This window comes from Schistocerca americana, chromosome 5 (genome assembly GCF_021461395.2).
Source record: "Schistocerca americana isolate TAMUIC-IGC-003095 chromosome 5, iqSchAmer2.1, whole genome shotgun sequence".
NCBI lineage: Eukaryota > Metazoa > Arthropoda > Insecta > Orthoptera > Acrididae > Schistocerca > Schistocerca americana.
Window position 1 is genome coordinate 66,685,629 of NC_060123.1, and position 144,179 is coordinate 66,829,807.

Below are 144,179 nucleotides of genomic sequence, written 5' to 3' on the forward strand. Positions count from 1 at the left end.
GCCAAGACCGTAGTATCCTACGCAGTGCCGTAGGGGACCACACCGCCACTTCCCAGCAAATTAGGGACACTGTTGCTCCTGGGGTATCGGCGAGGACCATTCGCAACCGTCTCCATGAAGCTGGGCTACGGTCCCGCACACCGTTAGGCCGTCTTCCGCTCACGCCCCAACATCGTGCAGCCCGCCTCCAGTGGTGTCGCGACAGGCGTGAATGGAGGGACGAATGGAGACGTGCCGTCTTCACCGATGAGAGTCGCTTCTGCCTTGGTGCCAATGATGGTCGTATGCGTGTTTGGCGCCGTGCAGGTGAGCGCCACAATCAGGACTGCATACGACCGAGGCACACAGGGCCAACACCCGGCATCATGGTGTGGTGAGCGATCTCCTACACTGGCCGTACACCACTGGTGATCGTCGAGGGGACACTGAATAGTGCACGGTACATCCAAACCGTCATCGAACCCATCGTTCTACCATTCCTAGACCGGCAAGGGAACTTGCTGTTCCAACAGGACAATGCACGTCCGCATGTATCCCGTGCCACCCAATGTGCTCTAGAAGGTGTAAGTCAACTACCCTGGCCAGCAAGATCTCCGGATCTGTCCCCCATTGAGCATGTTTGGGACTGGATGAAGCGTCGTCTCACGCGGTCTGCACGTCCAGCACGAACGCTGGTCCAACTGAGGCGCCAGGTGGAAATGGCATGGCAAGCCGTTCCACAGGACTACATCCAGCATCTCTACGATCGTCTCCATGGGAGAATAGCAGCCTGCATTGCTGCGAAAGGTGGATATACACTGTACTAGTGCCGACATTGTGCATGCTCTGTTGCCTGTGTCTATGTGCCTGTGGTTCTGTCAGTGTGATCATGTGATGTATCTGACCCCAGGAATGTGTCAATAAAGTTTCCCCTTCCTGGGACAATGAATTCACGGTGTTCTTATTTCAATTTCCAGGAGTGTATATTCCCTGGAGCCGTGCACGGCACAGCAGTCTCTTTGTTACACTTGCAATGAAGTCAAGTGCAGCACTACAGCTCAAGTCTCTGCATGAAGTCTATTAGGCGTACCTCAAACAAACAAATAGAGAACAACAGAATGTGCTCCACAAAAAATCTTAATACATAATAAACATATTTCTAACTCTCAAAATGACTTTTCTAGTCAACTTTACCAAAATACACAACTTTGCATACTTTCTCATTCATATATCAAGCTAGTATGGAAATTTCTATTAATCACATTGTTTCCTTTTTTGAAATTCTTATCAATAAAATTGGAGGAAATCTCATACCCTCTAGCCTCAGCTTTCAATCCTGCCAGTGCACCTTCAAGTCCTTTCCTCTTCTTTCTCCCCCCCCCCCCCCCCCCGCCCCCTCCTCCCATCCACTTGTAACATAACCATATTTATATGGGAAAGTATGCCTCCGGTAGCTCACCCCCACGTCGAATCTGGCTGAAAATTGGTTGTCTAGAATAGGCTATTTTAAATGATGAGTTCTACACCAGTTTTGCAGTACATACACTTTAATTGCACTTACATGCTGAATAACCTACTGCTTATGTCCATATTGAGTCTCATCTATTGTAATTTACGCACAGATAAATGGTTAGTCACATACTACACTCACCTGACGTTCTATGATGATGATCATTGTTCAAGTGCAGTAACCTAACATAGACGTACTGATTCACAACCAAAGTGTGGCAAATAAATCATTAACACACTTGCCGTTTACCATTATCCTTCCAAGTAGACAGTCATATGAAAATGAAAATTATGTGAACAGTAATTGTAAGTTGGAGGTAACAGTTCAGTTTGACCCAGTTGTCACAGTAGATGATCATTATTGAAGTTTGACACAGCCCTTAATAATAATTACACATTTCTGTCCAATTAATCATCAGAAACAATCACTAAATTAAAGAACAAATGCCCAGATGTGAAATTCAGATAAAACTTGGCACACTGTACTAGTTGCAATTTGTGTTAACTTGTCTGTGGTACATTTCCCCATACCTGTGGACATAGATCTCAAACATTCCATAACCTCCCACAAACTCACTAACGTGGCTTACAGCAGCCTCTCTTGTATAAGATCACAATAATTAGAACTAGATTTACTTATTATTGTTCACTGGCTTTTTACAAATTATAAGTAAATATTAACATTCCTGGTTAAATGAACAGTCAAATTTTAGATACAATAATAATTGCTATTGAATTACACTGATTAGTTTGTCAAAGTATGGTATATTTCAGAAAAATATTTTAACTATGAATGCTAATTACTCTGAAACTAAACAAGAGCTTAAGTTGCTAACATATTTTCAATATTAGCTGTATAAATGCTACAGCCCTTTTCATAGATTTTTCATCTCCGTTATTAGGAAGTTAACAATCAGGTATATGTTTACACATGAATAATAATAGGTAAGTTTTATATTACAAGTATTTGTGATTAGCACAGTTTTTACATAAACTAATCATACTTGAGTTTCTTGCTAACCAAAATAATGTAATGGATAATAAAATTGAATTGGCTAATCCCTGATTTAATATTCAAGATTTTTGGTACTGTGCATGTCATAAAAATAACACTACTGAAGATATCTGCATAAAAATTAAAAATTTGGGAGGGAAGAATAACACAACAGTTGAATGGAATCCACCTGCTTTGTTACACCTCCTGATGCACCTAGCATGCTCTACGGACCTGCATGCTCAACACAGGCAGCACTGGCATCTCCCTCCCCCCCATCCCCACCCCACACACACCTAAACCCACACTCACGCCTACACCCACACCCACACCCACATCCACATCCACACCCATACCCACACCCACACTCTGCTATCCCTCCCCATCCCTGCCACATAACTCCTCCTTACCCACACCAGCCGGCAGCTGCTCATTGTCGCACAGTTGCAGTCAGGACTTAGTGTGTGTGAATTAGCACGTGTGAATGCATGAGACATCTACTTCTGATGGACTTTGTCTGAAAGCTTAAATATCTCTATTATTCTCTTTCTTTGTTCCTGTCTGTGACTAAATGCATCCTCTATGTGGGCATAACAATCCACCCTTTCAGTGTTGTTATTCCATTCTGGACTTTCCATTGTTTAAATTGATCAAAAACAAATCATAGTCAACATACAACTTCATTCTAATCCTGGTAGTGGAAGATATTTTCAGTGTATGATTTATCCTTGCAAGTGGAGAAGAGGTAGTGGTAAAATGTTTCCAGCCACCAGGCTCTGTACAGATATCCTCCTCTCTAATAGATTGAGGATATTTGTCACTCAACAGTGATCTGTCTTTCAGAGAGGGATGTTAAGGCCTGCAGTCCCCTTGCTACTCATCAGGATTGCATCCGTGGATTTCACTTTCTCCCATATCCCTATCGCTAATAACACGAACTTGCCACAGCACTTAAGACTTCAGGGTTGTGCGGCCACATAATTCTATCATGACAAATGTGCCACCGTATTCTATATCAGGGGTGAGCAGACATCGCACACAACTCGTGTTGCACATGAACTGTGGTCCTGTGCAAGAGTAGACTGGATATCAGGCCCTGAAGCATGGGGACAGCTCTTGGGCTGCAACAGAGTAGCACAGGATTTAGCTGTCGAAGATGATGAGAAGCAGTCACTAGACAGCATAAATCATATTGCATGCAACAGAAAATGCAGTGTCAATTGAATAAATTGAGAAGTGGGTACTTTACATTTAAAAAGGATTAGAAGTATGTAAATTTTTCTCTGTGCAGAATAATGAAAATTAAAAATATTGAATATGTGGTCACATACTTGCTGTCATTGGAAGTTTGGAAAAGAATGACATTATAACATATTTCACACAGATGAGTACAGCTTATTTTCAGAATCTGAATGATTGTGAAAATTAACTGACCTTAAAAAAAGCATTCAGAAGACACCTGATGAATCTAATGTAAGTTGCTTTCATCATGAGAGGTCTACAACTATCTTTCAGCATGTCTCTCATATAAAGGATGTACGAGGGCCATTCAATAAGCAATGCAGCACATTTTTTTCTGAAAGCAGATTTATTCAGTATTCCAATATTATTCATCACTCTTTTGGCCACAAAACTTTAATTTTTAACATAATCTCCATTCAATGCAGTGCTCTTACGCACTTTACTGGGAGGGCCTGATTGCCTAGATGGTACCACTTCACCGGCCCGTGTCAGAGCCATCGTCTTGCTGCATCAATAACCTCCCCATCATCCTCACACTGCTTCCCGTTGTGTGCATTGTTCGTTGGACCAAACAGATGGAAACTGGAGGGTGTGAGATCCAGTCTGTAGGGTGGATGAGGAAGAACCGTCCAATGATGTTTTATGAGCATTTCTCAGGTGCACAGACTTGTGAGGCCTTTCATTTTCATGGAGGAGTAGGAGAAGTTCATTTGCATTTTTGTGGTGATGAACACAATGAAAATTATTCCATTCCATTGTGGCAGGGTATTACAGCAACCACTTTTGAATTATTCCAAGACTGTTTTTATCCTGTAAGAACACACTGAAGTCATTCCTTCAGTTTCCTGAGGGTAGTACAGTACACTTCAGAGGTGATCATTACACCATGAGGAAGGACATCAAACAGAATAACCCCTTCAGAGTCACAGAAGACTATCAGCATGACTTTACTGGCTGAAAGTGTGGCTTTGAACTTTTTCTTTGTGGAAGAGGTGGTGTGGCGACTCTCTATGGATTGTTGTTTTGTTTTCAGTTTGATATTATAAACCAATTTTTCATCACAAGTGATTATATTTTAACAAAAAATTGTCACTATCGGACCTGTAACATGCAAGCAACCCCCCATAGATGGTCCTTCATAGCTCTTTACGATCTTCTATCAGGTGGTGAGGAACCCAGGATGAACACACTTTTGAGTACCCCAACTGTTGGATAAATGTGTCAGCAGCACCAACAGACATCCAGTTGAGTAACGAGGTATTTGATCGTGATGCGTCAGTCACCTGGAATGAGTGTATCTGCTTGTTCCAACATGGCAGGACTCACTGCTGTGTGCAGCCGACTGGCACCTGGGAGATCAGACAGGTTTGTGCGTCCTGGTTACGGTGATGAAAGATGCCTCGGCCAATGACTCCCTATGCTTTTGTTCACTGCCAGGTCTCCATAGAAACTCTGCAAGTGTCTTTGAATATCTGTGATGCCCTGGTTTTCCATCAAAAGAAACTCAATGACAGCTCTCTGCTTGGAACGCATCACCATTACAGACACCATTTTGAAGGCTACATATAGTGCCGCCATCTATCAGAACTTCATGAAACTACAGGGGCTGAAGTGAGAATATTCCATGATCTTCCACAACAAATTATACATTTACTTCAACCGAAATTGGCAGAGCAAAGAAATGTGTTGCTTTACTTATTGAACACCTCTCATATTATTTTATGCAGCAGTGTTTTCAATTTTTCTGGACAGCAGTAAGCAAAGTCCAGCAGTTTGTACAAGTTGTACGATTGCACATAACATAGCAAGAGTTGGAAAACAATTTGCCAACCTTGAATTCATAAAAGAGTGGATCAGTGATGCTGCAGATCTTTTGTACCCAACTGTACGTTAATCAGCTTCGAGCATCTAGCCTTTCTTGGAGGACTGCGCCTCTCTGCATAAGTACCTTGGCTGGTGATGTTTACCAGCAATTAATAAATAAAGTGCAGGACTTCATTGCATTTTCCTCACACTTGAGTCCACAGACTTTCCAGATACTGCACAATTAGTGATTTATGTCGGATTGTTTAGACATAATATCTCTAAAGAGCATTAACATTGATGCTGACATCCTACAAGCTCTGATGCTGACATCCTACAAGCTCTCAAAGGTGCTACCAGTTTACAGTGGGAATTTTTGGCATCAGTGACAACAGACAGCACCTACAATGAAAGGGAGCAAATGGTATTTGTTGAATTACTAAGAAAAAGGCTGCAGCACACAGAAGAATCATTGTACAACTTCACTGCATTTGCACCAACAGATACTCTGCGCAGAAGCAACAAAATTTTTGACGTATCGACGGTTCCATAAATATTAAGCTGAATTTGGAGAAGAGTAAAGTGACATACCATACCACAGTGAAGTCAGCAGGCTTAACAGCAGCAATGCACCATAAAGATTTTTGGAATTGAGAATGCCAATAATGGGAAGGACAGCGTGTACCTTGTACCGGGACACAGTGCATTTCTATACTCTGTCTTCTGTCTATGAAAAGAATTACAAGGAGTACATATCTCGAATAATACAATAAAATAGGAATTTCTCAAGCAACCTGGACACAAAACTTACCACAGCAAGAGAGTCCTAGTCTTCATTGTGCAGCAGTGAAAATACAAGTAATGTCAGTGGTGGCTCAGCTGGGTTTGAGAGAGATTTTTTCTTTGTCATAAACATTAATAAATCACAGTTAAGACCAAAACAAATGATAAAAATTTATGTAACTGTTTGTGTTTGTCTGCAGATAGAAATTTTGTAATGGGTGTTAACCTCATGGTAAATTCAATTTGTGAGAATTAAATAAAACAGATCTTAATACTCTTTCAGGTGTCCTATTAAATCCTGCTCCCTCATTAAATAAGGGAAGCCAGGAAATAGTAAACAAATGTAATGCATTACAGAGGAAGAAAAGATGGAGATTGTAGGGGAATAGTGTGGAGGGGAGAGGAGAAAAGCAGGCAGCTGGTCGGCTTGCTCACAAGCCTTCACATGAGCAGGATTCCTGCCTGCCCCTGTTCTATAGCTTGGCCAAGTGTATACTACTGACAGCAACACTGTGTGATACTGTGCTTCAGCTGACACCAACTGAAGTTGACCCTACACTCTGTATTCTACTTCCATTGCCAAAAATATAAATTTTCCAGCCACATTATTTGCCTTTATGCAGGGGGGGGGGCGGGGGGGAATGGGGAGGGGGTAGTGGTGGTGGTGGTGGGGGATCAATACAAAGAGAAAGAAAGATGTCCTGGGCATATTTCACCTCAAGATAGTTCCACAGTCCACTTAGCTTTTCAAGTGTGTAAGTCAGTTTGTCACACTATGAGGGTAATCTGAAAATTTTCTGACCAAAAAAAGAAAGACATTTTTTCTTCATTTTTTTTAATTTTATTTTTCAACATAATCTCCTTGTAAGTCAACATACTTCTTCCAGCGATGCTCTCACCTCTTTAATCTGTCCAAATAAAACTGTCTCTCTCTGCAATATAATGTTTAGGATGGTGATGGCCTCTTCATTTAATGGAAATTTCTGTCCTCCGAGCTTAACTTTTATCCGAGCGGGGGAAAAAAAAGGTCACTTGGGGGCTAGATCTGGGGAATAAGGAGGGTGATCAAGCAGTTGAAACCACAACTCCTGGATCTTCACCAAGGCAACCACTGATGGGTGTGATGGCACATATGGCGGCACCCAGAATATGCTCAGCTTTGTCATGCCTAAATTTTCAATCAATATGTGACAAATGCATTATTTAGACGTGCTCATAGTGTCTGCTATCTCTCCCACCTTAATTAAACAGTTCTCTATCACCATTTGGTGAACTTGAGCAATGTTACTGTCAATGTTGCAATTTTTGGACGTCCTTAAGCTGGTGCAGCCACTTTTAAATTCAGCTGCCTGAATTTTCTTGGTAGTAGGTGTACTGACTTTCCAAAAAAACTAATTACAACTCTGTGATGTCATACAAAAACAAGACCCCAAAACAAGGTTGGCACCTTGCAACCAAACCACAAATAAGCACAGTCACTGCTAGACACAATGACGAAAGAGATATTGGCATAGACAGGCTCTCAAGAGTTTCCATACACCATCGCTGGAGGAGGGTTGCTTGTCAGAGTTGAGTGCTGCTTGGCTCCAGTCTGCAAACATCATTGAAGACAACAGCATTGTCTCACTACAGGCAACATTGTGAGAGTTGTATTAGATAGACTATTCTTCTAAGTTTATAGACAACTGTACTTTGAGAGAAGAGACTATTATCTTTTACTGTATCAAGTGATATGTTGAAGTTCAGTCAGTGCAACCAGTCACAACTGTTGCCAAATACCTACTAGGAGCATCTGTCTGCAGCAATTTAAGATGGAATGACCACATATACAGTTGCGAAGACAGGCAGATTTTCAGAAGAACTCCAAGGTTATATAACCCAGAAGTTAAGTGAGAAAGATTGCTTGAACAATTCATGGACTTTGCTCATTGGGTATTGGATCTTTAGCAAGTTTAATTACACAGCTCTTCAATAATCCATCACAGGCCTGTTAAACCAGCATGAGTGTGTCACAGAAATGGCCAACAAACTGCAGTAGCTGACAACGGAAAGAAATAACCCATTTGTTTACTGTAATGAACACACCTTAATAATTAAAGACATTTGAACTCCTGCCGATGAGTACTGGAAGCTGTTCTTCTCAAATATCATCACTGAAATCAGCCAGTTGTCACCGACTCTTGACTATGAACTGCCTCAAGAAGTTACCCTCCATCTATCAATTTAGGACCTTTTTTCTTCATTATCCTGAAATGTGTGTCTCATATTAAAGTTTTGCAAGCTTGTTCCACCAATATATTCTTGGTGTGCCAAAGTGGGCACATTACAGCTCTTGACAGTGCTCTCAGCCACTCTCGCCACATAGCCAGTCCACTGAATTTGCTTGCCTCTCAATATATTTGTTATCTGCTAAGTTCCTATCACAGTATACAATTCTCCATTTGTTCACTGTATCAGATCTTTCACTATCCTTGACTGAGTCAGCATTTGTCCTATGATTCTTAATATTTCAAAGCTTCACTCTATTTGCATTCCTGGCTGTCCATGTCTGCACACCATGGAAAACACTTGGTTGAATGATGTCAATATACACAGTACTCATCACTGTGTTCTAGAGACTGTAGAGAGGACTTAGTAGAGGATGTTTTCATAAGGAACACACCTTTGAAAATGTATCATTTGGATATAAAATAAGTTTGAAGATCACATCTCTTTCAAATCTACTACCTCACAGCACACATACAAACTGAGAAGAGTGTCCTGTCATCAGTCCCTGCTATAATTATGACATCACATACCATTTTCGTCTGACTACAAGAATGCCTGTGCGAAACTGGTATGTTCACAACCAGCTCCACGCAGATGTTGCACATCCACATCTACATCTACGTGATTACTCCACACCTACATCTACGTGATTACTCCACATCTACATCTACGTGATTACTCTGCTATTCACAATTAAGTGTCTGGCAGAAGGTTCAATGAATCACCGTCAAGCTGTCTCTACTGTTCCACTCTCGAATGGCGCGCATGAAAAACAAGCACTTAAATTTTTCAGTGCGAGCCCCGATTTCTCTTATCTTATCGTGATGATTATTTCTCCCTATATAAGTAGGTGCCACCAGAATGTTTTCGCAATCAGAGGAGAAAACTGGTGATTGAAATTTCATGAGAAGATCCCGTCGCAACGAAAAATGCCTTTGTTTTAATGATTGCCACTCCAATTCACGTATCATGCCTGTAGCACTATCTCCCCTATTTCATGATAATACAAAATGAGCCGCCCTTCTTTGAACTTTTTCAATGTCATCTGTCTAATCCACCTGATGTGGATCCCACACTGCACAGCAATACTCCAGAATAGGGCGGACAAGTGTGGCAAATGCAGTCTCTTTGGTAGATCTGTTGCACCTTCTAAGTGTTCTCCCAACGAATCACAGTCTGATTTGCTCTACCCACAACTTTATCTGTGTGATCGTTCCAATTTAGGTTACTTGTATTTGTAATCCCTAAGTATTTAGTTGAATTTACAGCCGTCAGATTTGTGTGACTTTTTGTGTAATCGAAATTTAGCGGATTTCCTTTAGTACTCATGTGAATAACTTCACACTTTTCTTTATTCAGGGTCGATTGCCATTTTTCACACCACACAAATATCTTATCAAAATCACTTTGTAATTCATTTTGGTCATCTGATGACTTTACAAGATGGTAAATGACAGTGTCATCTGCAAATAATCTAAGAGAGCTACTCAGATTGTCTCCTATGTGGTTAATATAGATCAGGAACAACAGAGGGCCTATAACTCTTCCTTTCACTTTTGACTTTGAAGAGGACATCCTCTGCCAAAAAGAAAGTACCTGATGAAGAGTGCTCAAAACATTGCCAATGCCATGGGCTCCTGTAGAGCACATAGGTCAGAGCTCATTATACTGATGTGTGTGTACCGTGAAGCAGGATATTTGAAAGTGATTTTATCTTCAAATTTGTTTTACACCCAAATGATATGCTTTCGACATGGCTTCCTTATCAAAAGTTTATCTACTATCTCCCTCTTCAAATGCTAGGGTCCTGTAATGGGATTTGTGAACCACCTTGGGTATCATTGTCTTAGTCCAGTATGAGAGGGCACTGGATCACAGCATATTTCACAGGCTACAGGAGCACTGTCTCCTATCAATTTTCTCCTCTCACAGTCCACATACTATATATTCAAATTTGTTAACTGATTTATAGGTCAATTCACATGCAGCTAGTGGAACCTAGTCTTGCTCAGACCTTGATATTAGCATGCATTCAAGTCTTACTTTCATTCATTTGTACCACTACTTTTGCCTTGAATTTTAATTTCATCATTGCTTCTTCCATGTACACATTGAATAGTACTACATCCCTGTCTTACAGCGTTTTTAATCCGACCACTTCACTTCATTCTTGGCTGTCCACTTCCCTCTTGACTCATGTACATCTTTTACATTACCCATCTCTTCCTATAGCTTACCCCTATTTTTCTATGAATTTCAAACATCTTGCACCAGTTTACACTGCCAAATGCTTTTTCCAGGTCAAGAAATCCTATGAACGTGTCTTGATTTTTCTTTAGCCTTGGTTCCATTATCAACCGCAACATCAGAATTGCATTGAATTTACCTTTCCTGAAGCCAAACTGATTGTCATCTAACACATCCTTAATTTCCTTTTCCATTCTTCTTTATATTATTCAGACTCATACATTCTACATACTAATGTGAATAGTTGTTTTGTTGCCACTTTCCCCAATGATTTTTAGAAATTCTGATAGTGTGTTATCCATCCCTACTGCCTTATTTGATCTGAAGTCCTCCAAAGTTCTCTTAAATTCTGATTCTAGTACTGTATCCCCCATCTCTTGTAGATCAACTTGTTTCTTCTTCTATCACACCAGACAAATCTTCCCCCTCATAGACGCCTTCAATGTGCTCTTTCCATCTATCCGCTTTCTTGTCCACATTTAACAGTGGAGTTCCTATTGCACTCTTAATATTACCACCCTTGCTTTTAATATCACCAAAGGTTGTTTTGACTTTCCTATAAGCTGAGTCAGTCCTTCTGACAACCATTTCTTTTTCAATCTCTTCACGTTTTTCATGCAGCCATTTCATCTTATCTTCCCTGCATTTCATCTTATCTTCCCTGCACTTCCTATTTATTTCATTTCACAGTGACTTATTTCTGTATTCCTGAATTTCCCTGAACACTTTTGTACTCCCTTCTTCCATCGATTAACTGAAGTATTTCTTCCCCTACCATGGTTTCCTTGCAGTTACCTTCTTTGTACCTATGTTTTTCTTTCCAACTTCTGTGATTGCCCTTTTTAGAGATGTCCATTCCTCTTCAACTGTACTGCCTACTGAGCTATTCCTTATTGCTGTGTGTATAGCCTTACAGAACTTCAAGTGTATCTCATCATTATTTAGTACTTCTGTATCCCACTGCTTTGTGTATTGATTCTTCCTGATTAAACTCTTTAAACTTCAGCTTACTCTTCATCAATATTACATTGTGATCTGAGTCTGTATCTGCTCCTGGGTATGCCTTACAATCCGCTAGCCGATTCGGACTCTCTCTCTGACCATGATGTAATCTAACTGAAATCTTCCCATATCACCCAGCCTTTTCCAAGTATACCTCCTCCTTTTGTGATTCTTGAACAGAGTATTTGCCGTTACTACCTAAAATGTATTACAGAACTCAATTAAGTTTTTCTCCTCTCTCATTCCTTGTCCCAAGCCCATATTCTTCTGTAACCTTTTCTTCTACTCCTTTCCCTGCAACTGTTTTCCAGTCCCTCATGACAATAAAATTTTCATCTCTCTTTACAGACTGTATTACTCTTTCAATATCCTCATTCTTTCCCTCTGTCTTCCTCTTCAGCTTGTGATGTCGGCATGTGTACCTGAACTATCGTCGTTGGTGTTAGTTTGAACAGCCCTGTCACTGAATTGTTCAAAGTAACACACTCTCTGCCTTACCTTCCCATTCACAACAAATCCTATGCTTGTTGTACCATTTCCTGCTGCTGTCAATATTAGCTTATACTCATCTAACCAGAAATGCTATCTTCTTTCCATTTCACTTCACTGAGAACTTCTATATCTAGACTGAGCCTTTGCATTTGCCCTTTTCAGATTTTCTAGCTTCCCTGCCATGATCAGGCTTCTGACATTCCATGCCCCGACTAGTAGAATGTTATCCTTTCATTGGTTGTTCAATCTTTTTCTTACGGTCACCTCACCCTTGGTAGTCCCCTCCCGAAGATCCAAATGGCGGACTACTCCAGAATCCAATGGAGAGATCATCACAACACTGTCAATTACAGGCCACATGACCTGTGTATACACATTGTGTGTTTTTAAGACAGTGGTTTCCATTGCCTTCTGAATTCTCATGCTGTTGATTCTTCTGCTTTAGGAGCAATTTCCCACTCCAAGGACAAGAGACTGCCCTAAACCTCTGTCCATTCCCCGCCCTCTTTGACAAGCCCATTGGCAGAATGAGGGTGACTTCTTATGCCGGAAGTCTTTTGCTGCCAGTGCTGAATATTAATCAAAACTTAAGCAGTGGTGGGTTTCAAACCTGGGACCGAGGACGTTTTGATTACTATTAAAAGGGTGCATACAGATTAGTTTCAAGATAAGTATTATGCCAACTTCAGTCCAGAGATGACAGCAGGGCAGAGTGACATGTAAAAAAGGTTGAAGAGGGGGAGAAGTGATAAGTGAAATAAATATTGAAATTAAGCTCTAGGAGCAAAACAGGAAGATGACAGTATGAAACTATCCTTTTCAAGGTGAAAACAGGAAGATGACAGTATGAAACTCTCCTTTTCAAGGTAGAAACATACAGTTACAAAAGGTAGAACAACTTTTACCTACTTTTCGGCCAGTTTAATGGCAGTACTTGCACTTTTGCATCGTGAAGGTACGTATTGGCCAGCCAGTAAGCCTCGCTGTAATTTTATAGTTTTCTCAAATTGATTTTCCTTTTCAGCGCTACAAGAAGGTAATTTGATCTGACACAGTTCACAACAACAGGACTGAACCAAATATGCATACATAAGCTATTCGATTGTCATTAGTATATAAAGTAAGGGAAAGGTAACAACTCACCTAGAACAGATCAATCGGTAGGTGGAACACAGTAACAATCCATACGAAATTTTAGTTTCATAAATGGTTTTTAAGATGAAAGAAATGAATGCCTAAGATGTTGTCAAAATAATTTATTTACATAACATGTTAGCAACAATTTGTACATATTAAATCAGGCATTTACAAATCAGACTTCTAGCTTATTTTCTTTTTTTGCCATCTTTTGATCAGTCAAAGCTGCCTCTTTTTTATATTGCTTTAGAGGCAGTTAAAGCTTTTAGATATGATATAAAACAGCTTTCTCCAATTTCTTCACATATCTGCAATTAACATTAAAATTAGTCACAGCTTTTGATGAAACTCCTGCAGGGCTTTCTTTTCAAGAGAGCTGGTTGGGTTCCAACTGTTAGTATAAGGATATTCATCTGTTTAGGAAACCAAGCATTCATTAACAAGGTATTCAATATTTCAAAAATAAAAATGTTTTTTTTAAAATTAAGATCTGATGACCTAACTGATACAGAATACACTCGGGCAATTTGATAATAAAAGAAGGCTACCTGCAACAAAAGTAATGATTGCTTGGAATTTTTTTTTTTTTTTTGCCAATAAAAAAATATGTATTTAAAATTTTGCCAGTTGTCTGACTGAAGCAACTTCCACATCTCCATATTTTGAACATGGGACAGATCAAAAATTTCACAGCATTTCCTCTATTTCAGAAGCATTAGGCCAATTTATCAGTTCAAATGGATAAAAAGTAAATAAATGATTATTCAGTCTAAATATTGTAAATGTTAGTTAATGTTACTTTGTCAAAGGCAGAATTAAGTATGTTGTCCACCATTTTGAAATACAGATTTTACCAGTCATGTTATCCTTTCTCTCCACACTTACACAATTGTCATTTTCAACAAAAAGCTTTTCCCCCTTCTTTTTTTCTTTTTTCATTATCTGAGAGTACTATTTTTCTCAGAGATATTTAAGGTAAACCATTAATGCAGACAGGTAAACAAATACTGCATGACAGGAAAAGAGTTGCAGAACAACACACACTAAAATAGTTCTCTCTTTGTAAGTAGCCTGGTCAACGTGCATTTCATAACAGTCATCCATAACACTGACGAAACAGCCGCAGTCACTTTAAGAAATGCACAAAACCTCTTAACACGAAGAAGTGGCAGCAAGTTAGCACTCCAGTCTCACAGATGTTTATGTAAATTTACTGCAAAAGAAACAAGAAAAAATTCCACAAATATTATTAAAAATAAGGACATCTGTAATGTCACACAGAATTAATAGATCCACATCTAGTAACATGTAGAAACACTAATGTTATACAGACCATATGTAATGAAGTCAAACAATTTTATCCAAATTTAATTTGACAATACAACTAAAAATTTAAATCACATAATAATGGCACAAGCACTGAAAACAATAATTCAGTTAACTGAATAATGTGACTCAATCCACCTGCTAACATAAGGGCAGAGGACGAGGGTGGGGGCGAGAGGGAGGGGGGACGAGAGGGAGGGGGTTCTTCATGTCTTAACAACGAGGTAATTACAGGTGGATGAACTAGTAAATAGCAAAAAAAATCATGGTTATTACTCCTTCTGAAGTCAAATGACATACTAAATGAGAGTATATAAGTATTATGGAGTTTTACTTTCAAGATGGGAGTGGACTAAAACTTATATTATTCTGCTATAGCTATTCATCTTCTACCATCATTACAGCAGAGCCTCTGAAGGCATAACTGAATAGTCTGGATCCCCCCCCCCCCCTTTCCCATGCTGTTACTACTATAATAATGATGGACCATATTCAAATAACCACTCATCAACATTTATACAGATGCGATTCAAAATTTCTCCAGCTGCTGTAATTTTATAAGATGCTAATTTTCATTCAGTGTGTCAGCAATCAATGTCTATTTCATGCAGTCAATAATACTGTCATCCAGCTTCACTTGTACTGTAAAGTTTCTTACTAAGTTTGGTGACAGACATCAATAATATCTTTATTTGATCAAATGACTATCACAATCTGTTTAAGAAAGATGTGCAAGATCAACGAATGAAGTCTGAAGGAAACAGGAAAGAAGAACATATTTCAAAGTCTGACAACTGCAGAATTACCAACAAATGAAATAGGTAGTGCAAATGATTGGAGAACATTTAAAACAACATTAGCAAAATGTGTTGACAAGTCTGTGGTAAACCAATGGTAAAATAAACAGAAGGAAACCAGCCAGTGAAATCGCAGGGTAAAGGAAGCTATTAAAGAATGGAACATATTGAAGGAAAACAAACACGTGGAGAAAAACAAACAAACCCACAGGATCAAACCAGTAGATGCTCAAAAACTATCCACATTGGAACAAGCTTATAGGGACAAGAAGCTTAGGGTTAAGAAAGTTGTGAAGCAAGGAAAGGAGATAAGTTGGGGAGTACTCACTCAAAGACTAGAGGAGGACAGTAATGGAAACAATAAAATGCTATACAGACTAGTAAATAGCAAAACATCAGATAGTGAGGGCATAAAAGTAATGCGGAGGATAAAATGGGACCACAGTCCACGATGCAGAAGGGACCAGAGAAAATATGAAAACATACTTCAACACATTACAGAATCTCAAGGAGATAATGGAGGAGGAATAGAAAACAAAAGATTTACCAGAACTTGAAGTGGAACAACCACCTCTTACAGAGAACATCTTTAAGCAGATGAAAGGAGGCAAATCAGCCAGGCCTGATGAACTGACGGCAGACATGATCAAAGTAATAAGGCATAGAAGGAATAAAATGGCTACAGTGAACACAGGGAATCATTTGGGAGGAAAATAGAGTACCAGACAACTGGAAGAAGGGGGTATAACATCACTGTTCATGAAAGGAAGTAGACGAAAGTTTTCTAATTATAAGGGGATCACACTGTCTTAAAGATATTGAAAAACGTTACTAATAAAATATTAAGATCACTGTTAGAAAACCAGTTTGATGAGTAACAACACGGATCTGAGGTCACAGTTCGTAGTGATAGACGGTAAATCATCGAGCAGAACAGAAGTGATATCTGTTGTTTCGGAAGGTAGTGTCATAGGTCCCCTGCTGTTCCAGATTTACACAAATGATCTAGGTGATGATCTGAGCAGCCCCCTTAGATTGTTTGCAGATAATGCTGTAATTTACCATCTAGTAAAATCATCAAACGATCAATTCCAATTACAAAATGATCTGGAGAGAATTTCTGTATGGTGCGAAAAGTGGCAATTGGCACTAAACAAAGAAAAGCGTGAGGTCATCCACATGGGTACTAAAAGAAATCCGATAAATTTTGGGTATACGATAAATCACACAAATCTACGGGCTGTCAATTTAACTAAATACCTAGGAATTACAATTACGAGCAACCTAAATTGGAAAGACCACATAGATAATATTGTGGGCAAGGCGAAACAAAGACTGCGCTTTGTTGGCAGAACACTTAGAAGATGCGACAACACCACTAAAGAGACAGCCTACATTACACTTGTCCGTCCTCTGCTGGAATATTGCTGCGCAGTGTGGGTTCCTTACCAGGTGGGATTGACGGAGGACATAAAAAATGTGCAGAGAAGGGCAGCCAGTTTCATGTTATCGCACAATAGGGGTGAGAGTGTCACTGACATGATACAAGAGTTGGGATGGCAGTCACTAAAACAAAGGCGTTTTCTTTGCGGCGGGATCTATTTATGAAATTTCAATCACCAATTTTCTCTTCCAAATGCGAAAATATTTTGTTGACACCCACCTACGTAGGGAGAAATGATCATCATAATAAATCCGAGAGTGGAATGGTAGAGTAGTAGTACAAAAATGGCTCGATGAACCCTCTGCCAGGCACTTAAGTGTGAATTGCAGAGTAACCATGTAGATGTAGATGTAGAAAAAGAAGAGGAACAACAGACCTCATATTTGCACTATGACAGTCAATGGAAAAGTAGTGGGAAAAGGATAAAGATCTCATAATCATTCCTGGATTTGGAAAAAGCATATGACGCTGAGGTAAGGTTGTGCAGTCATTGTTAATTAAGCATATAAAATTTTTTTTGTGATTTTCTTTAGATTTCTATTCTTTTTCTTTTGTTCATATGGGTAACATTCTACTGCGGTTTTTAAATGTAAAGATGTAATTGTGATTATTTCATTTGCCAATGGATAAATATGTTTCTTGCTTTGTACCTGAGGTAAAGTTTGTAAAGTTCTCTTTTGGAATATTATTAATTGTGAAAAATGCAGTCAATAACATTTATAAAGGTTTATGTAATTTACGATAACGATATAACATCTATAGACAGGGGACAGCGATAGTGATATCGAGAGTTGAAAGGTTGTTGCGTAGTAGAGGGGATGGTGGATGGCGTGTCTGTGAAGGGTGCGCGGGAAGAATGGTACTGTGTTTCATGAAAAGCATACATAATTGTATGGACAGTGATACCGAACTATCAGATTGTTAATTCTCTTTACCACTGCGGTATGTAATGCCGTCGCCAACGAACTTTAAGAGCAAATAAACTGGACTGTGAAAGTGCCGCTAACATTACTTTGTTGTGGCCGACACGAACTGTGCTTTTATGCGAATGAACTTTGCTAGTATTGGTTTTGGGTGGTGGAACTGTTGTATATCACATTCCATCAAGCCGTGAAAGTGAAGACTAATTAACTGTGCAATACAAATGGCTTTCAGTGACGTTGTCGAAATCTGAAATGCGAGAACAGAGTGGACATTGTTTACGGTGTGCTTCACACACAAGAACAATTCTATGAACTGTGTATTTGTGGCTAAGACTATATGAATGTAACGAACCGTGTAGTTATGGACGATAGCGTCATGGACAGTGCATAAAGTGTAAAAACGAGAGCAGTTTCTTGTGAATATTTGAGTTTTCAGTTCATAAACAAAGTGGGATCATGAGCAATTGAGAAGTATAACAAAGAGTGTGGTTTTCCAACTAGAATTTTGGATGACTTCACAGTTCAGGTTTTGATAATTATTTTTCCTTTGGGTTGAGGTCGTCACAAGGTGTAAGAGCTGGGAGTGTTGAGAAAACTGAATGGTTCCAAACTCCCTAATAACAGGCAACTGCTACATGAAATCTGTAAAAGTTGTGGACAAATGGGCAGTGGCAGATCAGGCTGGTTCAGGTCAGACAGAGGAGTGCACTTTCTCCATTACTTTTTACTGCACTTAGAGATGTGATTATAAAGGAAATCAAGAAGGTAGAAAATGGTGCTCTCTATGCTTTAGCCTTTGTTGATGATGTAGCTATTTGGGGACATACGTCTGCGTGTGTGTGTGTGTGTGTGTGTGTGTGTGTGTGTGTGTGTGTGCGTGTGTGCGTGCGTGTGTGCGTGTGTGCGTGTGTGTGCGTGTGTGTGCGCGTGTGTGTGTGCGGGCACGCGCACACGCTCGAGTGTATACCTGTCCCATGGGTTGCGAAAGCTTGAATTTTGTGTGTTTGTTTGTGTTTGTTAGTGTCTCCATCAACATACCAATGCTTTAGTTCGGTAAGTTACATAATCTTTGTTTTTAGATATAAAAATAGGCATTTCATAGAGCAAAAAGGAAACTGCACCTGTCTTCCATGTCAGCAAGACATATGACTGAAGTTTTGTAGCTCATATGATATTTTTGAAGACAATAATACAGATATCTAAGTCAAGTAAATCTACTGTGATAAATGGTCACATCAGATAGTGAAACAGAACCAATAAGAGCTTTTTGTGAAGAGGAGACAATCATGGCTGATACACAACAGAGTAAATGATACTTTGGTAATTATTGTATGCAGTATGGAAAATCTCTTTACAAAGCACTTTATATCTCGTACAGATGGCATATCATTAGGTTCAACAAACTATGCTCTGGAATATCTGATGATATTGTTTTCAAGTACATTCTCTTCACCAGAAGAATGTCGAATATAAAAGAAACTTCAAAAATGTATGAGATAACAGTCAAATACCAATAAAGTTAGAGCATTCATATGTGTTTAACAATATTTCACATTATTTTCCATAACCAACAATTTATCACTGGGACATTTTTTCAACTAGCCTTACTGAAAAAGTTTAGTCCTGTATAGGAAAGTGTGGCTGTTTGAAGGGTTTAACTGTTGGAAACCACTATTTACAAACACAGGAAGAATGATTTTAATGAAAAATAGGCAATAAATGACAAGCTACAGACATTTTCTGTTAACTTATCAAAGGAGTTGACAGTGTGAATCACAGCCTTTAAGCGAATTAGAATATTACCGAGTCATTGAAAATGTTAAAAAAGGATCAGCTATAATTGCTAACAGAAAATAAAAGGATTTCCTATTTATCTACATTGTTGGGATATGTAAATTGATATCATTAGTTTCCTGTTTACTCTTTGCTGTTACCATTACTCTGTGGTTGTCAAGTATTTGTATATGTGTGTAGTCACAGTACTGAACATACTGAATTTGATGTAATAAACCATTCTTTCACAAGGTTTCCATGTGCAATTATATGAAAAATGCTCAACAAGTATTATGGCAACAATTTCTAGGTCTGTCTTTGCATACACCACCACCACGTATGGTTGTGTGTGATAAGAGTCCACAAAATTAAAAATGCCATTTTTGCAGGTAGGTGTTCAACAACTGTTGAGACATCAATACATTCAAAGTAGTGCCGCTGGAGGTGCATTAAATGAGTGGACCACAGGTTCACATTATTAGTTATGAAAGTATAGGTGGTTGAATGGAATGCAGACACTATGTGTATCCAGGGTATTCATTTATTCAGAGATCAGACCTCCTTTTCAGTGTGTATTGAATTGCATGAAAGCATTATCATGAATTTACTAAGCAAATTTATCCAAAACCTACTCCTCCCAACTATCTCTAGTCTCCACAACCACTGAAATAAGAGTGTGCATTGTTGAGAGTGTTAAGAGAGTTGGGAACACAGAATGCTTACTATATCGAACAATGGAAAAATCCAGAATGGAATAACTACAATATTATGAAAAGGATAGTTGCTATTAACCACCACAGTCTCTGGCTGTTGAGGTAGGTGTGTGTGTGTGTGTGTGTGTGTGTGTGTGTGTGTGTGTGTGTGTGTGTGTGTGATTAAGGCATTTTTGGCCTAAAGGTCATTTGCTGATATACTTTTTGTTGTGCCTATCTGTGACTCGGCATCTTCGCTGTGCAGTGAGTAGCAACTATTCTCTTCACAATATTGTCAACGTTTACTACATGATTTTTAAAGGTTGACAACCAGAGTAATAAGAGAATGTGAGTTATTTGAGAGTATGTGTAGTGTCTGTGTCCCACTGGTGTACGAAGATGGCAATAAAGTAACCTACGTTGTTTAAGTCAATGCGTGTATCTTATAACACTCAACACTCCCCCTATGTGGTGAGTAGCAATCTATCCTTTTTCATAATATTGTTTTTATTCCATCCTGGGCTTCCCACTGTTTAATATTTATAATTAAGTGAACACACAGAAATGAAGATTCAACAGGTTATGAGGCCCAGAAATCTAAACATGAAAAAGGTGAAAACGGTTGATGTGAACAATGTAACGAGATCGTGAAATCAACAAAAGCGACAAAGAAATGCTGAAGCAAAGAAAGAAGAAAGAAGAAAAATACTTTAAAATGTCTGAAAAAGAAGAATTTTGCGATATAAAGTTTTCAAGGGCAGCAACACTTTTGCTATGCGGGATGTCAAAATCAGAGTAATGTTCACTATGCAAGAGCTACGTGATCATGTGGGCAGACTTAATTCCCTGAAAATGTGACAAGAAAAAAAGAAGTAGTAGCAGCAGCAATGTGGAAGAGCAAGGTGAAACATTATACAAGTCTACCATAAATGATCCATTCTTTTTCAAAGCTCTGTATTTTCCAAAGTATTAAATGCAAAAATATGATTCATACATTAATAGAACTGTAAACTCACCAAGTTTGCATTTTGCACTCTACAAATGTTCTGAGTTACCCTCTGGTCACACAACACAAATCAAAAGAGCAGTCGAGTTTGTTCTATACTTTATGAAGCAACATTCTGTCAATTGGCATCACAGCAGCATTGATGTGTTCTCTGAGCTGTTCCACAGTTCTTTGAAGTGGGGTTACACAAACATAGTCCTTAATGCAACTCTGAAGGAAAAAGTCACACAAGGCAATTGGGGGTGCCACATGAAAAGAGCCACACCTTCTTCATTACTATGTCCAATCCAGCAATGCGGCAGACTATCTTCCAGACAGCAACAAATGTTGATGCTCCCATTAGGAGGTGCCAAGTTTTCCTGGAAAATGAAATTCTTGGTATCGACTGTCAGTTGTGGAAACAACCACAACTGCAACTGCAACATATGAAGGTAAGAGGTACTTGTCACAGTCTTCTCACAGGAGAAAAATGGCCCATACAGCTTGATCTATGACAATGAACAGAAAACATTAACCTTCAGAGAATCTTGTTCATGTGGCATAATTTCATGAGGATTTTCAGTGCCCCACACTATCACATTGGGGTGAATAACCTTCGCACACAAACTGATGGCTACTTTGTCACAGAATATCCACTTTGAAGTGAAATGTTCATCCTGAAGTACTTGCTGCATCCTACTGAAACATTGAAGGTGGTAGCCATAATCTTCCAGTTTAAATTGTTGCTCAAGGTGCAGATTATTCTTTTCCAAAGTGCCTTCTGAATGTAAGCTGCTCTGTTGTAACAGATATACATCTCACATTTTCCAATACAGAAAAACTGTTCTTGCTTTGTCACCATTTTGTCAGGACACTGCCTTAATGTCAACTGGTGAGGACAACGCAAACTCTGTGATGATACAGTTCTATTCATGCATCAGTCATATTTTTAATGTAACACTGGGTCACTCAATCCAAGCAAAGCCATCCACTAAAAATTAAGGTGGTTGCTTGACAATTTTTATTTTTTTAAAATGTGTCTACTCTATAACTGAGAAGTTCAAAACAGTTTTAAAAAAATTTAAAAAAAATTGTACCTAGCAGCATAACTGAATGGCAGCCATTTTTACTAGCAAGCACACGACGGTTTTTCAGTTTGGAGATATTAGTGTTAATCCGAATATTTCTGCACTGGGTTAAGTTACAATATTGAAATTGACTTGATCGTTTTTAGAAAAGTCTCCTCTACAACATTGTTTACTGCCAAAAATAACCAACCAAATACAAAAATAACCAACCAAATACAAAAATAACCAACCAAATACAAAAATAACCAACCAAATACAAAAATAACCAACCAAATACAAAAATAACCTCTAAAGTTTACAATATCAAACTAAAGAAATCCACTTTTTAGACTCAAAAATAAAGTTTTCTGCAAAATCAGCTAGCACCAAGCATTCAGTTTCATAAAGTTGTACCCTTTTTTGTCCTTCAAAAACTTACTTTGGATTTTAAAAACATAGTGGTGTCTTTTGAGGTGATCTAAGTTATCAACTAAAGATTCAAGGTACTTTTACCATTTAACCACTGTTATCATTTCACCCGTCTGTTGTGATCCACTGCATGAAGGTAACATTGTCAGGAATTTCCTCCTAGGATTCGTTTAACAATTCAAGATTGGTTTCTTCACCATGGCATTTATCATACAAACTCACCATGCAGGCATAATTGTTAGTGTCACAGACCTTTAAATCTAGTAACTCTTTGTAGTTAACATCACTGCATTTTGCAACTGCAGTCATCAGTTTGACATATTGATGATATAAACAAACACATATGAAGTGTGTTCCTGAGGAGCCACCCAAAATACACCACTTAGGGTGAAAGTCGCAAAATGTTGACCTTCCAATTTTTCATTCAGGATGAGCATTTTTGAAAGCCAAATAAAGTTCATTTAAATTTGATGGCACTAGTTGTTTCTGCTTTGTTACTTTAACTCCATAACTCTTTTGCTATCTTTGCTAACTGGGCACATTCTACTCTTTTCATCATCTTCAAAAAATTAAGGATCTTTTCACAATTGAGGGTAGTTGTGGTTGGGTTCTCTCTTCATGTTTTCTTGGTTTGGGACCCATGACTACCGTCCCAAGACCGCTCTTTTAATCCTCTTTTTTTCCCCCGTTTTTAGATTTGGTCTACACTTTATGCCTTATACTGTGTGTGTTTTAACTTCCTCGTTTTATAGTTTGATCCCTCTGATTGGATCCCGTCCACTTTTAGTGGACCCTCTCTCTTTTGTGAGTAACTCTGGAATGGTAGGACTGATGACCTTGCCGTATAGTCCCGTAAACCACCGCAATTATTCAATCAATCTTTTCAGTTGTTTCTTCACCTACACCTACTCCTTTCTTCTTTCCTAAAACTGGAACAATGCCTCTACATTTATTACATCTATACTCTGAAAACCAATGTGAGGTGCATGGCAGAGGGTACGTCCCATTGTACCACTTACTAGAGCTGCTTCCTGTTCCATTCACATTTGGAGTGTGGGAAGAATGATTATTTGAATGCCTCTGTGCATGCAGTAATTAGAATGATCTTATCCTCAAGATCCCTGTCTAAGTGATACATAGGGGGTTGCAGTATATTCCCAGAGTAAACACTTAAAGCCAGTTCTTGAAACTTTGTTAATAGACTTTCTAAGGATAGTTCACGTCTGTCTTCAGGAGTCTTCCAGTTCAATTCCTTCAGTACCTCTGCGACACATTCCCATGGATTTAAACAAACCTGTGACCATTCCTGCTGTCCTCCTCTGTATACGTTGAATATCCCCCGTTAGTCCTACCTGGTACAGGTCCCACACTCTTCAGCAATATTCTAGGACCAGTCCCACAAGTGATTTGTAAGCAATCTCCTTTGCAGACTGCACTTCCCCAGTATTATACCAATAAACCGAAGTCCATCACCTGCTTTACACATTACTGTACCTATGTGATCATACCATTTTATATCCCTATAAAGTGTTACACCCAGGTATTCGTAAGAGTTGGCTGATTACAACAGTGACTCATTGATGTTACAGTCATAGGATACTATGTTTATCGTTTTGCGAAGTGCAAAATTTTACATTTCTGAACATTTAGATCAAGTTTCAAATCACTGCAATGATTTGAAATCTTATCAAGATCTAACTGAATAGTTATGCAGCTTCTTTCACATAATACTTCATTATACATAACTGCATCATCTGCAAAGAGCCTGATTTTACTATTAGTATTGTCTGCAAGGTCATTTATACACAATATGAACTGCAAGAATCCCATGGGGCACACCCAAAGTTACTTCCACATCTGATGATGACTTTCCATTCAAGACAACATACTGCATCTTCCCTACCAAAAATTCCTCAGTCCCGTCACAAATTTCACTTGATACCCCATATGATCATCCTTTTGACATCCGCCCCTGGTAGCCGAGTGGTCAGCGCAACAAAATGTCAATCCTAAGGGCCCGGGTTCAATTCCCGGCTGGGTCGGAGATTTTCTCCGCTCAGGGACTGGATGTTGTGTTGTCCTAATCCTCATCATTTCATCCTCATCGACGCACAAGTCGCTGAAGTGGTGTCAAATCTGAAGACTTGCACCCAGCGAACGGTCTACCCGACGGGAGGCCCTAGTCACACAACATTTACATTTATACTTTTGATAAAACGTGTAAGTGTGGTACCAAGTCAAATGCTTTTTGGAAATCAATAAATATTGCATCTACCTGGTTGTCTTGATCCAAAGCTTTCAGTGTGTCATGTAAGGAAAGTGAGAGTTGGGTTTCACATGATCTGTGTTTTCGAAACCCATGCTGGTTGGCATTGAGGTCATTCTGTTCAAGATACCTCATTATGTTTGAGCTCAGAATATGTTTCAAGGTTCTACAACAAATCAATGTCAAGGATATTTGACTGTAGTTTTGTGGATCACTTCTACTACCCTTCTTGTGCCTTTTTCCATGAACTGGGCTCTACTTTTTGTTTGAGGGGTCTACGATAGATTATAGTTAGAAGAGGGGCTAACTCAGCAGCAAATTCAGCATAGAATCTGACAGGGATTCCATTGGGGCCTGGAGCTTTGTTCAATTTTAACCATTTCAGCTGTTTCTCAACACTACTGACACTAATACTTATTTCGTTCATCTTTTCAGTGTTACGAGGATTAAATTGTGGCAGTTCTCCTGGATTTCCCTTTGCAAAGGAACATTTGAAAATGAAGTTAAGCGTTTCAGCTTTTGCTTTGTTACCCTCAATTTCCGTTCCTGTCCTTCCTGTCTCATTTGCTCATTGCTACCTAACAGCCTTTACATATGACCAGAATTTCTTTGGGTTCTGTGAAAGATCACCTGACTAATTTTCAGGTTAGTCTAACCAAATGATTAGAAACAATGAACTCATGAACCATTTTTTTTTCTCTTGACCATGAGTCAACGAGCAAACTAAAAATTTTAACTTCTTCCTCTTTAGGTATCACTGAAGATTTACTTTTTAAATTCTCAATTAAGCTCAAATATTCAGTGTGAGGTGATTCTGGAGGTAGGTTTCCTTCCTTTTTTTTTTAGAAATACTGTTGGTATCTGCATTATTAAAGCATGATTCTAAGTCTTTTCTAATTTTGTCTGAAATTCACTGTGCCTTGCTCTCAATAGCGGATTTTCTTTTCCACTAACCAGTTTTGTTATTTTTGAAGCAGAAGATACCTCTAAATCAGAACAAGTAAAATCTAATTTGCTAATAGTTTCCTCATTAAGAATATACAGTTTGGGCACAATTTCCAGGAATCACAAAAACTTTCACTCGGAAAGCTGTTTTGCTCGCACTTAACGTAGACAAATTTTCAAGTTTTATTTCCCCTCAAACTTTTAATAACTGGCTATTTATGAACTTTCAATGGATCAGAGCATTTTTTTCCAAAAATGCGATTGTACCTCAGAATATATTTTTTCTCATGATACTCACAAACTGATGATAAAGAAGAACCTACTCATAATTTAAACGAAGTTAGTCTTCATGAAAGTCATTAACATTTTTTAAAGTTTTTTGAAACTGAGCCATAAACTGTCTCATGACACAGTTCATTTACTGTATGTCCAATAGAGCACCATTCATCCATTTTATTGCATTCCAATTAGTCTTTCAAAATTATTTGTTATTGAATTTTAAAATAATTTTAGTTAATTAAAAATCACACTAATGACAAAAGCACATAAAATATTCTACATTCTAAATGAAGTATGTACATCTACTCCAACAGAGGTTCCTGAACGGACTGACTACAACAATGCCAGACCCAGCAAATGTAGTGGGGGTATAACAGTTCGTACATAGGCTTGTCACTGATTACTGGGCTCCTGTGGAAACTTTTAATTCTGTAAATCGAGCTCCTGCACACAACTGCCCAGAGGACTAAATTCATGCTCAAAACGGTTGCCTTTTCAACAGAAGATACATTTAACATGTTTATTATTTTGAGCTCTTAGTAATGTATTTGAGAATAAACCTAGTGTAACTGGGCAATTTTTTTCAAACATAGAACTACAGCAAAGGCTCCTATTGTTTAATATTTTATTATTAACTCAATAATACTAACTAAATATAGGATGACAGTGTTAACTAATTACAATGAAATAGTGAAGCATTTAAATAGGGAACAACCATGAGATCAATTGTAGCATAACGTGAATTATTTTATTGTTTTCAAAAATTTATGTCTTTGTTCACAGTCAAAAATCAATGTTCAAATTTTTACAGTACTTTACTATCATATAGGTGTACAAAATGTGCAAAAATCGGATTTTTATATTCAGTCCTACCAGAGATACCTAACCCAAACTTTAGGGGGAAAAAAAGAATCAAGATTTTCAAATTTTAAAAATTTATAAAAAATTAAGGAAACATTTGACATTGTTCTTATTCTCTACAAGGCTAGTAGTTTATGACACCTAACTAGAGAAAAAAAAAACACTAATAAATCACTTCTTGGTTGTTATTTTTGAGTCTAAAAAGTGGATTTTCTAAGTTCTCAACACCAAACTTTAGGGGTAATTTTGACCGGTTATTTTTGAATTAGGATATTTTGGGTAATAAACAATGTTGTAGAGGAGACTTTTCTGAAAACAAAAACCTTGAAAATGATTTAATCATTTACAGTAGTCCCATAGAATGAGGACACCTGACAAAAGAGTAAGGCCACATGTGTTGCGAAACTTGTGTGTGATAAACTTAAAGCTATACAAAACAGAAACTCTACTCAAAGAACTCTGAAGTTTCTTCCAGAACTTCATAGTTTCAAATACCATGAAACTAGAGACATGGCAAGTAATAGAAAAGCATTGCAGAATCTAGAATTTGAAGTAAATTGTCTACTGTCAGAACATATGTCAGATAGTACACTCACACCCTACACACTATATATTTTCCCAGTCTAATTAAAAAACTTCTTCAGCATGGGACATGTTACCTTGCGATGGGAAGACTGTGAAAAGTCTAAATGCTAGTCTCGTGACAGGAGAGGAACAATTGAAAAATAATAATCAAGAACAAAGTACTGCCTTTGACATTCACTTTAAGAAAAATATAAGAAAGCATCTACTCTATAAGAAATGTGATGGATGTGGACATTTTGCAAGAAGCTTAAGAAGAAAGAATACTTCTCTGAAAGCAAGAAATCTAGTCACAAATAAGAAGAGTGCTACTTCAAAAATAAAAATAATGTACAAGATCCAAAACCAAGACCTCTGAAGCCTTGTCCTCACCGTAAAAGAACAAACCATAATGAAGAAGATTGAATATCGACATTTTTAAGAACATAGACAACACAAAAAATAGCATTATTCAAATCAGAAGACACCAAAGAAGAGCTAGTCATTCGAAAAAGAGACATCGCTGAAGAGAACAAAACAGAAGACATCAATGAAGAAAAGAATAAAAAAAGGCAATGCATTTACTGCATATAAATGCAACAATGAAAAAAATTCAGAAGAAGCTAATGAGAAAGAAGAAACACCAATGTCTGTTCATTCTAAATGGACAAGACATTGGTGTAATGAAGTGGACAAACTTACAAATATGGAAGACTATGATAGCGTAGATAAAGATAAAATACTCATTATAGTATGACCAAAAACCAGATATGGACTGTATGAAGTGAACATTAAATGAGGAATGCAACCACTACCAACACAAGAAGAGAAACCTGAATAGCATGAGAAGCTAGGTCATTCAGGCAAAAGTTTTGAAGATCAAGAGAATGTACGATGGAATTCTTAATAGTTTATTCTAAGCAGAAAAATTGTATGAAGCTTGTTGAGAGCTAAGCTAAAAATGAAGCCATTTTCTACTGTGAGAGAAAGAGTAACATAACTACTTGAAATAATACATACTGATATCTGTGTACAGATTGAGCCCCACATTTAATGACTACAGATGCTAAATGACAGTATTAGATGATTTCACTCATTTTTGTGTAACTTATTTGTTAAGACGTAAGTCAGAAGCTGCAAGAAAATACATGCTAGAAATTGAAAATCAGTGTCAAAAATAAGATGTGATAAAGGTGGTGAATACACCACTTGTGAGTTTAAGAACTGGTATGAAGAAAAAGTAATTGCATTTGACTACAGTAATCCTTAGAGAGACTAAATATAACAATAACGATCACGGCAAGAGCTATGATTTTTGATAGCAAACTGAGGAAACTGCTTTGGTGAGAAGCAGAACTCATAGCAACACATTTAATCCTTAGAGTCCAACTATCAGTCAATGTGCTACACCTGCAGGAAAGTAGTTTGAAAGCACATCAGATCTGTCAAGACTTCAAATTTTTTGATCAAGGGTATTTGACAAAAATTTTGGCTATCTGAAGAAACTAGATGAAAGGATTAATCCATGCATTTTTCTAGGCTACACTCAAAATGGCTACAAACTGTTTGATCCAGATAAAAAATATTATAGTCTCAAGACATGTCAAATTTGAAATCAAAGGACACTGACAATCAAGCAAATGAAAGTCAAGATCAAGAAAATGAAGGTGAAGAAAATAAAGACAAAAGATGATGCAATGAAGAATGAAGAAACTACAATTTTTTGGTTTACAAAAATAGACATAATGTCTATGTCATAATGTGAGATGTGACGTAGCATGTGAAAGTTGCTGGATTTGGACGGGTTACTCCTGTAACTGAAATATCAGATCTGAAGATGGTTCTGAATGAACCAAAACCGGTCATATGAAAAAAAAAAAAAATAAATAAATAAATAAAAAAAAATAAAAAAATTATTAAAAAAAATTGCAATCAAGACGGATTTTAAGTAACATTACAATTTAATGGATTGAACCAATATGAAAAAAACCTTTAAAATACATAGATTATGGAACAGCATTACTTTCACATGAATAGTGTGTAAATGAAGCAGATCAATAAAACTGGGTAGCAATAGAAGATGGAAAGAACCACCAACAGAATGACACATGGAAGTTAATGAATACAAAACAGGCAGTAAGGAATGCGACCTTGACAAGAAAATAGATTTTTAAAGTCAAAGATGATGGTTGATATAAAGCCAGGCTGGTTGTCTGATGGTGTCACCAAGACTAGGATACAGATTTCAAAGAATTATTCAGCCCATTTGTAGATATCTGTTCACTGTCGTTTGCTCTGGCAGCAGAGAAAAGTTTCTACATGAGAGTAATGTAAAAACAGCCTTTCTCTATGGGAAACTGGAGGAAGAGATTTTCGAAACTTGATTACGATATTTTCATGAAGACACCTGAATGATATAAAGAAGCGGGAAATATTTGTATTTTGAAGAAAGCTCTGCATATACTTAAACTCCATGAAGAGAGAATAAAACTGCCAGATTAATTAAAACAGAAGGATTAATTTATTAGAAGACAGGTCAGCAAACATTTAAAGATGTAACAATGTACATGGTTATCCATGTTGTTGAGGGAATCATAACAGGGAAGTATAATTGCACAAAACTTTTGGAAATGTACCTTAAGTCAACCAGGACTTAAAGTGGGAAGACCATATAACGAAACTTTCCTAAAGGCTCAGTTCTGTGCGTTTTGTTCTTAGAGTTATTTCTACAGTTTGCTCCTCATAAGGTACTAGAATGGTGCAGTCAAGTGATCAACAAAGCTAAGCTGCAACAACTGCGATGCGTTTTATGTGGGCATGATAACCAACAAGCTGTGTCTGTCTGCACGAGTGGCCAAGAAACAGGTAGACCACTCAATTGCTGAGTATGCTGCTCAAGCCAACACTCTTCATTTCAATTACTGCTTCACAGCCTTTGCCATCTGGACCCTTCCTACCAACACCAGCTTTTCTGAATTTCGCAGGTGGGAACTCTCCCTGCAATATACTACATGTTCTCATAACCCTCCTGACCTACACCTTTGTTAGTCCCTGTTCTTCAACCACCTAATCCCCCTACCCTCTTCCCACTCCAGCACTCCACAGCCCTCTATTCCACAAATGCACCCATAGCCTATTCACTTTTCTCCTTTTCTGCACCCCCACTCCCCCTGCATCCGACTTCCTGACTGCATCCAGCTGCCTTACTCTCTCCCCATCTCGTCCCTGTGTGCTCCCACTAGCAGCACCTTACAGTACCCCACCCCTACCCTGCTCCCTTCTACCTCTTCTCCTCCCCACCCTAGCCTTCTCCTCACTTCCACCACCCAGACTGCTTCTCTCATCACGCACTGCTGCTTGGAGCATGGCCTCAGTAACCAGAGACAGTGGTCATGCTCTTTGTGTAATAACACTTCAACGACAGCATTTTGTCAGTCACTGTTTTGTAGTAATTCATCAAACAAATTATGAATCTGAGTGTAGCACCTACATATATACAGATAACTAATGGTCGGTATGTTTCAGAACAGTGAAAATGGAATTGTAGTGAGCTTATTACTTAACTGTTTGTTTGTTTTGTTTAGGGCACAAAAACAACTAGGGTCACAAAACACAGACTTGGAGAAAGGTCCATAAAATATGCCACAGAGAAACTGAGATACTGAACTACAAATTAGATGTCTTTCACCATATTGCTACGACAGATAAAAAGTAAAACGTGGTTGACAGCCTGTGCATTGTTCGCTAAGAGGGCCAAAAACTCAGACAGCAAACATAAATGAGAATGTAAGTGGTAAAAAAAAAAAAAAAAAAGTCAAAACCTCTCTCACAGGTTATGGGCGTGTCCCAAAGGGGATGGTGCACATTTAAAGTCACTGAGCAGCAGAAAGGGGTGAGGGAGTTGCCCAATAAGCTGGAGGAAGTCTGCTCTGGTGACACCGAATGACTGAGGGATGTAAACGAAATGAAGGGAAAAGGTCATATGAAGAAGGACAATGCGGACTGCAGCAGATTGTAGCTGGGCATTCAGTGAGATGGTTTGACTTATCAGCCCTGATGAGAAGCATGACCCCATCAAGAGATGGACTGCCTTCCTCGGGAAGGTCAAAACGGACCGAGAAGAAGTGCGAGAGCTGAAAGCAGTCATGAGGATGCAATTTTGTTTCCTGAAGGCAGAGAACAATTGGATGCTGCAATTCTACGAGCAGCTGTAAGTCCTCTTTGGTGGATTGAAGATCGTGAATGTTCCATTGGGGGAGAGTCATAATGAGGAAAGGGGAGGAAGGAGAAAATGAAGGGGTTGTTACCTCGGCAGCTGCTGAGTGACAGCCTTCGAAGACTCACTACTACAGGGCGCAGAGGCTGGAGGATCCTGCTCCACGAGATTTTCCCTCTATCGATCTGTGGTGCCCAGAGCAGAAAAACTGATTGAGATGTGCGCAGGCGACACAGAGGTCAGCCGGGCGAGGGTATTAAGTGGCATCACCCTCTAAGAGGATCTTCGAGTCAGCAAAGAAGACCATTTGCCTTTGTTTGACTTCTTGGAGCCTTTCCGGTTGGCATAAGAAAACTCGGGTGTTTGTCGGCTGGAGGAATGTAGAAAGTCTTCATGGAAGCATTCCTTCTGTCCTTTCCGACTTGCTGTTTGTGTAGCAAGGACTTCACCCTGTGAGGCAGAAGTTTGGTGGCTTACTGCACTGCTGGAGGAGGATACAGGGATGCTACCATGACACTGGGCGATTTCATAACAATAGTGCTGAATTTGAGGTTGCATGTCTGTGTGGCCATTTCATTCATGGAGTGAGATGTATCAAGATCAGTACTGTAAGTGCCAGATGGTAGAATGCAGGGTTTTTGACTAGCCAACAAGTTGCGAGCAACCAGGTACGGCACTTTTACCTTCACCCAGATCATCTTGATACATGGGACAATCTTGGGAGGAGGCAGTATGGTCACCATTGCAGTTGATAGAGCAGGGAGAAGGAGGCAGACAATTGCCATCATTCGCACCCCTACCACACATTACATATTTGGCCAGGTGCCGACAAGACATTCAAGTTTGGTTGAAACGATGACACTGGCAGCAGCGCAACCAGTTCAGAATGTATACTCAGACTGTGATAAATTCACAGCTAGCTTTGACCTTTGATGGAAGTACCACTCTACCAAAAGTGAAAGAAAGAGTGGATGTGCGCAGTAAGGATGCATCTAACTTTTTCACCATCCAGTGGACTGCAATGACAGCCTGATCAGAGAGGAATGCTTGGATTTCTGCCTCAATCAAACCATCGAGCAGCTTACTGTAAATAACATCACAGAAAGAATTCAGCATCTGATGAGCCTCGACACAAACAGGACAGCTGTGGAGGAGCGAAGCTGCAACTAGCTGTGCTTGAGAATCAGAAGTAGTCTCCAAAAGCAAATTGTAGTTTCATAAACGAGAGCAGGATTTCACAGGGCCAGCAATTGCATCAACACCTTCCTGAATAATAAACAGTTTACCATAGCAAAGGTCTGTACGTCTTCAGTACGTGAAAGCATGAGGAACTACGGTGCATTTGGGAGGGTCTTTTAAATTGTTAGCCTCATTCTATTTATGTTTGGTAGTCGCTAACTGTGAAGATGATTGGCTCAATGCGAGAAAATCCCCATGATTGCCAGCATCTCCGATTGTGTGCTGCTTGCAACCAGGGACCCTCAGAAGAAATACTTTTTGGGAAGGGGGAGGGGGGAAGGAGAGGGGGGGGAGGGAACTGTGGGACACTCATCATACCTAACACAAACAAGTTTTACAAATCTCTGAAACAAGTCAAAGTAAGTCACTGGCAACACAGCACTTTCTTCCAACAACTTCACAGAACAATTGCACGAAGTCAAATAATCGGATACATCATACAACACGAACAACTTCAAACATGAACAACTACCAAAAGAACACACCACCAAATACTGCAACATGCCATCCACAAGCTCAACCCAACTCAAGAGCAATGCGCCACAATGATTTCACACAACACATGTCACAGGTCAAAGCAGATGTGTGGAATCTGATGTTTCCCTTTACATATCTAGTCCATATCTTATGAAACCACATTATAATTACCTGAGAAAACCCGTCACAACTCATGTGTATCATTATGGCCTCGTTTGGTTACTAACATCAAATAGAGTTGTGTCCTCTTCATCATCTTCTGCTCCTAGAGGGGTCATTTCCACATCTTCTCTGTTTGTCAGAATCCCATATTTTCTGACTGTAGTTTTCTTTCTTCTCATACTGTTGACAACAACAATGAAATGTAAATAAAGTGGCAGAAATCAAAGACATATCAGATTAAAATAACTACCATCATCAGCAGTTCTCAGAAACTAATATCAGAAAGAGTCGCAATCCATTACTGTCAATTAATTAGAAGAAACCAACTGATCATAAATGCTGTAAAGGATACAAAGCCAGTGATACGATTTACAACTAAGTAAGTAACCTAATAATATATAGCTAGTTATGAACATATTCCATGTAACAGGTTCACACTATCTTTATGGCTCTGCAACACATCAATTGATTTACAAAAGTAATAATTTATTCACTGGATATATGACTGGTAAAATATTATTGTTGTGGTCTTCAGTCCTGAGACTGGTTTGATGCAGCTCTCCATGCTACTCTATCCTATGCAAGCTTCTTCATATCCCAGTACTTACTGCAACCTACATCCTTCCGAATGTGTTTAGTGTATTCATCTCATGGTCTCCCTCTACGATTTTTACCCTCCACACTGCCCTCCAATACTAAATTTGTGATCCCTTGATGCCTCAGAACATGTCCTACCAACCGGTCCCTTCTTCTGGTCAAGTTGTGCCATAAACTCCTCCCCAATTCTATTCAATACCTCCTCATTAGTTATGTGATCTACCCATCTAATCTTCAGCATTCTTCTGAAGCACCACATTTCGAAAGCTTCTATTCTCTTCTTGTCCAAACTATTTATCATCCATGTTTCACTTCCATACATGGCTACACTCCATACAAATACTATCAGAAACGACTTCCTGACACTTAAAACTATACTCAATGTTAACAAATTTCTCTTCTTCAGAAATGCTTTCATTGCCATTGCCAGTCTAGATTTTGTATCCTCTCTACTTCGACCATCATCAGTTATTTTGCTCCCCAAATAGCAAAACTTCTTTACTACTTTAAGTGTCTCATTTCCTCATCTAATTCCCTCAGCATCACCCGACCTAATTCGACCACATTCCATTATCCTCGTTTTGCTTTTGTTAATGTTCATCTTATATACTCCTTTCAAGACACTGTCCATTCCGTTCAACTGCTCCTCCAAGTTCTTTGCCGTCTCTGACAGAATTACAATGTCATCGGCAAACCTTAAAGTTTTAATTTCTTCTCCATGGATTTTAATACCTACTCTGAATTTTTCTTTTGTTTTCTTTACTGCTTGCTCAATATACAGATTGAATAACATTGGGGAGAGGGTACAACCCTGTCTCACTCCCTTCTCAACCACTGCTTCCCTTTCATGCCCCTCGACTCTTATAACTGCCATCTGGTTTCTGTACAAATTGTAAATAGCCTTTCATTCCCTGTATTTTACCCCTGCCGCCTTTAGAATTTTAAAGGGAGTATTCCAGTCACCATTGTCACAAGCTTTCTCTAAGTCTACAAATGCTAGAAATGCAGGTTTGCCTTTCCTTAATCTTTCTTCTAAGATAAGTTGTAATGTCAGTATTGCCTCACGTGTTCCAATATTTCTATGGAATACAAACTGATTTTCCCTGAAGTCGGCTTCTACCAGTTTTTCCATTCGTCTGTAAAGAATTCGCGTTAGTATTTTGCAGCGGTGACTTATTAAACTGATAGTTCGGTAATTTACACATCTGTCAACACCTGCTTTCTTTGGGATTGGAATTATTATATTCTTCTTGAAGTCTGAAGGTATTTTGCCTGTCTCATACATCTTGCTCACCAGATGGTAGAGTTTTGTCAGGACTGGCACTCCCAAGGCCGTCAGTAGTTCTAATGGAATGTTGTCTACTTCCGGGGCCTTGTTTCGACTCAGGTGTTTCAGTGCTCTGTCAAACTCTTCATGCAGTATCGTATCTCTCATTTCATCTACATCCTCTTCCATTTCCATAATATTGTCCTCAAGTACATCGCTCTTGTATAGACCCTCTATATACTCCTTCCACCTTTCCGCTTTCCCTTCTTTGCTTAGAACTGGGTTTCCATCTGAGCTCTTGATATTCATACAAGTGGTTCTCTTTTCTCCAAAGGTCTCTTTAATTTTCCTGTAGGCAGTATCTATCTTACCCCTAGTGAGATAAGCCTCTACATCCTTACATTTGTCCTCTAGCCATCCCTGCTTAGCCATTTTGCACTCCCTGTCGATCTCATTTTTGAGACGTTTGTATTCCTTTTTGCCTGCTTCACTTACTGCATTTTTATATTTTCTCCTTTCATCAATTAAATTCAATATTTCTTTGATTACTCAAGGATTTCTACTAGCCCTCGTCTTTTTACCTACTTGATCCTGTGCTGCCTTCACTACTTGATCTCTCTGAGCTACCCATTCTCCTTCTACTGTATTTCTTTCCCCCATTCCTGTCAATTGTTTCCTTATGCTCTCGCTGAAATGCTGTACAATCTCTGGTTTAGTCAGTTTATTCAGGTCCCATCTCCTCAAATTCCCACCTTTTTGCAGTTTCTTCAGTTTTAATCTATAGTTCATAACCAATAGATTGTGGTCAGAGTCCACATCTGTCCCTGGAAATGTCTTACAATTTAAAACCTGGTTCCTAAATCTCTGTCTTACCATTATATAATCTATCTGATACCTTCTAGTATATCCAGGATTCTTCCATGTATACAATCTTCTTTTATGATGTTAGCTATGATTAAGTTATGCTCTGTGCAAAATTCTATCAGATGGCTTCCTCTTTCATTTCTTATCCCCAATCCACATTCACCTACTATGTTTTCTTCTCTCCCTTTTCCTATTCTCGAATTCCAGTCACCCATGACTATTAAATTTTCGTCTCCCTTCACTATCTGAATAATTTCTTTTATCTCATCATACATTTCATCAATTTTTTCATCACCTGCAGAGCTAGTTGGCATATAAACTTGTACTACTGTAGTAGGCGTGGGCTTCGTGTCTATCTTGGCCACAATAATGCGTTCACTATGCTGTTTGTAGTAGCTTACCCACACTCCTATTTTCCTATTCATTATTAAAGCTACTCCTGCATTACCCCTATTTGATTTTGTATTTATAACCCTGTATTCAACTGACCAAAAGTCTTGTTCCTCCTGCCACCAAACTTCACTAATTCCCTCTGTATCTAACTTTAACATATTCATTTCCCTTTTTAAATTTTCTAACCTACCTGCCCGATTAAGGGATCTGACATTCCACACACTGATCCGTAGAACACCAGTTTTCTTTCTCCTGATAACGATGTCCTCTTGAGTAGTCCCTGCCTGGAGATCCGAATGGGGGAATATTTTACCTCCGGAATATTTTACCCAAGAGGACGCCATCATCATTTAACCATACAGTAAAGCTGCATGCCCTCGGGAAAAATTACGGCTGTAGTTTCCCCTTGCTTTCAGCTGTTCGCAGTACCAGCACAGTAAGGCCGTTTTGGTTAGTGTTACGAGGCCAGATCAGTCAATCATCCAGACTGTTGCCCCTGCAACTACTGAAAAGGCTGCTGCCCCTCTTCAGGACCACACATTTGTCTGGCCTCTCAACAAATACCCCTCCGTTGTGGTTGCACCTACGGTACGGCCATCTGTATCCCTGAGGCACATAAGCCTCCCAGCCTCCCCACCCACGGCAAGGTCTGTGGTTCATGGAGGAGGGGGGGGGGGGGGGGTAAAATATTAGCAAAATGCAATCAGTCTGCAGAGGAGATTGCTTACAAAACAGCCCTGCAACCCACCCTAGCACATTGCTCAAGTGTATGTGGGAGCCACACCATACAGGATCAACAAGGGATATGTAATGTTTACAAAGAAGGGCAGTACAAATGCTCACATATATGACACATAGGAGTCAGTCACAGAGATAGCGAAGAACATGAATGGACACTAAACTAGTTACAAAGTTTTAAGAACCAGCTTTGCATGATGACTTTATGAATTAAACTACAAACCCTATATATAATTTCTGTAGGGACCATGAGGGCAAGATTTGATCAATTACAACTTACACAGACAAGTGTGAGTGAACATTCTTCCTGCACTTCATATATGAAATGAATGGGAAAAAATCCTAATGGGAAGTAGCCTGTGCTTATTCACAGTACAGATGTAGATGTATCACGTACACAAATTGTTGGCCCCATTAAGCAACAAAATCACATCACTCAGAGCCTGCGGCCTTGCTTGGTTACTAATGTAAAATAGAGTTGTGTCCTCTTCATCAGCTTCTAGGGTCGACTGAAGCGTCCGATCCCACCCGTCGGCTTTGACCCATGACGTAAGGCTGTTGTGGTGTGTAATATCATGACTATGCGGAATTTAGTTTGTGCGAGTGGAGTGTTTGTGTGTGTAGTTTTGATGTGATCAGTGGTGCTCTCTGGTGGTGTGTTAGGTGATGTTTTTGGTTTACTTTGCATGTGTGGTGTGTTTGTAGGTGGCGGATTGTTACGGTCGGTGGTTCTATCTGGTGGTGTGTTTATGGGTAGTGTGTTACGTGGCGTATGGGGTTCATTTGCGTGATAGCATTGCGCGTGTGTGGTATCGGGACTGTGCTTTCAGCAGAACATTTTTCAGCGAGTTAACGATTTTAGTTTTGTTATTTCGACGTTATTGTAGCTTTTTTCTGTTCGTCGTGTGCGAGTTTTGGTAAATTGCTTTTTTTATGTCTTTGGTAGGTATGAATATGACTGACAATGTCAACAGTTTTCGGTTGCGGCGATGATGGGGGAAAGTGCGTTGTCTCTAATAAAATTTCTTCAACTATTCGGATTTTTAGATGAAGTCATCAAGTGTTTAGTATGTCATGAAGAAATGATGCTTACTTAAAGTTCCAGCGTCTCGGACCAGGGATGTGGAGATGTCAGAAGGATAACAGGTCAAGGGAAGTGTTCGATTCCAATTTTGTTGGTTTGTTGTGTTTTCTGAGATAGCGACGATTGTGGACGTGGTTGTAGATTTGTGTTTTATGATTTGGTATCGGTAGTTTCTGTTGACTTATATAGGTCAAGGGAAGTGTTCGATTCCAATGTGTGGTAGTGGCTGTGGGTTTTCCGGTATCGGGAGTTGCTGTTCGCTATATAGGTCAAGGGAAGAATTCGATTCCAATTTGTGGGGTCGGGAGCTGCCATTGAGCTATATAGGTGAAGAGAAGTGTCCGATTCCAGAGGATATTGTGTTTAGTGGAATTTGCGGAGTTTTGTGTTGACGGTTTTTTTCGTCATTTTGTGTGGTTTGGTATGGTGGTGTGTGTGTAAATTTGTTTGTGTTTACTTTGTCCCCACCCAAAAACCGCCAATTTCCCACTCTTGTCCCGGTAGTTTCATTAGGTTTTTTGTGGAACGTGTGTATGGTGGTTTTTCAATGTACTTTCGTGTCAGTGGTGTCATGTTTACGTGATTACGTCATAGGCGCCATATTGGAGTCGTAGTGTATGGTCGTTCCCGCCATATTTGTGACGTCATGGGTCAAAGCAGACGGGTGGAATCGGACGCTTCTGCTTCTAGAGGAGTCACTTCTAGTTTATCTCTATTTTATTATATTTATTAAATTTCAACAATTCTATTATTAAGTAATCTGTACAAGGCCAGCATGTACTACAGACACACATACAAATAGCATATATACATCCAGCCTATAAATTGAGTTATAGTTCAGTCTCCCCCCCCCCCCCCCCCCGAACTCCCAAATTACTTTTACTGAAATGAAAAAGGAGAATGGCTCACTTATAAAAATGATAAGGATGGATTTACATTAAGAGATCTGATACATGGAACATATATATCTAATTAATAGCACAATGAGTAACTGTGAATGAATCAGAACAGAAATTGACAAACTAGAGAAAATCTGTGGAGTATTGTATTGACATCAGAACTGTACTTCCAATGAATTTTAAAAACAGTGTTATAAATATGCTGTTATACATACACACTTTTGTAATGATTAACAATTGTGTATACTAGTATGTGGGTCACAATAAGAGAATATACCTCTTGCTCAACAGGTCACAGGGTTATCAATGACAATAGCCTCCACTGTGCCAAATAGTATACTTACACTACTCATAGCTTACATTACTTCGTTACATCTGTATTATGCATGTTTTTTGTAAAATGAATTACCCACAGTTCAAGTGAGTAATACAGCACTAAACTAGTTCTGTGACACACCGCCCCCCTTTTTTTTTTTTTGCAATGTTTTGGCAAAGCGACATCACTAAAAATATACGTAGAAGCTGTCGACTGGTATTACAAGAAAATAATGGACACAGCCTACCACAACTTTCTCTAGATCATCACTGTCATGGTAAGTCAGTGAGATTAATGCCGGGAGAAAACTGTAAAGGTACGATAAAGCAGACTTTGAATTTAGCTTGCAGATTGTAAAATCTGATAGAGTACAGCAACGTTTTTATTTCTTATAACATAAAATATTGCTTACCTTATCGCCCTTATTACAATATATATCACGACAATGGCGCTGAGACCAACAAAAACTGAAAACCCTCGTAAAAGAGCTCCGGAATTCAAGTTACGTTGTGGCCTGCCACCAGTCTGTTCACCAGCAGATTGTTCAGTTACTGTCACGTTGTTGGCATGTGAAACGTTCGTAGACGGAGTGACATCTTTATCTTTCTTGTCTTGTGCTGGTGGTCTGACAGATACAGATGACTTCTGTTTTTCTTCATGCAATTTGACGTCTGTTGCTGGTTCAGACCGGGGAAGTCTGCTGAATGATTCATGTGCATTTCCAATATCTGTCTTTGCACTACATAAAATTAAACTACACAATAGCACGCACGATACTGTTATATGGGCTGTTATACGTATTGAGTTTCCTAGCATGGTTAGGCAACATTTATGATAATTAATAGCTATTGAAATACAAGTTCCTGCCGTTCTACCACGCCAAGAGCATACGTCATTCGTTTGCACCACCAGTCCACACAAATACGTTTCGCAATTTTGACACTTGGTAATCAACACAGGTGCTACAATTCCCTTAATAAGTAAAGTAAACAGAAAAGCCTCCAAACTATTTCTGTCCAATTTTTTTCCTTGTCCTGAAAGTATTTTAGTTCAATGCAAACTCAAAATAGACCTTGGCATATTTGACAGTACATAACGAAACACAATTATTAAATGACTCGCTATCTTTTCGGGAAACAAATCACTCAGAAAAATCACACAGAAATGACTTCGTTGTTTATAAGTCATTGAAAGTTTTATTCACGATTTACGAAACTCCTTGATTATGCACTACATTTTACTTCTCTGGTGGGACAGCCGACATGTTGAGTTTACATAGAAAGAGGACCAGCTGTGTTATTTGCGTCATATCTTTGCTCCTCGATTGTAACAGATAGGGTGTCATTGATGGCAATGGAGGAAGGTAGTTGGAACCATCTGCCAAGTGTCATTTTGTTAGAAGTTTTCACTTATTTGTCTCAAAAAGAGAGAATTAGAGCTTCGTCGACGTGTAAGCAATGGCGAGGTACACTGTTTCATTCCAGCTTCTGGCCTACAGTCCATTTTAGGCTTAAAACTAAAGATGAAGATAGTGTGTTACGAACTCGGTACCAGCTTAAACATTTTGCAACGAAATTGCGTAATGCTACAATCAGCTTTGACGCAATGGATTTGATTTGTGTACAGGAGGCTGCAAGAATAATACAAACACTTCGTAAGAATGAATCTCTTCGACGTCTTTCCTTACAGCCAAGTCATTGCAGGTTTGAAGTTCCTGACAGATTTGCTGGTGATAGGATAACTTTTATCGAAAGGTAAGTGTATGGCATCTGTTTGGTAGAATATTTAGCATTGCGTATAGAATGTCGAGTGCTGCTTTCCTTATCGATAATGGAATTATTCCTGGATTGTTCATGCAAATATATTGACAGCTACAGGTCATCGATGTCGTAACATATGTCACTTAGTTCCATGTTATGTTAGCGAAAAGTCAAGAAATTGTAGCCTTGCACATGGAAAAACTTGTCGAAACAGTATGCAGATGTTAATATACGAAGGGCTTGTTAAGAAATTTAATAACAATTGCGTAACAAGAGTTATTTACTATTCAATTGCTTCTACAGAGTGACTTGTAATATGAGATTTAAACTTAACGGAATATCTTAGATATTTAGCCTATATCCTAAAATACGAAAAATCAAATTGGTAATAATGATTGCAATGTTGCATACATTTTTTCTCTCAATATTTGGGTCTTAGATATTTACATACTATAATACATTAAAGTGATTACTGTTCATTTATACAAGTAATAATAATAATTCTCATTGTTTACACATGTACGCCTCTACACTATAAAATCGTTTTTTTGTGGTATGGGAGACAAATGTGTGAGAGTCAATTTGTCTTTTATTCAAGATGGTCCCAATGGCCCTCTTTGCAAAACAAAATTCTTTTTGTATTATTGCTGCTGGAGTATCCCACAAACAGCAATTCCATGCTCTAAGTATGGTTCAACTAGAGCACAGTACACTATTCATATGTTTGTTAGCATATCGTGAAAACTGTTTCATAATAAATATCACATTGCTTAGTTTGCATCAGACATTATGTATTGTCCCCATTCAAGCTTGTTGTCAACTGAATTATCAAAAATTCTATAGTACTAACGCCAGACTTATTTCATCTATGAATATGTCTATGTGATCTTCCTTTTCTCTATTTGTGAACAATGTGAACATTCTTAGATATATAATAAATTATTCGGTGTGAGCCACCGTACTGTTATTTGTTGACTTCTTTCCAGTGTTCAAAGTCGTTTTCTACATTCAGTGTCATATCAGCAGCATGCAGCATTTTTTCAATCCATCTCATTGACTTCAATATTATTTAGAAATGGGTTGAACAAAAGAGGCCAAGTAAGTTACATATCCTTGAGGCGCACTGTACCATACATATTAACCCTGTTTTCAGATCTAAATCCAGAGTTTTTGTCACATATTGCTTTCTGTTTACTGACATAAGATTTGATTCATTGCACCGCATGCCCACATACGCCATAGCTGAAAAATTTTTCAGTGAGAATAAATTTCCTTTATTTCTGTCAATGGTCACAAAACTTTTGGTCTGTCAGCATTGACCATCTTCAGACCTGTTCTGTAATATGTCCCATAATAAACCCATAGTGGCATCATCACAAAATATATTTCATATTAATAACTGGAACACATAAATATTAATTATTTATTATGAATCAATTTAATAATTAGTGCTGTATGGGCTAGGGGTTCCCGCATGACCATTGTGGATTTTGATAGAATTTTGTGTGCAAATTTGCACATTAGTAAAGTTTCACGACACACGTTCATACTTGCAGAGATTTAGTCACTGACCCCGTAGTGCTGCTTTCAACAGTGTGCTCTTGAGTTTTCAGCAACTTTGGGATATATCTCCAGCAATATTTTCTTGGGGACTAGTGCAGCAGGGGATACAACCCGTCGGCTTTGGACATTGACGTCACAAGTCGCCAATCGCGAAGCGATTCTTCTTAGTGTTGTAGCTCCCTTCAGTGGCTGATAAGTGTTTTTTGGCTTTTTAAAAAAAAAATCTCACGAGATAGAATAAACAGATCCACTTTATTAAGCAATCAGTAAAAAAAACGAAACTCAAACATAACAGCAAAAGTGAAAATGGTAAACTGCTATCTGGCGACTTGTGACGTCATTGTCCAAAGCCGACGGGTTGTATCCCCTGCTGCACTAGACCCTTTTCTTGTAAGAAACAAACTAGGCCACCTTTTAGAATTTTTTGTGCTCTCTTAAGCAAAATAATAAAACAGAATTTTGTGAGCAGTTTGCTTTTTCGCAGCATAATTTTACAGTTTCTCAATTTCATTCTGATGAAGACATCCTTAGAGGTGTCGAAACCTTGGTCAGCATACCATAGTTATTTGCAACTGGTTGGGTATCTCTGGAAGTAATTGTGAGATAAAATTGAAACTTTGCAAATAATAGCTTACCAATACTAGGTCTTCAAATACAGGGTGTACGTAAAGTCTGGGTACACACAACGTTCGATATACAAATCATGAGTGACCCGGCAGACATCAATATGGTAATTGAATTCTTGCCATACCCATCCCAGCATGGCATCGTCGACTGTGGCAGTCCCTTCCCGTACTCTCTTCCGGAACTCTGCTACATCACATGCTAGAGGTGGCACAGATCTTTAATGTGTTCCCACAGAAGTCACACGGAGTGAGATCTAGTGATCGAGGAGGCCATTTCATGAAACAGCTGTCCCCTTGTGTAGCACGGCCAATCCATCAATGCAGCAACTCCGTGTTCAGGTGCCTACGAACTTCACAATGAAAATGGGGTGGAGACCTACCCTGCTGAAAGATGAATGGAAAGTCCGAATGTATTTGAGGCATCAGCCATTGCTGCAACATGTCAAAGTAGGAATATCCAGTGTCAGTGCTCTTGGCGGAGAAGAATGGCGCGTACAGTTTTCAGCGTGATAAGGCACAAAAAACATTCACCTTTGGGGAATCACACTCAAATTTAATGCATTTGTGTGGATGTTTTGTACCCCATATTCGACAATTATACCTGTTCACTTTCCCATTAGTGTGAAAAGTGGCTTCGTCGCTAAGAATTAAGCAGTCAACAATGCCATCCCCATCCTCATTAATTGTTGCAACTGCAAACAAAACTCAAAACACTTGTCTTTGTTGTCGTCATTGAGCTGCTGCACTAGCTCCATTTTGAACGGTTTCATAGACAGCTTTTGTCGCAGGACTTACCACACTGTCATTGGAGCCATTTCGACTTCACGGGAAGCAAGACGCACAAATTTCTTTGGACTCCTTATGAATGTCTCGTATGCGCTCCACATTCACTTCACTCTCACTGGGAAGTCCACTTCTCTTTGCTGGGCACAAGCAACCCGTTGTAACGAATTTGTCATGCCAGTGGTAAATGGCCTTCCTTGTTTGGTGGCTTCTTACCGTACTTGGTTCTGAACATCTGAACTCCAACACACAGAAAGATCGCTCCGCACTTGAACTCGCCATGTGTGCGACTAGCGCTGACTGTTGGCAAATTACGAAACTACTCTGTGGCATTATACATAAAATAACTTTCAAGGTTTCTGTTCTAAATGACATGTGAATGATATCTGTACAATGTTTGGCTCTTGTGCAACAAATAATTGAAATCGTTCCTGGACTTTATGTACACCCTGTATAAAATTCCATCCTACTACTGTTTTCCAGTAGTTTACAGATTGAGGGCATAGTTGATGATTTTTGTAAAAATGCCAAAAATGTGTGTGTTTGCCCAACTTCTATGAAAATGAGTTTCCTGCAAACTCTTTTAAACTATATTCATTAGGAAGATTGTGTTCTAATCCACATAAAAAAATAATTTGGTTTCGCAATGCGGACATATAAGGTTCAAAAAAACACGAAGGTGGAGGAACATTCAAAATACACCTGTGTTCTGTCGGTATTCTGACATCTTTTATTATGTTCTACAGTTGTTTAGTAAAACTCTGGGGAAGGTAATATCAAAAGTCCTGAGGCCTAGGAAGTGAAATAGTCAGAAAAACTAGAAAGAAGTCTTTTCTGCATAATACAAAATATAACTAGTTATAAATTTCTAAATCTAACTATGCATTACCATTGTACTGCACATCATGGTAGTAAAATTGTTGCATAACAGATGAAACACTTATATAAACTGTGCTCATGTTTTAAACCACTGTATAAATTTTGGCGAAGTTCATAGAAATCTGACTTGACCCTTTTTTTTGGAAAGGTTTCTCACTGTACAGGAATTTGAGTATGTCTTTATTGTGCAATGCTATTGATGTACTAGTCTTATTCCAATTTGAAATATAGCACATTTTGTTTGCAAATTTTGCAGATTTTTGGAACATCAGTGTACTGATAGAAAAATTATATACAAGTGTATAGCTGTGGTCCATGGTGGCTTAAACATTGCTGTTTTCTTTTAAAGTGAGAAAACCAGCATTACTTGGCCATAGGGCCCATGGCTGATAGCTGTGCAAAAGCAGCTGTGGGTGGATTTTCTTACCACAGGTTACCAAGTGTGATACGGGTTTCTTTACACAGGATCTCCATCCTGATGACCCATTTCTTTGGCAGAGGCCAAAGCTGGAAGGAATCTTTCTTAGGATACCAAGCTTATGTTTACTTAAAGTTGCTTGAACTTCTTACAGCTTTCATTAATTTACTGTTGAATGTCATGAGCAAAACTTTACTGCTATCCAAGCGAAATCACTGATGGTGCTGGAACAACTGCAATAAAGTGCTGTTCTGGAACGCAGCACCTTTCACTTCTTGGTAGCCAACTGGGTCATGTTGGAGAACAAAGCTTATTAAAGCATCCTCCTGCTCAGCAGAAGTCTCACAGATAATTCCAATCCACCAGTCCTTCACATAAATGCACACAGCATATTGTCCTGACTGAAGGTTCGATGCTGATCTCTTTCACTACTGTCACTAATTTTGGCCAGAGACTCTGCTGGTTTGAAGTGTTATTTTTTCAATAGCCAAAAAATTGTTTTCTCTAGTTTAACTAGAGTATAGTTCCACTAGAGTGTGCCCATATTTAAACCTGTTCTTGTAACACTTCATTTCAGTTTATTCTTTGATGAAAGAAAATTTAATGCCATTAGAAGCTCATATTATTAGAGCAACAAAAAAGATAAAAACTATCCTTTTTATTGGATTCTTCATTCTATTTCATTTTTCATAAAAAGAATTTTGTAGAGTTAAATGCTTTAGAGATGTTTAAAAACTCAAAAAAGACTGCTTACTAGTAGTTGCTTTGACAATCTCATTTCCTAGTCATCGGGAGTTTTGATATTACCAGAGAGTAGTACACAATTGTAGATAATAAAAGCTGTCCAATATAATTTTAATATCAGTTGAATATGGCCATATTTTAGTGCACCTTCATCTTGTTGTCAGTTTTAGGGCCTTATGTGCTCACACTTCAAAAACATACCTAGTTTTTTAGTTGGTTTAGAACGTGGTCTTTCTAATGAAATTGGTTTAAATGAGTTTGCAGACAAACTGACCACTTCACAAAAATGCCATGTGCACTACCACCTGTCCGAGTCAGTTGTGGGTACAATTATCTCCTTTAATCCCTGAAGTGTGCTAATCTGCTCAAGAAAGCAAAATCTGGGACCAGGAGGTTAGGATCACCTCTCATATTTTGAAGATCAGAAAAAATGTGATAGGTTGTATCCAATCTCAATGATATAAACCAAGGCCTATGTTCAGATCATTAGCTGGACCAGGTGTATTTTTACCCCCCCCCCCCCCCCTGACATCATCATCCTGTAATCATGCGAATAAACTTGACCAAGGAGACAATAGGCACTCCCCTCTTGTAATTCCTGTGGCACCATCTTCAGGAACCACTCTGCACCTGGCTGGTGAAGCAGCGTCCTCCTCCAGCATCTATTGGTGACGGGGTTCCTTCCTGGAAATCACCAGATTGTAGGTTCTGCACCAACCAGTGGCTGAAGGAACCGTGGTCTGCCCATTCCTCTTCCATTCCTTCACTCACAGTGGTTAAACTATTACAAGAATCTTGACTGCCAAAAGTTGTGAAAGAGGTGGGTGCAGAGAGGGAGGAGAAATCTCTGGAGGTGACTCCTTCAGTGACCTTCTAGGCTTCATGCCGCAAGATGCATGCCACAGGACTGTCGGACTGAACATATGTTCATTGATATTCTCCACCCCTCTCATGTAGTCAATAATCCTGGGTCGTGACCTGCCTCCTGGCCCCTTCACACCTAATGAGGACACCCTCAACATGATGATCCCATGGAACTGCAATGGATACTACTGGCACTTGCTAAAACTAAACTAATTTCTTTACGAGAAACAAACTTCAGTGATGACCATTCCCCAACTCTCTGAGATTAATGTGCATTGTGCATTCTGTTGGAACCACATTGCCACAGAGGGCATCTGGAGAAATCTGTACATTGATTTGTGCAGATGTTTTCATTGACTGAATTCCCCTCCATTAAACATTGCAAGTAATAGCAGTGGAAATGCGAATGTCAGCAGCGATCACCATTTGTAACTTTTATTTACCTCCTGACAGGGCACTCTCTTGAGATGACCACAGTAATTCAACTACTCTCCCCCTCTTTCCCACTGCTTGTGGACTTAAATGTACACCACCACCATCTGTGGGGAAATGCCACTTCTCCTCGGTGACAGTGCTCCTACCCACTTCAGCACTCCCCATAGCACATTTTGGGCTGTTGGCCTTGCGATCTCTTCCCCCAATCCCATGGATTTGATACTACAGTGGTCACTACATGGCCATCTTTGTGACAGTGGCCACTTTCCAATAGTACTGACACTTCCTTGTTACTGACTGATGGACCAAGTACCGTGTTGGGCTCTACAAAGAGCCAACTGGTATTTGTATACTTCTGCTGCTGTCTCAGGCCGCTCTGTCAGAATGCAGTGACAAGATTGTGGGAGATGCCTGGGACATGATCATGCATGCCACTGGAACAGCTATTCCCCATTCTGTAGGTCCCCCCTCTGCTGCTAGTTGGTGCCATGGTGAGTCAAAGACTTTGCAACAGTTCTTCAGGATAGTGTAAGGCCCCTGCAACATCTCAAGTGACATCCTCTGCAGACCATTGTCTTCACTTTTAAGTGGCTTTATGCTATGGCTTACTATCTAATTAAATGGTATAAGAAGAAATGCTGGGGGTGCTACATCTCTTGCTTGGAAAAGGTATACCACTTCACGTCAAGTGTGGACCAATCTCCATAGTCTTTGACTGCCAAAGATGAAAAACTGTTCCATTTCTTTCTTCATGATGTGTGTGTTCACACTGAACGCCTTCTGTCCCACTTTGTGACAGTGTTGGCATTCTCTTCTAGTCCAGCTACCTTTTTGAATGTGTAAAAGTCAAGCTGTGGGCATCTCTATAGCCACTCCCCCTCCACCCAATTCTCAGTTATGGCAAATCATAAAATAAAGCTTTTAGTGATTGGAAACTGCATCAGGCTCTAGACCAGGGATCCCCAAAGTCTTTTGGACAAGTGACCCCTTTTCCAAAATGAACTGTTACCTCAGACCCCCATGGCCAAATTACCTACTTTTAAGATCAACTCCCTTATTCATAATGGTCCGCTAACTTAAAACAGCTGCTACAGTGTGTTATTTTTCATTCCGACTTAGGTCAAAGAAGAAGACAGAGTGAGAATTAGCAATGCTTTAAGTTAGCAGACTATTATGAATAAGGGGCCTATCTTTAGTTTTTTTCCTATTGATACAAAATACCTAGGTACTAAGGTACCTCGTCGACCCCCAAAATCAGTTTTCGTTTATGTCGACCCCTAGTAACTTTGGGGATCCCTGCTCTAGACTTGTCACACGATACATTCCCAGGCCCTCATTTGATTCATAATATGATCCAACATCTGACTAGTACTTAAAGATCCATCTATTCTGGACCTTCAAATGTATTTGGAAGAAAGTGTTTTTTATGTTGGGTTCTTGAATCATGGGGTGTTTCTTCCCCCTATCAGTGCAGTTTATGAGAAGGATGTTTCACAACCACCCATCTGATTAGGTTGGACCAGGCTTTTCCTAAATGCCAGCACCTCATTGCAGTCTTTCATGGCATAAGTCACGCAACATCACTTGGTGCCATCACATTTTACTTACCCTCTATGATTGGGATTTTCAAGGCTTACTATCAGTATTTATCCCAGTAGTACACCAATCAGCTCCCAAGGGTTGCAAGAGAACTGTGTTTTGCAGTGTTCCAAGCTGAGTAATCTTTCTCATCACTATCAGTGGGCTAGTGAGCTTTGTCGTACCACTCCTGCTGTATGTTGAAGTTTCACATTTACTGCAGCTCCCAGTCTGTAGTGTTGGCAAAATTCCAGCTCCAAGGCACCACCTGCAGGGTTTTTCCTGTCACGCTTTCCCATGACTTCCAGTTCTCCCCTGTGAAAATGCAACTCGTACATTTTTATCATTGTACCACGGTCCATCCTGATCTGAAACTGTACTTGGATGTCCAGAGCTTTGACACCATTACAGAGTCCCTACTTTTGGGACTGTTATTTGATAAAAAGTTGATGTGGCTGACCCATATTCATCAACTTAAGACTGGCTGCATCCGAAAGCTATGTGCTTCTTTGCCCACACCTCTTTGTATGCTGATTGTGCTACCCTCCTCAGTATTTACCATGCCCTGGTCTCATCCTGTTTAAACAATGGTTACCAGGTTTATGCCTCGGCGGCATTTTCAGCTTTCGCGTTTATTGGGCCCTGTCCAATCATCATAGAGTAAGACTGGCCGCTGACACTTTCTGGTCTAGTCCCTTAGACAGTCTCCTTGCCAAAGTAGACATCTTCCCCCTTCAGTTCAGATGGTAGAAACACTCTCACAGTTAGGTCTCACCATCCAACAATTTCCTAATCATCCAACTTACCAAATTATTGTTGCGTACAAGTGAAATGGGCCACAAGGGGCATTGACTTCCTGATACCCGTTCTTAAGTGGTCTTACCATTTGTAATGTCTCTTGAGCTCTGGTGCCCTCACACACTTCATTGTGGTGTATGAAACTTATTCAGCCACTGATCACTTCTTTTGCCGCACTGGTTTCTACCTTTTGTCCACTAGAGGGTCCACAATGACCTGTGTGGTACTGTCCCTCCCTCATTGTTACTCCTCTGGGTGTCCACCCAGATGGGTTCTCAGTTACGCTGACTGGGATGGGTTCACCTCTGCTGTAGTCCTTAGCTTCCCATCACAAGGTAGTATTGATGCAGCTGTTCAGCATACAGCAGCCATTCATGGGGCAGCCAACCAAACTGTGACCTCTTCTTCAGGATCCCCCTGTCTGAAGATGGAACCCTCATAGACCCTAGAGATTGCTGCGGCCATTAGACACCGTATGCAGGCTCTCCAATGCCATAAGTGGCACCCTGCACTGGATCACCTTAGTGCCTTTAAATGACTTCGTGCCTGCATCAGCTACCTCATAAAATGATGAAAGCAAGAATTCTGGGAACAGTACGTGTCCGCCATTGCATTACATATCTCTCCATCACAGGTATGGACAAAGGTCAGATGCCTCTATGGCTTCCAGTACCTGCAGTTGTACCAAGTATTTTTTTTAGATGGTGCCATTTATACTGATCCAGGCACCATCGCCAAACATATTGCTGAGCATTAGGCTCACGCATCTGCATCTGAGAACTACTGCCCCACCTTTCGGCTCATAAAACAGCAGGTGGAGCGGAAGCACTTATCTTTCACTAACCGCCACCTGGGTGCTGTAGCCTATTGCTCTGATATGGCCCCAAGGCCAGTCCATATCCACAACCAAATCCTGATGCCTCTCTCTGTGGATTGTCACCATCACGTCCTTGCCCTCTTCAATCAGATCTGGAATGAGGATGAGTTCACATCTTGGAGGCATGACAGTTCTGGTGCTGAACCTGGGTAAGAACCCTCTAGAGACAGACAGCTTTTGCCCAGTCAGCCTTACCAACATTCTCTGTAAGTTGCTCGACTGCATGGCTAGCAAGTGCCTGCATTGTCTCCTTATTTCTTGGGGCCTTTCGGCTGCATCTCAGGACAGTTTTTGCAAAGACCACTCCACTGCTGATAATTTGCTGCACCTGGAGTCAACCATCCAGATGACATGTACACATCATCAGTATCCCACCACTAACTTTTTTGACCTACAGAAGGCTTATGACGTGACATGGCATCATCAAATCCTTACTATGTTACATGATTGGGATCTCCAGAGTCCACTCCTGATTTTTGCCAATAACTTCCTGTCGCACTTTACATTCTGGTTGAAGTGGGTGCTTCACTCAGTACACCACCCCCTCCTCCCCCCCCCCCCGCCCCTGCCCCCCGTCCCCACTCCGTATCCAAGAGAGCTTGGGCCGCAGGGCTCTGTACTGAGTGTTCCCCTCTTTCTGGTGGCCATCAATTGTCTAGTGGCAGCTGTGCGGTCTTTGGTATCGCCCTCTTTGTGTGTTGATAATCTTAGCTTTTATTTTTGTTGCCAATCATCGCCTACAGGGTGCCATATGAAAGGTGCAGTCATGGGCTCTAACCAATGGCTTTCAGTTTTCAGCCACCAAGACTCAGGTTATGCACTGCTGTCGCCATTGTACTGCCCATCCACACCCAGAGTTTTCCCTAGATGATCAGTTAGTGCATGTAATTGAGACACACCACTTTTTGGGACTGATCTTATATTTTCAGCTAACATGGCTGCCCCACCTTAGCTGACGTAAGTTAAAATGCTGGTGACTCCTCAGTACACTATGGTGCGTCAGGAAGACTTACTGGGGTGAAGATTTATCTATCCTTTTGCGACTCTACAAAGCCCTGATTCTGTCCTGTCTTCATTATGGGGGTCTTGCGTAGGGTTCAGTATCACCCTTAGCATTGCAGATACTGGATGCCATTCACCATTGTGGTGTCTGACTTGTGACAGGAGCCTTCCGAACTAAACCTCTGAACATCCTACTAGTTGAGGCTGGAGTCCCTCCATTACCTATCAGGTGCCAACAACAGCTGCTGAATTACACTATATGCTTTTGTAGCTTTCCTGAACATGCCAGCTACTATGTCAATTTCCCTGGAAAGGCCCCCCCTGCAGCCCCAGGGGTTAGAATAGGCCCGAGGTATTCCTGCCTATCGTAAGAGGCGACTAAAAGGAGTCTCACAAGTTTCGGCCGTTGTGATAGTCTCCTGTAGGGTTTGACCTCAATCTTTCAAAATTTTCCCAAAGAGCAAGCCAATTGAGGAAGGGCACCTTACATGGTGCATCTTGTCCATTGTGCATTGAGATCTTTAGCCCACTTTCGCATTGTGGCATTCCAGTCCTGCTCATCCTCCATCTCTCTAGTGAGGGCACCTTCCTGGGTGTTTCCTCCACCGACTACGCAGTGTAGGTTTCTGCGCCGATGATGACCATGAAATTCTTTGCACTTCATATCCAGCATGATAGCCAGTCCATCACCCTGGGGCATCGGGCCTCCCAGCAATGGCCATCCTGTGAGGTGGCCTGTTCTGCAGCTGGGTGGTGCCCGTGGGGAGGGCCCCTGGTCGCAGTGGGTGGCATCAGGGCAGATGATGCACAATGAAGCGTGCCATGTCATCACTTCTGGTGATCAAACTCCAGCAGTCTCTAAGTGTTCCAAGTCTCAGTACAATGCAAGGAAGTATGATCCTAAATCATTCCCCTCCCTGGCCACACCATGGGAGGAGCGCCAGGCTAAGCATGGCAGCTAACCTTATTCGCCACGTTACCTCTTATGTATGAGAGCTGATGGGGCCTCCTTTGTGTCAATGAAGCCTCAGTTTTTGTAGAGCATTTAGAGTTTGGGAAGGTGAGAGGCTTGTCCAAAATGTGGTCAGGATCAGTATCAATAAAAACGGCATCCTCTGCCCAGTCACATGCATTACTCACTTGTGACAAGCTTGGGGATGTTTCTGTTACCATCACACCTCCTAAGAGCTTAAATGTGGTCCAGGGTATTGTATTCCACAGGGACCTTCTTTCGCAGTGTGACGATGAGCTGCGTGCCAACTTAGAGAGACGAGGAGTTCATTTCATCCAGTGCGTTCATCGGGGTCGAAGGGATAATCAGGTTGCCACCGGTGCCTTCATCTTGGCCTTCAAGGGTGACACATTACTGCCGTGATGTCAAGCCATATACCCCTCCCTCTGTGCGGACCTTTAAGTGCTGGAAGTTCGGGCATATGTCTTCCCGCATCACATGTCGAGATTGTGGATGTCCATCCTATCCCATGTGCCCTGCCTCCCAGCTGTGGAGAGCATCATTCCCCTTGCTCACCAGACTACATGATTTTACAGCGAGAAAGGAAAATCATGGAATATGAGACCCTGGACCAACTGACCTACACTGAGGCCAGGAGAAAATTTGAGTGCCTACATCCTCTTGCTATGACCTCCTCCTTATGCCACCGCTACGAGAACAGTTGTAGCTCCATCAGTTACGTGAGATCCAGTCGGCTCTCAGAGCTGGAAGACTACACCTGCCCCCTTGCTGGTGAGGGGCACTTCCCTCCCTGTTGCTCCCGCACCACCTACGTCGGGAGCACTGTCCCACCAACCATCTGGGACACCAGTCCCCACATACCAGCTGGAGAAGTGTAAGTCTTCTTCGGCTTCTCTCAGTTGAAAGGGGTCACTCGGGTCACTCCTTTCCCAGGTTCCTGCTAGTGGGAAAGATGACACACGCCAGTGGCTGAAGTGCCCAAAAGCACCGGGTTGTAGGGCTTCATGATCATCCTCCATGCCGGAGACTGAATCAGTGAAGCCCTCCCAGCCAGAGAAACCCAAGTATCAGTGAGAGAGATCCAGAAAGAAGACCCCCAAAACCAGACCCCCAAAACCAAAGGAATTGCGGTGGCACCCACACCACTGCTGCCTACAAGCTCTGTGTCTGAGGATGAGGTGAAGATTGTGGCGTCCGCTGAGGACCTAGATCTCGCCAGACCTTCAGACACAATGGATATAGCCTATTCAGGAAATAGGTCAGTGGCAGCAGGTGACCCTGAGCATAGACTGCCTTATTCAGTGTTTCATGCCTTCCCAGTCTCACGATCATGTCATCCTCCAGTGGAATTGCAGCAGTTTTTTCCACCACCTGGCTTAGCTATGGCAACTGTTAAGCTTTACACCTGCTTTCTGCATTGCCCTCCAGGAAACCTGGTTCACAGCAATGTGGACCCTTGCCCTTCAAGGCTAAAGGGGATAATACAAGAACCGTAGTGAATATAATAGTCAGGTGGAGTTGGTGTTTATCCCCTGAACTCGGTATGTTGTGAAACTGTGCCCCTTCAAACTCCTCCTGAAGCTGTGGCTGTAGGGTACAGACAATGCAGGAAATAGCTGTCTGAAATGTATATCTCCCTCCAGATGGTGCAATACCCATGAACGTATTGGCTGCACTGATTGATCAACTCCCTAAACCTTTCCTACTTTGGGAGATTTTAACGCCTATAACCCCCTTATGGGGAAGCACCATGCTTACTGGCCGTGGCAGAGATGTCAAAAATTTACAGTCCCAACTCGACCTCATGGCTCATGGTAGTTACTCGGCCATTGATTTATTAATTTGCAGCTCAGGACTTCTCCCATCTATCCACTGGAGAGCAAATGATTACCTGTGTGATAGTGACCACTTCCCCATCTTCCTGTCACTCTCCCGGCATCATGCCCATGGACGCCCACCAAGATGGGTAGCCTTCATCTCTGCTGTCACCATTGAATCTTCCCCATGTGGTGCCATCGACGTTGTAATTAAGCAGGTCACTGCAACGATAATTTCTGCGGCAGAAAATGTGATACCTCGTTCTCTAGGCTGCTCCCAGTGACACAGTCCTTTGGTAGTCACTGGAAGTCGCTTAGGCAATTAGAGCGCCGGCCAACCCTACAGTGACATAAGTGACACCCTTACCTAGAGCACCTAATAGCCTTTAAGTGGCTCCGTGCCCGCATTCTGCTTATAAAACAATGGAAACAGGAGTGTTAGGAGAGGTACTTGTCAACCATTGGGTGCCATACATCACCTTCCAAAGTGGGCGAAGGTCAGACGTCTTTTTGGGCACCAGAACCGAACAGGTGTCCCAGGCGTTAACATCAATGGCGTGCTCTCTGCTGAAACAAATGTGATTGATGAGCACTGTACTCGAGCCTCTGCGTCGGAGAACTACACCCCAGCCTTTCGCACCCTCAAACGGCAGATGGAAAGGAAAGTCCTCTCATTCACTACACGCCACAGTCCCATTTACAGAATGGGAGATCCTCAGTGCCCTTGCACATTGCCCTGACACAGCTCCTGGGCCAGATCAGATTCACAGTCAGATGATTAAACATCTCTCACCTGACTACAAGCAATATCTCCTAGTCATCTTCATCCAGATCTGGTGCAAGGTGTCTTTCCTTCGCAAATGGCAGGAGAGCATCATCATTCTGGTGCTGAAACCCGATAAAAATCTGCTTGATGTGGATAGCTATCGGTCCATCAACCTCACCAAGGTTCTTTGTAAGCTGCTGGGACATACGGTGTGTTGGCAGTTGGGTTGGGTCCTGGAGGCATGTGGCGTAGTGGCTCCATGTCAGGGCGGCTTCCGCCAGGGTCACTCTAGCACTGACAATTGTGTGCCCCTAGAGTCTGCCATCTGAATAGCGTTTCCCAGATGCCAGCACCTGGTTGCCGTCTTTTTTGACTTAGGTAAAGCATACGACACGACCTGGCGACATCGTATCCTTGCCACACTGTATGAGTGGGGTCTCCGGGGCTGGCTCCCGATTTTTATCCAAAACTCCCTTCCACTCCATACTTTCCATGTCCAAGTTGGTGCCTCCCATAGTTCCCCCCATATTCAGGAGAATGGCGTTCCGCAGGGCTCCGTTTAGAGTGTATCTCTATTTTTAGTGGCCATTAACAGTCCGCAGCAGCTGTAGGGCTGTCGGTCTCCCCTTCTCTGTATACAGATGACTTCTGCATTTCGTATTGCTTCTCAAGTACTGGTTTTGCTGAGCAGTGCCTACAGGGAGCCATTCACAAAGCGCAGTCGTAGGCTCTAGCCCACGGCCTCTAGTTTTCAGCCATGAAGTCATGTGTCGTGCACTTCTGTCAGCGTCGTACCATTCATCCGGGACCTGAACTTTATCTTAATGATGATCCACTCACTTGGCTACCTCACCTTCGTCAATTTAAGCGGAAGTCTGGCAGCACCTCAATGCCCTCTGTTGCCTGAGCAACACCAACTGGGGTGCAGATCGCTGTATGCTGCTGCAGCTCTACAGAGCCCTTGTTCAATCCTGCCTTGACTATGGGAGTATGGTTTACGGTTCAGCGGCACCCTGAGCGTTGTGTTTACTCGACCCAGTGCACCACTATGGCGTTTGCCTAGTGACGGGAGCCATTAGAACGAGTCCGGTGACCAGTGTCCTGGTGGAGGCCGGAATCCCTCCATTGCATATCTGACGTGAACAACTGCTCGCCAGTAGTTCTCCTGAACATCCGAATTACTGTCTCCTTTTCCCACCCGAAGTGTGCGATCCCTTCTTTCCGAAGTGGAGTCCTTCCCTTTACCACCTCTGCTTGAGGTCCATTCACATACACCTCCATGGTGTACACCTCAGTTGAAGCTTTGTCTGGACCTTTTGCATGGCCCGGAGGACTCCGTTACCCCACCGCTTTCTTGATGTGTTCTGGGGCTCTGAAGTTGATGGCTGATGGTAATTTTGGCTTTGCCTGTGTCTCCAGAGGCCATATTGAACAGCATCCCTTACCTGCTGGCTGCAGTGCATTCACTGTAGAGCTTTGTGGCCATATCTCGTGCACTTCAGTACATCCATCTCTGTTCTGGAGAGTTATTTCTTGTGTTCTGACTCCCTGAGCAGCTTACAAGCTATCAGCCAGCCCTACCCTCGCCATCCTTTGGTAGGGAACATCCAGGAGTCCATCCTTGCCCTGGAACATTTCAGTCATTCGGTGGCATTTGTGTGGACCCCAGAACACGTCGGAATCCCAGGCAATGAACTTGCCGACAGGCTGGCCAAACAGGCTACGTGGAAACTGCTCCTGGAGATGGGCATTTCTGAAACTGACCTGCATTCTGTTTTATGCTGCAAGGTTTTTCGGCTTTGGGAGACAGAGTGGCATAACAGTATGCAGAACAAACTGTGTGTCATTTAGGAGAAGTCTTCCCTGTGGGCTTCTCACAGGGAATCAGTTGTCCTTTGTCGGCTCCGCATTGGCCGTACGTGGCTCACACATGGTTACCTCCTCCGTCGCAAGGACCCAACTCAGTGTTGCTGTGGCTCTCAAATGACAGTTGTCCACCTCTTCCTGGACTGCCCACTTTCAGCTGCTCTGTGGTGGACTTTTAACTTTCCCAGCACCTTACCTTCGGTGCTGGGCGACAGTGCCTCAAAAGCAGCTTAGTTTTAAGTTTTATTTGTGAGGGTGGGTTTTATCATTTGATCTGAGTTTTAGCGCATGTCCTTTGTCCCTCAGTGTCCTCCACCCTAGGGCTTCTAGGGCGGAGGTTTTAATGTGTTGCAGAGTTGCTGACTTCTCCTTTTTTATTGTCGTGGTCAGCCAGCCAAGGTAATCTGCTTTCTTGTTTTTAATCTCTTCTCCCTGTTTCTTGCATCTCTCTGTGGTTTCTTGACCTGTTTTGTCCTGTGTAGTGTTTGTTGCCCTTCTGTCATTCTTCTGGTTCTTCTTTTCCCCTGTTATTGTGCCATACGTCTTCTTTGTCTTCTTCTTTCCCTTGGGTAATTGTTCTGCTGGGAACAAGGGACTGATGACATCGCAGTTTGGTCTCTTTCCCCCTTTTAAACCAACCAACCAACCAACCTGGAAAGATGCTCCAAACCCCACTACAGTGACCCAGAACTGGGTTTGCAATTGCTGCACACCTCGAGTGTGTCTGTTGGAAATTGCAACTTCCTCCACTGTCGCCTCTGGTCAGGGAGACATCACATCTGCCCCCACGGCTTGTGCCCCAACCTTCGATTTGTCTCGAAGTGTCCTGTGATCCAAAAGATTCCATTGACTCCATGATTTTTCACTGCCTGTTCTTGGGTCTCCTTGAGATGTATCCGGTTTCAGAAATGGTATTCACCGAAGGCTCAGCAGTTGACGGATGAACAGGCTTTGCATACACATATATATGGTGTAGTGAAATCCACTCTATGCCAAACAGCTGCAGTGTCTTCACTGCTGAATTGACAGCCATTAAACTAGTCCTCAGCCATATTCGTTTCTGCACTGGCAAGAGTATCGTAATCTGTTGTGACTCCCTTAGCAGCCTTCAGGATATAGACCAGTGCTGCTCTCCTCATCCAGTGGTTACGGCTATCCAGGATCATGTCTCTGACTTCCATCAAGCTGGATGGCCATTTATTTTCGTTTGGACCCCCAGTCGTCTTGGGATTTTGGGAAGTAAATGAGCTGACCAGTTGGGCAGGCTGGCCACCAGGATGCCAATTTTGGAAATGGGCACCCCAGAATTGGACCTTTGGTCTTTTATACACCATAGATTGCTGGAAGTCTGGAACTCACAATGATCTGCCCTGATCTCCCCAAACAAACTGATGAAATCAAGGAGACCACAAATGTGTGGCAGTTCTTGCTGTGTGCTTCTCACAGGGAATTCACTGTCCTGTCACCCCTGCATTCGTCTTACTTGGCAGACCCATGGCCACATTCTCAGACATGAGGATCTCCCTCACTGCTGAGGCGGAGCCCGCCTGACAGTGGCCCACTTACTCATAGACTGCCTTAATTTGGCTGCTTTGAGGCGGCATCTTAATCTTCCTGGCACGTTCCCTTTGGTGCTAGCAGACAATGCCCAATCGGCTGATCTGGTGTTACGTTTTGCCCGTGAAGGTGATTTCTATTCATCCCTGTAATGTAGGGCTTTTTGGCCTCATTGACAATGTGGGGGTCTGGTGGGGGCAACCTCGTCTACACCCCAGGGGTTCCTTGTCAGCCTTTGCTCATTGGGCAGCTTGCCTCTACTCTTTCCACTATTTTCTTCTCTTTATTGTTTTTCATTTCTTGGTTTTAACACTTTGTTTTGACTGATCTTTTAATGACTTGTCTGTGCTGTCTTTTTTTTCGCAACAAACAAACCAACCAACCAATCCATTGTGTAGTGCCAGACTTACTTGAATAACACAGAGGGGCCTGCCAAACTCAACACCCATATTTAAGGAAAGGATTACGATCAACATTATCACATGCCTCACTCCATCAACAGTTGAGTTAGAATTTAACCCAGAATATTGGTACATAGTCTTGTGATCAAGAACGTTATGCTTCTGCCAGTTAAGCCACTTGCCAGCCAAATACTAGTGATAAAAGTTTGTTCCACCATCACAGTTTTCCATGCAGATTGAACACCACGAAACAGCTGTGCAGTTTATCCTTGACTGTAGTGCCAGGTTTACATTCATCAATTTGATTAAAAATTTTTAAATTTTTCCATTATTCAGTGACTTCTGATATAGACTGGGTGTTTGCTGGAAAAATGGAAATCTTTGTATTTGTTAAATATTGACAGGACATACCTAGTGTAGCTGTATAGTTTTCATTCATTGTTTGTTTGTTTGTGTGTGTGTGTGTGTGTGTGTGTGTGTGTGTGTGTGTGTGTGTGTGGTTTTTTTTTTTGAAGACCCACATCACGTGTCTGAGAAGATTGCCATTTGTGACAGGGATACTGATGAAGATGCTGTCGGACAGTGTATTACCTTCCAAAACTGTAGGAAAAGTTAAATTGGATAGCAGGTCACAGTACTTCAATTTCATAGTGGAAATGTTATTTAGGTGTTTCGAATTTGGATTTGTGAATTTTACGTGAATTGAAGCTTTCTTAGTGACTCACCAATGGGCAGATCCGATTGTACGATGTTATGGAAAGCAGTTACAGAACTTGTTGTCCTCGGTGTTTATTCCAACATAAAACAAATCAGTGTGTTGAAATATACTAGCAGAGGATTGTTGGACGTGAAAGAAAGCTTAACAAGAATGACAGGATACAACTTGCAGAGTATATGAGTAAACATCAAACACAGTGCTGAGGACAAAGATGTGGATCACAAATAGAAAAATTCAAAAGCATCATACAACATGCATTAGAGAAGTATGTTCCAAAAATGTCTTAAGGAATGGGAAATAACCATGTTGGAAAACTTCTATGTAAACAAAGAGAGCTTATTCATAGATTCAAGAAATGTCAAACTATAGCTGACAAACAAAAAGTAAACAAAGGAAAAATTAGCACAAGGAGAGCAATGAGAGAAATGTTCACAAAGTGTTGTCAACCAATGTAACTAAAAAGCCCTACGAGGTTTTGGTCTTATATAAAATCGGTCTTCCGAAATTCCCCATGTTCGCAAGTTTTCAAGGAAGAACAGAATATCCAGGAATACAAATCTATTGACCTCGTGCTATATGCTGAGTCACAGAAGAAATATGAACACCTAGATCCGGTGGATACGCCATTCAGTTAAAAGACATTGGTGGAAAAGCTGGTGGAGGGGGGGGGGGGGGGGTCATGTAGGCAGCATTGGCTATGGAAGGGGGGGGGTTCCCAGCAAATCTGTAAATAATTGATGAAACATGTATAACTGCTGCTATTGCTCAAACTGTTGCTGCTGTTGTAGCAGTTGAACTAATTCCAGTTCGATTTCATACTTGTGAGAGACATGCGCAGAACGAACTGCCCCGTTTCGCAAAACTGCTGTATCTACAGTCTTTAGGTGTGCAAGTCTCCCAATGTGGCATCAAATACAATAAGTAGTTGCCCTTGGCGGCCAAACTTTCCCAAATGGGGGACTTCCGGCCCACAATGCTGTTTACTCATTTCCGTTTTTCCATTGAAAGCCTCTACATAAAAAAAAATTATGTTGGTTGATACCTGCAAGGCAAATACTTACCAGATTGGAGAAACATTAACCCAACTGTTATCTGCCCAAGTACAGGGTCCTATCACTGATAACTGAATGCACACCTGCACCAAGCTGGTCTGAATAAAGAACATTTGTGTTTAGTGGAGAAGATGCAAGTGGACAAAGCTCTGCTTTCAACAGCCAAATGTATTCGTATTTCTTGGCCGGGACACTGGCTGCAGGTAACGGTGGCCACTTACTTCATCCAGAAACCGCTAGCACTGAATACAAACACTGTGATGGCGGATTGCACGGGCCCGCGCCACACACATGAAAGGCAAAGGTCCCGAGTTCTGAGTCTCAGTGCGACATACAGTTTTGATCTGCCTGGAAGTTTCATTTTAGTGCACACTCCACAGTGAAGAGAAAATTTCATTCTACAACACCTTTCCTCTTCTGCATTGCTTGCCAAGAAATGCAATTCACTGGTGACCATTCTCAAACACTCTGTGGGTATCATGCATTCTGTTGGAACTGTGCTGGTCCTCAGGGGGCATGTGGATGTGTCTGAATTTTGTACGTACAGTTTTCGTTTGTGAATGGATTTCCCTTTGTACCTTATTGGGCACAATAGCAGTGCAGGTGCACATATCAACAATTACCATTTACAACATGTACCTACCTCCAGACCACTTGGCTTGAATTTACTGAGTTAATCTAACAAATCCCACCTCCCCTTTTTCTCCTGCTTGGGCACTTAAGCACATACCACCCTCTATGGTAGAGTACCACTTTTTCTGATAGGGACCTTCTAATTGGCCAGCTTATCACACATCCTCAATGATGGTTCTCCTACCCACTTCAGTGCTGCCCATGGCACCTTTTCACCTGTTGATCTAACGATCTCTTCTCATAACTGTGTAGCTTTGCTACATTGGTCACTACGTGATGACTAGACCGCGGATTTTAGGTAAAAACCTATTTTGTTCCTGAGTTCCTATTTGCATAAAAATTTGTACTTATGCGTTTCATAACTATTTACACATAATAGCGTTAATTCTATAGGACCTAAAAAGCCTATTTCGACGTTAGTGCCTATTTTTACCTATTTCGGCTTTAATGTCCTAAAAAGTGCCTATTTCATCATATAAGACAGTCGCTCCAAGTTTTTCCACACTATACGACAGATGGAAAAAAATATTTTCTGCCCAGCGTGCAGCAAGGTGGCTAGTTGATAAGCGCTCGTGCTTCGTATTTGCCTAACACTTCGGTCTTTTTTATTTTTTTATACCGCTATCCCTGTTAATACCAAATACTCTTTATAGGTGTTTTATTATTCATACGTAAAAAATAGATCAGGGATCTTTAGATTAAAACCTATTATTTTTCCTAAGCTTCAATTTGCATATAAGTTGGTACTTACGCATTTCATGACTGACTAAACTGAATACCGTTAGTTCTATAGGACCTAAAATTGCCCATTTCGACATTGACGCCTAATTTTGCCTATTTTGGCATCCACACCCTAAAAAGTACCTATTTCGTTAATCTGACATAGTTCTTGTGTTTTCAAAGATTAGAAAAAGGAAGTAAACTTAGGGCTTTACGTCTCGTCGAAGGCGAAGGTCGTTAGAGACTGTTTGAAATTCCTTTGCTTGTCTTACTACCAATAACACTTGGCACGGTTGAATGGTCATCCATCCAAGTACGCGCCGAGCGCGACAGTGCTTAACTTCGGTGAGCGAATGGGAACCGGTCAAAGATTTGAGTTACACATTAGAATCGAACGTTGGAGTACTAAATGTTATATTTGAAAATATTTCGTTCGTAAGATTCTGCCCAGCTGTATATTTTCGCAAAGAAATGGTTTCATAGGCCTTAAGCTGAGCACAGATTAAAAAATCGCAATGTTAATCGTAGACGCCCTCTATAACTTAAACGTACTGCCCTTCGCGCATTTTCTCGCTGCTGTCTACAGGCAGTCCTATCAAACTACTCTGTTTCGTGAAAGGTATTATACGTGATTTTTGTGGTTCGAAAAATAATTTGTCAGTAGTGAGATGTTTTCATCTGAAGCACCGGCAGATTCCATTCGCTTGTTCAGAAGGGGCAGTCATCTGTCAGGTGCCATATGTCCAGCAACGAGTACGGTACTTCCCCTACCGCTCGTATGCACCGCAGTAAAAGGAAGGAAAAAACAGGTCATTGTTCACTTTTCCCAGCGAAAACAAATCAGTAAATTGTGTAGCGACCGACGTGTTAAGTGTTACTGAGGTTCTAAGCGCAAAATAAATTCTAGTTTCTGTGTAAGAATACTACGCGATGCCGAAAATAGCTAGTTCAAAGTCTACTCATATAAGGCAGTGGCTGCAAGATTTTCCGCATTATACAACAGAAGGGAAAATTATTTTCTGCCAAGCATGCAACAAGGAGGTTAGTTGATGTTTATCTTAGACTTCTTATTTTCCTGTCACTTAGGATTCTTTTTTATCGCTATCCTTTAGTAATACGAAAAACTCTTTATATGCGATTCTAAATCTGGTGAATCCTCCGAAAAAAACAAGTTCTGCAGTGATTTGTGTCATGCACTTGTGGTAGCAAACATCCCCTTTCGGAAACTAGAAAACCCTATTTTCAGAGGTTTTCTTGAGAAGTACAGCCATCAGTCTATTGCTGCAGAGTCAAATTTACGTAAGAATTATGTGGATTCAGCTTACAATGCTGCATTGCACAGAATCCGAGAAGATGTTAGAGAATCGCTCGCGAAATATGGACAGTGGCGTTACAGAATCGATAAGTGATTATCTATGAAGGACTATTATCGATAGTTACATTTTATCTTTGACTAGTTTTCTCTCTACTACTATGTGCAAGCTAGACCACGCCCACTTTCCTCAGTATTTAGGCCGCTCTTCGACGCCCGACTCATCAGTCGGCAGGACTGAACAGGACCACCCATACCTCTGAGGATGTCCAACGTAGTATTGGACGAAACGTTAGAAATAGAAGTATTCCATTGACCGAGGCCATATAACCCAGAAGAATTATCAACAACAGTACCATCCGGTCGTGAAAGCCTTCGTTGTATGAATGGAGTTACTCAAAGATTCTTCTTTAAAAGGGGACTTACCTTACATTGGGGCCCACTATACATTTATGGCAAGAATAATTTCACAATTAGAAGGCTCAGGGAGACCTATCTACGGCAACATTTCTTTGCTTGAAGAAGTCAAAATGAAAATCAATGAAGCGCCAAGTGAAGTAGGGGAAAAAGTATGGGGCAAAAATGCAAACGGTTTTGCAGAACAACACTGGCCTGAAGGAGTTGTGTGCAGCTGCCGACATACTTAGTGGAAAATCCAGCATTCCTGACTGCAGCATTCCTGTCCAACATGTGCCGAAGATGAAGTACGCCCTGTTACATCTGTTGATGTAGAATGTTCTTTTTCAGCGCATAAATTGATTCTGACTGACAAGCGCCACAGTTCTTCACTAGTAAATGTAGAAAAGATTTTGGTTATTTATTGTGAAGCCAACTATGGTCAGAATATGTGAAACTACGAATGTATTAATTAAACCATTGCCACATCTTTTTTACGGAGATCTTTATCTTGCAGGAACTCAAAAATATTTGGAGTTACGTTCAACATTAATGTTGTAGATTGCTGTGCTCTGTAGCTGTGTAAATATTCATTCTCCTTGTTTTAATGACTAATAAGATGTTCATACTGTCAACACTGTCTATTTTAATTTATTTTTATTTTCTCTGCATCATTTTTATTAGATCCTATTTTAGGTTTTATATAGCCTAAATGAACTACTGAGGGAGCCTATTTTAGGTGCCTAAAACACACTTTTTTACGACCTAAAAATCCGTGGTCTAGTGATGACCTTTGTAATGGTGACCACTTTCCGGTAATCATGTCATTTCCTTGCCACCACCAGACTGACTGACTCCCACATTGATCACTTCAAAGCCAACTGGCTTTTGTATACCTGTTTTGTTACATTCGCCATCTGTCAGACTGTGTTCGTGAGGTTGTGTAAGCTATCTCGGACATGATCATTCATGCCGCTGGAACTGCTACTCCACTTTCTACAAGTCCCCCCCCCCCCCCCCCCCCCCTCGCTCTCTCTCTCTCTCTCTCTCTCTCTCTCTCTCTCTCTCTCTCTCTCTCTCTCCCCCCCCCCCCTCCCACCCCTCTCTCCCCCCCCCCTCCCCCTCTCCCTCTCCCCCCCCTGTCTCCCCTATCCCTGTGGGTCCGGGGTATTCCTGCCTGTCGTACAAGGCAACTAGAAGGAGTATCACATGTTTCGGCCTTTATGTGATGGGTGAAAATTGGGGAAGGGCGCCTTACAAGGTGCATCGTGTCCATCGGGCATTGAGATCTGTAGCCCACTTTCTCGTCATCCTGCCCATTCTCCATCTCTTGGGCGAGGACACCTTCCTGGGTGCGTTTTCCGCCATGCGCTATGCAGTGTCGATTTCTGCGTAAACAGTGACCACGGACTTCTTTGCACCTGATATCCAGCACGGTAGCCAGTCCGTTGTGGTGGAGCCGCCATGCACCCTGTTGGTTGTAGCCCCCTGACCACACAGGGATCACTCTGCTGATGCCTGCGCCATTAACTCCCCATGTATGTCCAGGGGTAGATGACTATCCCCCTGGGGCATTGGGACTCCCGGCAACGGCCATCCTGCCAGGTGGCTTTTGCTGTGACTGGGTGGCGCCCGTGGGGAGGGCCCCTGGTTGGAGTGGGTGGCATCAGGGTGCATAACATGCGATGAAGCGTAATCCATCTCTTGCTGGTGGTGAAAGACCAGCAGTCTCTAAGCAATCACGAGCTCAATTAAACACACAGAAGTAAGACACCAAATCATTCCCCTCCCTTGCCACACCATGGGAGGAACGTCAGGCTAAGGATGGCAGCGGATCTTATTTGCCCTGGTACCTTGTATCTTCGAGAGCTGATGGGGAATCTTGCATGACGATGAAGCCTCAGTTTTTTGCTGAGCATTTATTAGAGGACAAGTTTGGGGAAGTGGAGGGCTTGTTCAAAATGAGATCTGGGTCAGTCTTGATCAAAACAGCATCCTCTGCCCAGTCACGAACATTACTCGTTTGTGACAAGCTGGGGGATGTTGCTGTAACCATCATGCCCCATAAGAGTGTAAATATGGTCCAGGGTATCATATTTCACAGAAACCTTCTTTTGAAGTCCGACGATGAGCTGCGCGTTAATTTAGAGTGGCGAGGTGTACATTTTGTCTGGCGTGTTGTGGCAGAACCGGTTTATAGTATTTTGTGACTTTAATTACTTATAAATGATATTGCAGGTAGATCAATATATATATATATATATATATATATATATATATATATATATATATATATATATATATATATATATGTGTGTGTGTGTGTGTGTGTGTGTGTGTGTGTGTGTGTGTGTGTGTGTGTGCGTGTGCGCGCCGCGCGCGCGAGTGTATACCCATCCTTTTTTCCCCCTAAGGTAAGTCTTTCCGCTCCCGGGATTGGAATGACTCCTTACCCTCTCCCTTAAAACTCGCATCCTTTTGTCTTTCCCTCTCCTTCCCTCTTTCCTGATGAGGCAACAGTTTGTTGCGAAAGCTTGAATTTTGTGTGTATGTTTGTGTGTCTGTCGACCTGCCAGCACTTTCATTTGGTAAGTCACATCATCTTTGTTTTTAGATATATTTTTCCTACGTTGAATGTTTCCCTCTATATATATATATATATATATATATATATATATATATATATATATAGTTATAATAGAGGGAAACATTCCACGTAGGAAATATATATCTAAAAACAAAGATGATGTGACTTACCAAATGAAAGTGCTGGCAGGTCGACAGACACACAAACAAACACAAACATACACACAAAATTCAAGTGTATACCTGTCCTTTTTTCCCCCTAAGGTAAGTCTTTCCACTCCCCGGATTGGAATGACTCCTTACCCTCTCCCTTAAAACCCACATCCTTTCGTCTTTCCCTCTCCTTCCCTCTTTCCTGATGAGGCAACAGTTTGTTGCGAAAGCTTGAATTTTGTGTGTATGTTTGTGTTTGTTTGTGTGTCTGTCGACCTGCCAGCACTTTCATTTGGTAAGTCACATCATCTTTGTTTTTATATATATATATATATATATATATATATATATATATATATCAATTCGTTTGATCTCAAAAATGATTATCTTGGCTACTACTTTTTTACTCTGCTAAAGAAATCTCCTCTTGACGTTATGTTGAAATGTTGTCTGTAAAGTGTGAGTGGCACTAAATTGCACATCATTTATCAGATTTTACACAACTGTTCCTTAATATGGAAGCACTTTTCTCTAGCACAAGGGAACATTTAGTCTCAAAGTACTACCCGTGCACAACACTGATGTATGTCTCCTATTAAAATACTTCATGTAAATCGTCCGAAATAATGAGGCTTCGTACATTGACAAATAAGAAATTGATATTACGTAATGTGCTGTGAACACTGTTTTTAAAGATTCATTCTGAGTTGAATTCTGTCTTTTAAAGTAGAATTGGCACCATCAGTGCACATTTATTTCCATTCATTTATATCTAACAATATTTATGTTTGTTAAAATTCTCGATTCAAAACTGCCGCGGAGAAATTTTTGCTAAGATGGCGGCAGACAGACGATACTCAATTTGAGTGTTGTTATCCTCGATTCCTTTTATATCAAGTTAATATATTTAGATAAAAGTCCTTAAGCCTTTTGCTTTCTATTCTTTAACATTTAAAATTATTCTCAATGAAAAATGTCATATTTTTTATTCCAGCTATTAGTAAACTCCGCTGTAAGTTACTATCGCTTATGGTTGCGCTCCTAATTGCGGAGCTGAAAATTAACACTTAAAAACATTAATTAGATTGGATTACAATTGAAATAAATAGAAATCCACATCTAGACAATACCGACTGTATTTTTTCAAATAATAATTAACAATATAGTTACAGGCTTTCTCTTTAAAGACCTCACACGTCTCATGTCCGAACAGTTCATCGGTTATCACAGAAAGAACAACTGAACCACAATTACCACAGATAACAAAAAAGATTATAATTGTTGTTGTCTATGAATGTAGTTCTCTAATAATAGTTTTAATTCACACAGAAATTAAATTATTACAGAAATAATGAAATCATTATCATCATTTTTACACGATACAGTCTTTTTTTATACGTAATATTGATCATATTTGTTGAAGTTTGTACACTTAGTTCATTTTGACATCTTGTGGCTAGAACATAGTGTCGTGGATATTACAGTGTCCACCACAGTGCGAAGCATAATAAGGTTGCTACCGGTGCCTTCGTCTTGGCCTTTGGGGGTGGTACATTGCCCGAGAAGGTCAAGGTGATGGTCTAGCGGTATGATGTAAAGCCCTCTATCCCTTCCCCGATGCGGTGCTTTAAATGCTGGAAGTTTGGCCATATGTCTCCCCGCTGTACTTCCAGCGTCACATGCCGAGATTGCAGACGCCCATCACATCCCAATACTCCGTGTGCTTTGCCTCCCATCTGTGTCAACTTTGTAAATATTGTCATTTTTGTCATTTAAGATGAATTCAGGTTGTTTTGTTTGGTGTTTGTATATTTGGAGTGTTTCAAGGATGTCTTAATTTTCTGCCTTTTGGTGAGATGTGTAGGATTCTGACACTTGTGTTGTTAACATGGCGTTTTGTTTCATGCAGGTGGGTGGCTATTACTGATGTGTGGTATTTTTTTGTTTTTTAGTGCTGCCCTGTGTTCTTGAAGGAATCTGCCTGTCTGGCCTATGTAGAAGCAGTCACAGTCCAAACATTCAGTTTTGTACCCACATGTGTGAGTGATAAAGTGGGTTTTGTGTGCTGCTGAGGTGGGGTAACTTCTGTCCAGTTTTGTTGTCTGTGGTAAAGGATATGCTTATGCCTTTTCATTTGAAGCCATTGGCAATCTGATATGAAATGTTACCTAGAAAGGGGATTGTATGGAAGATGTTATTTTCTTCTTTTGTGTGTTATGATTGCTTTGCCATTATTGAGCGTTTGAGGGTGTCTACTAAGGAGCTGTTATAACCATTTGCAATAGATGTTTGTTTCATTATTTCAATTTCTTGTACACATAAGTCTTCAGAGAATGGTAGTCTGATAGCTCTGTTGAACATGGAGTGGAATGCTGCCATTTTGTGGGCTATGGGGTGACAAGATGAGTTTTGGATTGTAGTGTGTGATGTGTTAGGCTTAAGTTGGGAAGAACTGTCCGACAGGCTTTTCCTAAAGGCCGACACCTTGTCACAGCTTTTTTTTTTATCTGCATAAGGCGTATGACACTGCTTGGCATTGTCGTAGTTTACTCTCCCTCAACAACTGGGGCTTTTCAGGGCTCCATACCGATTGTTATTAGTCTGTTTTCATCCCACTGGTTGTTCTGTATTAAAGTTGGCACAGCTCCCCATGGGTCCAAGAAATCAGCAGCCAACATGTGTCTGTATTGAGTGTTTTTCTTTTCCTCATTGCTATGAATGGGTTAGTAATTTCTGTTCTGCTGCTGGTCACTCCTGTGTTGTATGTCGATATTTTTTGTGTTTGTTACAGCTGCCACTTGTTAGCCACTGCTGGACACCAGCTCTGAGGTACCATCTGATGGGCCTCTGCATGGGCTCTTTCATGTAGCTTCCGAACCTCTCCTTCGAAAATGTCAGTTATGCATTTCTGCCGTCACACCATGGTTCATTCAGACTTGGAACCCCACTTCTGTACCATCACCTCAGTATTGTACCACAGTCCCATTTCTTGGGTCTCCTTTTTTATAAAAAGCTGGCCTCGCTGCCCGATACTCATCACCTGAAAACTAACAGCAGGTGGAAACTTAACACTCTCTGCTTCCGTGCCCACACATCTTGGGGGTGCGGATCGGGCTCCTCTTATCTGTATTTACTGGGCCCTGGTTTCTTCTCGACTGGACTGCGGTTGCCGGGTTTATGGCTTGGTGGCTCCTTCAGGTTTAAAACTGTTAGACCCCGTCCACCATCGTGGCATGTGTCTAGCCACCGGTGCCTTTTGGACTAGTGCCGTAGACAGTCCCCTTGCCGAAGAGGGTATCTTCCTCCTTCAGATTCGATGGTACCAGCTCTTGGTCTCTGACAATTCCCTGCTCATCCTCTGTAAAACATTCTTTTTACATACAAGGGGTGTCATCCTCCTGGTACCTGCTCTTCAATGGGAATACCAGTTGGAATGCACCTCACTTCCCTCTGCCAAATCTCCATCTCCCCTCCCGGGATTGTGTTCCTTGTCTTTTTTTTTTCATGACTTTCCCCTTGGATGGTGCCCAGGCCACAGATTAGGAATGACCTCTTCCAAGCTCCTAAAGTCTCGATTGCTCCCATGCCTTTCCGGCACCAATTACACCCAGTTCTTAAAGAGTTTCATGGTGCTACCACCTTTCACACTGGAGGCTCTAAAAATGGCTTGGAGGGGACGTGCTTTTATGTCTGCTGCCAGCACTGAACGCTATTCACTGCTGGGAACATGTAGTGCGTTTACAGCAGAGCTGACAGCTATCAACAGAGTCCTCCAGCTTATTAAAACACAAGCAAGTGAAGCCCATTTAATATGTACTGACTTGGTTAGCATCTCCAGGCTATTGACCAGTGCTATTCTTGTTACCCTTTTGTCTCCGCTCACTTGTCTTTCTACGGGTCCCAAGTCATGTGGATAGCCCAGGGAATGAACTGGCTGACCGTTTGGCTAGAGGAGCACTTACTCCCCATTTGCTTTGCTGACCCCAGGTGCAGATTTTCAGAAGCACATGAGGTATCTGCTATATCTGCTAGATTGGAAATGTAACGACATCTGCTGTGCTACTGCCTCACCTAACAAACTTCGCACAGTCAAGGAAACCGCTGCAGCATGATGCTTTTCCTTCTGCTTTTCCCAAAAGGAATCTGCAGTCCCATGTTGTCTCTGTATTGGTCATATCAGGTTACACCACAGTTTTCTCTTGTGTAATGAGCCACCTCCACATTGTGGTTGTGGAGCCTTAAAGACACTAGCTTTTGTCTTGGTGGAATGTCCTGTCATTTTGGCTCTCTGTACTAAGTAGGGACTTCTGGACTCATTGCATCTAATATTGGCGGACAGCTCATAGTGGTGGATCTTTGGTCTCAGTTTCTTCCATGAAACGGAGATGCTGAGTCGTAATAGGCACAGCAAAACGTTTCGCACAATTATAGCTTTCAGCCATTAAGGCCTCTGTCACCAGTAGACACACACACACACACACACACACACACACACACTCACAAACGCAACTTACACACGTCTGCAGTCTCGGAGAACTGAAACCACACTGTGAGCAGCAGCACCAGAGCAAGATGGGAGTGGTGACTGGGTGTGGGGGGGGGGTAAGGATTAGACTGGAACAGGGGGGGGGGGATAGTATGGTGGCCGGCCGGTGTGGCCGAGCGGTTCTAGGCGCTTCAGTCTGGAACCGTGCGACCGTTACGGTCACAGGTTCGAATCCTGCCTCAGGTATGGATGTGTATGATGTCCTTAGGTTAGTTAGGTTGAGGTAGTTCTAAGTTCTAGGGGACTGACGACCTGGTATATTAAGTCCCATAGTGCTCAGAGGCATTTGAACCATTTGATAGTATGGTGGGAATGGTGGACAGTGAAGTGTTGCAGCTTAGATGGAGGGCAGGAGAGAAGGTGTGGAGGGGGGTGGGGGTAAGTAGCAGAAAGGAGAGAAATAAAAAGAAATTAAAAGACTGGGTGTGGTGGTGAAATGACGGCTGTGTAGTGCTGGAATGGGAACAGGGAGGGGGGCTGGATGGGTGAGGAGAGTGACTAATGAAAATTGAGGCCAGGAGGGTTGCGGAAACGTAGGATGTATTGCAGGGAAAGTTCCTACATGCGCAATTCAGAAAAGCTGGTGTTGGTGGGAAGGATCCATATGGCACAGGCTGTGAAGCAGTCATTGAGATGAGGGATATCATATTTGGCAGTGTGTTCAGCAACAGGGTGGTCCACTTGTTTTTTGGCCTCAGTTAGTCGGTGGCCATTCATGCGGACAGACAGCTTGCTGGTTATCATGCCTACATAGAATGCAGCACAGTGGTTGCAGCTTAGCCTGTAAATCGCATGATGATGTGCAAGTTGTGTTTGTGTGTGTGTGTGTGTGTGTGTGTGTGTGTGTGTACTGCTGACAAAGGCCTTAATGGCCGAAAGCTATAATTGTGTGAATCTTTTTGTTGTGCCTATTGCAACTCGGCAACTCCACAATATAGTGAGTAGCAACTTTCCTTCTCTGGTATTGTTACATTCCATCCTGGATTTTCTGCTGTTTGATTTCTTCCATGAAAGTGATTTTCATTCTCAGTTACAAGGTTTTGTTCTACCCCCAGAGCAGGGTCAGAATGATTTGGAATGGGGTGTCTCCTACTGGAACCTAGGTCTGGAGGGTCCCTGATCCTACCACCATGACCAGACTACAGTTTTGTCCCTCTTTTACTGTGTTTTAATTGCTTTCAGATTTGGCTCGGCTCCTTTCTCCTATTCTGGATGTCACATTTTGTTGAATGGTAGGCTGTGTTGATTGTAATGGACCAGGGGTGGGACACCTGTGGGGTGGGACACCCAGAGACAACCAGTTGCTTACTTTCCTATTTCCTTCACCTTGCTTTGAGTATTGATGGAACAGATGATCACCATTACGTTTTTAGCCTTCTCACTTTTACTGTTATGGCTCTCCCAACTAGATAAGAAAGCATTCTTGGTGGACGTCTCTACTTATGGATGCATCGCCCTTGAGTCAAGAGATTGATGACATCATTGTTTGATGTCCAACCCTCCCTCTGCCCCCGGTCACTCCTCTCCCGCCCCAACCAGCCAACAGAAATAGTTTCACCAAGGAAGATCATAATACGGTACCTTCTTTCAATCAATGTGCAAGCTTCTCGAAATGGCGGATATTGAGATAACTGATCAAAAAATGGAAACATAACTACAACTGCTTTGTAGTGGTCTTGTATCATGACTAGGTGTGATACCTGTAAGAGTCTTCAGAGATTATGTGAATGAACTAGCTGCCATTCTAGCAGCAGTTTAACATAGGTTGCTGGAGATGGAAAAACTGCAGGTCATTCCTATTTTAAAGAAGGGTTGTAGGACAGATAAGCATATCATTTGCTTAAGTCTGTTGTTGTAGGATTTTGGAACATGTTTTATGCTCGAGAATTGACATTTTTGGAGAATGACAAAATCGCCTATATAAAAATCGACATAGATTCCACAGCAGAGAGCCTGCAAAACTCAGCTTGCTCTATTCCTCCATGAGATCCATAGCATTGTAGTCAACGGCACTCAGGTTGATGCCCTGTTTCGTTACTTCAGGAAGGCATTTGACACTGTCCTGCTCTGCCATTTAGTGAAAATGAGAGCTTATTGTGTATCAGACTAGATCTGTGCCTGGGTTCAGGACACCCTTGCAGACAGAACTCAGCATGTCACTCTTAATCGAGCAGAATCAACAGATGTAAAGGTAATTGTGGGAGTACCCAAAGGAAGTGTGGTATGACCATTACTGTTTATGGTGTGTGTAAATGATCTAGTAACATGTGTTGGGAGCTCTTCAGGCTGTTCATGGACGACACAGTTGTCTATAAGAAGGTAGCAATGCCAAAAGACAGTAACAATTTGCAGAAGGGCCTACAGAGGCTTGGTGAATGGTGCAGGGACTGGCAGTTTACACTGGTTGTAAATAAATATAACATACTGTGAATACATGAGAAAATAAATCTGTTACCATATCCCTACTTTATTGATAACTCACTGCAAACAGTAACTACCATAAAATATCTGAGTATCTACCTGGAGTGACCTTAAGTGGAATGACTACATAAAACAGTAGTAGGAAAATCAGGTGCCAGACTATAACTCATAGGAAGAATCTTAAGAAAATGTAATTCGTCCACTAAAGAAGTGGCTTGTGGGATGCTTGTTTGACTGATTCTTGAGTATTTTTCATCAGTCTGGGACCCCTTTCAGGAAGGGCTGATGGAAGAGAGAGAAAATCCAACAGCCATTCGCGAATGGAACAGGGAAGGGGGGATTGGGGATCGGTTAATGGTAACAGACGTGCTCTCCACCACACACTGTCAGGTGGCTTGTGTATTGATGTAGGTGTAAGTCAATATATGTATGCCATTATTCTTAACAGGTTCAGTAACACAAGTAACACACTGTTGATCCACAAAAGTAAAAGAATTTCCTCTCTGTATATTTGGACTGATTCTTCATTTGTGAGGTCTCTACTAAATATGATTTGTGGCTAAAAGAATGCACATAATTGGTTTTGCAGTAAGAACAGGTATACTTATAAACATTTATTTTTCAACAATTCATCATTTTACAGTTATGAGTTTTGCCAAATTGTAGTCTCATTGAGATGTTTTGTCATAATTGGTCCTGACGTACATGTATACTCCACAAACAATAGTACAGTGCATGGTTGATTGTGTTTTGTCCCAGTATCCTGTCTTTCGAGCATGTATAGTAGGAGAAAGTAACTGTTTGTATGCTCTTGAATCTGTCTTGGCTTATCATCATGATGCCAACCTAAGATACAAAATGAAGGCTCAGTAACTGTTGCACAGTTTGCTATAAATGTTTTCTAAATGTGCCCAGAACTATTTTGCAATATCATCACCATTCTTCCAGCAATTTCAATTAACTTAACAAATCCTGATCTAGGCATCAAACATAAACTGTTATTGTGAAACTGAACTGTCCTGGCTTGCTGTCTGTTAACTACTTTCAGCAGTTACTTAATGTTACTTAACTCTGAAATAGTAGGTTTGTGTGTGTGTGTGTGTGTGTGTGTGTGTGTGTGTGTGTGTGTCATGTTGTCACTAAATGCATATACCTTCTGTTTCAGACACTTTATGAAGCCATTACAACAGCTGATGCAGAACTGCCGCAGTATTGAGTTTCTAGATTTGGGTTGCTTGGAGGAGATATGCCAACACGCATCAAAGCTTACGTATATCTTGGGTCAGAATCATGCCCGTTCTCTTCATCATTTGAGGCTCGCCTCAATCAAGGATGATCCTGAATGCTACCTTCTGGATGAACTGCCTCCAGCACTCTTTCGGCCCTTCCAAATGTTACAGGTAGCAGTGTGTTTCATTATACTTAGCTAATAACAATAGTAATTAATTTAAGTCTGGAAACCAAGTGAAGTGGCATTTTTGTAAGTCCATGTACTCCTATTAGGCAAGACTAAGACATTAATGGGTGCACCTTTACACTGATTTAGGTTTTACTGAATCACGTTAATGACATGCTGGCCAAGTTTCATAAACAAGCCACAGTGGAAAGGTTCCTTATTCAGTTGGGCTAACATTCCATTTCTGACAATGAAAATATAAGAAACAAGTTTCCATCCTTCCCAAACTTCGTTTCCTTTTTAATAAAGTGGATAAATTTATTTAATTTTTGTTATCTTTGGTGTGGAATGGAAAATGATTTACAGCAGAATTTAACGAATGTTGTCCAAGCCTGTACTTAGTGAAATAAAGTTATTATACCCATTATGGTGGTCTTGATGAGCAGTAATTCAAAAGCTGTGTCACACTAGCAACAAATCATCAGTCATAGACTGAGAAGGTAACTCTGATGGAAGGTGATATAAAACCTTTTGAAGGCTTCAGTCTTCTTCTAATGCATCAGATACCCTTGATTCAAACAACGTGAAGTCCAGGATGATGTGAACTGCAAACTTAGCTGCAACCACTGTGTTGTGTTCTACGTGGGCATGACTATGAATAAATTGTCTGTCCACAGGAACGGCCACTACCAGATGTGGTCAAGGGACAGCTGGACCACTCAGTTGCTGAACATGACATTCAGTATAGTGTGCTTCACTTTCACTGCTTCACAGCTTGTGCCTTCTAGGGTCTTCCCACCAACCCCAACTTTTCTGACTTGCACAGATGGGAACTTTCCCTACAACATATCCCTCATTCCCATAACCCCCGTGGTCTCTACCAATGCTGATCTCTGCCTGCCATTCACCAGCCTATCCCCTTCCATCTTCACACATACAACTTGTGTTCCTCCTATGCACCTACAAGTCATTTGCTCTACTCTTTCTCTCTCCCCCCTCCCTGTTCCTTCCCAGTTCCCCCCCCCCTTTTCAGTACAGTGCCCCGATGCTGTACCTAGCAATCCTATCCTGTCCTCACTATGTCCCAGGACCCTCCCATGGCCAGCACTACCACTTTCACCCACCCTACCTTATTACACCTTCCCACGACATGCTATCTCCTTAAGCCCACAACCCATCCCAGCAGATTGCTGCACATGTCAGATGCTGTTGCATATGGGCCATAGTGCCCGGAGGCAATAGCTACATATGAGAGTTGTTCTTGTCTGGTGGTGGTACTATTGCTCCTGCTGTTGTTTTTGTTTGAATTTGTGAGAATTCCACTCCTGAGGAATATCTTGTCCAAAAGTTTGTATACTTCTAATTTTTTCATTGTGCCTATCTATGACTCAACATCCCCTCTATTTGGCGAGCAGCAATCCATCCTTTCCATTTGTAATCTTGATTGGAAGAGGTGGTAGGCTGTTTGATTTATGCATATGTATATACTTCACTATTAAAGGATTTTTTATTAAGGAGCTAAGTTTAGGCTTTAATTAAAAGTGAACCAATAGGCCTATCAGAAAAAGGAAATATAAAAATATTTTTCTTGTTTTGTTCTGTGTTAGGCTGTATGGAGCAGTTTGGTTTCAAAGCTGAATATATATATTAGATTGTGGTAAGGGTTGTCTGGTTTTGCGTGTCTTCACTAGGAACTGTTCACTTTAAAACTATATAGCTTTAAATATATTTATGCGATGTTAATGAAATTATTAATAGGTTATGGGCACATGTATTGGTTGTGGAAATGTCAAGTTAGAGAATTTTTGTCACCCCAAAATAAAGTTCTGATAATTTTGTGAAAGTCCAGGATAAAAGTATCCTGGCAGTGGAAACTGTTGGTTTGTTTTGAAGATCTTGTTCATTGTTTTAAGAAGCTGCAACCACTGTGACTGTACAGACTGATATAGATTTTATGAAGAGTAACATTAAACAGCTGTCGTTTGCTTGTTGGATTGTGCCATTAGCAACATGCAAGATTGTGAATTTGAGTGCAGCATTGCTGTGTACTGTAGCCTACCCCAGGTGGCTGGAAACAATACCTATGACCTTTCTTTGTCTGTATGCTATTGCTAATATCTGATTGTCTACATTGCAGTAATTATGTCGCATCAAGATGCCTCCGAGATCATCATCAGCAGGTGAACTTACAATTATTTTCAAGCTATTTCTTTCGTTCAAAGTAAGGGGGAAAATTAGAGCGACAGTATGTGTCCTGTGTACCAGAAAGTGGCACATAGTCTTGAAGTATTGTTATCATCAGTTAAGAGAATAGGAGCTACTTCAAAGGCGAATGATGGAAAAACCTCACCCACGTCATGAAAGAAACAGTGTTTTTCTCCAGGACATCCAAAACTGAAGTTGATGATTTCACTTTGTGCACAACACAAAGAACTACCAAAGATTTTTGCATGAATAGGGTACTCCTCACAATGAAAATCTTCCACCTTAAAGTGAACTGTCTGGAAATGTCCTTCATAATGAACCAGTCATACTCTGCATGAATGACACTTTTCCGATTCTACGAAACTTTTCAATTTTTCAGATGAAGAATACTGGTAGATACAATTAGTTTAAAAATGTGAAAATAATATAAATAGCTCTTGTAAAAATAGTACAGTATGATGTTTCTAAATGGGGAGCAAACCATTTTTAAACCTGGTGTTGAAAGTTCAAAGCCCTCTTGAGAAAAGGTGTTGGAAGATGAATTTTTTTTGTATGACAAAAAGCATTAAGTGTGAAAGTTAAAACAATGCTGTGTTCTTTCCGAGCCACAACTCTTATACCTGATAGTGGCAGCATAGCACCTGATTCTGTGAAATAGTCCTTCAAAACAAACCTACGCTTTCTGTTACATGTTTCTCCTGGGCTAAGAAAAAGTTACTTTAGAAAAATCAGAACTTGTTTTTGTGTTATTGAAAAATACTGTAACATGAGATTTCCACTACCAATATGCCTGTAAACCATTAAACTTTCATTAACACTGGAGAAACATATTTCAGACATCCCCCAGGGAGCTCGCCACTCTTTGACGGGTTCATGCTTGGCTGCCACGGGGCTCCAGCCTTTGTAGCATTTTTTCCCTTCTGCACTCCATGTCTATCCTCTTGATAGCATTTTCCCCTCCCTTGGGGAACATGTCTGGGGTGTTATTGGGAATGTTCTGCAATGTCTGTCGCCGACATAAGAACAGCCTCACCTTTGTTTTTGGCTCCCTTTTCCTTGCTTTGTTTCCCTTCTCCTCTCGTTCCTTTGCTTTGGCGTTTGAGGTTCCTCTTTTTCTTCCTCCTCCCTGCGCGTTCCTGACGGCCGGCCCATGCGTCAGACGCGTAACAGGTGACTGGGTAATACATTATTCCCAACCCCGGGTTGACAGGTAGGGTTTGCATGTACCCTCTGGTACAGGCCAGGCCCATGGAGGGGTGATTGCCTGAGCTGCAACCTTCCCAAATTGCAGACTGGTCCCTCTGTCTGGTGTTTGGGAGGTGTGGACAATCACCTAAGGTGGGTGCGCCCCCTTGTGAAGGAGGCTCCCAGTTGGAAGGAGCACGCCACCGGAGACACTGGCAATCATGGGGATTTTCTCGCAACGAGTCAATCATCTTCTCAATCCAATTCTATGAAATGTAAATGTAATAAGGCTAATGATTCAAAGACCCTTCCTGCTGCACCATGGTTCCTTGTAGTCTCACGAACTGAAGGAGGTCAGTCCTTTGCCACGGTAAATCCGTTTATTATTCAGAAAGGTGTTGATGCAATTGCCGGCCCTGTGAAATCCTCCTCTCATTTACGGAATGGCACTTTGCTTTTGGAGACTTCTTCTGATACTAAAGCACAACAACTGCTTACTGCCTCGCTTCTCCATGGCCAACCTGTTCATGTCAAGGCTCGTGGAACTTTGAATTCTTCCCATGGTGTTATTTACACCAGACTGCTCCACTGTCTGAGGCCGAAATCCAATCTTACCTCTCTGATCAGGGTGTCATGGCCATCCATCGTGTAATGAAAAAGGTAGATTCCTCCTTAGTGCCCACCCACACTCTTTTTCTTGCCTTTGAGAGAGTGGTGCTTCCATCCAAGATCAAAGCAAGCTATAAAATTATCACAGTCCAGCTGTACATTCCAAACTCGATGTGCTGCTACCAGTGTCATCGTTTTAACCACCACACACTAGAACGTCATGTTGACACCCAGCCAAATGTGTAACCTATGGTAGGGATGCACACGAGGGTGATTGTCCGCCTCTTTCTCCCCACTGTATCAACTGCAATTGCAGCCATGCTGCCTCCTCTCGGGATTGTCCTGTGTATCATGATGAGCGGGCTGTCTTAGAGATGCGGGTAAAGAAAAAAATGCCTTACTAAGTAGCTCGCAAGTTTCTGGCTAGTCGGAAACCCTGTGTTCTCCCGTCTGGCACCTATAGTTCTGTTCTTGCTACTCCTCCCTCCAAGGAGGACATGGCCACGCAGACATGCTACCTCTAATTCAGCTCTGAGGTTGTGAAATTGCCCAGTGTCAAAGTAGCATCACCATCCCCCTGTCCAGCTGTGCAACAAGCCATCAAACTCTCGCCTCAAGGGGTGAAGCCACCAGCTACACAACCGGTAGGCCAGAAAGGACAGAAGGAGTATTTCCTGGAAGACTTCCTCCATCCCTCCATCCCTCCAGCCAAACAACACCCAAGTGCTTCGACCCTTTCCGGTTAGAGAAGAAGTCCACCAAAGGCAAACAGTCTTCTCCCTTGCCAACTAGAAGATCCTCTTCGGCCTCCATGTCACCAGTGTGCACTACCAACCATTTCTCAGCATTGGACTCCACAGATCAACCGCACAGGCAAGCCAATGTGTCTGTGGAGCCCATGGAGCAGGATCCTCATGCTTCTGTGCCCTATAGTAGGGACTCTTCACCAGCTGACACTCTCCTCCAATGGAACATTTGCGGCATTTAGTCCCACAAAGAGGATTTATGGCTGCTTTTAGCATCGCAGCATCCCCTTGTACTCTGCCTTCAGAAAACAAAATTGCGCCCTCACAACTGCTTTGAGCTTTCACATTTCTTACCGATTTGTTTTGACCTTCCCCCTGAGGTCAGAATTCCATCTCATGGGGGCATCATGCTGCTCATACGGGATGACATTCATAGTCAACCCATCTCACTGACTATCCATCTTCAAGTTGTTACAGTTCACCATTTCCTTCCCCACCTGACTTTTTCCCTCTATACCATTTATGTCCCTCCGTCATTGGTGACTTTAATGCGCATCATCCCCTTTGGAGTTCTTCCAGGACATGCCAGAGGTGCTGTCTTGGCCGACCGCCTTAACCAACTTAACATCTTCTGTCTTAACACTGGAGCACCCACTTTCTTTTCCAACTCGTCACACACCTATTCGCATTTGGACCTATCCTTCTGCACTGCCCAGCTTGCCCATCGTCTTGAGTGGTCTGTTCTTTCAGACATCTACTCGATCGACCATTTCTCGTGTGCTATCCATTTGCTGACTCCTACCCCATCCGCGTGTACGTCCAAATGGCAGCTTACTAAGGCTGACTGGGAGCTTTACTCCTCCCTGGCGATCTTTGAAGAACAAGATTTACCCAGTTGTAAAGATCAGGTGGAATATCTCACAAATGTTATCCTTACTGCTGCAGAACCTTCCGTTCCGTGCTGTTTCTCTTTACCACGTCATGTCCCAGTCTCTTGGTGGACTGAGGCATGCCGCGACACAATTCATGCACAGAGACATGCTCTCCGCATTTTTAACTGGCATCCTACAATGGTAAACTGCATTCATTATAAACAGATGCATGCAAAGTGTCGTCGCATTCTTCGATATAGCAAAAGAGCTAGCTGGATTTCATTCACTAGTTCTTTTAACAGTTCCACCCCTCCCTCTATCATGTCTGATGACTCTCTGGGACCAAGATCCATTCCCCAATTTTCGGCCTGACAGTAGCAGACAATGTCATCGTGAACACTATTGCAGTTTTCAACACCTGGGGCCGCCATTTTGTGGAAGTTTCGAGCTCTTCCCACTACCACCCTGCCTTCCTCAATTGGAAATGAGTGGAGGAGCTCGGGCGATATCTTTCTCTTCTCTGAATCATGAGTGCTACAGTGCCGCCTTTACTATGAGGGAGCTAGATCATACTCTCAGTTCATCCCAATCCTCCGCCACAGAGCCAGACACCATCCACATTCAGATGTTGCAGCACCTTTCTCTTGCAGCAGGCACTTACTGCTTAACACATACAACTGCATCTGGGCAGAGGGCACATTTCCCGGATGCTGGTGTGAAGGCACTGTCATACCCATACCTAAGCCCAGTAAGGACAAAAACCTTCCTTCTAGCTACCGCCCATCTCTCTAACAACAGCGTTTGCAAGGTGATGGAATGTATGATTCGTGCCCGGCTGGTGTGGTGGCTCAAGTCTCACAATTTACTGACAACTGCACAGTGTGGATTTAGAGTGTGGCATTCTGCAGTTGACCATTTCGTTACTTTGGTTGCCTATGTCATGAATGGTTTTCTGCGGAAATCCCAGACTGTAGCCATGTTTTTAGATTTGGAGAAGGCCTACGACACCTACTGGAAAACTGGTATCCTCCGTACTCTTTACACGTGGGCCTTCCGTGGCCGCCTGCCCTGTTTCCTTCAGGCATTTTTAAAAGACAGAGTTTTCAAGGTGTATGTGGGTTCTGCCTTGTCAGACATTTTTATCCAGGAAAACAGTGTGCCTCAGGGTTCCGTCCTGAGCATCATCCTCTTCGCTATCACCATTAACCTAATAATGGCCTGTCTCCCGCCGCGCATCTCTGGCTCCATTTTTGTGAATGATTTTGCTATCTATTGCTTGTACTGGTCCCTTGTCTGTTCGAGACTCGACTATGGGTGCTTTGTTTATGCATCTGCACGTCCATCCGCCTTACACAGTCTCAACACCATCCACCATTGTGGCATCCGTTTTACAATAGCCCGGTTGAGAGTCTGTATGCTGAAGCTGCTGAACTACCACTGTCCCACCGTGACTTTCTCCTCAGTAGGTATGCATGCCGTTTGTCTGCTACGCATGGCCAACCCATCCAATGCCTCCTCCTTTGAGGATTCCTTTGATTGGCAGTATGGATGCGTCCCTCTTCTGTTACCTCCTGGAGTCCACTTTCGGCACTTGCTACAGTGGCTTAACTTCACACTACCTGCAGCTTTCCAAGGGGTGTGAACGCTTCACCACCTTGTCTTCATGAAGCGGCCCATGTTAACCTTGGCCTTCATTTGCTTCCTAAGGACACTACTCCAGCCTCTGTCGCATTCAGTTTCACGACCTTCGCTTGGAACTTTGCGATAGTACCTTTATATACACCGATGGCTCTTGGACTGACCCTGGGTTTGGGTGTGCCTTCATCATTGGCACCCGTGTCTTTCGATATTGACTTCCAGCACACTGCTCAGTATTTACAGCCGAGCTCTTCTCCCTGTATCAGGCCACGGATTATATCCGGTGACACAGACTTCTCAGTTGTGTCCTCGGCTCAGACCCACTCAGCGCCCTTCAAAGTCTATGTGAGCTGTACACCGCTCATCTGTTAGTGCAGCGGTTCCCGGAAAACTGTCACTTGCTCACTCATGGTGGAGCCATTGTGATGTTTCTGTGGGTTCCTGGACATGTTGGTCTGCCAGGGAACGAGGCTGCTGACACTGCTGCCAAGGCTGCAGTCCTCATACCTCAGCCCGTGAGTTCCTATATTCCCTCCGATGATTCCTGTGTTGCTTCTGTCAGAAGGTGGTGTCCCTTTGGCATCACCAATGGTCCTCTCTTCATGGGAATAAGCTCCGACTTAGTAACCCTCTCCCAGCAGCTTGGGTGACCGCCTCTCTGCCCTCCTGCTGGGAGGAGATTATTTAAACTCAGCTGTGTATTGGGCACTGCCTTTTTAGCCATCGTTATTTGCTAAGTGGTGCTACCCCACCACTTTGTACACATTGCACCCAAGTTTTAAGTGTCCACCTCTTTCTGATGGAACGCCCTTTTTTTAACCACTTATGTTCCAGCTTGGGTTTGCCACCTGATTTACCAGCCATTTTAGCACAACACAAGCTGTTGACTGCGTTTTACTTTTTATCTGCCAAAGCAATGTGGCGAAGGCAATTTAATTATCAGTTTTGGACCTCCATTTCTGTATGGTATCTAAAGACACTTTCCCACATGCCTGTTTTTAGCTGTCTACTATTATGTCAATTGGGATTGACGTATAGTAGTTTAACTCCTCTCTGTTTCGTGTTCTATAATTTTGACTTGGGCTCGTATGACCCCAATTGTTTTTTGCACCCTAAAGCAAAACAAAACCAAACCAATATTTCAGACACAAAGGAATTACTGACATTGGCTGAGAGCGGGCATTGATTGAGCTCAATGGAGAAAGTTGAAAATTTGTGCCGGACCAGGATTCAGACCCAGATCTCCTGCTTACTTGGCAGATGCTCTGACCACTAAGCTGTTTGGACACAGTGGTCATTGTAACTGCACAGACTACCTTAGCAAGTCCCCCCCCCCCCCCCCCTCCCCCAATCAGACCCAACCTATCCACACACTGCTGTTGTAGTGCCCATTACCCCTTATCCTCATTACTTGTGGCATTTCACAGATTCCCTGGTATGCATCTGCACTGAAGAGATCATTGGCCATCTCAGCTTAATTATACAGTGTGAGTCAACAAGGACGTTACAACTTTGGAATGATATAGAAATTTTAACTTACAGAATTAGTACATGGGTCATTTTAAAGCAAACAGCCTCACGTTTTACATAAAAGTGTCAATTGTCATTTTGGTTCGATGTGACTACCATCTGTAATACAGCAAACATCTCATCAGTAATCCATTTCTTCCCACACTCATTACTGCAAATCTGGGATAAATTGTGCAATGGCAGTGTAGATTTGATTTTTCAGGTCGGCTAAATTGTTTGTTAGGGTAGGAGTATACACATAAAACTGCAGAGTAAGAAATTCGGTGATGTCAAGTCTGGGGAGCGAGGTGACTATTCACGGCCAATCCACCGACCTGGGAAGCAATAAGTTGTGGAAACCTTGAACTTCAGTGAGGAAATGAGGTGGTGCACCATTCTGCTGGTAGTAAACCATCCCATCTTGGTCATATTCATTTATCTGTGGAATTAAAAGTTTTCAAGCATACCCACACACACAATATTAATGACAGTTTTCTCCACGAAGAAGAAAGGGCCGTACACTTTGTTTACACTGTATGGTTTCAAGTGTACGCAGTACTCGCCAAACAGTCTTTTGTGGAATGCCAATCTTGAGAGACATACATCACTTTGATTTCTGTGAACTGTGGGCAAAGCTCTCCCTAACCTGTTCCACACAATTGATGACTCACAGCCGACTTGGTGATTTATCAAGTTGCCGTGAACAACCAGCCTCAACAAATCTTAGGCATACTTGAAGATTCTTCAGCATATTTGTTGCAAAATTTACACTGAACAGCTTTTGCAGAGTTGGTTTTATAAAACCAAAACACACAATGAGTGTGCTCTGTATCAGTGAAATTAGCCATTTTATCTGTGCACTACACTGGTGCTCCCAGTGGTGGCACGGGGTACTGATGCACTACGTGAATCAAACTTGAGGTTGTTTGTTACAAAGTGACACATCTACAGATTCTGTAAGTTATCTCAATAAATTACTGTATCTTTCCAAAGTTGTGTGTATAAACATGTGAAAGAACAGACTATTTCGATCCAGCAGCTATTATGAATTAAGACACAAAGGAATTACAAACATTGGCATTGATTGAAATCAATGGGGAAAGTTGAAAATCTGTTCTGGATCAAGATGCAAACCTGAGTCTTCTGCTTATTAGGCAGATGCTCTGACCACTAAGCCACCCAGACACTGTGATCATAGCAGCTGCACAGACTACGCTAGCATCATTGACCATCTCGTCTAGTAAGCGGAGACCCAGGTTCAGATCACCACATATAAATATATTTCAAGCTATGTAGTTTTACAGAGAGCAGTTCCTAGCAGACACACCCAAAACTGGACAATCTTTACTAAAATCTAAAATTAAAAATATATATATTTGACATGCAAACCAAATTGCTCCATATAGGTTAATGCAGGATAAAGCAGGAAAAATATTGGTATGATCTATTTTGCGATAAGCCTATTGGTTCACTTCTAATTGAAGCTTAAACTTGAGTCTCTATAATAAAAAAATCTGATAGTTGATACATCATTAGAACCAAAAAAATTGGTAAATTCTTGTGATCTAATGGTAATGTCATTTTATAAGCACAGTACTGGTTCAGTCTTTGAAACTGAAGCTCTGCATCAATGAACGTGGCTGAAGTTCGCCGATGACATTGTAATTCTGTCAGAGACAGCAAGGACTTGGAAGAGCAGTTGAATGGAATGGACAGTGTCTTGAAAGGAGGGTATAAGATGAACATCAACAAAAGCAAAACGAGGACAATGGAATGTAGTCGAATTAAATCGGGTGATGCTGCGGGAATTTAATTAGGAAATGAGATGCTTAAAATAGTAAAGGAGTTTTGCTATTTGGGGAGCAAAATAACTGATGATGGTCGAAGTAGAGAGGATATAAAATGTAGACTGGCAATGGCAAGGAAAGCGCTTCTGAAGAAGAAAAGTTTGTTAACATCGAGTATAGATTTAAATGTCAGGAAGTCGTTTCTGAAAGTATTTGTATGGAGTGTAGCCATGTATGGAAGTGAAACGTGAACGATAAATAGTTTAGACAAGAAGAGAATAGAAACTTTCGAAATGTGGTGCTGCAGAAGAATGCTGAAGATTAGATGGGTAGATCACATAACTAATGAGGAGGTATTGAATAGAATTGGGGAGAAGAGGAGTTTGTGGCACAACTTGACTAGAAGAAGGGATCGGTTGGTAGGACATGTTCTGAGACATCAAGGGATCACCAATTTAGTATTGGAGGACAGCGTGGAGGGTAAAAATCGTAGAGGGAGACAAAGAGATGAATACGCTAAGCAGATTCAGAAGGATGTAGGCTGCAGTAGGTACTGGGAGATGAAGAAGCTTGCACAGGATAGAGTAGCATGGAGAGGTGCGTCAAACCAGTCGCAGGGCTGAAGACGACGACGACAACAACAACAACAACAACAACAACATGGCAGACAGACTTTACTTTTTCCAACATGATGGTTGGTCCTTTCTCGTCATCACTTACACTGTTGTGTGATTCAAGTTCCAGAGTTTCTGGTCTGCTATTTGTGTCATATAGCCCTTTTAGATATTCTTCCCATCTCTGGAGGGCATTGTCACGATCTTTGTATACTAACTCTTCGTCTTTACTCAAAATTTCCATAGTAGCACTTCCTGCTCTGTTTTGTTCCCATATCATAGTCTTTACTCTGTGGTATAGTAAGTCGTATCTTCCCTTCCTGTCCAGTTCTTCAATTTCATCACATTCCTCTTTTGGCCATTTTTTTCTAGCCTGCTCTGTTTCTCTTCGCAGTTCATTATTTAACCTTCGGTATATCTTTCTTGCATCTTCAGTGCTCTTGTTTTTCAATTTCCTTCTCTCCTCCATCTTGGAAATCATTTCTTGTGTGACCCATGGTTTTTTTTCCCCTATATTTTGCTGTCCTGCTTTAATGATTCCTTCTTTTAGCATATGCCAGTACTCATTGGCATTATCAGGTGGTTCCTTGTAATGTGTTTAGAAACTCCCGAGACAGCATTGCTGTAATTTGTTTTTTGTTGGATCTTATCTCCTCTAGATCCCACTTCTTCACCATGGTTGCCTTCTTCAGTTTTTCATTCTTATTTCTATTTCTGCCATAAGTAAGTTGTGGTCACTATTAATATCTGCACCTGGTAATGTATGCACCTTCTTGATTCCATTCCTGTATCTTTCTTCTACCAGTATAAAATTGATTTGGTTCTGTATTTATCCCCTGCTGATTTCCAAGTGTAGAACCTCCTCTTGTGGTTCTTGAACCATGTGTTTGCCACTATCAGCTGCCTTTCCCTGCAGAATTTAATTAGCCATTCACCTCTATCATTTCTCTTTCCAAGACCATGACTGCCTACTATGTTCCCCACTTTCCCTTTACCCACAATGGTATTCCAGTCTCCCATTACTATTTTGCAGCATTTTTTTTATTTTCGTCCATTATTCTCTCTATTACATTGTACATTTCCTCTACAATTTGGTCATCATGTTCTGAAGTTGGCATATACACCTGGACAATCAGTAAATCTGTTTGTGCTCCTTTCAGCCTTACACCAATAACCCGGTCATTTGCGTAGTCCACTTATTCCACACATTTAGCCTATTCCTTTGTCATAATCATTCCTACTCCATTCATTCCTTTTACTTCTCCTCCTGAGTAGTACAACACACATTCATCTGACTGCAACTCTCCGTGTCCATTCCATTTACCTCAGCAACTCCTATGAGGTCCATGTGATTCTTTTCCATCTCCCTTTCAAGGTTTCTAGTTTTCCTGATTGTAGCAGAGTTCTAACATTCCAGGTACCTATTCACGTTTTGATTTTTTGCCTCCTTTCAAGAAAGATTTAAGTGCTCATTTTCTTGCGCACCATTTGAGAATGGAACGGTAGAGAAATGGCGTGAAAGTGGTTGTATAAACCCTCTGCCAGGCACTTAATTGTGAATTGCATGTTTATGTAGAGGGATTGAACGTTTCTGTGACTGTGACTGAGTGCAGCTGATTCTGCTATGTGTTAAAAAGAAGCCCTTTATTGTTACTGTTTCGACTTACTACTTACACTTCGAATTGCTATCAAAAAATCAACTACGACAGCTCGCGGTAGATAAATCGGCATTTCAATTGAAGAAATGTGGAATGATTGGTATTCACTAAAGATAACAGCAGAATACAGTTCCATATAACAGTTGATAATGATGAACCTGTGAGGCTATGATTGTAAAAGGAATGGGAGAGTTGGCAATCTTTCTCCACCAAGTCTTGTAGGAAAAGAAGTCAGTCTCATGCAATGAATCTCACCAGCAATTCATCAGTTGTACTGAGATCTAAGGAAATCTCTACTAACATTAGAACTCTGTCATGGTATATATGCAAATGAAGATGATTAAAGAGCAAGACAGTCAATTTTCTTATGGAAAAAAAAAATCCAGTGATTTTGTGTATCATTAATTTAAATTTTGTTGTCAGACTTATCACATGACATGCAAGCAACTAGCAGCTTCTTAATAAATGTTCGGGCATTAGAAATGTCCCTAAAAGTGACTGGTATTAATCATTCCTTTTACTGTTTTATATTTTTTCTATTAACTTATGTGTTTAAAAAAGAGTGAAAAATATAAAATTGTGTGTAATCCATCAAACAAGCAAAGATAAATTTAATAGTTTACAGTTCATCAATATTAAGAGAATAAAGTCTTGGTTTATATTGTACATCTCTCATCTGTGTCAACTGTATGCCAAATAAAATCCAAAATGAATAACTGAAGAAAGAGAAACTGAACAGCACTGAGAGATAATGTGAAGTATTAATTTTACATGTGGATGGATTTTACAAGGTGTACAACTTTGCTTCCATCCCCCCCCCCCCCCCCTCCAAAATTTGAGGCTTTAATGAAACAAATTAGTTACACATGTATCATTCAAAGTATTTTCCATCGCTGGCCACTACTTTCTCCCATCTTGTGGGCAGTGTGCGAATCCCGCGTCGAAAAAATTGTTCATCTTTTGAATCGATCCATGAATCAATCCAATTTCTGACTTCTTCACGAGATCGCAAGTGCTAGTTAGCCAGGCCATGCGCCATTGATCTAAACAGGTGATAGAGGGAGCAGTGTCTGGAGAATACGGTGGGTGGGGCAGGATTTCCCATTTTAACGTTTCCAAGTACGTTTTGACCTCTTTTGCAACGTGGGGTCGAGTGTTGTCATGGAGCAAAATCACTTTATTGGCCTCTCACTGTATTGCAGCCATTTGTCCTTTAATGCTCTGCTCAAACACGTTAATTGCATCCGATAACAAGCACCTGTGATTGTTTCACTTGGTTTTAACACCTCATTGCACACGACGCCGAGCTGGTCCCACCAAATGCAGAGCATGATCTTGGAGCCCATGAATATTCGGTTTGGCCATTGACGTGGAAGCCTGGCTGGGATATCTCCATGATTTTTTGTGTTTAGGGTTATCCTAGTGAGCCCATTTTTCATCCCCAGTCACGATGCAATGCAGCAATCCCTTCCGTTTTTGCCTCTGAAGCAACTGTTCACAAACACCGTTCAACATCTCGTGGTTTCAGCTCACATGGGACCCAAGTTCCTTCTTTCTGAATCATGCCCATAGCCTTAAGACGTTTTGAAATGGTTTGCTGTGTCACTCCCACTAATCGTGCCAGTTCTTCTTGAGTTTGACACGAGTCTTCTCTCGGCCATGTGTCCAATTCTGCATCTTCGAAAACATTCTCTCTTCCACCACTATGCTGGTCTACGATGTTAAAATCACCATTCTTGGACCATTGAAACCATTCATGACACGTTCTTTCACTAGTAGTATTCTTACCATATGTACTTGAGAATATTCAATGAGACTCAGCTGCTGTTTTCTTCATATTGAAACAAAACAGTAACACCTCCTGCGAATGATGAGAATTAGGCTCGTAAACTGACATTTTCAATCAAGAACAACTTTATGATGCAGACACAAATCGACTAATGTTTGAATGAGGTTATGTTGACTGAGGTCAAAGCTAACTGCCTGACGTCTGCGATCTGTTTCTTTCGACCGCTACTTATCATTGTCGCCATCTATCGGCAAATGGTGGAAGCAAAGTGTGTAAAAAGTTATGTAAAAAAATTCAGTATACTATTTTCCTTCAAAGTTTTAAATTCAGTTTTCTCAGAATGCCATTTTAGGGCTTGCTCATTGTGATGTGGATCTGACACAATTGGTACCTGATGGTGATACAGGTGGCTGTGTAGGCAATTTAAGCTAAAACCTCATGTCACAACCTCATAAATTTACTGTTTATTAGAGGATGTAGTGTTCAGTAACCAGCTGCAACTAATGCAGAACTGGTGTAAAAGATACACGGGAGTTACCGATACCAAACATCTATTCTGATAACATGGATAAGGTGCGATCAATGTAACACCTAGCAGAGAGATATTTGTAGCCTCTGAACACTGCTTGTCTTGAGTTTTTAAATGAATGTTCACTGACTGTAGCAAACTTTCTTCCAGGTGTCACATTTGTTACCTTCTCCAATTCAAACGAGATTATCACCTTTGCACATAAACCTTCTTGAGGACAGTAGGCGTAGCCGTGTTCAAAACAGTTGTTCTCTAATTTCATTGTATAATTATGTGAGAAATACGTTATTTTTGAAAATTTGTGGACACTTACAAAACTAACTTTTACTAAGTTACCAGTACAAATAACTCACTTCGAAGCAAATCAGCATCTGTGATTCCCTGTTACTGCCAAAGAATAGATCACACGAGATTTCATTGTGTGTGTGCATTTTTGAGAATTTTCAGAAGTTACTATTATTCTGTGGCTAATCTAATTCATAGTAAATCATTGTTTGTGATTTATTTTCTGTATCAGATATTCTAACTAACATTGTTACATGTGCTTTTCCCTTGAAGTTGGAGTATATATTATCTACAGTTATCATAAATTATCTTTATTTTTAAGTCTGTTAATAACTATAACTAACCTCAAAAAATTTAAAAAATTAGTAATTTTTACCACAGGTTTTTCATTTGCCTTAATGGACATCTCATTTGGTGTATTTGTTTATGTTCTTTTAGGGAACTAGTAATTCTTTAGAGCTGCAGATATAAAAGACAATCAGCAGGCATAGTTTAAAGTTTCTTGTTCACTGTCCTGTAATACATTGCACCAGCCAAAATGCAGTTCCACTCTGAGTGCTGTTCTCGAACACGGGATGAGTTGGTTGATGTTCATAAGCAGTTGGAAATCACCCCAAGTGCTGTCAAATGATTGGCAGCTGCTGTGAATCAGTAGGTTGGAAGAGCTCTCAAGAATTGTGTACCTGTGGTACCAAAGGTACCTCCTGTGGATCCTGCCTCTTCTACAGAAAGTAAGAGATCAGTCATTACTTGTCAACTTGATTGTGAGTTGCATTTCAGTGGTAATCTAGGTGCCTTGTACATTGTGGACAGGAACCAGGGAGGACTCGGGGTTTATACTGATCCCTCTGACCAACAAGTTTGAAGGGCTGTCTTTCACTGAAACTGAGCCAGTGGAATTCTCTTCACCTGTTTCGGTGAAACCCGTTTTGTCCGGTGTTAAGACCAGGCAAACGCAAAAGGATAGGGGGCTATTAGTTGTTGCCATGTCAAACATACGGTGATTGATGGTACCCCTTAGGGAGATGGCACCAAGGTACAGAAAAGGACACGAGGTACACTCAGTGTGTATGCCTGGGGGGGTCTCATTCAACATGTTGAAGATGCTATTCTGGCACCCATTGAGGGAACAGGGTGCAAGCAACTACAGTGTGTGGCGCATCTTGGAACAAATGATATGTCATCTGGGCTCAGAGGTTTGATTCCAGCCACTGACAGAGGATGTTGAGGAGACCAGCCTTGCACGTGGAGTTTCAATGAAGCTCACGGTTTTGCGGCACTGACCCGAGAATGGCCCTTTGGTTTTGAGTCGAGTTGGAGAGCTGAACCAGAGACTTAGAAAGTTGTATGATAAGCTAGGCTGTGACTTCCTGGACTTGTATCATAAGGTTGAGAATGGTTGGGTGCCCCTGAATGGGCCATGTAAGCACTACACATCAGAGGATATTGCCCAGGTAGTGCACACAAGGATATTTTTTTTATTTTTTGTTTTAGAGTAGGCTACTCTCCATCAAAAGCAGATAATTATAGCTTAGAATTAAAATATCGAGGTTTCATGACGGAGTGCCAGAAGTTGAAGCATTCCTGAAAAGCAGTGAAGCTCACATAATACTTCGTACAAAAAGTTGGTTGAAACCTGTAACTGATAGCAGTGATATTTTGGGGAAAATTTAAGTGTGTATCTAAAGGATAGACTAATGGGAAATGGGGGTGGTGTACTGGTTGCAGGATACAAACTCAAATCGACGGAGGTAGAAATTGAAGCTGCATGTGAGATTGATTGGGCAAGACTCAGTATCAGGTATGACATAAAATAATTTGATCCTTCTGTTGCTCACCAGACTTGTATCGTGATGTAGTCATTGGTGGAGACTTTAATCATCCAACAATCAATTGTCAAAATTACAGATTTTTTTTAGTAGTGGGTGTCATAAGACATCCTGTGAAACATTACTAAATGCCTTCTCTGAAAACTATCTAGAACAGATAGTTGGGAACCCCTCTAATGATATAAATATATTGGATCCTCATCAAGGATGTTCATGTCAAAACTGCTGTTGGTGATCATGACACGGTTGTGGCAACAATGATTATCGAAGTACAAAGGGCAATTAAAACAACACATATATATTCAGCAAAGTAGATACAAAATCAAATCAGTAGTTTCACATCTCTAAGAGAAACTTGAAACATTCAGCACAGGACGGGATCTTGTAGAGGAACTATGGTTCAGATTCAAAAGAAAAGTTGACCACGCACTGGATTGCTATAAACCCAGTAGAACAATTCATAATGAGAGGGACCTTTCATGGTATACAGTCACTGTAAAGAAACTTCTAAAAAGACAGATACTACTGTATACTAGGTGAAAACAAAGCGTAGGACTATAGATAGATGTATGCTGAATGAAACACATTCAGCAGCCAAGAAGGCACTGCATGAAGCCTTAAGTGACTGTTGTAGCAGAATATTGTCAAATGATTTTCCTACAAAAGCCAAAGAAATTCTGGTCGTATGTACAGGCTGTTAGTGGCACCGAAGTTAGTGTCCAGTCCTTAGCGAATTAGGGAGGAACTGAAGTTGACAGTAGCAAAGCAAAAACTGGAATGCTTAACTCTGTCTTCAAATATTCCATTACAAAGGAAACCCCAAGAGTACTGCTGCAGTTTAATCCTCATACCACTGAAAAGATGAATGAAATAAGTATTACAGTGTCAGTGGTGTTTAGAAACAGCTGAAATAGTTAAAATTGAACAAGATTCCAAGGCCTGATGGAATCCCTATCAGATCTATATTGAATTTGCAGCTGAGTTAGTTCCTCTTCCAACAGTAATCTGTTGTAGATTGCTCGAACAAAAAACCGTGTCAGGTTATTGCAAAAAAGCACAGATAATGCCCGTCCATGATAAGGGCAGTAGAAGTGATCCACAAAACTGCCATCCATGTCTTCCATGTCTTTGACATTGATTTGTTGTTGAATCTTAAAACATATTCTGAGCTCAACCATAAAGAGGACTGTGTGAGGTGACACAGTATTTATCACACTGGACTCGCATTTGGGAGGACGACTGCTCAAACCCCCGTCCGGCCATCCTGATTTCTCTAAATCGCTTCAGGCAAATGCAGGATGGTTCCTTTGAAAGGGCATGGCCAACTTCCTTCCCCATCCTTCCCTAATTCGATGGGACTGATGACCTCGCTGTTTGGTCCCCTCCCCTAAATCAACCAACAAACCATAATGAGGTACCATGAACAGGATGCTGTCCTCCACGCCAACTAGTGTGGATTCTGAAAGTGTCTATCATGTAAAGCCCAGCTCGCACTTTCGTCACGTGACATACTGAAAGCTATGGACCAAGGCAGTCAGGTAAATACAATATTTCTTGATTTCTGTAAAGCATTTCGCTCAATTCCACACCTGTGCTTATTGTCAAAATCTCTATCATATGGGATATCAAGTGAAACTTGTGACTGGATTGAGGAATCTCTGGTAGGGAGGACATGGCATGTTATCTTGGATGGAGAGTCATCGTCAGATGTAGAAGCAACTTTGTGTGTGCTGCACTGAAGTGTTTTGGGACCGCTGCTGTTCATATTGCATATTAATGACTTTGCGGACAGTGTTCTTTCTGCGGATGTCGCAGTTATTGATAATGAAGTACTGTCTGAGAGGAACTGCGTAGATATTCAGTGTGATCTTGACAAGATTTGAAAGTGGTGCAAAGATTGTCAACTTGACTTAAATGTTCAGAGATGTAAAATTGTGTTCTTCACAGAACTAGAAAAAATAAATAGTATCTTATGACTGCAATATCGATGAGTCACTGCCGGAATCGGCCAGCTCGTAAAAATACCTGGGTGTTACACTTTGTACAGAAATGAAAAGGAATGATCACAAAGGCTCTGTTGTGGGTAAAGCAGGTGGTCAACTTCAGTTTATTTGTAAAATACTGGGGAAGTGCAATCAGTGTATAAAGGAGATTGTTTACAAATCACTTGTGCGACCCATTCTAGAATCTTGTTAAAGTGTGTTGGCCTGTACCAAAAGGTTCTGATGGGGGCATATTGAACATACACAGAGTAGGACAGCAGGGGTGGTCACCTATGGGAGAGAATTAGTGATGCTGAAGGAACTGAACTGACACTCTTGAAGAGAGATGTAAATTACCCTAAGAAAGTCTACTAACAAAGTTTCAAGAACCGGCTTTAAATGATGACTAGAAATACACTACAGCCCCCTATGTATCACTCACTTACAGATTGTGAGGACAAGATTAGAATAATTACAGCATGCACAGAAGCATTCAATCATTCTTCCTGTGCTCCATACATGAATGGAATGGGGAGAAATCCTAATAACTGGTGCAATGGGATGTACCAATATAAAAATCTGTGCAATGATTGCAACAGAGTTGGTGTACGATATGGCTGCTTTCACATGCCACCTGTGAAAGCAGCCATGACATATATTAGCTCTGCTGCAGTCACTGCAGAGCTATTTATATTGGTTCAACTACCAACCAGCTGTCCACCAGGATGAACGGCCATCGCCAAGCTGTGGCCAAGAGCAAAGTAGACAACCCTGTGGTATAACATGTTGCTGAACATTTCAGTGGCCTAGCCATCTGGATCCTCCCCTCTACCAACAGCTTTCCTTAATTTTGCAGGTGAAAGTTATCCTTACAGCTCATTCTCTGCTCCGAAAATCATCCCGGTGTCAACGTATGCTAACTTACAGTCTCCACACCCTCAACCCAACAGTTCCCACACCATCTGACCTCTCGCTTCATTCCCATTCTCATCTCCCAGTCTCTTTCTGTGCCGCCCTTTACTAATCCACCCACCTATCTTTCCCCACTCATTTCCTTTTTCTCCCCTCCCCCCTCCTGTCCCCACCTCCTTGCCCCACAGCCTCCCAATGCTGTGTCAATTGAAGTCTAGTCTCTGCACACACTGCCAGACAGCGCTGCTCTTCCCTCCCCCTCCCCCAACCATACACTTCTCTTCTCTGCCTCTTCCAGATTGCTGCTTCCCTTCCTCGTGACAATTGCATTCTGGCCTGAGCTGCCAGAGATAGTGGTTGTGTGTGTGTGTGTGTGTGTGTGTGTGTGTGTGTGTGTGTGTGTGTGGGGGGGGGGGGGGGGGGGGGGGGGGGAGGATGTGCTTGCTTGTGTGGATGAATGTGTTTGTTTCTCTTCCTGATGGAGGCTGTGGCCAAAAGCTAATGTGTAAGTGTCTTTTAATTGTGCCTGTTTGCAGTTTCTTCAACGTATCATATTTATGGTAAGCAGCAGTCTATCTTCCTTACATTGTTTATAAAAATTATATGTATTTGTGTGCTTGCAAATCAAGCAGTTTGTTATGGAAACTCATACTAAAATATTATCCCTCAGGTGCTAAGTGTTGACTATGACTATTTGAGTGATGAAATGTTGCCAGTCATCAGCAACCTTGGTCTTAGGCAGTTTATAATCCATGTTCATGGAGTTGAAGAGGACCATCCTGGTATACCTGATTCAGCATGGGCTGAATTTGCAAATCACAAGTGAGTATATACCACATCCAAATTTAAATTGTGTCATTTCCCTCTGATAATATAGTAATTTGTTTTTTTTTTAATTTTTTTTATTTTTTTGTGTTTTTCAGCCCTTCATGTGAAGTACATCTCATCCTCATTCATGCCTATGATGCTGTGGAAATTTTGGATTCGACCATTTTCAGGCCGAACATGCCACTTTCATTCTTAAAAGTGTTTTTTTGTGAGAATGTAAGTACAGTTACCTTGCATATAGAGCAGATGGGGCACAGAAGTCCTGTTTTTGGAATAATAAAATTAGTTGTATTAGTTATATTCTTCAGGCATTGTTACAGATACTGGTGGGAATTCTGGCATTCTCTCTCTCTCTCTCTCTCTCTCTCTCTCTCTCTCTCTCTCTCTGTATTATGTAGTCACCAAGCGGCAGCAGAACACACACATAAAAGGGGTATATGTGCGTATTCTGCCACCACTTGGTGAGTAGGTTTTTTAATCTATCCAGTTACATTGTATTGTCAAAAATTGTTTTAGCCTGTATTATATAAGATACATTAAGGTTTCCAAAAATTTATTGACTGCGACAACTTGCACATATTTTTTGATGTCGACCACCATCTACGGGGAAAAAATGTAAATTACAATTTGAAGGAGGGAAAAAAATAGTTTTCACTGTGATCAGTTAATACAACTGGATAGCTATAATTTAACTCTCTCCCAACCAGGCCATTAGTCAGTTAATAAAATACAAGAATCACTTTGGATTTTTTCCAGGATATGACCCGACCATCTTGACCATCTTGATGTTGCCACTGACAGCTCCATAGAGCTCATCAGGGTGCACTCCAGATGCTTATCTTTTTCTCTGGGTGCTAAGGCAGTTGTGTGTATCATACATATGTGTAAATAAAACTGAATCATTTTCCAAATTTGTTGCCATTCTCACCAACATAGTGCTGCCTTAACATGACTATATTACAGTTTTGCAAGCAATGTACTTAATTTTAAAAAAGTCATATTTAAATGTTAGTTCAGTGTCATTCCCTTGCAGTCTGTATTGTAGTAGTAGCTGTAGACAAATATTTTAGGTTGTCTTGCATTCCTGCTTTGTCATTAAAAATTTAAGGGAATATCTCTACTTATTCGTGCTGTTGCTCGAGTGCTTAATTGATAAAAATTCAAGAAGTGTTGGTTTTGACTGTCAAGCTATACTTAATTGGACTAACAAAATCTGTGCTTTCCACCTTTTTTGTGAAATGAATAAACTGCTTGTGATGATATTCATTGAAACTAAAAATCCCAAATTGTAGACTGGAATGGTAAACACTGCAAGAATGTAAGAAGACAGAGAAAAACCATGACATTCACTTCCCTAATAATTTCATTTAAAGGAATGCAAATTATGATAGTTTCACATCATTTATAGCATCTGACAAAAAAATGTTGCAAAAGTGTAATAAGTTTGGAATTAAATGAAAATTTATGAAAAGATGTAGGTGTCATGTTTCAGTTAAGAGGGATTGCTGAATGTGCACATCACTATCTCGTTCATTTCTGAACTTTTAACAAAGAATACAGTATGGACATGATGGACAAAACTAGAAATAAAATTCCCTGTATTTCACTTCAAGAAAATTGACCATGGCTAGTAGGTCCTTCTGTTTTTCAGCACTTAATTTGTTGCCCAGTGGAAGATGAGGTATATTTTGTAGGTTGGGAAGATAGTGCAATTTGAATACCAAAATTACATCATCTTTTGTTTGATTTAATTATGCTACACAACACACAGTGAAATTCTAGTGATTGCAGCTTACATCACATTGTGGTAGTTCTTTCTGGATGACAGCCATCCTTTTGTTACATACTGATTTTCTTGATTTCTTAGCTCAGTGTTCTTCTTTGTGCTCCTTGCCTTATGTTATGTTACGTTACATTACCTTACCTTCACCTTTAAAACTTTAACTTTATAAAGTGCTGGAACAAATGCTTCACATCAAAAATAACTCAAATGAAGTAAAATGTACTATTGCTTGTAGGTAAGCAAACGAGAAACAGTTAAAATATTTTTACAACCATGGTAAGACATGCTTGGCTCAGTCAGTGTTCCTCATGCCACGAAGAAAGGAACTTGCACACTGCTAAATCTGGTGTCAGTAATTGGAGTACAAGGAGGCTTCTCTAATACTTCCAACCTACCTCAGGTTACTAGCCATTGTACATTTAGCAGTTTACAGGAGAGGAAAAAAAAGAAAACTCAAATTATTCACTCTATCAGCGTTTCTCGTTTCCAGTCATTAATTGTATTGAAGCACATGTGTGTGTACACTAAATTTGCGGTATTGTAACTTGAGCAATCAAAACCTAACATCTATCTCAGAAAGATTTTTGTTGCTCTTTCTAGAACATTTATGTTCTTCATTTCATTTAACTAATTGATAATTAAATTACACAAGAATGCCAGTTTTGGGAACATTCCATTCCATAATCCATCTGTAGTAGTTAAGATAGTTTTCCTGTACTCCTTCATGTTTATAATAGAAATAAATTGTTGCACTGAGTGATAATTTTCCTGCTGCTTTACAGATGAATTACACAGCACTGCAACGGATTTCACTCTGGTACTATAACACTCTGCAATCGCTGTGGTGGATTGACTCAATCGGTGCAACTTCCAACAGCTTCTGCCTTGTAGAGCCATCTGTGGAACCTATTGCTCAGCCTGATCCCCTGGTAATGATGGCTTGGCGGTGTACCAAACTGAAGGAGCTGGTCTTCCTCGGTTAGAATTCATTCACTTCATTTTAGTTTTCTTTATTTCCCACCAAACAGTATTTCATAACTACTTTGAAATAATTTCCAGGCTACAAGTATTATGAGGATGACTTGATTGCCATAGCAAGGCTGAGAGGTAGTGGATTGCAGAAATTTGAAATCCACGCACAAGACATTTTGCGCGTGTCTGATGTTCCTGATGCCCTGGAATTTGTAAGTATTCAGCAAAAATGAAATTAGCCTGGTTTTATGACACATAGAAAAAATTTAAAACCGTTAATAAACATTTACATTTATCAGGATTAACATAATGTAATTCCCCAGACTTACGTGATAGGTGAGACCAAATGATAACTGTGTAAGTCAATTTCACATAAGTCAGCATCCAATTTTGCATTTCAATAAATACAAGTTGTATTCAATTGGGACCAAAGACTAGAGAAAAGAATATAATTTAGAAGATAAATATTTAATAAAACATTAAACACAACAAATTATATTCCAGTGCAGCATTGTCCATTGAAACAATTTAAACCCAAGATACTGTGATGTAGAAGGCTTCGTAAAATGTAATAATTTCATCTGAAGAGTCAAATTTTTTTTATCATGCAAAATTTCCTCATAGCATGCAGCAAAGATTTTTCCCTGTTTTGTACCAGAAATGTGCACTGCTTTGGAATCTTTAAAAGTTGTAGCCCATTTTCAATTTAACTGAGACCTTCTGTTAAGTTTGCAACCATTATTTGATCTTGTTGGTGGTCTGTGTGAAACCAGCAGTTCTTGAATGTTATCAGCATCCATCTCTAAATTTGTGTGGCAGGATCAACCTTTTCTTCAGTCAGATTATCAATTTGATCAGAATCTGGCGCTTATACCCTGGGTTTCATTGGTGGAAAAAACAAGAAAGGTAAGAGGTGTTTTTTTTCCCCCATGCACCATGTAAAGGTCTTTTGTGAAATTTCATTCCAAAGTGTCCAATAATTCTCATTGTCGTCTAAAAAATTGAATTGCTTCCAAAAGTCTTTAACAAAGAGCTCATTGTTTTTCTCGTAGCTTCATGTAGATGCATAAATGATCACCTCTTGTAGAAATTTTTAAATGTTTTAATGACTCCACAGTCACTCGGTTGAAGCAGTCTGGTTGTATTTGATGGCAAAAATGCAACTTACAACTTGGGTCGAAATTAGAGTAACAATAGGATGACCTAGTGTGATGTCAGTTAGTAACATCACTTTAAATCAGATTTGTTTTAATTAACAATAATGTTAGACTTAAGGTATGATGTCATGACCAAACCAGTCCTCAAAAAATTAAGCTATCATCCAAGCTTTAGCATTTGACCTGCAAACCACAAGCAGTCCAGCTTTATATGTGCTTTTTAAAGTTCTCGGCTTTTCTGAGCAATCACTAAGAGATTTTAATTAATTCAATAGCTGCATTTGCACCAACCATCACTGTCAGTCGCAGCTCTAAAACCTGGAAAGATTTTTTTTCTCTTCATGCACGATAAAATTCTTTCAATTATCTTCTTTCAGCACAGACCAGTTTCATCTACATTGAATATGGTTTGGCTGGTATAGTGCTGGACAGAGTGATGGTCTCCTTATCAGCACTTGCTGCTTCTCCAATATCTGCAGTGCTGTGCCCGTTACGATGACTTTTGAATCGGCTAAACCAACCATTATGAGCTGTAAACTTTTTATCTCCCCAGCTTCATTCAGTCTCTCAAAAACCAGCTTAGCGTGAGAGGACACTGTGCTGATCAACAGGACCATTTCTTCTGAGTGACAATACCATAACATTTACGAATGATAACTTGAATTCAAAGATGGAGCATTTTTCACAGCTTAGAGTTTCCCCGCCCCCTTTATAATTGTTCTGACTGTTAAATCCAGTAGATCAAACTACTTTGCCAATTCACAAATTTTAATTTTTGCCTTGAAGTCTTTAATAATATCAGTTTTCCATTTCAAAGCACACAGATATAGTCATTCACACACCTCTCACACACACATGACCAGCACGTCTGGCAGCTCGGTCTGAGATGGTGGTCATGTGTACGTGAGGTGCAATTGATCAGTCAAGTAAGCTCCATGCATAAAATGGTTCCACACAAAACATGTCAGAACCTTTCGCGAGCTGAATATGTGGATTTGCTTAAATCTGGCTAGTCTAAGTCAGGGAATTACTGTACAAACTGCATAATAAATTTGTCAGAAGTCGGCTTTGCTGTGAACGTAATCTCTTGCTCATTAGGTATATCTTGGATATGCAGATTAGATGGATGCTGAAAGCAGTCACCCCAGATCATATATAATCATGAATTACCCCCACCCCACCCACCCATGAAGCTAACTGGCTACTTGAAAAATTCACTGCCAGCATATTGGAAAACATTGCTTGAAAAGTTCCTGAAACTCATCAGGGGCCTCACCTATTGTTTACGGTTGGTTGATCTGGGCATTTAAATTGGATAATTTATCTTAATAGTTGCTGAATTATGGATTGATCTGGTAGAATAATGTTTATGGCAACAGTGTGTAAAATCACTCAGGACACACAAAAGTCAAGGTTATAAAACAATTTGCATAATCGAAATAGAATAATGGTAAGAAAATGAAGGTTCTTAGGTTGCCACCAGAATAATGCTGGACTGTTACGGTCGTGATGGTCCCCAGACATATAAAGGACATTAATTAAGTTTTCAGTCGTAATTGAAAAACTATATAATTACCCAAGGAAAGGTGTATGAACCTGAACACAGTACGCAACAGATCAGTGAATAAAGGAAGAATCAGAAGGAAAATCACCACACGGGCAAGGTTCCAATGAACATTAGTGCTGATGGAAAAGAGCCCTTTTGAAGCAAGAATTAGATTGCAGAACACCTTGCATACTAGTTCATGAAGTGCGTAGATAAAATTAGGAAGACTAAAAATAGAAAATGAAGATTGAACTCCTCTTCCATCAACATATCACATTTTTTGAAATCAGGATTGTTCATTGGACATGCGGTCTTACCTAGACTGCCATCATGGAAGTCACGTGCAAGTCAGTTTGCCAAACTGCGGTAGCTGCTAACTGCTGCTGAGCTGATGCAATGTGACTGCGAATCATGGATCTTGTCATCATCCTGATTACTGGTCATGAATTTAAGACTTGGCAGGAGACCGAAGTCGAGAAAAACACATGAGAGTGTGGAGTCTATAGAGTATCATCACCTAGTAGTCATTCGAATCAGAATACAAATGCTTCTCTCAATTTTTGAAAGCCTTTCTTCAGACCCTGGATAGGCACCCAGTGCCATCTTTTGTAGTCAGTCCCAGAAAGGGTCTAAGGGCTTTTACCAATCATGGATCTGGAAATCTGTTCTCTAGCGCCAACCACAAAGTTGCAGATGTATCCACCAATGAGGTAAGTGTGCATTTGAGACAGAAAACGAGTGTCGGCCGGCTCACATGTCTAGACTTTGGTGCTGGAAATTCTGGGAAGTTTGTCGTGCTTTGCACAGTGTTCCCATGGAAAGGGCAAAGTTTGTAAATTTACAGACACACAAGTGGGTATATATTTTGCTTGAGGAAAATTGTCTGGAGACCACACTCAGCAAGATAAGGGGTAGTGTACTTCTCACCCCCTTGCACCAGTGATTTCCCATTCTGCTATAGAGGTCACCAGTCTTTTGTTCTGCTGTTAATTGTTCACAGGAACTGAGCCAAGAGGAGAATCCCTGAAAGGCTCACCCGATGCTCCATACAGTGTGCTAGTGTGTAACCTGCGTTCTGAGTGACTGGCAACTTGTCCAGAGCATGTGAAAGTTCCTCTTGTTTCCACCCCAGCAAAAAGGAATTCCCATGGTAGAGACCACACACATTTAAGGGTTCAGGGTACTTATCAATGGCCGAAAAATCTAAATTTTGTAATGACTTTGTTAAATTCTGTAGTCTTTCCTGATTACATTGATGTATACATTATAGGGTTTCAAATGAAAAATTACCTGTATACACCAAATTTTAAAGTTACAGTCATGTATGCCACCACATCCCCTTTATTTCTGTCACAGAAACCAGTATTATTTCGAAAAGAACTGAGAACTTTCTGTTTCCAACGATTATACGTATGATACATTGTATATGTTGGTAACAGTGCAGGTTTTTAGCATCTGTAAATGATTATCTTTGCTAGTATTTACTTTTGTTTCGCTGAAGCAGTTTGTTCACGTGTTACTGAATGTTTGTTGCCCAAGTGCTACATATATTTGTGGAAGTACATATCCTTTAGTGTGCAATAAATATGAACTATGACATGCGTCAACAAATTCATTAAAAGGAAATTCCGTGGTAATCAGTTCACAAACAAAGCAAGCCACACTGTTGCAAGTAACGTATGTATCAGTTCTTCAGGGAATAAACTCCCACATGGCACACCTCCTGGTGATTCAAATTTTTGTGTTAACAATGACGCTGTTTGTAGTGGATTTGTTGTCGTTGATGTGGACATCTTATCTTCTTTGATAAAGGAAGTGGCGAAATGAAAACAATATGATGGTGTAGGCTGTCTGGAAATAACTGAATAACAAAGTAGCAGGAAGGGTTTAGCGTCAAAATTAGTTGTTCTGTGTAGATCCTGCAATAAATCTACATCGAAAATGACTTAGAGCATTGTGCATAACTCATATTATGTGAATTTGAAGTTAGTGGATGCAATGCATGCAATAGGAAAAGGAAAAAAGGCTGCTCAAACGTTTTGTGGTTTGATGGACCTTTCTCCTCCTCCCTAATTAAAAATACTTTTAGGTGCCTTGATGGTTGTGTCTAAAGCATCTATGAAACGTGCAGTAGAAGAAACTGTAAATATTCATGGAACCAGGGACATTTCTATTGCATTTGATGGGACATGGCAACATCGAGGACATTGTTCACTGAATGGTGTTGTAAGTGATACTTCTCTGGAGAATGGAAAAGTTGTTGATGTTGGGTGCTTACCTAATTACTGCCACACCTGCCATTGTAACACTGGAGATATTGAACATCAGTGTTCTAAGAATTATGATGGTTACAGTGGAGGTATGGAGTGTGATGGAGCTCTAAAAGTATTTCAGAGGTCGTGCCCATTTATAACGTTAGATATATGAGGTACCTAGGTGATGGGGACTCTAAAGCTTTCAATAAAATTAATGAGTTCAATGTTTATGGTGATACCTTGGCGACAAAACTGGAGTGTTGTGGACATGTGCAAAAGAGGATGGGTGCTAGATTGAGGAAGCTACGAAGAGAAATGAAAGGAAAGTTGCTATCTGATGGAAAATCTCTGTCTGGCCGAGGCAAATTGACAGAAACTGAAATAGACCTCCTTCAGAGTTATTATGGACTGGCCATTAGATTATCTGCACCTCTGAATGATGTCACAGCCATGAGAAAAGCTGTATGGGCCACCTACTTTCATAAGTTGTCCACAGATGACAACCCTGTTCATGGACTTTGCCCTAAAGGAGCAGATTCTTGGTGTGGTTACCAAAAAGCAAAAGAAAGTGGTCAGATATACCATCATAAGTATTCTTTTCCTGAGCCTGTTATGAATGAAATAAAACCAATTTTTAGAGACCTGGGTGACCCTGTTTTGCTTAGTAAATGTCTTCGTGGGGGCACTCAGAATACTAATGAAAGTTTCAGCCATTGCATATAGGAAAGATTGCCCAGGAATGTTTTTGTAGGACTAAATACGTTAAAAGTTGGTGTACTGGATGCAGTGATATGTTTCAATGATGGAGTGATAGGAAGGTAGGAAATCCTGAGAAATTTAGGCATAAAATGTGGCTCTAATATGAAAGATCAACTGCTTGTGTGTGACAGACAATGGGTGCATGAAACTGAAAGATTCGCTCTTCAAGTTACCAAAGAAGCAAGAACTGCCAAAAGGAATGCCAAGAGGAAGCTTGAAGATGAAGAAATGCTGCAGGATGAAGACTATGCTTCAGGAATGTTCTGAGGCACAGTTTAATTGGACTCATATCTTCATTTGCAATTTCCCACAAGTTGCGTTTTTCAGAATTTGGGTACAAATATTTCCTAAAGTTTATAAAGCATTGCTCTAATTTTTTTCTGTATCTTACAGTAGTCCATACATATGTAGTAGACTGAAGCTTTATTGCAGAATCAACTAAATTATAGAAAAAAAAACATTTTTACTAGGAAAAATATTATAAAAATTAAAATGTAAGATATGATATTTTTTATCCTTGTAATATGCTTAATAGGTGGAATTAAATAGGTCTAGTACCTCAGTCATCATGTCATGCATATCTGGTAATAATGTGGTCTCCTTCAAATGTATAACATTGGATTAAATGGTACCTCAATTTGTGGAAGCATTTTGGGGAAAAGTGCATCATTTTTTTTGTAATTTTTTGATAACTTTAAGCAGGTTCAAAAATATTCAAAATACTTCTAATTTGTTTAGAAAGTGTGCTGCATTAACTGATATCAACAAAAAAGCTGTAAAAGATACACATTATAAACACTGCCTGAAAGAAATAGGTGTTCATTTTTACATAATATTGAGCCAGAAAAGTACCCTGTATCCTTAAAAAGGAAAAAACATTTTGCAAGAAGGAAATGTTAGGTTTGGTACAGAGGTGGATAACTTATGTTACTGCAAGCTACCCCCTAACTACTCGTGTAATCAGTGCGCAATACAGGGAAAAAGTTGACAAGTAAAAACTGAATTGCAAGGTAAATGGAGCAAAAGAATTCTTCTATACAATTTTATATACAAATAGGATAAAAAGTGAGCAGAAAGGCCTGAAACAGGCCACCGCCTCACACATTTGATGAAGTTCTGGAGAAGTTATAAATGACAGTAAAGTATAAAAATTAATGATAATATTTATTCTTCAGTGTTGATGATTGCTTTCATACAGAAAAATCGCCCAGAATTGTATATCAGATCATGTGATAGTACAGTGAATGTACCAGAACTCTTGTAAATGATCAGTCTGTATCCATATGTACAAAAAATTTGTGACTATGTAAATATAGAATGACTCATTGCACTCGGTTATGATTTATCATACAAATGATCCATGGAACTTTAAACTAACTTCTTTTCTCCCTTTTAGCTAATTTGGAGCACTGATATATAATTTTATTCATATTTATCATACTTGCGAACACTGAAATATCACCATGAAATATCTTTGCAGAAACTTGTTTATAAACTTAGGGTCTTGTTGCTTTAGTACTTTGGAAATTTAAGAAGAAAACGATTTGTTGCTCTTTACGTATGATCTGTAATGTTGACATTGTAACTCATTGTTATTATGGGGGGAGGGGGGGAGGCTACAATTAGATATTTAAGGCATTCTGAAATTTTTGAGAAGTTGCCCATTTTGTTGCCATATTTTGAAGATCACATTAGATTAGATTAATACCAGTTCCATGGATCATGAATACGATATTTCGTAATGATGTGGAACGAGTCAGATTTTCCAATACATGACATAATTAAGTTAATTTAACAACATAATTAAGTTAATATAACAACTTTTTATTTATTTTTTAAATAATTTTTCTTTGGTTTTTCTTTTTTTCTTAATTTATATCTAAAAATTCCTCTATGGAGTAGGAGTTGTCATTCAGAAATTCTTTTAATTTCTTCTTAAATACTTGTTGGTTATCTGTCAAACTTTTGATACTATTTGGTAAGTGATCAAAGACTTTAATGGCAGTGTAATTCACCCCTTTCTGTGCCAAAGATTTAACCTTGAATAGTGAAGATCATCCTTTCTCCTAGTATTGTAGTTATGCATACTGCTATTACTTTTGGATTGGGTTTGGTTGTTAATAACAAATTTCATAAGAGAGTATATATACTGAGAAGCTACGGTGAATATCCCTAGATCCTTAAATGTCTGCAGGATGATCTTGGGTGGACTCCAGCTATTATTCTGATTACACGCTTTTGTGCAATAAATACTTTATTCCTCAGTGATGAATTACCCCAAAATACAATGCCATATGCAAGCAATGAGTGAAAATAGGCGTAGTAAGCTAATTTACTAAGATGTTTATCACCAAAATTTACAATGACCCTTATTGCATAAGTAGCTGAACTCAAATATTTCAGCAGATCATCAATGTGTTTCTTCCAATTTAATCTCTCATCAATGGACACAACTAAAAATTTTGAATATTCTACCTTAGCTAGATGCTTCTGATTAAGGTCTATATTTATTAATGGCGTCATACCATTTACTATACGGAATTGTATGTACTGTGTCTTATCAAAATTCAGTGAGAGTCCGTTTACAAGGAACCACTAAGTAATTTTCTGAAAGACATTATTGACAATTTCATCAGTTAATTCATGTTTGTCAGGTGTGCTTACTATACTTGTATCATCAGCAAAGAGAACTAACTTTGCCTCTTCATGAATATAGAATGGCAAGTCATTAATATATATTAAGAACAACAAAGGACCCAAGACCGACCCTTGTGGAACCCCATTCTTGATAGTTCCCCAGTTTGAGGAATGTGCTGATCTTTGCATATTACGAGAACTGCTTATTTCAACTTTCTGTACTCTTCCAGTTAGGTACGAATTAAACCATTTGTGCACTGTTCTACTCATGCCACAATATTTGAGCTTGTGTAGCAGAATTTCATGATCAATGTGATATTGGCTTACAAACTAATTCGGCATTGAGGGTTGCCACAATGTCCAGTTACTGGAATAAGTGGAAGGGGCTCTGTAGCCATTATTTGCACAGTGCTTTCTGTATATGTCATTTAGTTAAGCTGTGAGTGCCCCTGCACCTAGATTTTCAAGATGTGCTTGATTACGAATTGATTAAAAAAAAAGTTATTTGGTATTCTTCTGCTTTTCTAGGTATGTTGTACTTTTTGTGCACTGTGTTTGCGTGGAACAGAAATATTCCTTTGGATGCTCCTGCTTACCAAAACCTACTTCCATACAGACATTTAATGATCTTGGAAGAATTGTTAAAGGGAGGCCACAGAACTACCAGCATGTTCCACGTGCTCTCAAGACTGTAACAGAGTCCTTGTTGCAGCTATAATATACAGTAGATCCCTCAAACAAAAAAAAAAAGAAAGTACAGGTTATGCCCATCTACAAGAATGGCTGCAAAAAGTGACCCACAAAACTACCATCCAACATCCTTGTCATTCATTTGTTGTAGAATCTTGGAACATATTCAGAGTACAAATGTAATGTGGTATCTCAAACAGAGTGACTTTCATACTAACCAGAATGGATTCCAGAAATGTCAATCTTATGAAACCTGTAATCAGTGCCTGCAACAGCGTCCCTGCCGCCACACGACCGCGGGTCACACATTGTGCAATCCGCAGCCAGGAACTTGTGGCCCACACACAGTGATGTGCAGCCAGTCAGTGCAGGTGTGGAACCAGACCGTGTCCACAGTGGTCCCTGTCTGTAGTTGCCTCCGCAGTATCATAGCAACACTGGCCTGTTTACCCTTATGAAATAGCTACATACTGACACCGCTCCAGTGACATTGTGCCAAAGTTGCTGTTGACTGCTGAATTCGTATACCATCAGGGCTCTTATACATGCATGTGGCATCGCACTCTGCAATCTCGGCCTGGACTACACTACTACTGCTGCCTCCACACCTCGCCATTTGGATCAACCTTGTCTGGACTTCTGCTCTGCTCAGTACGTGACCTTCTTGGGATTGCTACTGTGCAGCAACCTGACCTCTGGACTTGTCCACAGACTTTGTTACTTTCCATCACAGCTGCTGCTCTCAGCCTAGCCACCAGAGTTGTGTATAATTCTTTTTCTGTCGGCGCTTATGGAAAAATAAACTTTATTGCTTTCTCATGCCTTCTGTTATTTGCAGCACCTCCGTTCACAGATAACACAAAGCCCAACTCTCACTTTTTTTCAGATCACATCCTGACTTGGCTTGAACCAGGGCAGTCAGGTATCACCTAACATGCTGACTTGCCATGCACTGAGGCAGTCGAGTAGTTGCAGTGTTTCTTGACTACTGAAACACATTCACAAACACGCTTATTATTGAAAATATGATTGTATGGGATATAAAGTCAGATTTGTTACTAGTGTCATGGCTATCAAATTTTATTAGTGGAAGGCATGGCATGGATGTAAGGATGGGGTGAAACTTTATTAAGAGTAATATGAAGACATCGTGCGAGATGGGGTGTCAGGCAAGTGTCTAGACTTGAACCAGTTCTCTGTATGAAGTTAAGACTTGCGGAAAGCCAGCTGAGGAAACTACAAAACTGTAATGGCCAATGTGGACAACGAGCTTGGGCGCCACAGTGACGAGCAGATGCTGGCACGCAGCCATATTGCTAGAGAAGGTTCTGGAGAAATCTCAGTCCTAGGAAGACCGTCAGAAGGGCAAGCGGAAAACAACTCTACAGGAGAAACTCGCATAAGAATCCTAGTGCAGTGGACTGAAGGCTGTGAAGTGTGACATTTGGAAGTAGTCAGTGCCACGAGACAGGAGACTTCACCTGGAAGCGGTTGCTGTGAGTACTTGTCAGGAACAATGCCACTGCCAAGCCTCGAAGCTGCTATAGAATGAAACTTCGATAATGATGATGATGATGATGATGATGATGATGATGATGATGCAGTAAGACACCGTGAAGACTGTACACATTCTAGACAAATGAGTTTCCAATCAGTGTCCAGCAACAGCCATTACCTTGAGTTCGCAATGAGTAATATCTGATGTTTCAGACTACTGGAAAGAACAGTTGGTGTCTCAGACTTGTATCCAATTGTGATAAAAGTATTTGATTGTCTATTGTCAGAATGAGTTGCAGGCATAGGGCTTGTCTCTGAAAGTGAAAGGTACTGGGAGTTGCTCGAAAGGCCTAACATACACTGTAGTAGTGTGTATTCATTGAACTGCAGTCATATATAGCTACTGTAGGCCATGTCTGTGGATAGGGTTAAATAACTCTCAAAATATTTTTTTCCTAAAATGAATCCTTCAGTGTTTTCTCCCCTATTCACTTCCTACAAATCACAACTTCTTCTCCGTTCCAGAATAACCTGTGCTGAGCACCCTAAGACTCTCTCCATCTCACTCCATTAAAGGTGACATAGTAGACGTCACCAATCATCATCAGCATCCCAACAGTAATATGCAGGCTATACCATCAACCTTGGTGGTGATAGAACCTGTGCTGTGATGCGGCAGTGGATTGAGGATTTCTTTGTGGGGAGAGTGCGGCTTGTTAGCTTGGATGGAAAGTTATTGACAGGCATAGAAGTAACTTCGTGTGTGTCCCAGGGAAGTATTGGAAGCCTTGCAGTTCATGTTTTGTATTAACGACGTTGCAGGCAATACTTACAGTAACCTCAGATTTTTCACGGATGATGCCATTATCTGTTATGAAATTTTGATGGAAAAGAGGCGCTTCAGCTCAGTATCTGATTCTACATCTTGAAAAAGTTTATGTTGAAGGTGTATCGTGCCGGGCCCCATCATGCCTAAATGACATGTTATTGCAATGTTAAGGGTGTATTTGGCAGTAATAAAAGATACAGCCTGAGAGCTGAAGTACTCGGCTCTCTTAAACCATCATCTTAGCGTGCATGCCTCTTTGGTTTGGTGCCATGCAGTGAGTCCAAATCAGTGTTGAGGGTTATCAACGAATATTAGAAACTGCCCTTGAATGAGTGTTGTGTAAGTTTAAGATAACATTGTGCTCAGTTATGGCCTTGGCCATAAACAAAACATTGTAATAAGGAAACATGGTTCCATATTTTAATTTGACACATTGTAGGACATATGTTCAGGCGAATATTTTGTCCTGTTTTGATCGTAGGAATTGTCCACAAATGTTTTACAGGCACTAAAAAATTTCCTGTGGCTAAAAATAACTGGTTAATACTAATGTGTAAACCAATATGTAGATACATATCTAGCAGAATATTACACGCTTAACATTCATCTATGTTCATAGCCTTACTGTGCAAACCACCGTGGAGTGCATGACAGAGGCTACTTTTCATTGTACCAGTTATTAGGGTTTCTTACCTCTCCATTCATGTATGGGGTGCAGAAACAATAATTGCTTAAATGCCTCTGTGCTCACTATAATTAATGTAATTGTGTTTTCTCACTTCATTGCGGAGTGATATTTAGAGGGCTGTAGTGTGATGCTGTATTTTTCACTGAGTACTGATGCTTGAAACATCATAAGAAGACTTTATCGGGTGATTAGCACGTGTCCTTAAAAGTGTCTACTGTTTCAGGTTTTTCAGTGCCACTCTCCAGTGTGTCAAACAAATCTTTCGCCATTTGTGCAAACCCTTCTTTGTATACGTTAATTACCACATGTTAGTCCTATTTGGTACAGGTCCTACACGCTTCAGCAATATTTCAACATGGGATGCATGAGTGTTTGTAAGCAGTCTCTTTCATAGACCGATAGCATTTTCCCAGAACCCTACCAGTGAACCCAAGTCATTGATATTGTCATATGATACAATTTTTCTACTCGCCAAGCTGTGTGACAGGAGAACATGATGTAAAAAAAAAAAAAAAAAAAAAAAAAAAAAAAAAAAAAGGTTTTATGTATGCAAGCTTTCAGAGCCAGAGGCTGTTCCTTGTGGCAGAAGGGTTGGAAGGGAAGGAAGAGGTAGAGTTCGGAAAAGTCACTAAGAACCCTGGGTCAGGGGGAACTTACCAAACAGGATGAGAAGAAAAGACTCATCCAGTGCGGTAAATCTCTGCTGACCTGGTGTTCTGGATGACTTTTCCAAAATGTACCCCCTTTTCCTAAACCTCTCCAACCGTTCCTCTTCAACCTTCTGCTGGAAGGAGCCGCCACGAGCTCAGAAAGTTTGCATGAGTATAATCTTCTTTTACGTGTGTGTTCTGCTGTTGTTTAGCGTGTAGATTTTTTATCTATCAAACTACATTATATTGTTAAAAAGTGATAATTTTTATTAGAATATTCATGAAGATGGACTAAAAGTGCACATTCTCATTAGTAACATGAAACAATTTTCGCCTAAGATACTGGGTAGATGAATATAATTGACTGGGCCCACTTAAAGAACAATGTTGCATTAGTTAACAAACCACAATTTTGTATCTAGCTTGACAATCAATGCATTAATATCTGGGGAAAATGTTTAACGTGCAGCATTTCTTTGATTTGTACGTGAAACAGTCCATTACAGTGACTGTATGGGTATGGAGAAGACTTGTTCTGATAGATAGCAGAGTTCATGATACCTTTTGCTGTGGCTTATGCTGGTGCACTGGCAGTAATTTCCTTTTGATGAGTGATAATGGGAGTTAATTACAATGTGTTGTATCAAGAACATGAGAATGAACATCCTACTTCCATTTGTTTAATTGACAGAAGTTGTTGCATGCTCAAGAGTAGAGCATTGCTCTTTGATGGACTAGCCACAATGAGATTGCTTGTGGCATACTAATTTCTGGTTGCCAAATTTTATTAAATGTCTTTAATACGGTATTTGATTTATAACCCATCCCAATTATTATAAGATTATGGTCACAGTTACCACCATATTTTGCTGATGCATTTTTGTAAATTTTTTTTATTATCGTCTAATGTTTTAAGGTGTTTGAAGCAAAGGAGTCATTGATGTGAGTAAATTTCTAATGGGAACACTACTTAATCAGTGTAATGTGCTTTTCCACTTCAAATAACAGAAAAGTGTGAATATTATTTCTACAGTTGCAGATTTGACAGCAGAAACTTTCCATTTGCAGTGTCTCAAGATTTTCTGTGATCCAAAGTTTAATGTACTTTTCTTTCCTAATAATTTTTCAGCAATAGCAGGCAACTGTAGTAGTATCATTGCACGAGAAGAAAGAGACCTATGGCTCTCATCTTCGTCTACATGATTTTTCAATGATGATAAAATCATCATCCATAAATAAATCTCATTATTTTAAGTCAACCATTTCACTTGTGGAATGAGTACTGTTAGTCAGTTATTGGTGCAAATTTCTGCACAGAGATCTACGGTAAAATTAACTTACGGTATCTGTATTATACACTATCTGCAAACAGTTAATGTTATTTCAAAAATCTCGTTCATTTCCACTCTTTTGTAAGGAATTGTATCTCACCTAACAGTTCTGTAAAATCAAGATAACTTGCAATCTTTATAACAACAAACCACATGTTTATGAAACACGCTGAGTAGTGGCCTGTTGGAGCTAATACTGTCTATCTCTGTGTTCAGGAAATCAGCAGAGAATTGAAGAGAACCTGGGCCCCACTGGACGATGTTACATTACCTGAGGTTATACTCAACCCTATCCTGGGGGATTCTGATGAGTACATCCTGCAGGTACTGAGAGATACTGAAACAGCGTAATGAAACTATTCTTGTAGGAAATCTCAGCTCAGCTAATATTCTGTGAGTAGAATATGCATACTGTAGCAAGAGCACCTCATGCATCTAGGCATTTACTCTGCAGCATTACTTAGTGGTCAACACAAACTGCTCACTGCAAGAATCTGTAATCCGCTGTCAAATATGAGCTGCTGCAGATACAATGTGGTATATCTTTTAAGTAAATTTAAAACATTTACTCTGTGGTCACTTGGAGCAAAATATTTTATTGTCAAGAAGAACAATACAGTTCAGTTTTATTGGTGATTATATCCACAGGAGTCATTTGAACTGGTTGTGGATAGGGCATAAAGCTTACACGCATGCCTGTCTGTCTGATGATTTCCTGAAAGCAACTTTTATTTGTTGTGGAGGCTTCCTGGTACAATCTGTGATAAATTTAAAATGGTCTACATACTTTCCCATTTAATCGACAAATAAAAATTGTTAAAACTTACAGGTCTCGGTATATGTATGGGACACAGAATTTTATGTTGAATACAGTGTTATGGTTATTTATGTATTCCTACACGACCAATTTTGTCACCTGTGTCAGAAAAGTGTACAGAGTCAACTGAGATGAGCTACAATCAATGTATAGCATCTGAAACATTTTATTTGTTTGTCTCAACTGTTTTAAGTTAAATGACTGTGGTAATGTTTGCCAGGGTTCCAGGTGTAATTATTAAAGCAGTTAACTTGTATGTGCATAACTTGAGCACATAGCCTTCTCTCTCCTGTTTTGTTTTGCATGCTATAAATATAAGCATGTCATTGTACTTTTTATATCTTCATCAGACCTGTTTTGCAGAAGATATGTGCATTCCTTGGGGAAGATATTTAAAGGCTTAGGAAGTGAGCAGTTATTTATTTACAACCACTAGTCTAAATGAAGAAAGATGTAGTGAAATGTACTTTTTTATGGTGCTGTGCCTGAGATTTTGAAAGATAACCACTAAGCCATTAATGTTAAATTGTTGGGTTCAGGAGCCAGTTAAAAGGAGGGTGTATAATATATCATTCCAATAATCACCGAAGACTTATGTAAGCAGTTCTGTGCAAGTTTGAGAACATTTTGTACACTATATTAGTGAAGGTGTGTGGATTAATATTGTAAAACAAATGCACAAAGACTGTTTCATTTTGCCAGCTATTAATATTGAGTCTGTGCAATGTGACAAAGGTAGTCACAAAATTATACTGTTGGGATCAATGTAGATGTTTTTGACACTTGGGAAGTCTGCATTAATAATATTTTGAGAAATGTCTTAGATTAAATATAGTTAACATGATTGCCTATGTCATTCAAGGCATTGGGTGTATAACATCTGTGATATCTTAGGAATTAGAGTTCAACAGCAAACTAATGGGGTTGCAAGATGTCCCCTTCCTAATAACATTAAGTCACGTCCAGAGCTGTAAGGTGCATACTATGAATAAACGTATCTGTAGTGTGTTTGATCGTTATCGTTTCCTATTTTGATGTCCTTTACAGTTATATATTTTTAATTGATGCAGTTTGTTTATGAGATACTGTTTGTAAACAACAGTTGTGAAGTTCCACATGCCTCGGATGCAGCTTTTAAAGTAGTTGTATGTGTGTTGAGTATAAAAGTGCTTTTAATATTGTGTAGTAATAAGTGTATTGAAATACAGAGATGTGGAAACATTAAAGTTTGGAGATTATAAGAAATAGGTTTTAAATAGAAATTGTATGATGCAAGTGCTCTCTTCCTGCTGGCTGCCCATTATAGAATCTCAGGAGACACCTGATTGTTACATCTAGTCAGGAAATGCTGGAGGCACACTACATAATGCAGAAAATATGACTCATTTACATACATACATACATACATACACAATTAGATTCAATAAATATTGTTGCAAACTGTACTAAAAAAATGTAGACTGCTGAGGTTATACACAAGTAATGTGTTCTTTCCAAGAAAGACTGATTTATTATATTAAGAACCATGGTTTGATAAGAATTAGAAAACAGCAACTAGAAATTGCCTACACCTGTACCCATTCCTATAAAATGTTACTGATTTACTTTGAGAAAAAGTACTGAAAATGAATTTACTAGTGTTGTTCATATAAGTTAATAGCTTAATTTAGTTCATATTATCACCCTCCATTACATTTCATTTATAGGGCTAAGAATCAATACTGGTTTGTAGAACATCAGAGCTCAGCTATTGTCTGCCTATTGCTGAAGATAAGATATTCATTTATAAAAGTATAAATTTAATGTTGCAGTGTTTCCACTTGTTCCAAAGTATTGAAGTGAATTTGATTTTTGCTGATCTCCTACACTCCCCCCCAAATGCACATACCTTCAAACACTTGAAAAATTACCTATTTGAAAAGTGCCATAAAACAATAAAATATTTGTAATACTACCTACACTGCAACTCTAAATTCCACAATGGCACAACAGACTGAAACTGTGGTTCACATGACATTAAATGCTCAGGGGCAGCTGGCAGTTGAGTTCAATGACATTCTTATGTATCAGTCTCAACCTTGTAGCCATTTAATGTTTCCATATTCTAAAAAAGAGTCATTTAGAAGAGAATTTATTTTTATTTACCATACTGCCATATTTTACATAATGCACTGAAAAGTAAATTTTAAGCAGAAAATATATTAAAGATCAAAGATCCTAAAGTACAAGCACACTGCAGAATTTTTATGTCGTATGGAGATGTATTTAAACAACCGTGGTGAGCATAAATGGTTGTGCAACATGGAGAATAAAAAGCTAATAGAATTCAGCTGAACTGAAGGGTGCACATCAGGTACATTGTAGTTATTAGACAGCGGGACTTAAAACTAGAATAAAAGAGAACACCGTTTCGTTACTGGAATTGTTCTGAATCACTACATTTTTATAACTACAAGGTTCAGTGTGTGTACATCTATTGGTTTTTTATTAATCCTTTCTAAGAAGATGCCTTAATGATATTTGTATGTGATTTAAATTTACATCAGTACATACTGTGAGCGTTCCATTTATGAATGTGAGCAGTGAGGCATCACTTTCGATCTTTAAAGACTTTGTCATCAGTATTAGGAAGCTCACTAGTAAAGAAATATACAGCAGTATTATGCCTTGATAGCATGTATCCCTCAAACATTTGTGGATATAAGAATATAGAGGGCCTTATTTTTGTTACTAACTTTTGTAAATCATCATTCCAAGAAGTCTTTTTTTCCTTTTTTAATTAGACTATAGAAGATTTGACTTGTTTGCTCTTTGGAATGGTGAGTTGAGAAGTACCTGACATCTTTACAAATGCACATGTGAAATCTGTGTAATTATGATTTTAAATGTAGCTGTGGTGTATATAAATGTGATTGCTGTTTACATCGGTATCAGTAGTTGATGATGGGATGCACAGAAAAATACAAAATTGTTTTCATTAAAAGGATGTTGCGAAGTTTTATCTTTTGTACTGTATTTCGCTAGTCAGTGTCAGGCCTGTACGAGGTAAAAGACCTATTGTTACCTTTTATACATATAGAAACTGTATGAAAGATGTATTCACTCATCCATATAAACATACAACTTAACAGGAAATGGTTGGCTAGAAATTTTCTCTTTGGACAGCTTAAAATTTATAGTTGATTGTACTGGGAAAAATAATTGATTAATAAAAACATGTATCATGTCTTCCCGTAGCCAACGAAACAAGATATTCGCCATTAATAAGCTATCCACTAAGGACCAGACAGTACCTACAAAAAATAGTTTTTTGTTAATAACAGTTATAATGAATAAAAAGAGTGTGTGTGTGTGTGTGTGTGTGTGTGTGTGTGTGTGTGTGTGTGTGTGTGTGGGCGCGCTCGGGTGTGCACATGTGCTTTTACATGTAGATTACTGCAGTAATAGAGCACTGATTTTTCATAGTTGTCCTTGTGAATTTTTAAGATTGATTTCAGAACTGGAGAGGTGTAGAAAATAATAACTGTGATTAACTACTAGAACATTTTTAAAAAATATGAGATGCTAAATAATTGCCATCAAAATGGACAATGTAAATTTGAAATACCATAATAAAAGTATGATGGCAGTGTGATAACTAACAGGTTTGTGTGTTGACTTTTGTAAAAATTACTAGAACATTTTATGCAGAGGGGGCAAGGAATATATCCTGTTATGGGGTCCTTTATTTACTTGTACATATCAGATCAGTAGAGATTGTCCTGCCAATAAAACTATTTGATCCCATTATGGCACCTTGTATTTTGTGAGGTAGGAGAAATGCCTTCTTGTCTCACAGTTCTTCTATTAATAGCATTTTTTGCATCCAGGCCATTTTCATTTGGTTTTCTCCACACTAATGTGTGTAGGTTTCTGTATTTGTTACTCAGACAGTACATATATATTCTATAAATAACACATTTGTACTTCACGCTGTTTCTCCTTGCAGCACTTGTTTCTTAAAAGAAAAGAGTAAAAACTGAAGCTGAAGCTTAGATAGTTGTATTCTTCTTCTTCTTATTCTTCTTCTTCTTCTCTCTCTCTCTCTCTCTCTCTCTCTCTCTCTCTCTCTCTCTCTCTCTCTGTGTGTGTGTGTGTGTGTGTGTGTGTGTGTGTGTGTGTGTGTGTGTGTGTGTGTGTGTGTTTTGGGAGCAGTAGCAGTGCAGTTTTCTTGTAGAGACATTCTTGTATTTGAGTGATTGATTGGATTTTTGTGGATGGCTCGTGTAATAAGACATTCTGACAATGGTGCTTTTCATGTGTGTTGCCATTCTATGTATCTGGAAGATTTTAATATCCTTTGATTAGTGTAACATTTTTAGGTGATGAGAACCTAGATTAGATTAAATGTGCAGTGAAATATCATCATAAAGAATTGTGACACTTAAGTATCAAAGTTGTGAACTGATCCTGTGAAATGTTTTGGATTTAAAAAGGCAACATTTGTTTATAGTAGAAAAATTTTGGTTATATTGGAGATATGAACTCAGACGAACTTTCAGCAAATTTTGTACATTAAAACATGCAAAGAGCCAGAATGACGGACTGACTGACCGACCGACTGTTGATTGAAAGAAACTGAACAGTAATCAGATTGTATAGGTTGTGTAACTGCATGATCTTAATTCAGTCCAGAGGTTTATGATTTAGCACAGTCCTTGAACTGTGGGGTACAGTTCATATTAACATTTCAACTCTTCTATCCATATGAGGTTGTTGCTGTTGTATGTAAAATGCATGTCTGTTGTATTTTAGATCTGTGAATTTCTCTTGTCCTATATATTTGTCAACCTTGTGTATAGTTGGTGTAGCAGTACTGTTGTATAGTACACAGTCAGGTGTTTCCAGCTTAAAATGTTGTAAAAGTTTTAGACTGGAACAACTGAAACACAATTTTTAATGTGTAGCTTCTGAAATAAAGCTGGATAACAATAGCTCCACTTAATTACAGCAATAGTTCTGCTTAGATATGCCACTCTGTTGAAAGATTAAAAATTGACTGATGAAGTATCAAGAAAAATAAAGTTGCATAAGAATGACAAGAAGATAATCAATGCTATAGTGGGTAGTGTGCTCAATGAAGTTGCTATACTTCCTGAACCAGCCAGCATACAAAATAGCCAAGTGCCGCCTCCATAAGACTTCAAAGAATTATAAGTGACAATTACAGATCAAAAATCTCATGTTCTTTGTATTCTTAATGGTCCAGTCTACCTTCATTGAAGTTTGTTCCTTCACATGTCCTTGCTCTTTATCAGTTCTCAATTTCAGCATAATTTGTTTAAAGTGTGTTAACCACACACACATCAATTGCTGCTGAATACATGAGACATTAAAACTCAAATGTTGTGCTTGTAAAATGTCTTTGATTACCTAATAGTGTAAAAGTGTTTAGTTAAATAATTTTCACTTAAAATTTACAAAAATAAATTCTCTCTCTCCCTCCCCCTCTCCCCCTCCCTCTCTCTCTCCCTCCCCCTCTCCCCCTCCCTCTCTCTCTCTCCCTCTCTCTCTCCCTCCCTCCCCCTCCCCCCTGTCTCTCCCTCCCTCTCTCTTTTTCTTTCTTTTTTTCTCCCCCCCCCCTCTCTTTAAAAAGCAACAATGCTATTTTAAAAGTAAGTTAGACAAAATGAAGATACGATGTGATATTCAGTTTACAGAAACTGAGGGGCTCGGGGCAGATAAGTGTGTATACAGCTGCACGAATTTATTAAACATTCCAACAGTTTGCATGTTTGCTCTAATGCGAAGTGATGGCGAGTTGTTTTGCCAACTGCTATTGAAGTGCCTAGTTATGGGCCCTGTTGTTATTCTTGGCAAAAGAGTAAATGATTTGCATTAAGATTAGTATAACGAACATATTTGGTATTACTATTATCAGAAATACTGAGCATTTGATTTCAATGTTGTCTCAGGGAGCCAAGTGTTTGATGCTGGCAATTATTGCCCATACTCTTTTGGTGATAATATGCTTACTCTGGATAGTTCATTGTGAGTACTTACCTCTGTTATGGCCTGACTTAGAATATTATTGTAACTCCAGCAGTACTGATAATTTTGGCAAATGTAGTTTTCAACATTCCTACTCCACTTTTGTTGTCTCATATTTCATTAGTTCTTTACTCTCATAAAATGCAGTTCCATTAACAAAATATTTTTTCTATATAAGTAATTGATAGGTTACCTAATGGTTGTATATGGATTGTTATTATATTAGATATCATTATGTTCATTGCCGTTACAAGAACTCATTTTGAAGTAAACATCTCTCAAAAAATATTATTTGAGACAGTTTGTGTTATGTAGACATTTAATGAGGGCACATCTAAAGTTGCGAGCAGTGAGTATAACAGTGTTCATGTTGATAAGGGGCTATATAGGTATGTCTTTAACAATTTAATGTTAAAGCACATAAAATGAGAGATGAAGTTCCACAGGGTAATAAATATACATAGACACATGTGTAAAGTGTTTTAAGAATCTGTATTTGTTGAACTATTCTATTGCACTGTGCTTTCTAGTTCAAATATATTTTTAAGAGGACCCTTCACTGATTACACAAAATAGGAATGTCACTTTTAGCCTATAATACATTTCTTGCTTTGCAAAGTTCCAAGGTTAAATATATTATGTTCTTTCATGGTTACTAATACATCATTCCATTGGCATTTTACTTTGTGTTGCTGCAGCACATGCTGCACACAGGCAGTGTATTCTGTGCCACAAACGTTAAGTTGTGTGCCTAATTAATTAGCAAACAGGGTGATTTGATAAGGGTTGGGGAGGTGAGTTGCTATGCTCTCTTTCTTAGAACTGTTCAGCTATTTACTGTTTACTTTTTCTTATATTTTTAGATTTGCAAATAAAGCCTATATAGCTGTGTTCTTCTTTCTTAGAGCTCACCCTCCCCCCCCTTTTTTTTCACTCTTTGTGAACAATTATTATTATTATTATTATTATTATTATTATTTTTTTTTTTTTTTTTTAAGACAGGTTCCCTATACCACATGAATGCTCGGCCTTAGGTTGAGTTCACTGACATTCCAGTATCTTCCCATCATGTTGCAGGGATTTCAGCATATTGCCAGAGGAATCAGGAGAGTATAACTGACAAGGGGCACATACTGTTGATGTACAGGTGTTTCTCATAGCATTATTGTTGTGGGCAATTTGAAATTCATGTGACACCACTTCTATGGAAGGTTATGTCAAGTGAGTAGTTTGTACACAACTTTGTGGCATTTATTTGTGGAAATGCAAGTTAATCATACATCAAAAAGTTGCCTTCCTGTAAAAGATATATCATTTGTATTGTGCATGTTCAGGGATACTATCTACATTGTGCAAATGGTGAATGTTCACTGTGTTTTGCAGTCCATAGTTCAGCCATATTAACAGGTTGCGGGTGTGCCATATGAGAAGAATGTTCTTGTTACTTCCTCAGATTGTCAGAGGATGCTGTTTCCATTTCTTTGTTGGTGGGAACTCTGGAATGTCCGTGAAGGGATTCAGAGTTGACAATGGTAGAAGAAATTTGAAGTTCTTCTTGAAATTATTTTCCTTGCCTGCTTCTTTTCCCACTAAATCATTGTGAGAAACAGACCTGTGTCTGTTCTGCCTCTGACCCTTTCACTTAAGCTGAAGGACACCCTGAAATATTGCTAGATTATAACTGAGGTGTTTCATTGGTGAAACTCTCGTCAGAGAGAGAGAGAGTAACTGTTAATCTGCATTAAAATATTAGTCATTACCATAAAAAATATTCCAGAATGGAACTAAATTGTTGACATTGCTTGCTGGATGCAAATGTGATTCAGTACAACATTTAGCCTCACCATTGCACTTCACTTGCTGTCCCATTCTTGCTTCATAGATACAATTGCAATGTCTATTGCAAAAAAAAAAGAAAAAGGGCACTCTGGGAAATAGATATTAAACTTCATCACAAAAGTGGGAGAAATCATATCATAAAAAATCCGATTGTATTAGTCACTAGAGATTTCCTGTGGCATACTGTAAAAGCAAACATATGTAGTTTCCTTAGATTTCCTGAATTTCATCTTAAGTATTTGTATTCTGGTATCCCTCAAGAGAGCCCTAGTATATGTGCCTGTGGGTGTTCTTCTGTGGAGACTTAATTCATATTTTTACTCTTCTGTCCATTGATAAAATGATAGGACACCAAATAATTAATGGAGAAGAATTGTGTGTTATTAAGGAAGTAAGTTTAATTGGTAATATCTAAAACTGTCATGCATTGGTTTTGTAGCATTTGCAAATTGCCTCATAAGATATAGAACTCTACAAAGAATTTATTTTATTACAAAGTATATTTTACGCTTTAAATTGAAAGGTGTCACAGAAATATTCCCTAGAAAAATTGTGTAGAAATGGCGTGGACACCACTCCCTCTCCTTCCCCTTCTCTCTCTCTCTATCTGTGTGCACATTTTACTTCATTATGTTGAGTTTTTCAGTCATTAAATTAAATGTTAGAAATAAATTGAGGATTAATCCAGCTGAATGCAATTTCAGAGATATAAGTATATGTGAATGGATAAAACACAAAGGAAGACAGAGTTTAAATGGAAGACTGGATAGTGGTTGCAATTTATTTACTGCATTATAAAATTACGCAGAGTACCAGTGAGGTGATAAATGAAATAATAAATTATTATAGAAAGAAGTTAAAATTCTGATTGGTGTGGAAAGGAGGTGTAGAGTGTAAGGTGAACTGATGGGGTGGGGGTAGGGAGGGGGAGGGGGGCATAACAATGTAAATTTGACAAATCCTGATTTGAAAACAGCATCACACATGGATGGTTTCAAATAGTGTGGTTCTTAAGGTGTGTTTTGAATTGGGAAAGGAAGTAAGTGCATTTTTGTGCAATAGAATAACCACTGTATATTGGTTCATCAAAAACCTTCAGTCTTGGTTTCTTCCATTATAAACGAACTAGGCCAATCCCATTTTCAGTTAACAACATTTGAAATTATACAAATATGCAATAGTATGACTAAATTTGTTTTTCATTACTCTGTACCTTTTTATCATATATCCTTGTGTAAACCTTATTGTTTGTGACAGAAACTATTACAGTTTAATAGTGTAAAATTTACTATATTGATCCTTGTGCAAATTATTTCCCTTAAACGATTTTACAAATTCTTATGTAAAACTAAAAATATTTTTTGCACTGTTCACTTCTAAATGATCATTACCTTGTTACGGAAAGATTTATTTAATTTTCTAAATGTATAGCTTTGAGCCTTACCGCATTTTTCCCAATAAAAATTAAGCATTGTAGGTGCTCAAGAATCTCTCTCTGAAGCTCATATTGTAAACAGTCTTTTAGCACTGGTTAGATTTCCAGTGGTGCATGTAGACTTCTTTGTGGAAATTGTTTATAATTGTAAAAATGTTGTACATTATTTATCACAAAGATAGAATTGAGAGCAAAGAGTGAGGCATTAAACAGTGTGAAAATTTAAACATTTAGTTCGTTGGCTTAAGTTTGCATATTAATGTGAATCTTCACAGTGGGAGTGTAAGACCCTAATAAAGTCTGAAACAGAATTAACACTGTGATGTTTTTAAATTGAGGTTTTAACATTTGCAATGTTTCCTTCATTCCTTTTCTTTCAAAACCAACATGTATGTTGGAATATTGCATCTATAAACTGGGTAGTTGTTTTTTGTGAATGAATCTAGTATTACTCTTTGAGTTACTGATTTTGGAACAGTGATTTTTATAAGGCGGAAAATTATATTCATTTGTGTGAACAGTTTGTTGTAATAGACTGATACTTTTGTGTGGATGTTTCATGTAATCAGATTGGAAATGTTTAACAGAAATTTATCGTTCATAGAATAAGAATACATTGAACATTTTTGTAGACTTCAACAATTTTTGTGAATTTTGGGAACTCACTTTTATAACCACAGCCTTTCATTTGAGTGCAAAATATTGGGTTAATGGAAAATTGTGTTTTTGGCATAGTAGGCTAAAAGCAAAATAATTTACTCATTACCATATTCACAGGAGATTTTTTTCACATTAATAAGCATTGTAATATGGTAGCCATAGCTATTTTCCTCAGAGCTTAAAGCAAAATGTATCCACTTTAGAGGAGGAAAGAAAGATATTTTTCAGCACAAGGCTACCTAACATGTTTTTACTAATAGATCATGTTTTATAATTCCTAATGTGTGCTTAGTTTTATTTCTTTAAATAGAAAATGAAGAACTAGTAAAAAGCAACACCAAAGGATTAGGAAGAGATAGATGTAAGTAAATAGATTTCATTATTGTACTGTTTTGTTAACATTATTGACTCTGATGCTTTGTGCATTGTTACACTACAAAATTTGAGACATTGTTGGATACATTATTATCTATGCATTTATTTTTCGTACAGTAGTATTATAAAATACATTTTTTCTGGCATTCATAGTCACTGCTACATTGTAATACTTTTTGCAGAATGCATACTCTTGAAATGAGTTTATATTAATAAAAATTGTATCTACAGTTTGGTTAAATAAATTCTGTCGATTTTCACTTTGATTAAATTGTGATATAATTCTTAATGTGTTAGATGGTACTCACAGAAATACTGGAGAGAACAACATAGGCAACCTCGTACTCACAGAAATACTGGAGAGAACAACATATGCAACCTCATTGAAGCACACCAGTTTCACACAAGTCCTGTTGGTTCCAAACTATACATAACTGTGCATTCCGTAGTATGTATTTATATTAAAATGTGACACAGAATGGGTGCTAGAGTCACAAATAAAATAAAGGGCCAATACTGAAGCATATGCAAAAGTCATTTCGGATGCAGTTGTCATATGAATACATCGGTCAAGTTGCCACCGAAGAATTGAATTCAAGAGGAATGTGTTCCAAATCCCTGTCAGCTCTCCATATTTGTTTTTTTCTGGTTTCTCTAAATCGGTGAAACTGAATGCGGTTATGGTTCCTTTTAAAAGCCACAACCACTTTCGCACCCCATCCTTGCTCTATCGAAGCGTATGTGCAACCACTGATGAGCTGTTCGCCAATAGGGCACTGACACAAACCTTCCTTCCTATTGCAAAATTCATAAAAAAGGAGTAAATTATTTTGTTAAGAATTTTTTTTCTTTGTTATTTTTAATAGAGATAAGGAAAGTGGACTGTAGATGTCAAGTAAAAATGAATGTCAAGAATGATTCGGCTGCAGACTAGCCTCTCAAGCCATACATAGCTTGTATGTATAAGGGCCTTAGTTGTCATGTGGACTCATTTTCTCAGAGAAAATGAGATTTGTTACAGAATATGCCTGTGGCGCATAGGCAGTTTTGTCACAATCTGTTTAATTTCAAATACTAACAAAGAGATAGAGGGGCTGGCCAGTACTTACCTCAGCTCAGTACAGCCGATAGATACACATAAAACAGAACTGAAAATTTACATTCCTAGCTTTCGGAACTGTGTTCCTTCATCAGGGAGGAGAGAGGGGAAAAAAGGGAAGAAGGGAAAGTGGATTCAGTTACTCACAACCCAGGTTATGAAGCAACAGGGAAAGGTAAACAGGGAGGATAGCAAGGATGGAGGCATGGTTGTCAGAGGGAAGCCAAAGATATCTTTGGCTTCCCTCTGACAACCATGCCTCCATCCTTGCTATCCTCCCTGTTTACCTTTCCCTGTTGCTTCATAACCTGGGTTGTAACTGAATCCACTTTCCCTTCTTCCCTTTTTTCCCCTCTCTCCTCCCTGATGAAGGAACAAAGTTCCGAAAGCTAGGAATGTAAATTTCCAGTTCTGTTTTATGTGTATCTATCGGCTGTACTGAGCTGAGGTAAGTACTGGCCAGCCCCTCTATCTCTTTGTTAGTATTTGTTTCACATCTTATATGAGATTTTCCACTAATCATTTAGATCATCTGTTTAATTTCATGCATTTAGCTGATTTTTGTGGATTCTTTACACTACTAGTGGTAAATGAATTGTAAGTATTAGGAAAACTATTAAACAGACATGGTTGTTTGTTACCCAATGGACAATCCCCACTTCATGAAACATGCTAGTTCGTTCTTTTCAACTTGTCTCCTGATGAAGTCGTGTAATTTGTTATTGTCTGTATTTAAATGTCAGCTGTTGTTCAATGTTTTTGTAATAAAACACTATTTTTAATAATTTTATGAAAAGGGTGGAATATTTAATAGTATGGATTACCAACAAGCAGTGCCAGAACACACACATAAGACATGGTTGTAACTGGCAACCTTTTGGAGCCAATGGCTCCTTCAGGTAGAAGGGTTGAAGGGGAAGGAAGAGTGGTGAAGGAAAAGGATTGGAGAGGGGTAGGTTTCGGGAAAGTCACCCAGAACCATTGGTCTGGGGAGACTTATCGTACTGGATGAGAAGGAAAGACTGGTTGTTTGGGACTGCATCAAACGAGATTTGCAAACCTGAGGGCTTAAAGGCGGAAGACAGGGTAATATGCGCAGACAGAGATTACTGCTTAATCATGCCGGACCTGAGTTAATAAGAGTGAAAAGCTAAGTGCATTGTACATAAAAGAGGTGGGGGGGGGGGGGGGGGGGGGGGGCAGAGAAAATAGATGGGAAAGACAATGAAAAATGTAGAAAACTAAAATGGAGGGAAGCAAAGAGTAGTTACAGTGAAGAAATGTAGGCGCAGTGGTTAGCGCACTGGACTCGCATTCGGGAGGATGACTGTTCAATCCCATCCTGATTTAGGTTTTCCGTGATTTCCCTAAAACGCTCCAGGCAAATGCCGGGATGGTTTCTTTGAAAGGGCACGGCCGACTTCCTTCCCTGTCCTTCCCTCATCTGATGAGACTGATGATGTCGCTGTCTGGTCTCTTCCCCCAAACAATCCAATCCAATCCAAGAAATGTGGAGACGGAAGAAATTAATGTAAATTAAAGCCAGGTGGGTGGCGAGAACCGTGCTGTAGTGCTAGTTCCCACCTGCGTAGTTCTCAGAACTGTCTGGGGGACAAATCACGAATGTTACATTGTAGAGCATGCTCTGCAACAGGATATTGCGAGTTGCCAGTATACACCCCCTGCCTATGCCCATTCATTCTAATTGATAATTTGGTGGTAGACATGCTGATGTAGAAGGCCGAACAGTGTTTACATAACAGCTGGTATATGATGTGTTGTTTCACAGGCAGCTCTCCCTTTGATAGTATATGTTTCACCAGTTACAGGGCTGGAATAGGTGGTAGCAGGAAGGTGCGTAGGGCATGTCTTCCAGTGGGGATAGTCACAGGGGTGGGGTAGGAGCCATAGGGTAGGAGGATCAGTGCAGAAGGAGCGTAGGGTCTGACATGAATATTGCGGAGATTGGGAGGGTGAGTGAAAGCTATTCTAGGTGTGGTGGCCAAAATTTCAGACAGAATGGATCTCATTTCAGGGCACGATTTTAGGAAGTCATGGCCCTCTAGCTGATTAACACATTCCAGGCCCAGGTAATACTGATCACCAATGCATAGATTGCTACTCACCACAAGGTTGGCACATTGAGTTGCATCCAGACACAACGAAAAGACTGTTACACATTGAGCTTACGGCCAAAGCCTTCTTCACAGAAAGGAAAGTTTATAAGTACACGTGGCATGCGGTTCTCCCCCCCCCCCCCCCCTTACACACACACGCACACACACACACACACACACACACACACACACACACACCAAGCACGCCTGAAGCCTACATGACTGGTATCTTTTCCCATTCTGACCAGAATCTGAGCCAGAACTCTGGCTGTACTGGCCAGATGTAACTGTCGTCTCCCCCCCCCCCCCCCCTCTCTCTCTCTCTCTCTCTCTCTCTCTCTCTCTCTCTCTCTCTCTCTCTCTCTCTCTCTCTCTGTGTGTGTGTGTGTGTGTGTGTGTGTGTGTGTGTGTGTGTGTGTGTGTGTGTGTGTGTGTGTGTCTCACATGCTTCTATGTGCCAAGCACCAATGCTCTATAGATAATTGGTTGCCTTTCTTCGTTTTTATGTATTTTTATCCAAGAATTTTGGTATGTGTAATCCTACTAGAAAAAGAGCAGGAGGTCAAAGCTAGTGTTATATGTTTTCTGTTACATGTTTCTGTGCACCAATCCTCAGCAGGTATATGGTTGCCTTTTCCATATTTTGGTAATATACGTTTCTTACACAGAAGACATTCAGCCACACTTACTAGACATTTCTCAAAATGTTTGCAGCATAGTCTGATTCGACTGATAAAGTTTACCAACTGTAATCAGAAATGTAGTTTAGATTTTGTAAAAAGTTTACCAACTGTAATCAGAAATGTAGTTTAGATTTTGTAATGCTTTACTCCCTGATAAACTTTTAGAATATAATATTCGTAAAAGTCTTTAATTTCTTTCCTAAATACAGAGATAACTTACCTTCATAATTAGTTAATATTATTTCAGTAAACTTTCAGTAGGAAGAACATTTTCATATTTATTATGTTATTAAGGTCATTGTCATTATTCTTGAACTTGGAGGCGAACTTTAAATATGAAATGTGTTAGGCAAGAAAATGAGCATTATATTTTGCAGACACAGCAGTAGTAATTTGTTTATTGTAGTGAAAAAACAGCAAGCTGAGTGATTTTTAATAATAGTAATAATAATAATAATAATTTATCGTATAGCATGCATTAAGACTTTTTAATGACATGAATAGCTATACATACACACAGTCAACACTTAAATACATCTCCAGCATAATGTAATACTAATAATAATAGCTGTAGGCAAATATCAAGGTTTTTTTATATTGTTTATCACTCCACTCATCACTGACAGGAAATATTTTAAAGGGTCCTTGTAGGCATGTGTGTGATATGTTGATACAACATGAGTAGCTGTCTGCTGTTTAGCACCACAGTCACACAAAGTAGTGATGAAGATTTACCCTATTTCTGGAGCGTGTCTGAGCACCTTCCATATTTCATTTGGATGCAATTCAGATCAGTCCAAATTGCCTGTGTCTGGTAAAATCCAGGGGGCTTTTCTTGGATGCAGGGTAGTTTCAATCATTATGGTGGACAGTTTTTTTCCAACCGTGTTTCAATTCATCGATGGCATTGAATTTTAGACAGGAATTCTGGCATTATAAGAGTGGGATGACTTGATCTTAAACCTTTTTTTCTCCTCAGAGAATACATCATTCAATATCGGTGCATTATCTACAGCCTTCTGATATCCATTATTACTATATGCACTTTACCATCCGGGACTACTAGGCTAGAGAGATCTCAGTAATCTGCAGTTGACTATACCAACTAGAGTGACAATACGAGAAGTGCGTCTGCTGACGGTCCCTATCTAGGTGCCACAGAGCTTATGAAGAACGTTATTTCTGCTTTTGAGTTAGCAGAGGTTCACATCATGTGCTCCTTAAAAGAAATTGTCATGTCTAAGGTGAATCCCAAGGTATTTTGCAAGCATGTTACAATGTTTTTCTCCTTCAAAATAGACACCAAGGGCCAGTCTGTTGGACAGATGAAAACACAACTTCTGTTTTATTTGATTTAGGTTGTAACCTCCATTTATGGAAGGATTGGCGTAAGATGTCTAAGTCGGAAGTTAAGATTTCTTCAGTTGTTTCGAAGAATTTGTGTTTGGTAGCCATTGCCAAATCATCCACATAGCAAAACTTTCTGGACTGTTGGAGGAATATCAGACACACACAAATTGAGAGAGAAGTGAGGCTGGATCCCTGTGGTAAGCCATTATTCAATACTTTTGGACAGCCAGTGTCTTTTCCTATAGTTACAGTAAACATCCTTCCAGCTAAAATGTTGTCCATCTGCGTGGAGTAGGTTGTAACATCCGGCCTCCAAACCAGATAGTATACTGCACCTGAGGCAGTGTGATAATCTCAAAGATCTCCAGGCTGAAATTATTAAGAGAACTTGGGTGGCATTGGTATGATATAGCCCAAGATGTCAAAATACTTAAGCTACCATCTTGCTGTTGCCACAGCACATATTTGTAACACTTCAGCCGTAGCAAAATCTCATGTGTATGTCTGATCAGTTATTACTTACAAGAAATCATAGCTTAAGGACGTTGTAAGGAGTTCCAGAATTTTTGCATCATACTGTTTCACAGTAAGTTTTCATTATTTTCTGTCTGCATTACATTGTCATTAGTCTTTTTATGCCTCTCAAACTGGCCAACTCTTGATATTTTGGAAGTGCATGTATCACTGCTGTTAGTGGGAATTAACAATAATGTTAACTTCACTTGTCTGAAAAAATAGAAATTTACTTTTTAAAATGTCGTATAGCTTTCCAAAAACACTAGGCAATTTTTACTGTTTGTATTTATTTTCCTGTCCACGCAGTCTTCAACCACCTAAAATACAAAAACTTGGCAATGATTTTATGATTACACCATTAATTCTTGTTTTCTGTTCAGTATGTAGTTTGTACACTGTCTTATTGTAATTGACTTCCAAGCCTACGTGAAAACTTAATGTATTAATTCCTTCCATTCATAGTTGAAGTTTATTTGCAATAAAGGCAAACGGTACAGTTTCATCAGCAAAATGTGCATGAGGTATGTTCCGTTGACATGTCTTCCTTTTTCATTTCCTCCAGGATCACTGAGAATAGTTTGTGATAGGAAATAAATTAACTGACTGACGAGAAAAGGATTGTGCTATATACACTTCTGAAGAGAGAAGATGCTGTTGACAGAAAAGGCTGGAAAAACCACCATTTATGTCTATACAGAACTGTGCACGGTTTATCAGAGAGACTCAGACATCAGTTGTCCTTTGGGGGGTGGCAGCAATAGCATTTTCAAAATTTTGATGTAGCTCTTCAGTGTAAGACAGTTGTGAGTACATATGATAGCCTCATCATAGAAGGCAGCCGCCAGTGCTTTCCGCCAATCCTCCACGCTGGCCTACACCTCGTTGTCTGTGTCAAAATGTTGTCTTCAAAGACAGCGGTTCATGTGACCAGAGATGAAACTCAGGGGGAGACAATTGCGGACTGTATTGTGGGTAATCTAACATTTCCATTTGAAAACGATGCAGGAGCATCTTCATTGCCCCTGCAGAATGCGGCTGAGAATTGTCGTGAAGACGAAACAGCACGACAGTTATGTAATGTTAGCTGCATAGCTTCAGGCGAAATTTCTCACCAGGCCCTCATACTTGGCGGTAGACACTATTTTCTAGACATCTTTACGCACTCACTGCGAGCTCAGAAATGAGAAGAGCGACGTGATGCTAACTGGGGTTATACTAGAGACACTACCCAACACATCTGTGCAAAGCTTTATCGGATTTTCATAGTCGTTTCCATTTCGCGACCGATCGGAGCTTACTTTCTGAACGCCCCTTGTATATATAAACACAGATGATGTGACTTACCGAACGAAAGTGCTGGCAGGTTGATAGACACACAAACATACACACGAAATTCAAGCTTTCGCAACAAACTGTTGCCTCATCAGGAAAGAGGGAAGGAGAGGGAAAGACGAAAGGATGTGGGTTTTAAGGGAGAGGGTAAGGAGTCATTCCAATCCCGGGAGTGGAAAGACTTACCTTAGGGGAAAAAAAGGACAGGTATACACTCGCGCACACACACATATATCCATCAGCACATACACAGACACAAGCAGACATTTGTAAAGGCAAAGAGTTTGCGTAGAGATGTCAGTCGAGGCGGAAGTACAGAGGCAAAGATGTTGTTGAAAGACAGGTGAGGTATGAGCGGCGGCAAATTGAAATTAGCGGAGATTGAGGCCTGGCGGATAACGAGAAGAGAGGGTATACTGAAGGGCAAGTTCCCATCTCCGGAGTTCTGACAGGTTGGTGTTAGTGGGAAGTATCCAGATAACCCGGACGGTTGTGCCAAGATGTGCTGGCCGTGCACCAAGGCATGTTTAGCCACAGGGTGATCCTCATTACCAACAAACACTGTCTGCCTGAGTCCATTCATGTGAATGGACAGTTTGTTGCTGGTCATTCCCACATAGAAAGCTTCACAGTGTAAGCAGGTCAGTTGGTAAATCACGTGGCTGCTTTCACACGTGGCTCTGCCTTTGATCGTGTACACCTTCCGGGTTACAGGACTGGAATAGGTGGTGGTGGGAGGGTGCATGGGACAGGTTCTACATCTGGGGCAGTTACTAGGGTAGGTGGTTTGGGGATTTCATAGAGATGAACTAAGAGGTTACGAAGGTTAGGTGAACGGCGGAAAGACACTCTTGGTGGAGTGGGGAGGATTTCATGAAGGATGGATCTCATTTCAGGGCAGGATTTGAGGAAGTCGTATCCCTGCTGGAGAGCCACATTCAGAGTCTGATACAGTCCCAGAAAGTATCCTGTCACAAGTGGGGCACTTTTGGGGTTCTTCTGTGCGAGGTTCTGGGTTTGAGGAGATGAGGAAGTGGCTCTGGTTATTTGCTTCTGTACCAGGTCGGGAGGGTAGTTGTGGCATGCGAACGCTGTTTTCAGGTTGTTGGTGTAATGGTTCAGGGATTCCGGACTGGAGCAGATTCGTTTGCCACGAAGACCTAGGCTGTAGGGAAGGGACCGTTTGATGTGGAATGGGTGGCAGCTGTCATAATGGAGGTACTGTTGCTTGTTGGTGGGTTTGATGTGGACGGACGTGTGAAGCTGGCCATTGGACAGGTGGAGGTCAACGTCAAGGAAACTGGCATGGGATTTGGAGTAGGACCAGGTGAATCTGATGGAACCAAAGGAGTTGAGGTTGGAGAGGAAATTCTGGAGTTCTTCTGTCCTACACCCGTACTCCCTGCTGGAAATATCACTTTGCCACGAAGAAAAATGATCCTAATCCTACTCCTAATGGTCCAACTACCCAAGACACTATCCAAATTGAACCCTGCCTGGAACAGTTCCATCCTCTGTCACAGCGGGACCCACCTCCTGTTCCTCAAAATCACCCTCTCCAAACTTTCCAGGAATTTCTGGCTTCCAGCCTTGCCTCTCAATCCTTCTTAAAAATCCTTAATCCTACTCCCATCATCACCACTGCTGAAGCCCAGGCTATCCGTGATCTGAAGGCTGACCGATCCATCGTCATTCTTCCGGCGGACAAGGGTTCCACAACCGTGGTACTTGATCGTCGGGAGTATGTGGCTGAGGGACTGCGTCAGCTTTCAGACAACACTACATACAAAATTTGCCAAGGTAATCCCATTCCTGATGTCCAGGCGGAGCTTCAAGGAATCCTCAGAACCTTAGGCCCCCTACAAAACCTTTCACCTGACTCCATCAACCTCTTGACTCCACCGACACCCTGCACCCCTACCTTCTACCTTCTTCCTAAAATTCACAAACCCAATCATCCCGGCCGTCCCATTGTAGCTGGCTACCAAGCCCCCACAGAACGTATCTCTGCCTACGTAGATCAACACCTTCAACCCATCACATGCAGTCTCCCATCCTTCATCAAAGACACCAACCACTTCCTTGAACGCCTGGAATCCCTACCCAGTCTGTTACCCCCGGAAACCATCCTTGTAACCATTGATGCCACTTCCTTATACACAAATATTCCGCACGTCCAGGGCCTCGCTGCGATGGAGCACTTCCTTTTCACGCCGATCACCTGCCACCCTACCAAAAACCTCTTTCCTCATTACCTTAGCCAGCTTCATCCTGACCCACAACTCCTTCACTTTCGTAGGCCAGACATACCAACAATTAAAGGGAACAGCCATGGGCACCAGGATGGCCCCCTCGTATGCCAACCTATTCATGGGTCACTTAGAGGAAGCCTTCTTGGTTACCCAGGCCTGCCAATCCAAAGTTTGGTACAGATTTATTGATGACATCTTCATGATCTGGACTCACAGTGAAGAAGAACTCCAGAATTTCCTCTCCAACCTCAACTCCTTTGGTTCCATCAGATTCACCTGGTCCTATTCCAAATCCCATGCCACTTTCCTTGACGTTGACCTCCACCTGTCCAATGGCCAGCTTCACACGTCCGTCCACATCAAACCCACCAACAAGCAACAGTACCTCCATTATGACAGCTGCCACCCATTCCACATCAAACGGTCCCTTCCCTACAGCCTAGGTCTTCGTGGCAAACGAATCTGCTCCAGTGCGGAATCCCTGAACCATTACACCAACAACCTGAAAACAGCGTTCACATCCCACAACTACCCTCCCGACCTGGTACAGAAGCAAATAACCAGAGCCACTTCCTCATCTCCTCAAACCCAGAACCTCGCACAGAAGAACCCCAAAAGTGCCCCACCTGTGACAGGATACTTTCTGGGACTGTATCAGACTCTGAATGTGGCTCTCCAGCAGGGATACGACTTCCTCAAATCCTGCCCTGAAATGAGATCCATCCTTCATGAAATCCTCCCCACTCCACCAAGAGTGTCTTTCCGCCGTCCACCTAACCTTCGTAACCTCTTAGTTCATCCCTATGAAATCCCCAAACCACCTTCTCTACCCTCTGGCTTCTACCCTTGTAACCGCCCCCGATGTAAAACCTGTCCAATGCACCCTCCCACCACCACCTACTCCAGTCCTGTAACCCGGAAGGTGTACACGGTCAAAGGCAGAGCCACGTGTGAAAGCACCCACGTGATTTACCAACTGACCTGCCTACACTGTGAAGCTTTCTATGTGGGAATGACCAGCAATAAGCTGTCCATTCGCATGAATGGACACAGGCAGACAGTGTTTGTTGGTAATGAGGATCACCCTGTGGCTAAACATGCCTTGGTGCACGGCCAGCACATCTTGGCACAACCGTCCGGGTTATCTGGATACTTCCCACTAACACCAACCTGTCAGAACCTCGGAGATGGGAACTTGCCCTTCAGTATATCCTCTCTTCTCATTATCCGCCAGGCCTCAATCTCCGCTAATTTCAATTTGCCGCCGCTCATACCTTACCTGTCTTTCAACAACATCTTTGCCTCTGTACTTCCACCTCGACTGACATCTCTACCCAAACTCTTCGCCTTTACAAATGTCTGCTTGTGTCTGTGTATGTGCGGATGGATATGTGTGTGTGTGTGCGCGAGTGTATACCTGTCCTTTTTTCCCCCTAAGGTAAGTCTTTCCACTCCCCGGATTGGAATGACTCCTTACCCTCTCCCTTAAAACCCACATCCTTTCGTCTTTCCCTCTCCTTCCATCTTTCCTGATGAGTCAACAGTTTGTTACGAAAGCTTGAATTTCGTGTGTATGTTTGTGTTTGTGTGTCTATCGACCTGCCGGCACTTTCGTTCGGTAAGTCACATCATCTGTGTTTTTAGATATATTTTTCCCACGTGGAATGTTTCCCTCTAGGGAAACATTCCACGTGGGAAAAATATATCTAAAAACAAAGATGATGAGACTTACCAAACAAAAGCGCTGGAAGCTTTCGCAACGAACGGTTGCTTCATCAGGAAAGAGGGAAGGAGAGGGAAAGACGAAAGGATGTGGGTTTTAAGGGAGAGGGTAAGTAGTCATTCCAATCCCGGGAGCGGAAAGACTTACCTTAGGGGGAAAAAAGGACAGGTATACACGTGTGTGTGTGCGCGCGCGCGCGCGCTCACACACACACACACACACACACACACACACACACACACACACACACATCCATCCGCACATACACAGACACAAGCAGACCTGGAATTTTGAGGTTTTGGAGGGAGTGGAGCTGGAAGTGGGAGATTGAGTAGGTGGGAGAGACTGGGTTTGTGTGCAGTGAGAGGAGGTTGAGGTTTGCTGGAAAGGTTGTGAAGGGTGAGTGAGTTGCCTTTCCGGAGGTGGGAAACCAGAAGATTGGATAGTTTTTTAAGATGGAGAGTGGCATGCTGTTCTAATTTGCGGTTGGCCTGTAGGAGGATGCTCTGAACAGCTGGTGTGGATGTGGGAGAGGAAAGATTGAGGACTTTTATTAAGGATTGGAGTTGACGGGTGTGTTCATTGGCTGAGTTGATGTGTAGGTGAAGGATTAGGTGGGTGAGGGCAATGGATTGTTCAGTTTGGAACTGGTATAGGGACTGATGGAATGAAGGGTTGCAGCCAGAGATGGGAACTTTAAGTGTGAGGCCTTTGGGGGTAATGCCAAATGTCAGACAAGCCTGAGAAAATAAAATATGGGAGTGTAATCTGGCTAGGGCGAAGGCATGTTTGCGGAGGGAATGTAAATAAAACTTAATGGGGTCGTTGTGGGGGTGTTGTGAGGGTGACATGGTATTAGAAAGTGGAAAGTGTAACATGAGGCTGAAATGAAAATGAAAATAAAAATATATGGGGAGAGATAAAGGTGAACTAGAAAGAGACTGGAGATCTGGTGCGAAAAATGGCGAAAAAGTGTTGGTTAGAGCTGGGCTATGTTGATCCTGTGGTGATTGGGTTGGTAGACAACGATGTGCATAAAGGTTAGGTGGTTGTGTTGCCACCAAAACACGTTAAAGGGTGGAGAAATTCGTGAAAATTTCTAAAAAACTACGTGTAAATGTATTTAAAGGAGTGGTTTTGTGGTGGCAGATTATGAAAATGAGGCTAACAATTGTCTGATGAAGAAATAATGACGTTAAAACCTGTGGGAAGCGGCTGAAAATGATCAGTGATGTGAGAAAAATGGAAATGGAAATAAAGCAAAAGTTATTAGAACTAGCCAAAATGGTTGTTTAATAGGTGAAAGGAACTGTTTGTGAACTAGAAACGGTGGATTTTATTGCAGCGGTAGTGTTGAAAGCGGGAAAAAAATTTTTTTGTTATGGTTTGAAAGTGGGTTACGTATTATTACGTATTATTGAGTATATATCGGTGGGATAAAATTGTCTAGTAGATTACGGTAAAAAGGAGAAGGTGAATACAAAGTGAAACTACTGGCAAAAACAGAAAGAGAAAATAAGACGACAGAAAAGATTTCGAAATGCAACAGTGACAATAACAAACGTAATTGTTGTGTTCAAATTAATGATATGAATATAATAGAGGGAAACATTCCACGTGGGAAAAATATATCTAAAAACAAAGATGATGAGACTTACCAAACAAAAGTGCTGGGAGGTCGATAGACACACAAACATACACACAAAATTCAAGCTTTCGCAACAAATGGATGCTTCATCAGGAAAGATGGAAGGAGAGGGAAAGACGAAAGGATGTGGGTTTTAAGGGAGAGGGTAAGTAGTCATTCCAATCCCGGGAGCGGAAAGACTTACCTTAGGGGGAAAAAAGGACAGGTATACACGCACGCGCACACACACACACACACACACACACACACACACACACATCCATCCGCACATACACAGACACAAGCAGACATGTCATTCCGCTCCCGGGATTGGAATGACTCCTTACCCTCTCCCTTAAAACCCACATCCTTTCGTCTTTCTCTCTCCTTCCCTCTTTCCTGATGAATCAACCGTATGTTGCAAAAGCTTGAATTTTGTGTGTATGTTTGTGTTTGTTTGTGTGTCTATCGACCTGCCAGTGCTTTTGTTTGGTAAGTCTCATCATCTTTGTTTTTAGATATATTTTTCCCACGTGGAATGTTTCCCTATCGTATTGTGACAACAGTGGCCCTTTTCCATAAGGACTGGAAATAAAAGCCCAGAAAAATAAAGTATAGATACTGTTTTTCACAGCCATTCATTTGGTACACAAGACTGGCCAAGAAAAAAAGTTTCACTCCTCATTTGTATAAAGTATTAAACAATGTCTTCTGGCAGCAGACGCAGCTGACAGTTTCGGGACATGCAGATATATTTATTATACCATTACACAGATATTGAATAGAAATATACATGTAAACCAACTGTATGTAAGAGTTTATGCAAGAATTAGAATCTTAACTTAATGGTTCAATGACTTCATAGCATTTCCCATCACATGTTCTGTAGTCTTGCTAAATTTTTTCTTCATCTTCTTCTTCTTCTTCTTCTTCTTCTTCTTCTTCTTCCTTAATTGTCGCTTTGGCCTTGGAGACCCTATCTGTTCTCTAAATTCCTCCTGGCTTTCATGGTCTATTCTCCATTTCTCAGGCTCATCACCTGCCTACCCCTGTTATCTTCCTTCCACCGGGCACATGGTGATCCTCACCCACTTCCGTCCTCCCTGGATCGTGATGATGCTACCTGTGGTAGTATTTCCTCTTCTATCCTCATAACATGTTCAGCCCACATCAATTTTCTTTTCTTCATCCTTCAAACAATATCAGCTTGGGAGAATAGGCCTGCCAGTTCCTTGTTTTTAATGTCCACCATTCCTTTGACGTGAGTGTCCCTCTTGGGGCCAACTATGTTCCTTAATACATTTCCCTTGAAGACTAGCAGTTTTTGTTTCTATAGAGCTACTCGGAGAATCATGCTGTGGTATAGTCTGAAACTGCTCTACTGCACAGCATGTCTCGTGAGCCAAGACAAGATATTTTTGTCACTGTGATCCTGTCTTAATCTCAGTGTCCATCCTCTTCTGCTCATTAAAAATGCTTCCCAAATATTTAAGTATGTCTACTCTTTTAAAAGTGAATTTATCAACTATCAGTGGGATTTGATCATTGGGTGCTTTGCTCATGATTGTGTCAATTTGTACCCTGCTTTCCTTGGACTATTTCTGTAAGAACTTGTCATGAGCTACAGGTACTCTTTGCTAGCCCTATTAGATCATCATCCATCCGCATACACAAGCTGATTTGTTGTGATATTACCCGGTTTTATTCCAGCTTGGTTTAATTTTTGGTGTTCTCTGTTTATCTTTTCTAAAATTAAATCAAAAAGTGTTGGAGATAACACTCTCCTTATCTAAGGCCAGTATGAAAACTTCTGTGGAAACAGGAACTCTTTCAATACATTGGTGGTTGCACCCCTATAAGGGCTGTCATAAGCTGTTTTGGAACCTACAAAATCTGTGTGAATAGCAACATTATGTTCCCAACCTTTCTCATTTTACCTATCCGAGTGTAAAAAGCTGGCCTGTAGTTCATCAGATCCTCCTCAAACCACATTGATAGTCACCTGCAATTCCTTCTGCAATTGGGATCATTCTCTTCAGTAGGCATTGAAGTAGATTTTGGTAGCTTACATTAAGGAGTCCAATCCCTCTAAATTACAACATCCCAGGGGGTCATTCTTCATTAGTATAGGGCAGATTATGGCCATCTTCCTGGCGTTAGGCGATCTCTCGTACTCCCAAACATTCTTTAACAGTTTTGTAGTTATTTTAACCAGTACTGGTCCACCATCTTTTATTAGCTTTCCTGCAATTTGATCTTCACCAAAAGCCTTACGGTTTTGGTTATTGTTGTATTTCTTCTTCAGTGGGGATCTTTACTTTGCTGTCTACAGTGTCTGGTATTTCACGTGGAAGAGACTCAATGGAGCGTCACCACGATTTAGTAATTCTGCAAAGTACTCTGCCCACTGCTGTTCTACTTAAATGTCATTCATGGGGATTTTCCTCCTCCTGTGTCCTTAACAGATGTTTCTTTTTTCTTATATTGGTGTTACTTTTACATTCTATAACAATGAAAATAATCAATTTTTGATACAATAAGTTAATTAGATAGATAAAAAAATTACTCACCAAGCAGCGGCAGAACACACACACAAAATTATAATTACGCAAGCTTTCAGAGCCAGTTACTCCTTCATGCAGAAGGATTGAAGGGGAAGGAAGAAGGGTGAAGGAAAAGGACTGAGAGGCCTACGAAAAAGATTAGATTTCATTGTGAAGGGAAACAATTAAAAATGAAGTTCTCCTGGATCTTCAACACCCATCACCCACTGTACGATGACAGGAAGTGAACGCCACCTCAGTTCTGATGGAGCTCTGGATATTGGTCAGTCCCCAGGAAGACCTCCAGCATGATCAAGTGGTGAGACTTGGATGCAGCCCAAATGCGCATCGTGCTGCAGCAGGATCCCTGAAATTAAGACCACAATCACTACCTTCGTTCTGGAAGTAACTTCGTATGAACATAGCAGTGGGCTTAACAATGTAAGCTTCCAATGAACAGTTTAATTTTTTATTGCCCCTTTTTAGCTCTAATGGATGTGGCCCATTTCGGAAGTTAAACTACTTAGCCCCACGATAAGTACGAATATCACAGAACTAGGAAGGGTGGTAGGCAGCTTCCTTACTGGGGTGATGTTTTAACTATCAAACACACAAATGGCAGGCAAAACAGAGCCAAGCTTTAGCTTGAAAGTTCTTACAACTTTAACTTAATATTGGCCAAACGCATGATTACTAAATTGAGCTAACAGGGCCCAGCTTTTACAACACAGCTTTTAAAACTTATTATGCTTAAAAACAACTTTATACTGGCCAAGTGCACGATTACTACTTTCAAACAATAAGCTACTGTCACCCAGATGTGCTGTGTGCTCACAGGACCACAACCACAATGTAATGTTGAAGAAAGACAGTGGGAATGATCAGCCGAGGCCTACCACATATCTTGGCTATGAATTACTCTCTCCAGTATCCTGACTGAATCCAACTAATAATCAAAACAACGAACAGCAATGTACAACTAAAGCACCACAGACATTTCAACACTTCTGCAGAGCTTAATGCCAACAAACCCCCTTGCTATTGGCAACCACGACCCTGGCCAACACAACCTCGCCTCATTGTTGCTGTTCCCCTATACAGTGCTGCAGCTGTAGACACCAGCAGTCAAGAACTGATCACCCAGCCTAGCTTGCACTACTCCATGCTGTCACCTTTGACACTGTAGCATCACCGCACAATGCAAATTGCTGGCGGAGAAAACCAATGGGCACAACATCCTCCCCCCCCCCCCCCCCCCCCCCCACCAAATCTTCACGGTACCCCAGAGAGAGAGCCGTACCCAGTGGATGGTGCCTACGAACCAAATGGCTAGATCTGTGAGGACCACTCTGAGCATCTTGCAATCTAACTGTGAATGGTGTAAAAAAATTCATGTATGATGAAGGAAACCTTAAAACACGTTAGCAAATAGATTTTTTCATGGACCTTGCTCATGGCTGCAAAATTCTTCCAAAAAACTGTCCCCTATGCAGTATTTGCAAAGTTATCTGTTCTGATTATAACACTCTCTCAACTGATCATGCCTATAAATCTTGCCACCTGCTTCATATTACAGGACATAGGAAATTTAGTAATCACCCTAACTCTTTAACTATCTTTAGTGAGACCCTCTGCAAATACCACATGCCCAAGGGACTGTATTGAGGGACAAGCAAACCTCACCTTGTAAGGATTGACTGTAAGGCGAGCCTTACGTAACATCTCGAAAACTATCTCAAGGTGTTGGAAATGATCTTCCGTAGATGCACTATAAATTACATCATCTAGGTAATGGTAAAGGAATTCAGATTTAATCCCCTCAAAGACTTGATCCAAGAATTGTGACAATACTGCAGCACCAAAGGCCGAATGAAACCCGATTAAATTCATATAAGTTCCAGTCTGTGCTAAATACGATTAACGCCTTAGAAGATTATTCAAGAGGTATTTGGTAGCATGCCTGATTTACGGTAAATGTAGAGTGCTGAAAAAATTAGCTCCCTTAAACAATGCAAAGCAGAGTGGAGATCGGGTAACAGTACCAAACTCGAAATTATCTTCTTATTAAGTTCACTGGAGTCAACAAAAGTCTGAATTCCTCCTTGTGGCTTCTTAACTGTGAATATAGGGGAAGAATAAGGTGAAGAGGATGGTTGGATGACCCCCTCTGCACCATCATCTCTACTGTGAGCTTTAGCTGTTTCATACAAGGATGGGACAATCTAAAAGACTGTCTCCAAATGGGTATGTCATCACTTACCTCAGTTTTATACTTCATCAAATGAGTAACCCCTTTTCTTAGTTAGGACATCAGGAAATTTTTCACACAAAATTCTGATCTTAGTCTTATCTTCATCAGACAAATGCTGAATCTGTTCTATCATTTCACACAACTGTACCCCTGGCTGCAACCATCATTTCCTCCCCCCTACCTCCCCTTGGTGTTTCATGCCCTGAAGTTGAGAAAACATAAATTTCTTTGCTTTGGCATGCCTAAACTGAAAATACTGATCTGCCAAGTTAGGCATGAGATTGACCTTGGCAATAAAGCCAGGTCCTAGTACCAGATTTGTCGTAAGATTATCCATGACCCTAACCTGCACTTTCCAGGTGAAGTTATCAATCAGCAGCTTTACCTCAGTGATGCCTATAATTCCAACCCATGATTTGTTAGCCTCAGAATACCTTCCGCCGTCAGACTGTATTATCAGAAATGCACAATGTGGTTGGTTCTTTGCCCTCACCTGCTATCAGTGGCCATAATAGTCCTTCGGGAACCCAAAAATACACAAACAAGTTCCTTGTTAACATGGCATCACACAAACGGGAGGGTCATAACTCTTGGTTGCAACATTCTGGCTGTAGGGTATTTGCTTTTAACTCTCCTCTGCCTCAGCCTCCTTAATTGTCAAGTATCTGTTCCACCTCTACTCTGATCACAAAACTTCTGAATTTGACTCCTCTTTCTGAACCTAAAACATTTAACGTGACCTTCATCACAATTATATTGTCTTTTTCCAACTTCCTGGTTGCACCCGATCTGGATATTAACCTGCCTCCTTTGGTCTGTATACGTTTTGCCCTGCACCTGGCATGATAATTCCTCCAAATGTTGATAATTCTGTAGTGCTCAACACAATACTGCTCTCACCCTATCCTCCAGTCTTAGTCCATTAATAATGTGGCATTCTACTTGTTTTTTGGTACAGCTCAAGCCCAGTGCCTTAACACTCGGTTTTACCTTAACACTCGGTTTTACTCACGTATAGTCACCTGTCGGTCGTCGGGATGCCTGCTCTCTACCATAATGTATGAGCACCAATTCTTGGAGGGCATGCTCAGGTACCATCTCCGCTAAAATTTGACTTCAGAGTTGGCGCAATCCCTCCCCATGATCTATAGTCCTTTGCACATAATATATGAAAACACCCTCCATCTTTGATGCAATTAAAACTATCAGTTCGGTATCGGCAATACCAAACATCCACCCTTCTCTGATATGTCAACCAGCATATACAAAAAGTTAACTACATTACCAATTGAACTATCACACATTATACCAGTATCACTAATAAAATTCTGCAAAGGATAGAGTAGCTTACCAAATATTATCGCCCCTTTTTCCGGTCGGTCACTAACCCTGAAATACGTTGCCCCTGCACACCTTCAGCTACCACACCATCACCACTCCACATCTCCACCCACTGCAACAATTCACTCAGATCATTTTCTAATTGCTCCAACTGCTTCCACATTTTCTCCACTCCCCTAATTTGTTGAGTATCCTTCCACCTGTTCTGGTAATGTGCTATCCTTGCCATCAATCTCCACTGCTGAGCTAGTGACAGTTTACTGATATTGAAAAAGTTCTCAAACTGCCTGCAACTTGGCGACTGCTTCTTTAATAGGTGATAGCACATCACCATTTAAGTGCCACAGGTTGAAACAGAAACAGGCAGTTCCCCCCCACCCACCCACCCGACCCCCAATGCTTGAATGCGCAAAGTAGCTTCTGCACCATACCTTCATCATGGCTCCTCAAATATGGGCTTCATATTTTAGTTGCTCCTAATTCAGCAGGTGTGGCTCTCATATGGCATGTATTCTCATTCTGAAACAATCACAAAATAAAGACTGATAAATCAACAGCAGTTGAGCCTCAACTCCAACAACCATTACACTGGACTTGCATGCGGCAGGACGATGCTTCAAACCCACATCTGGCCATCCTGGTTTAGGTTTTCCATGATTTCTCTACACCACTTCAGGCAAATGCCTGGGTGGTTCCTTTGAAAGGGCACAGCTGACTTCCTT

The 144,179-nt window shown here is 40.5% G+C and overlaps 2 protein-coding genes across 3 annotated transcripts; one reads left to right on the plus strand and one right to left on the minus strand.

The window, feature by feature from the left end:
* Nucleotides 1-14,007: 14,007 nt before the first annotated feature.
* LOC124616736 (membrane protein FAM174B-like) lies at nucleotides 14,008-41,339 on the minus strand. Its single transcript, XM_047145101.1, has 3 exons — nucleotides 40,469-41,339; nucleotides 33,908-34,078; nucleotides 14,008-14,669 (listed from the first exon to the last, which is right to left on the minus strand). The coding sequence occupies exons 1-2, from the start codon at nucleotides 40,870-40,872 to the stop codon at nucleotides 33,940-33,942; spliced, it is 543 nt and encodes a 180-aa protein (XP_047001057.1). The 5' UTR covers nucleotides 40,873-41,339; the 3' UTR covers nucleotides 14,008-14,669; nucleotides 33,908-33,939.
* A 58-nt stretch (nucleotides 41,340-41,397) lies between these two features.
* LOC124616735 (F-box only protein 33) lies at nucleotides 41,398-114,293 on the plus strand. Of its 2 annotated transcripts, none has more exons than XM_047145100.1 (7): nucleotides 41,398-41,810; nucleotides 75,466-75,700; nucleotides 96,516-96,667; nucleotides 96,769-96,889; nucleotides 99,239-99,434; nucleotides 99,516-99,640; nucleotides 113,684-114,293. In XM_047145100.1, the coding sequence occupies exons 1-7, from the start codon at nucleotides 41,404-41,406 to the stop codon at nucleotides 113,816-113,818; spliced, it is 1,371 nt and encodes a 456-aa protein (XP_047001056.1). In that variant the 5' UTR covers nucleotides 41,398-41,403; the 3' UTR covers nucleotides 113,819-114,293. The 2 variants fall into 2 exon arrangements, with proteins under 2 accessions (XP_047001056.1, XP_047001055.1); XM_047145099.1 differs by lacking the exon at nucleotides 113,684-114,293 and adding an exon at nucleotides 108,311-108,428 and having other exon boundaries at nucleotides 41,404-41,810.
* Nucleotides 114,294-144,179: the final 29,886 nt, after the last annotated feature.

What these genes read in the sequence shown, in the direction of transcription:
- LOC124616735 (XM_047145100.1), top strand. Translation starts at nt 41,404, where the DNA reads ATGGCAATGGAGGAAGGTAGTTGGAACCATCTGCCAAGTGTCATTTTG. An exon ending in GCTGAATTTGCAAATCACAA is followed by an intron (nt 96,668 to 96,768) that starts GTGAGTATATAC and finishes TGTGTTTTTCAG; the next exon opens with CCCTTCATGTGAAGTACATC. An exon ending in AAGTGTTTTTTTGTGAGAAT is followed by an intron (nt 96,890 to 99,238) that starts GTAAGTACAGTT and finishes GCTGCTTTACAG; the next exon opens with ATGAATTACACAGCACTGCA.
- LOC124616736 (XM_047145101.1), bottom strand. Translation starts at nt 40,872, where the DNA reads ATGCTAGGAAACTCAATACGTATAACAGCCCATATAACAGTATCGTGC. An exon ending in ATTGTAATAAGGGCGATAAG is followed by an intron (nt 34,079 to 40,468) that starts GTAAGCAATATT and finishes TGTTGTCAACAG; the next exon opens with TATGAGAAGAAAGAAAACTA.